At 41.6% G+C, this 144,179-nt stretch overlaps 1 protein-coding gene, 1 long non-coding RNA gene and 4 pseudogenes across 2 annotated transcripts; 4 read left to right on the forward strand and 2 right to left on the reverse strand.

The window, feature by feature from the left end:
* The first annotated feature begins 21,755 nt into the window (after positions 1-21,755).
* On the forward strand, positions 21,756-24,722 carry LOC110688654 (annotated as a pseudogene).
* Positions 24,723-58,584: 33,862 nt separating this feature from the next.
* Positions 58,585-62,171, forward strand: LOC110688653 (annotated as a pseudogene).
* A 14,005-nt stretch (positions 62,172-76,176) lies between these two features.
* LOC110688655 lies at positions 76,177-77,599 on the forward strand. The gene is made up of 3 exons (XR_002504610.1): positions 76,177-76,273; positions 76,442-76,589; positions 77,426-77,599. It is a non-coding gene; the product is annotated as an uncharacterized LOC110688655 (long non-coding RNA).
* Positions 77,600-78,512: 913 nt separating this feature from the next.
* Positions 78,513-82,775, reverse strand: LOC110688657 (annotated as a pseudogene).
* A 328-nt stretch (positions 82,776-83,103) lies between these two features.
* LOC110688658 lies at positions 83,104-86,997 on the reverse strand. The gene is made up of 5 exons (XM_021865392.1): positions 86,703-86,997; positions 86,463-86,572; positions 84,500-84,653; positions 84,117-84,239; positions 83,104-83,949 (listed from the first exon to the last, which is right to left on the reverse strand). The coding sequence occupies exons 3-5, from the start codon at positions 84,547-84,549 to the stop codon at positions 83,748-83,750; spliced, it is 375 nt and encodes a 124-aa protein (XP_021721084.1). The 5' UTR covers positions 84,550-84,653; positions 86,463-86,572; positions 86,703-86,997; the 3' UTR covers positions 83,104-83,747.
* Positions 86,998-87,205: 208 nt separating this feature from the next.
* Positions 87,206-95,327, forward strand: LOC110688659 (annotated as a pseudogene).
* Positions 95,328-144,179: the final 48,852 nt, after the last annotated feature.

Genomic DNA, 144,179 nt, shown 5'->3' on the forward strand with positions numbered 1-144,179 from the left:
TCAAAATAAAGTTAAACACAATCAATTAAAGCTAATTGAATAAAATGAAAGTCAAACACATTCAAACAAAGCTTTTTGAATCAAATGAAAGTCAAATGCGTTCAACAAAGCTAATTGTATCAAATGAAAGTTAATGCATTTCTACAAAGCTAATTGAATCATATGAAAGTCAAACACATTCAAACAAAGCTAATTCAAACAAAGTTGGCTGGGTTGTGCGTGCTAGCGTAGCAGCACCTAGTACCACGCCATTCGCACAGCAGCATGCACCAAGCAGCAGCAGCAGCATCGCATGCGTGTGCGATGGTTGGTTGTGTGCTTGCTGGCTGAGCATGTGCTGCGTGCTGGCTGGTTGGGCTACCCAGCCTTGGTGTTAGGCTCCAGCTGGAAGCTTTAGCAGCCAAGGAAGGTTGCAAGCCAGCCAAATGGCGAGGTGGTGTGCCGGTTTTGTGTGGGGACCAAAATTGAGGGGTTTCTTGGTGAGCAAGGGGGTCCCCCCCCCTTCCTCCCTTGAATTGTCCTCATTTACTCTTGCCCTCCATGTGACACTTGGAGCTTGTTGATTGCTTTGCATTTTAATTTGTTTTTTATTAAAATAAATTGGTGGGAAAATGCAATTTTCCCACATTGATGGGAGAAGGGAGATTATGTCTCTTTTCCCTATAAATACCCAAGTTTTGGGTTTGGGAAAAAGCACTTGAGTTGAACTCAATAAGACATCTCCCTATAAGGTGAGAAAACCTTTAAGTTCGTAATACTCTAGTTGTCGTAGTTTCCTTAAGGTTAAGAATAGTTATCGTAGTTGCCTTAAGGTTAAGAATAGTTGTCGTAGTTGTCTCTGTGCAATTGATCAACTAAGACAACTATGATAGTATGTGCAGTGCAATGAATAGAGAAACTAAGACAACTATGAATAGAGATACTCCACAATGGAACGGAGTTTGATCATTACCAAGAGTGCAGTGTAATTGATCAACTAAGACAACTATGATAATATGTGCAGTTGATCAATTATCATAGTCATCTTAGTTGATCAATTACACTAAGACAACTGCTCTTAACCTTAAGATACTAAAAGAACTTGCTCTTAACCTTAACCATGTGCTGCAGCAAGCGTAAAACGAAATTAGTAATCTAAAGATACTAAAACAAGGAAAAAAATGAACTAGAAGCAATATTACTAATGAAAGGAATGGTTCCTTCGAACAAGTGTATTATTCTTATAAAGGGTTCGGAATTAGTTAGGAAAGCTAAATATTCAGTGAAGTCAAGTGATTGGATTGCCTAGCTAGAGGCCGCTTCTAATCAGTAATATTAATGTATAATTAATATTACAACTTGCTCTTAACTGAATCCTTCGGGTCACACCCAATAGTGTAATCGAATAAAGGCAACAAATTAATCTAAATGATTAAATAATTCAATAGAGATTTTACGAACTAAGGCATCAACTTCCAAGCTTAGAGCATCGAAGCCGAGCGTCAACCGTCAAGTCGATTTTCGAAATCGACAAAGAAGAGAAAAATAATTTAAACCACACGAGGGTCAAAACCTTGGTCTTAGCTTCACCTCAGTCTAGCATGGTGCTAACCATGCGGCGATAGGCCATGGATAGCTAGCCAATGCCACAAGCATGGCAGCTAGGCCAGCTAGTCATGCGGGCAGCATGGGAGCCACATCAGCACACCATCCGATGCATGGCTAGAAGCTCCACGTTGCGTGTGCGTGCCAACCCGCGCGCTAGCAGCAACTTAGCAGGCCGGTACACACACCAGCCCACCAGGTAGTCGTGCATGTTGGGCTAGCAACAACTAGCAAGCTCAGCCAAGGGGCCAAGCCGCCAGCGTGGCGTGCCTTGGAACCCAAAGCTAGGGCTGTCAGTTGGCCAAGCCTCATGGGTAATAGAGGGTTTAAACACGTCATGAAATGCTTAAAACCTTATAAACAAAATTTATAAACACTCGACCAATCCTAAACCAAGCATAGGGTAAGTCAAGGCTTGAACCACGAGGAATGGGATAAAGGTTACTATAGCCTAAGGTCAAGCTATTTCGAAGAATAATAAGGATGTTGAATATGACTAACTATGGTCTCAAACAACTAGACTAAAGAGGGAATTCAATATCAAAAGCACTAGGGACTAGGATCCACACAGAATCATGATGGTTATGCCAATTGAGGGGAAATCAATCAACCTAATGTTGTAAAGGAGGATAGTAATTGCAATCAAGAGAACCCAAAAGGTTATCTCCTAGAAGTCAAACTAGTTTTCCTCTATGAATGACTATCAAGAAGAATCATAAATCATATTCAATCGATAATTGCAATTCCTAAATATATGGTTCGTGTCATTAGAAATCACAATGCAATCTATCTTGAAAATCAAGGTTGATCACTCCTTAACAATTCAACCACATGCACAATTCTATCAACCAATTTAATCACAATATTCAATCAATCAAAATCCATCAATTAGCAATAATCCATCATTCATGCATTCTTCACCATCTCTCTAGCAAGGAGTCTACTCCCTAAGCATATTGAAATTGAAGAACAAAACTAAGTAAATCACAAACATCATCATCTTAAAATAAATCAAGTAGAAATTCAAGTCAATCAATCTATTAACCAAAAGATCACCAAATAAACAATTAATCATGAATCAAAAGCAAAATCAAACAATGGAGAGGAATTAAAGGAATAAAATCTCAATAAAAATATTCATTGTTTGAAGGAAATTCAAACTTGATTGAAGCAAATGGTGAAGTATAAATCAAAATCCAAGAGTTTCTCTCTCTAAAATCTTAGAGCTCTAAAACAAACTCCAAAAACTTCTCCCTCTAAAAGTAGGAGAAAATCTATGTATAGTAACTAACTAATTACAAATAAGGTGGAAGTCTAAAAGAAAGCCTACAGGCACGCCCACTCTCCAGAATGCGCGGCCGCGAAGAATGAGGTACGTAACAGAGAGCTGAGGCAGCACCCTGCACGCTCGCGCCTGTTGAATGCGCGCCCGCGCCACTAGAACAGGGGACTTCCTCCGTGCGTTCTTCAATGCAAGAGGTGCGCTCCTCTTGATCAACATTGGGGATAACATTCCCAAATGAGTTGACGATGGGTTCAACATCATATTTTCGTGTGAGCGCTGCATGAGGGTGCAAGCACCAAGTCTAGGAGTAAACTATCACTTGCTTTGTGAGCCATAAGTAAGCTTCCATTAGCTCTTACTTCAAAACTCAAACCCCGCAAATGCGAAGGTCTCCGACGGCTCGTACCCACGAACCCGACCCGAACGGTCTGAGTCCCGAAGGTTAGTCGGGACCCGACCAAAAAAAACTAGAGATTTACGAACTTAAGGTTTACTCACTTTTCTAAGGAGATGACTTTTTAGTTCCACTCAAGTGTTCTTCCCAAACCCAAAACCTTGGTATTTACAAGGAAATGAACCTTGAATTCCCATACTCAATCAATGTGGGAGATTTTCAATTTTCCCATTTTATTTAAATTAAAACAAAAATAAAATTGTAATTCAATCAATAAGTTACAAGTGGCACAAGGAGGATGAGAGATTAGGTGAGGACCATTTCCAAGGGTGGCCATAGCCTTGCTCCCCAAGGCAAAGCTCACACCCTTGGTCCCCACAAGAAAACCGGCTCTCCCCATCCAAGTGGCTGGCTGGCAGCCTGCCTTGGATGCCAAGGCTGCCAGCTAGCGCCTAGCGCCAAGGCTAGGCAGCCTGGCCTACCAACCAGCACACACGCACACAGCCCGCATGCAGGCGCAGCCAGCCAACACAAGGCCAGCCAGCATGCAATGCTTTGCTGCTGCGTGGTGCGTGGTGCTGGGCGCTGCTATGCGAGGCACACGCACAGACACGCACCCAGCCAGCATGCATGCGCAGCCAGCCAGCAGAAGGCCAGCCAGCACGCAATGCCTTGCTGTTGCTTGGTGCGTGGTGTTGGGCCCTACGTTGCTGCTGCCAGCGCCTAGCATGCTAGCAAGACCAAGGCTTGCGATGCTTGCTGGACTAGCTGTGCGCCAGCGCCTAGCATGCTAGAAAGGCCTAGCCTTACGATAGCTGCTGGGCTAGCTGTGCGCCGGCGCATAGCATGCTAGCAAGGCCTAGCCTTGCGATGGCTGGACATATGGCATGCTACCACACATGCAAGGTTGTGATGCTTGCGGTGGCTAGCTAGCATGCATGGGCCTAGAACGCCTAGCATGCTAGGCTTCCGGCTAGCATTGTGATGCACATGCTAGCTCGAGATAGCCTAGCCCTCGCATGGCTAGGCCAATGCAAGGCTACGGCCTAACTTGAACTTGTAACTTGATTGATTTCATGTCTCGTCGAATTCTAAATTCAACTCGACTTGCGACGCTCGGTCTCGACGCTCTAAGCTCGATATCCGACGTCTTTGTTCGTAAAACTCTGACGATTTATCAAATCCTTTGGATTGATTTGTCGTCTCAAATTGGCTGTTCGATTGGGTTCGACCCGAAGGGTTTAGTCAAGATTAAGCCCTAATATTATATGTACATTAATATTACTGATCGGAAGTGGCCTCCACCTAGGCATTCCGATCACTTGACCTTACTGAAGAATTAGCTTTCTAATTATTCTGAACCCTCTACTGGAATAATACACTTGTTGGAAGGACACTATTCCTTTCAATCTCCCACCCTTCCAGACAAGTGTGCAATTTGTGTATAGCCCTTTTCCTATGTCGCTTAATGTCTCTTCATGAACTATAAGGTAAGATTCTTCGTCATCCTTATTACGTCAAGAAGTGTTTCTCGATTCCCGAGTTCGACTGTCAATAAGCAGATGATTTCTTAAATCTATCTGAGCACGGCCATGCATTTTCATAGTCTCGCTCTTTGAGAGGCCTTATAAACAACAAAGACACGTTCCCTATTGTTAATGGAGGGACATTCCCAGTCTTATATTGTAAGCTTCCCTTACTAAGAGGACCTAGTCGCCTGAGTGTTGTCATTATAATCCCTATTTACGACAGACGTTTGACAACATCAAAACGACTAGTACTCAAACAAGAAAACTTGCAATAGTCATGGTCGAGGAAAAAAGGCTCCGATAGCTATAATGAGAAATATACTTATGACGATCTGATATCTCTTAAAGTATTCTCATAGGTCTATCCGGTATAGTTCCAAACTAATACCTATGCAAATGATTTATTCTATCATGTCCTTGTAGCACAAGAAATAGTGCTATAAATCATACTACACATTAATCTCAAGTGGTCATTAATCGTCCATCGTTTAAATGACCTCGATTAGGGATAATTTTCGATTAAAATATTTAATGTTCACTTAAAGGTGTTTCTTTATCCAAGACATGATCTTGATACACTGTTTTGAATATTCTCAAAAACCGAATGGACTCATTATTTAATTTTTAACCACAATTAAATAGATATGGAGTAATCATAAATCTGCAGAAAATTTAATTACTCCAAAATTGAATGGTTCAACATAGTGTTTTACATTAAGACATCGAGTTTAATTAAAACATCTATACAGGGAAGTCAACGCCAATCTCTAATGTGCTTGATTCCCATTGCCTCAACGTGCTTGTTGTGCTTCACTTGAGACAAAGGTTTAGTTAGAGGATCGGCTACATTGTCGTTCGTTCAAATCTTACAAATTCAGATTGTACCCTCAGATTTCCATTCCCTTATCATGTGAAATCGCTGCTTGACATGTTTGACCTTCTGGTGTTCCCATGGCTCCCTAGCCTGAGCAATAGCTCCATTGTTATCACAATAGAGGTCTATTGGACCCTTAATTCAGGGTACAACACCAATTTCACCAATGAACTTACGTATCCAAACTGCCTCCTTAGCTGCTTCCGAAGCTGCCAAGTATTCGGCTTTAGTTGTAGAATCTGCAGTGGTGCTCTACTTAGCACTCTTCCAACTAAATGCTCCTCCATTAAGGAAGAATATGTACCTCGACTGCGACTTGGAGTCGTCTCTGTCAGTCTGGAAGCTCGCGTCAATATAACCTTCAACAATTAACTCATTACAGCCACCATAGACCAGAAATTTATCCTTGTTCCTTTTCAGGTACTTTAGGATATTCTTGGCCGTAGTCCAATTCGCCTCTCCTAGGTCTGATTGGTATCGGCTCGTAGCACTCAAGGCATACGATACATCCGGCCTAGTACATATATGGCATACATGATCGATCCAATAAGCGAAGCATATGGAATCTAACTCATTCTCTCTCGCTCATCAGGTTTCTGTGGACACTGTTTTTTGCTGAGAGTTATGCCATGGGACATGGGTAGGTGCCCTCTCTTGGCTCCTTCCATGTTGAATCGTGCGAGTACCTTATCTATATAAGTAATTTGGCTCAATCAAATCATCCTTTTAAATTTATCCCTATAGATCTTGATGCCCAATATGTACTGTGCCTCTCCCAAGTCCTTCATTGAAAAACACTTTCCTAGCCAGCCCTTTACGGACTCTAATTGTTTAGTGCTGTTTCCAATGAGTAATATGTCATCGACATATAAGACTAGGAATGCGATGTCACTCCCACTGACCTTCTTGTAGACACAAGATTCATCTGGATTCTTTATGAAACCAAACTTGCTAATGGCTTCATCGAATCGCAGATTCCAACTTCTGCTTGCCTGCTTTAGTGCATAAATGGACTTCTTAAGCTTTCATACCTTCCCAGCATTGCTTGGATCAACAAAACCTTCCGAATGTGTCATATACACAATTTCTTCCAAAATCCCATTAAGGAAGGCGGTTTTGACATCCATTTGCCATATTTCAAAATCGTAATATGCAACAATCGCTAGGATGATCAAGACAGACTTAAGCATTGCAACTGGTGAAAAGGTTTCATCATAATCAACTCCGTGAATTTGCCTATAACCTTTTGCCACCAGTCTAGCTTTTTATATAGATACATTTCCATCTTTGTCTTTTTTCAATTTGAAAATCCATTTGCAACCGATAGGTGTATAACCATCGGGCAAATTAACCAAGTCCCAGACTTGATTTTCAGACATGGAGTCCATCGCGGATTTCATGGCCTCTTGCCATTTAGCAAAGTCGGGGCTCATCATACCTTGTTTGTATGTCGTTGGCTCATCTCCATCCATAACTAGGATGTCTTGATCTTTGGTTAAGATAATACCAAGGTATCTGCCTGGTTGAGATCTTGGCCGTTGCGACCTACGCATGGTAATAGGTTGAGCATTTTCATTGTTGGTTTAACTCTGACCAATCTCAACAGCTGCTTCTAAAGTACTTTGATTGTCAGTTTTGTCATGTTGACTTTGTTGCTCTACCTCTTGAACTTCGTCGAGTTCGATTTTCCTCCTACTAGTCATTTTGGAAAGGTGTTCCTTCTCCAAAAAGACACCATCATGAGCAACAAACACTTTGTTCTCGAATTTATTGTAGAAGTAATACCCCTTGGTTTCTTTAGGGTAGCCCACAAAGAAACACTTGTCTGATTTTAGGTGAAATTTATCAGAAATTAATCTCTTGACATATGCTTCGCAACCCCAAATCTTAAGAAAAAACAACCTCAAAGGTTTCTTCGTCCACAATTCATATGGAGTATTTTCAACAGCTATTGACGGAGCACAGTTCAGTGTTAGTGCTGCAGTTAGAAGTGTGTGTTCCCATAAAGAGATAGGAAGTTCACTAAGACCCATCATTGATCGAACCATGTCTAACAAGGTTCGATTCCTCCGTTCGAATACTCCGTTCCATTGTGGAGTTCCGGGTGGTGTCAACTCTTAAAGAATACCATTTTCTTTCAAGTGATCGTCGAATTCATGGCTTAAATACTCGCCACCTCGATCCGATCGAAGTGCTTTTATTTTTTTGCCAAGTTGATTTTCAACTTCACTCTGAAATTCTTTGAATTTCTCAAAAGATTCATATTTGTTCGACATAAGGTTGACATAACCATATCTACTATATTCGTCGGTGAAGGTAATGAAATATCGATAACCTTGCCTTGCGGGCGTACTCATTGATTCACATACATCCATATGTATTAGACCCAATAAGTCACTTGTCCTTTCTCCCAACTTGGAGAATGGCTGCTTTATCATCTTGCCTAATAGACATCCTTCGCAATTTTCAAACGACTCCAAGTCGAATGAGTCAAGAACACCTTCTTGAAGAAGTTTTTTGATGCGTTTAACGTTAATGTGGCCAAGACGACAATGCCACAAGTAGGTTTGATTCGACTCGATGGCTTAGCCCTTTTGGCGATATCATTAATGTTATAAACTTGTTTGTCTAGAGAAAGAACATAAAGACCATTTTCTGAATATGCCTTACCATATAAAACATTATCGAAATAAAATGAACAACTATTGTTCTTAATTCGAAATTCAAAACCTTTGGCATCCAACGCCGAAATTGAAATAATGTTTTTGGTAACTCTAGGAACATGATAGAAATTTTCAAGTTTTAAAACAAGCCTAGAGGGCAAAGACAAATTGAGAATTCCAACAGATACGGCAGAGATCCTTGCTCCATTGCTGACCCGAAGCTCAACCTCTCCCTTCTCTAGCCTCCTATTTATCCTTAGTCCCTAAGCATTGGAAAAAAGGTGTGAGCCACATCCGGTATCTAATACCCATGATGTTTTTCTAGCGAAGTTTAAGTCTATAACAAAAATACCTGATGAAGAAGCAACGGTGTTGTTGGGTTTCGTAGCGTCCAACGCTACGCGGAAGAAAAAACCGCCTAAAACCCGCTCACTAATTAAAGCAACTAAATATTTAATCACATAATTAACAACATAAAGAGAGAGAGAGAGAGAGAGAGAAAAGACATTCTTACCCTCGACGCGTGCTTCGCTCGATACACGAGCTCTTACTTCGAAGCTAGAGCCCCACAAGCGTGAAGGCCTCCAACGGCTCGTACCCTCGACCCGACCTAAACGATCTTCATCTTGAGGGTTAGTTGAGATTTGACCAAATAAAACTAGAGTATTATGAACTTGGAGGTTTTCTCACCTTAAGGGAGATGCCTCATTGAGTTTAACTCAAGTAAGTTCCCATATGCCCAACACTTGGGTGTTTATAAGGGAATGCTACTTGATTTCCCATTCTCCCACCAATGTGGGAGAATTTTACATTTCCATCATAAAATGACAAGCAATAAATAATCAACAAGTGTCACATGGTGAGGAGAGGTTAGGTGAGGACCACCAAGGGAGGGGACCATCCCACCTTGCTCCCCAAGGCTATGAAAAAGCATTGGTCCCCACCAACATGCTAGGCACTGCTTGGCAGCTGCTGCTTGTGCTAGGCGCTGTCCAGCACACAAGCATGCTAAGCCTCGGTACATGGCATGCTGCAATTCCCAGCACGCGAGCATGCACAGCCATAGCGCATAGCATGCTTGCTGCGATGCGTGGCTATGTGCGAGAGGCTGCGATGCGTGAGGCTACCACGCTAGCACACATCGCCATAGCACAGCACTTATAGCGCATTACTGTTGTGCTTGGTCCAGCGATGATGCGGCTAGGTGCATGGCCCAGCACACTAGCACGCTAGCATGCGCTAACTGCTAGTATGCTTACGGCCTTGTGCACCGCCCTTGCTAGTGTACTTGCAGTATGCCTAGTGATGCGCATGGCATCATGAGCTAGCCTAGCACTCGCATGGCTAGGCCAATGCGAGGCTATAACTTAGCACATACTTGTTGATTTTTCCTGTCTCATTGAATTCTAAATTCGACTCGAATTGCGACACTCGGTCTCGACGCTTGAAGCTCGATATCTAACGTCTTTGTTCGTAATACTCTATTGACTCATCATATCCTTCGGATTGATTCGTCGGCTCGGATCGGCAGTTCGATTGGGTTCAACCAGAAGGGTTCAGTTAAGATAAGTTGTAACATTAATTTACATTAATATTACTAATCAGAAGCGGCCTCCACCCAGGAATTCTGATCACTTGACCTCACTGAAGAATTAGCTTCCTAATAATTCTGAACCCTCTATCAGAATAATACACTTGTTGGAAGGACACCATTCCTTTCAGGTGTCGTTCTTCTTATATTCCTTGAACTTAAGGCGATCCCGCTTCCAATGTCCCTTCTTCTTGCAATAGAAACATTCGGAATCGGATTTAGAAGAGGCTACCTTCTTGTCCTTGCCACTTTTAGCGGCACTTGACTTAGGCGGAAAGTTCTTCTTCTTTTTCCCTTTAAATATTTTCTTCTTTCCCGAACTCTTAAATGGCTTGCCCTTTCTCACCATGAGTATATCTTGCTTTCCCTCATCTTTGAGGGTTTTCTCGGCCTGCTTCAACATACCATGAAGCTCGGTGAGAGTTTTCTCCATGCTGTGCATATTATAGTTCATTTTGAACTGATCATAGCCTTTGTGCAGCGAGTGGAGAATGATGTCAATTGCCATCTCGGTCGAATACCCAGGATCGATCCTTTCCATGTTCTCAAATAATCCAATCATTTTAAGAACATGCGGGCTGACTAGCTCTCCTTTCTTGAGCTTGCTCTCAAGGATCTGCCTGTGGGTTTCGAACCTTTCAGTGCGAGCCTGCTCTAGAAACATATTCTGAAGTTCAGAAATGATCTAAAAAGTCGTCTCCTTTTCAAAAAAAAGTCTTTTGAAGGTCCAGAGACATAGTGGTAAACATAATGCACTTGACATCTCGATTGGCTTGCCATCAGTTAAGGGCAGCATGGGTAACCTCCTCATTGGGAGTGTCGGGCATTTCCTCATCAAGGACGTATTCCTTTTGCTCTTGCATGAGAACAATACGCAAATTTCTTTGTCAATCAAGAAAATTTGGCCCACTCAACTTCTCCTTGTCGAGAATTGAGCGTAATGAAAACTGGTTGTTTGAGTTACTTGCAGACATGTTTCTACAATTGAAGGAATTTAAAATGAAAAACCATTCATAAACCAATAAGTTTGAAATTTAAAGCGTTCATGCAAATTTTCAATCTTATTGAGAATTTTATCCACGCATTAACATTAGTCCCTTTTAGGCGTGAATAAAATGATTCCAAGATCCCAAAAATCAAAAAGTGATTAAGCATGCTTTGGCTTGTCTTAACACTTAATATTTTAGGGTAAGAAATCTAATTGCTAATAGCTCCAAGCTACTCTTGGTTCAATAAAACATCGCATCTAATGCTTCCTTGACATTTTATCTCCATTGCCACGACATCTAAGGACTCCTTACCGATATCGTTGAGCTTAACCAAGACAACTTGTATACCTAGTATACCTTACGTTCCTAGGGAAGAAGTGATGCCTCGCTTTGGCGTAGCCCATCACATACGCGCATTAGTTCGGTAAGTGTTGTTCTTGGAATGACATATTTTAGCTCAATATTTTAGGGACCTCGGGTTTCTATGTTGGTTGATTTAAGTGAACTCAATTAATCATCTCAACATTTGAAATCCTAAACATGCACCTAACATATCATTCACATATATAAGAACAATTATATATAGAAAACATGAAATAAGATGCATTTGGCAACTAGCATGACCCCTTGAAATCTTTAAATCTTCAAGAGTTTTCATCTTGGCTCGTCTTCATAGAAACACCGTCTTAAGATATTTTCGCCAAAATAAAATTACTAGATACTACGACTAGGATTGATCTTAATATTAAGGTAAAAAAATACGCAACGGTACACAGACCGTATTTAGACTTACAAAAATACATAACGAAACCTGTGAAACAATATCCTAATCGGACCCCACTAGTTGCCATCTTCACGAAACCTGTGAAACAATATATCTTCCATTCATCCATTCACTATATGTGATTGGCCCTTGCATTTTACAACGAAAAACAAGTAACAATGCATAACGCGCATGAACTAGTAACTAACTTAGGTGGTTAATCCAATTAACGCGCCTAATTAAAACTAGTCAAAGTTGTTAAACATTTTATGTGATTAAGACGCAATTAGTTCATGCAATTAACGAAGCTCCCACTAAATTCCGCATCTAACTTAAATAATCCAATTAATTAAGCCGGTTAACCCAAATTTTGTCAAAATCAAAATTTTTGCAAAGGCCGAAAAAAACCGAGGCCTAGCCTCGTAAAATATTTAAATAAATTAAAATGGAAAAATTTTTGCAACACACATAGCCCACGCATCGAAAAAATCAGTCTACTCTTAACCGAGTGCCTAGCATCCTAGCCATGGGGCTAGGCTTGCTAGGCACCAAAGTTACGGCTAGGGGGTTGCTTGGGTGCTGGCAGCATTCCTAGCAAGGCATTTCTGCGCCTGCTAGCACAAGCATAAATCGCAGCATGCTGCGCATGCGTGCTGGTAGGTGTGGCTAGGCCTGCTTGGGGCTCGCTGCCTTGCTGCTCAGAAGCATTGCGAGCATCCTAGCAGCCACGCACCACGCACCACAAGCATGTCCCTTGCGCATTCCTAGCCCTGCCACACAGCCGCAACGCTTTGAGGTGGGAGCACCACCATGCGCACCAAGGCAGCCACATGTGGGCTGCGTGAGCAGCTCGGTTAGCCTTTGTGACATTTGGGTGATTTTACTTCGATTTATGTGCTATTTTTTTGGGATTTTAATCCCGATATACGTGTGACATAAAATTAATTCTAAATTTATTTTAGAATCAATTTAGAGCAAAATGAAAAATTAAAATAAGTCCGACTTAATTAAATTCAATTTAAATAGTGCACAAGCCTAAATTATTCAAAATCCATTCTTTAAATCAATTTAGGTCTATCTTGATGCTTCAAAATTGAAGGGCCACTTTTATAATCAATTAATCAAATGTAAATTAATAATGAAATTTTACAAAATTAAAGGGGTTGGAAAATAAACCCTTTCATCCAATGAAAAATTTCCCAACAATAACTTGTGTAAAATTAAAAAAAATTACATCTTCCAATATGAAGATTAATTCAAAATTCAATCACAAGTTTTGAACTTTAAGGACTTTAATCAACATAAAAATGAATAAATCCAAAAATTAATTCAACATGGAATTTAGCAATCAAAGTTCCAACCAAATAAACAATTAAAGATTGGATCTTTTAAATTATAGGGGCTTCAAAATTGAAAGTTCACCATAAACATTCACACTTGAAGCAATTTATTTGCAATAATGTGAAAAATTCAAGTTTATGTGAAAAATGAACACACCAAATTAAGCACCAATTATGACTTCATAAACATGCTTAATGAGGTTTATAATATCAGTAGATTAGGGATGCAACCATACATTTAATCTACCTTCAACATGCAATAATTAATCAAGGTTAAAAGATTTAAAAAATTTCGTTAAAAACGAAAAAAAAAACCCTCGAAAAACATAATTCAGGGTTGATTTTGGCTTCTGGACACTCCTTAAAGGGACATAAACGATTTAGAACATCGATTCCAACCAAAAATCACTATTTAACTCCAATCTTAAATCACCTTAATTAGAAAAAAATATACAAGATTTACTAATTAAAACGAGCTTCTAATCCAATTAGAAAGCACAACAAGAAATTTAACTCCATTTTAAATCACCTTAATTAATTATTAGTCACAATAATTAAAGTGAGCGCGGCTCCGATACCGTTGTTGGGTTTCGTAGAGTCTGACTCTACGCGGAAGAAGAAACCCACCCAAGACCCGCACACTAGTTAAAGCGACTAAGCATGTAATCACAAATTAAACAACAATTAAAAGAGAGAAGGAAAAGACTTACCCTTGGCGCGTGCTTCGCTCGAATCCCGAGCTCTTACTTAAAAAATCGAACCCCGCAAATGCAAAGGTCTCTGACGGCTCGTACACACAAACCCGACTCGAACGGTCCAAGTCCCAAAGGTTAGTCAGGACCCGACCAATAAAAATTAGAGTTTTACGAACTTAAGATTTTCTCACTTTTCTAAGGAGATTCCTTTTTAGTTCCACTCAAGTGTTCTTCCCAAATCCCAAAACCTTGGTATTTATAGGGAAATGAACCTTGAATTCCCATTCTCGATCAATGTGGGAGATTTATAATTTTCCCATTTTATTTTAATTAAAACAAAAACAAAATTGCAATTCAATCAATAAGTTACAAGTGGCACAAGGAGGATGAAAGATTAGGTGAGGACCATTTCAAAGGGGGGACCATAGCCTTGCTCCCCTAGGCAAAGCTCACACCCTTGGTCCCTACAAGCAAACCGGCTCTCCCCATCCAAGTGGTTGGCTGGCAGCCTGCCTTGGCTACCAAGGCTGCCAGCTGGCGCCTAGCACCAAGGCTAGGCAGCATGGCCAGCCAACTAGCACACACGCACACAGCCCGCATGTATGCGCAGCTAGCCAGCACACAATGCTTCGCTGCTGCTTGGTTCGTGGTGCTGGGCGCTGCTATGCGAGGCACACACACGCACGCACACATCCAACATGCATGCGTAGCCAGCCAACACAAGGCCGGCCCGCACGCAATGCCTCGCTGCTGCTTGGTGCGTGGTGCCAGAGTCTAGCATGCTAGCAAGGCCTAGCCTTGCGAAGCTTGCTGGGCTAGCTGTGCGCCAGCGCCTAGCATGCTAGCAAGGCCTAGCCTTGCGATGGTTGCTTGGCTAGCTGTACGCCAGCGCCTAGCATGCTCGCAAGGCCTAGCCTTGCGATGGGTGGGTGCATGGCATGCTAGCACACACGCAAGGCTGCGATGCTTGCGGTAGCTAGCTAGCATGCATAGGCCTAACACGCCAAGCATGCTAGGCTTGCGGCTATTATTTCGATGCACATTATAGCTCGAGGTAGCCTAGCTCTCACATGGCTAGGCCAATGCGAGGCTACGGCCTAACTCGAACTTGTAACTTAATTGTTTTCATGTCTCGTCGAATTCTAAATTCGACTCGACTTGCGACGCTCAATCTCGACGCTCTAAGCTCAATATCGGATTGATTCGTCGTCTCAGATCGGTTTTTCGATTGGGTTCGACCCGAAGGGTTCAGTCAAGAATAAGCTGCAATATTAATTGTAAATTAATATTACTGATCGGAAGCGGCCTCCACCTAGGCATTCCGATCACTTGACCTTATTGAAGAATTAGCTTTCTAATAATTTTGAACCCTCTCCCGGAATAATACACTTGTTGGAAGGACACCATTCCTTTCAGAAAGTGGATGAAAACACAAAATAGACAACGAATAAGGAAACTAGAGATAAAAAGAACAAAACTAGGCATTTATTAATGAAGAAAGCCATGAAAATGAAAGGAATGGTGTCCTTCCAACAAGTGTATTATTCTGATAGAAAATTCTTCAGTAAGTTCAAGTGATCGGAATGCCTAGGTGGAGGCCGCTTCCGATCAGTAATATTAAGGTATAATTAATATTACAGCTTAATCTTAACTGAACCCTTCGGGTCGAACCCAATCGAACAACCGATCCGAGACGACGAATTAATCTGAAGGATTTAATGAGTCGTCGGAGTTTTACGAACACAGACGTCGGATATCGAGCCTAGGGCGTCGAGGCCGAGCGTCGCAAAATCACAAGCATCAAGTACGAGCATAGCCGTAGCATCACTTTGGCCTAGCCATGTGAAGTGCTAGGCTAGGCTAGCTCATCGCAAGCCTAGGCGCACTATGTGTGTGCTAGGCGCGCCCTAGGTGCTATCGCAACCCATCGCACAAGCACAGCACCATCGCAGTGCTAGGCACTTGCGTGTGTGTGCCTGTGTGTATGCTTAGGGCTGTCGCACCATCGCAAACTCTAGCACAAGCCTACGCGTGGTACAGCACTATCACATGGCTAGGCCAGTGCGAATGTGCATGTGCGTGTAGGGCATCGCAGCAGCAGCACTAGCCTCGCTCAGTGCGTGCGCATGCATGCCATCGCAGCATCGCTATCATAGCACCAAGCATCGCATGCTTGTGCGTGTTGTTGGCGAGGCGATGCCCAGCATGCGTGGCTCACTAGCAGCACGCATGCTGGGAGTGCGAGGGCGTGGGAGTGCGAGTGCGTGCGAGTGTGAGTGCTAGGCCAGCGCCAGCAGCTAGCACGCAGCAGCATCACGAGCATCGCCCTGCACAGCATGCATATGCTGCTTGGGGTGATGCAGGGATGCTGGCTGGTGCTAGCTGGCTGCCAGCCCAGCACCCTTGGTGCTGGTTTTATGAGGAGGTGGGGACCAACCTTGGGCAAAGCCTTGGGGAGCAAGGCTATGGTCCCCCCCCACCAAACCTTGGGCCTCACTCACCCCTCTCTAATTGCGCCACTTGTTGCGTTATGATTGATTTAATTATTTATTTAATTTTAGAATTAAATAAAATTGTTAAATTTACCAACTCTCCCACATTGGTGGGAGATTGGAAATCAAGGGTCCATTTCCCTATAAATACCATGCTTTGTTATTGGGAATGGATACACTTGAGTGGAATTGAAAAGGCAACTCTATAATTGAGTAAACCTTGAATTCGTAAAACTCCAAGTTTATAATTTGTCTGGGCCTCGACTAACCTTCGAGTCTTAGGACGATCAGGTCGGGTTCGAGGGTACGATCCCGTTGGAGGCCGCGCAATATCGAGGTTGAAGTAAGAGCTCGTTGTAAGAGCGAAGCACGCGTAGACGGTATATTTCTTATCCTTTCTCTTAATTGTGTTTTAATTATGTTTTTCTTGTGCTAGTTGCATTAATTATGGGGGCGGGTCTTGGGGGGTTTCATTCCGCGTAGTGAGGGTCACTATGAAACCCAACAGCGGTATCGGAGCCATGCTCCTTTTAACTTTTGCAATTATTCATTAATTAAGGTGTTTTAAAGAAGATTTATTTTCTGGTTTTGCCTTTCTAATTTGATTAGAAGCTCGTTTTAATTAATTTTAAAACTCCTATTTTTTCTCGTTTTGGTTGTCGAACCCAGATTTTGGCTCAAAAATAGTGATTTTTGGGTGGAATCGACAATTCTGAAATAGTTTCAACCCTTTTAAAGAATTGTCCAGAAGCCAAATTCGAACCAGAAACCCATTTTTTTGGGGTTTTTTCGTTTTTCAACGAAAATTTTAAATCTTTTTAAGTCTTGATTAATGCAAGCATTACAAGGTTAGATTAAATGCATTATTGCATCCCTAATCTACTACTTTTTAATTATCCTTAAGAATAATTATGGAGTTGTAATTAGTGCTTGAGTTGATATGCTCTTTTTCACACAAACTTCTTTTTTCACAATTGTGCAAATAAATTGCATTAATGTGTGAATGTTTGATGTGAATCTGTAATTTTAAGTTCCTAAGTATGTTAAAGATCTAATCTTTAAATGTTTAAATGATTGGAACCTTAACCCTAAATTCCATGATTGAACTAAGTTTGGATTTTTTCATATTGGTTAATTAAAATCCTTGAAAGTTCAAATTCTTGTGAGTAAAAATTGATTAATCTTCATATTGGAAGATGTAATCTTGTTATTTAACACAAGTATGAAATTTGGAAAATTTTCTCATTAGATGATTAATTTATTTTTCCAACTCCCATTTGTCAAATCCGTTATTAATTTGCATATTGGCTAAACTAATTATGGACATAACTCATTCAATTTTAAGCATAAAGAAAGACCTAAATTGTTTCAAAATAAATTTTTTTGGATGATTTAGGGTTGTGCACCATTAAAATTGAATCTAATTAAGTTAGACTTATTTTATTTTATTGTTCCTCAAATTGATTCTAAAATAAAATTTGGAATTAATTTATGTCACACATAAATCGGGATTAAAATCCTGAGTAAATTGCACGCAAATCGATGCAAAACCACAAGCATCACCAAGGCTAGCCAAGCTGCCCAGCAGCACGCATGTAGGCTGCCTATGGTGCATGCAAGGCAGCGTGGCGAGGGATGCTAAGTGTAGGGTGCGTGGGGTAGTGGCTGCGGTGCTGGGCTGCGTGAGGATGCTAGTGGCCAGCATGCCAACAAGCGTCGGCCTAGTGCACCACTTGCTGGCAGGCGCCAGCATGCGTAGCATGCTAGGCAGGCTGCTGGTGCTAGCAGCGTGGCTTGTTGTGATGGGCGCTCCATGCTAGCACCACGCACCATAGTACAAGGCATGGGCTGCCTAGCAGCCATGGTGCGCACCCACTAAGCAATTGTGTGGGCTATTTTGCTTAATTTTGAGTTATGTATTTTGCAAAATTTTGCCGGTTTTAAAATATTTATGTCATTATTTTATCGAGGTTAAAACCTCAATTTTTCGGTTTTTGCAAAATTTTGACAAATTATGGGTTAAGCTAACTTAATTAATTGGATTGATTAAGTATAGATGCGGAATTTAGTGGGAGCTTAGTTAATTTCGTGAGCAATTTTTGCACCTTAGGAATAATGGATTAAACAACTTTGACTAGTTTTAATTAGGCACATTAATCGGATTAACCAACTAAGTTAGTTACTAGTTTTGCGTGTTTAATTGTGTATTTCGTAATGTGCATGGGCCATTCACAAATAGTGAATGAATGAATGAAAGATTATTTTAAAACAGGTTATTGAAACAGGCAATTAGTAGGACCCGACTAGGATAGAAAATACAGACTGCGTTCCCTTATGTATTTTTGTAAATCTAAATACGATCTGCGAACCGTTAAGTATTTTTGTACTTTAGATTAATCTTAGTCGTAGTAGCTAGTTATTTTATTTTGGCAAAGATGTCTCAAGACGGCGTTTCGATGAAGACGAGCCAAAATGAAGACCCTTGAAGATTTGAAGATTTCAAGGGGTCATTCTAGTTGCCAAATGCATCAAATTTATGCTTTATATATATTATTGTTATATATGAATGTTAGATTTATGTCTAGGATTTCAAATGTTGCGATGATTAGTTAAGTTCATTTAAATCAACCGACATAGAAACCCTAGGTCCCTTAAAATATTGAGCTAAAATTTGTCGTTCCAAGAACAACACTTACCGAACTAATGCACATATGTGATGGGCTACGCCAAAGCGAGGAATCACTACTTCCCTAGGAACGTAAGGTATACTAGGTATACAAGTTGTCTTGGTTTAGCTCAACAATATCAGTAAGGAGTCCTTAGATGTCGTGGAAAAAGAGATAAAATGTCAAGAGTGCATTAGATGCGACATTTTATCAAACCGAGAGTAGCTTCGAGCTATTAGCAATTGGATTGCTTACCTTAAGATATTTAATGTTAAGACAAGCCAAAGCATGCTTAACCATTTCTTGATCTTTAGGATCTCGGAATTATTTTATTCTCGCCCAAAAGGGACAAATTTATTAATGCGTAGATAAAATGCTCAATAAGATTGAAAATTTGCATGAATGCTTTTAAATTTCAAACTTATTGGTTATATGAATGGTTTTTCATTTCAAATTCTTTCAATTGTAGAACAATGTCTGCAAGTAACTCAAACAACAACCATGTGTGCCTGGAACTCCCCGAAAAGTTGGCATTTTGCCTTAACTTGGTCAACTTTAAGGAGTGGGAGGAGGAACTCAGGAAAATTCTCCGGAATTGTTCCTTAGAGTATACTCTTGATACTCCCATTCCAAGCTTCTTCTCTAAGGGGATCATGACCGATGAGGCTCATGAAGAATGGTCTTCCAATTGCAAGAAAGTCTCACGACTCATGGCTAATTCCATCCCGGAAGATTGGAAGGAAAGCCTTTTCTCCTACCTTCCGGACATGTTCCTCAAAGCACTTGAGGACGTTGTCAATGTAAGAGTCACCAAGAGTGACAATGGAAGCTATGATGGACTCGTGTTTGATTTGACTAGGTCACTCTCAAACATGAAGATAAAGCCACCAAATGTGGGTTGTCTTGCTAAGGAAAGGCGTTGGCTTTGGACAAAGGTCTACAATGCCAAATTGAGACCCGACATGCCCCTCCGACCTCATGTGCTTGGAATGACTAGGCTCTTCAAACACATGCAGCTTCTCGGAATCTCATTGGAGGATGAGATGGCGGGGCATATCTTGGTTGCTTCGATCCACTCGGGCTATGATGCACTTAGAGTGCATATAGTTGCGGGAAAGGAGACACGCTCCTTAATGGAGGTGGTGCAACTACTCAGCCGAGCCACCGCATGTGGAGTGACCGAGAGGCCCTTGAGAGCAAGGAGAAGGGAGTTCAAGAAGGTCAAGGCAAAGATGCGTTGCTTCTATTGTGGTGGGCAAGGCCACTACAAGAGAGAATGCAAGCTCTTTCAGGAAGAGGAGGAGAGGAATGGAGCATCTGCCTCAGGTATCTTCCTTAAACACTTGTGAATTAAGCTTATCATAGGTATTAGATACCAAATATGATTCACTTTATGTTTCCTTTTCAGGGACCATGTGAGAAGCTTATCAAGTGTTGGTGCAAGGACAAGTAGACGACGAAGATGGTTTTTCGGTCGTGCTTGCATGCACTATTTTGTCTATGACATGTAATTAAACTAATCTTAGTTTTCATCATGCTTTTGAACATACTATGATCTATGGTGTTGGACACCTAGTTATTTTGAATGTAAGACTTTAACAATGGTTGTTTCAAAATTGTCTTGCAAATATATGTTCTATGGAAATTGCATGTTTTACATATGATTAGACAAGAGTTGATACCGCTAACTAAGACCACTAAGAATCCAACTTCGTTAACAAACATTAGTAGATATGGCTATATCTACTTAATGTCGAATAAATCTGAATCTTTTGAGAAATTCAAAGAACTTTAGAAAGAAGTTGAGAATCAACTTGGCAAGAAAATTAAAGTACTTCGATCGGATCGAGGTGGCGAATATTTGAGCCATGAATTCGACGATCACTTGAAAGAAAATGATATTCTTTCAGAGTTGACACCTCCTGGAACTCCTCAATGGAATGGAGTATCCGAACGGAGGAATCGAACCTTTTTAGACATGGTTCGATCAATGATGGGTCTTAGTGAACTTCCTATCTCTTTCTAGAGACATGCGCTACAAACCGCGGCACTAACACTAAACCGAGCTCCGTCAAAAGCTGTTGAAAAGACTCCATATGAATTATGGACTAAGAAACCTCCTAGGTTGTCTTTTCTTAAGATTTGGGGATGTGAAGCATATGTCAAACGATTAATTTCCGACAAAATTCACCCCAAATCGGATAAGTGTTTCTTTGTGGGATACCCAAAAGAAACCAAAGGGTATTACTTTTACAATAAATCCGAGAACAAAGTATTTGTTGCTCGTGATGGTGTCTTTTTGGAGAAAGAACACCTTTCCAAAATGACAAGTGGGAGGAAAATCGAACTCGACGAAGTTCGAAAGGACGAGCAACAATGTCAACCTGATAAAACTGACATAAATGCTTTGGAAGCAGCTGAGATGATTGGTCAGAATCAAACAGACAATGTAAATGCTTAACCTATCACCCTACGTAGGTCGCAACGGCCAAGATCTCAACTAGACAGATACCTTGGTATTGTCTTAATCGATGATCAAGACATCCTGGTAATGGATGGCGATGAGCTAGCGACATACAAACAAACTATGACGAGCCCCGACTCTGCTAAATGGCAAGAGGCCATGAGATCTGAGATGGACTCCATGTCTGAAAATCAAGTTTGAGACTTGGTGAATTTGCCCGAGGGTTACACACCCATTGGTTGCAAATGGATCTTCAAATTAAAGACAGACAAGGATGGAAATGTATCGATATACAAGGCTAGACTGGTGGCAAAAGGTTATAGACAAATCCACGGGATTGACTATGATGAAACTTTTTCACTGGTTGCAATGCTAAAGTCTGTCCGGAGTATCCTAGCGATTGTTGCATATTACGATTATGAAATATGGCAAATAGATGTCAAAACCGTCTTCCTAAATGAAATTTTGGAAGAAACTGTGTACATGACACCGCCAGAAGGTTTTGTTGAATTATGGAATAAAGCAAGCAATTCACAGTCGCAGTTTCCCCCATCTTCTTCTTCTTCACCCTTCTATAGCAACAAAATAAAAAGAGGGGGAAACAGAGAAATTCAAATTAATCTGTTTCGTTTTTTTCCCTGATTTGATTTTGATCCCCTCTCTCTAACTTTTCTTCTTCCATTAAAATCCATGGCTTTTAGAGTAGTTCTTCCTCAAAATGGTACGTCTTTATCTCTCTTTTCATCCCCTTCTCTCAATTTCTGATTTTTCAATTTGATGTTGGTTTTGTTTATGTTGAATAAACCCAGAAGAATTTTAATGATTTCTGGGTTGTTTTTCTGTAATTTTTTTATCTGGGTTTTTCTGATTCGTGTTGAATGGATTCAATCGCCGCCTTTTGTATTTAGTATTTGAAATTTCTATCATCTTAAAATCGTTTTGTGTTCGAAAAAATTTCTGGGTAAACTTCATCTTTTCATTTTTCTAAAATAATTTTTCTAGGTTCGTGGATTTTAAACGATTCGATCGTCAATTGTCTGTTGTTTAATTGAATGTTTGGGATCTGCAACTCGTTTAATGTCGAATTGATTTTCTGGGTTCTATTAATTTTTGCCCCAAAAATCTAATCATCCTCTTAATTTTCTGGGTTTCATTATTTTATATTTTTCTTTTGATAAAATTCTTTATTATTTCTCTAAAACTAATATCCAAGAATTTTTTTTGCAGTTGAAGGTAATAATAATGGCGGAATCAAGCAAAAGAACGCAGCAGAAGGACAGGGCAGAAACAGAAAAGCTTTGAATGATATTGGTAATCCTGTTACAATTCGAGATGTTGAAGGCAAACTACAAAGACCCATTACAAGGTTTTCCCCAAATCAATTGAAATTTTGTATTATTATTTTTACAAATTGAATTCGATTTTGTATATTTTAATTTCTAAACCCTAAATTTATGCTACTTTGTTTACAGGAGTTTTGGGGCCAAATTACTTGCTAATGCACAGGCTGGTGGAGATAACAAGATCAAGAAGGTCTAATAATAACTTTTCATTAATTTTTGTGTGGGTGTTGAAAATTTTTATTGGAATGATATTGATTTTTGATGTTGTGCAGGCTGCCCCAGGAGTGGCAGGAAAGACAGTGGTGGTGCCGGTGGTGCCAAAGCCACCGACGAAGAGGGCGGTCCCGACTACGAAACCGAAATCAGTGGAAGTGATTGAGATAAGCCCTGATACAGAAGATAAGAAACAGGAGAAACCAGAGAAATTGGTGACTCAGAATGAAAGATCAGTTGGTTATAAGAAGAAGAAGAAGGTTCCTAGTATGACTGCTCTACTTACTGCTAGGAGCAAGGTTTATTTTTGGACTAATTTGCTGACATTTGAGACTTTGCTTTGAATGATAAATTTGTAAAAATACTGTTACATTGGATTCTGAATAAGCTGTTTTTGGTGGGATTATAGGCTGCTTGTGGTCTGACTACAAGCCAAAGGAACAAGTAGTTGACATTGATGCATCTGATGTTGATAATGAGTTAGCTGTGATTGAATATGTTGAAGATATCTACACTTTCTATAAGATAGCAGAGGTATAATTTTATTAAAACCCACTTTTAGAACTTTAGTTTAGTCATGGTTCTTGTTGGAAGTAGCAAGGGATTGATGAATTGCTCTTGTTTTTGGTGGTATAATGAGAGTCGGCCTTGTGACTACATGAATTCGCAACCCGAAATCAACGAAAAAATGAGGGCTATCTTAGTTGATTGGTTGATTGAAGTGCACAACAGATTTGAGCTTATGCCTGAGACCCTTTATCTGACCATTAACTTGGTTGATCGGTTTCTTTTGTCGAAATCTGTCCCAAGGAGAGAATTGCAGCTTCTGGGTATTGGTGCTATGTTGATTGCCTGCAAGTATGAGGAAATCTGGGCTCCTGAGGTACTTACTGCAGAAATTATATACTGTGCTGTTTAGCACTACTTAGTTTACTCCCCAGCATAGTTTTGAAACCCTGGATTAATTCTTGTAAATGTTTCAGGTTAATGACTTTGTGAGCATATCAGAAAGGGCATACAACAATGAACAAATTTTGAAAATGGAGAAGGCCATACTAGGCCAGCTAGAGTGGTACATAACTGTTCCTACCCCATATGTTTTCCTTTCGCGATACATCAAGGTCTCGATTCCTGATGGTGAAGTGAGTTATCTATCTCAGAACAAATGCTTGTATCTGTCCATTTTCTGGTAGAAATGTTCTGCTTATGGCAGATGGAGAACTTGGTCTACTTCCTATCTGAGCTTGCTCTGATGCACTATGGATCCATCTCCTTTTGCCCATCCATGGTAGCTGCCTCGGCTGTCTATGTTGCTCGGCTTTCCTTGTTCAAGGCACCTGGTTGGACCGAGACCCTCAGAACTCACACCGGGTTTTCAGAGTCACAACTCATGTAATTTCCTTGACATGTATAACTTATATATGCTCATATAACTGTGACTATATCATATCGATTGATGATTGACTTGAATTTTCGCGGTATTGTTGGGATTTTCAGGGATTGTGCAAAGATGCTGGCAAACCTGCACTCAGTAGCCCCTGGACACAAACTGCAGACTGTGTACAAGAAATACTCAAAGCCTGAGAAATGTGCTGTGGCTATGTGCTCACCACCCATGTCTCTCTTGGTTCTGTCCTCATCATAGCTTGGTGATGATCGGTTATGATTCTTTAGATTAACTTTTGTCATTGCTGATGACAGCATAGAAAACTTATCTAGTGTGATTTCTCTCTTATGTTGATGAAAATTATACAACTCATCAATATACGGAGTATAATGTAGTTCAATTTTACTGATTTGTATGGTCTAATAGTTGAGCAGTTTTTGATCACCTTAATTTTTGGAGTTTGCTCTCAAAGGTAAAAGTTATAAAAAAAATTAGACAAATTAAACATGATGTAACAACAGCTTAATTACAATCTGGTTTCAATATTAAAAAAAAAATTGGCAAATTAGAATCATGGAGCATTTTGCCTTCTATATTTCAAGTCTTTACTTTTTCAATTTGTTGAGAGCTTGGATATTAAACTGTGGGCTTTTTCAATTTGTTGAGAGCCAAAACCAGAAATGTGCCTCATTGAAAAAGATTGTACATCATACTCCCTCTATATAATATAGAACTTTATCAAAACTAATTTTGCCGGCATAAAATTGACATAAAATTGTACACACTGCCTCATCTTCATCGAAACGAATTTTTCACGTGTACATATTAGATAAATTAATATGGGTCCTGTGCAGTTGCATAGACTTTTTAATAGATAAGAGACGACATTTAATATTAACTTAAATTGAATGCTTGTACTTTTACGATTTCAATTAGGTACTTCAAAGTTACCTTTTTTTTAGTTAATACCTTAATGACTTGGCAAGTTGACATAATATTCATGTTAACACACTTGAGGTACCAAATTAACAAATCCTAGTTAGAAAAACATGTTGGGAAATTTTCTACATGAGAAAAGGAACTAAAATAGTAACATGAAAAATAGAACTAGTTTGAAAGCAGAGTCCTTATCAATAAGTCTAATCAATGAGGCAATAGTGGTAGTATTCTTGAGGCCACTATCAACAACTAAATTTATAAGCTTAATTTTCTACAAGTATACTTTTGTTATTATGATAATACTCTCTCCATGTGTGAGCATATTGCATAGAGATTTAAGGTTTAATAATTATTGAGAAGTGATGTTGATTGTACGATGTTTAATGTACTACATGTAATGATTCCTAATAGTTGCAAAACGAATTGTGCATTCTTCCTTTTTGAAGAAATATGCAAAACAATAACCACTACTCTTTTTTGCTGCAAACGAGGAGTTAGGCCCCGAGAAAAAAATAAATTAAAAAGTTAAAGCGGAATTATACTTGAAATAGCCAATCCAACAACATTATTATACAAAATACGGCCCAACAGTAGTGGAGAGACTTGAATCAACTCGATCTTGTTGTTCTGGATTACGCCTTGATTTGCTAGCCAATTGCTTTATTTAAACCTAATTCATTGCGTGTCTTAATTTTTTTTTTAAAAACAATCTTATATATTCTTCTAAAATTAAGGATTCATAAGAGAATGTGTTCCTCAATGTAAGGATTATTATTAGTCTTGACTAAAGTCTTATAAAGGATTTTAGGTCTTGTTGTATTCAACTAATCAAAATAGGAATCACTTAACGAAACTAATTACTTACTTATTCTCGAAAGTCAAAACCAAAAGAACGAAAAATTTATCCCTAATAAATGATACTCTACAATAGTGATTATGATGAAATTTTAGAATAAATTTATTTACATTGACTCAAACCCGAAGGCCAAAACTAGATAACCCGAACGACTCCCTTTTTTTATTGATAAAAATGCACTTTAATTAATAATCCCAACTATTGCCGATTTACTTCTAATAATTCCTACTTTTAATAATCCTAACTATGCCCTGACTTTGCCTCCAATAGTCCCAACCGGTCAACACCAAATCAACGGCTTGTTGTAATAGGTAACCAATACACGTGTCAACACGTGATTGGTTTATAATTAAAAAAAAGCTAAGGAAAAAAATATATATAATAAAAACAACTAAAACCCTAGCAACCACCACCTCCTCCCCTCTTGCCACGCAAAACGCCACGGCCAACCCCTATATTGTCCTCGTCGGCAAATGGCCGACCGTCTCCTCTATCCCACGAACACGGTCGGCCGACCACTCCCAACCCCTAAAACCACCCTAGCCGACCATTTTCGAGGGGTTAGGGAGGTGGCCGGCCGGTTTTCACAGTGGGGGTTGGCTGGGATTTCACGGTGGAGGTGGCTGAGATTGTTTTCTAATTTTTTTAATTTTTTTTATATTAGACCAATCATGTGCTGACATGGGGCATTTAAAAAAGAAAAAAAATTACCATTTCAGCAGGTATCCGGTTTTTGGGACTATTGGAGGCAAAATCTAAAATTATTAAGAAAATAAACCTTAAAAAATATACCTTTGTTGAAATTATTAAAAGTAAGGGAAATTATCAATGATACCCCCCAGGTTCGGGCTTTTCTCAATGATACACTTCATTAAACTTTCATTATCACCGGTACACTTAAACTTTTCCCTAAATACCTACCGTACCCTTTCCTTAAAAAAACATTAATTATGGTCGAAACCAATGAAACTCACCTTCCCTGCTAATCCCCTGTTCCACCATTCACACCAATATGCCTCCCTTGCTCCTCTCAATTACCCACGCAGCACCACTTCAAGCCCCAACAACGCCACCACCATTTCAACCACCATCCACCAAACACAACCAGCAGCTTGCCACCTCACCGCATCAAAAGCCCAACACCCACGCATTCCCACACCCAGACCACCTCCAATCACCACCACAACAACTACAACAGCAACAAACCACGCATCCCTTGCATCAACCTCAATTAATTATTGCCTAGAGCAAAGCCTCTAGCTTCGCAATTCCCCACTGCAACCGCTACTACCATCTCCAACCACCATCAACATCAATTAGAGAGAGATTGAAAGTGAGAAAAATCATAGAAAGATGGAAGATTTGGATGATTATTCCATAGAGCAATCAGCACTAACTTCCCCCATTAATCCAAACCCACCCCCCCTAAATATCGATCTTGCTGACCAACCCCATCCCCCGATTCCGACGTCGCTGACCTCCCCCATCCTCCGGTTCAAGTTGCGTCGAACTCCCTGCCCCGATTTCACGTCGAACCCAATGTCGGGTTTGGTTTGGTGGGTTTTCGAATGGTTTTGAGGTTAGCTTGGTTTGGGTTAATGGGGTTTTCGGGTTGGGTTGGCTGGTGGTTTTGAGTTTGGTGGGTAAGTTTTGGGTGGTGGTGGGGATGGTGGTGGATGAATTGGTGTAGCAGTGGTGGTTGAAGTGGATTCGGGGTAGGGTCGTGGTTTGGGGGTCGAGTTATATGTTGGTTGTTAAGTTGTGGGGGTTTTGAGGTTTGTGGTGGTGGTGGTGGTGGTGATGGTGTTGGTGTTGGGGTGGCGCCATAGTGTTGTTGGCCTAGGTGGTGGAAGGGGTTGGAGGAAGGTCCTAAAAGGAAGATGAAGGAGATATAAGGTTTTTTTTTTTTTTTAAAAAAAAAATAAGTTAAAAATAGTTAATTAAGTTTTTTTAAGTTAAAAAAAATTGAAAAAAGCCAAAACTAACGTTTTTTTAACGGAAAGGGTACGGTAGGTATTTAGGGAATAGTTTAGGTGTACCGGTGATAATGATGCGTTTCTTGATTAGTTTGGTCTTAGGTTTAAACAAGCTTCACTCGTTTGTTTTCGCCTAAGGGTTTTAAATCTGATTTCAAGGCTTCACTCACCTTAATCTCGTGATTTAAGGGTCTTTTAAGGATAGTTTGAATTAGCTTCACTCACTAATTAATCTAACCTCTCTTAAATCAGGTTTCACTCGCCTAATCTAAGGGTTTTTATGCTTAACTTCACTCGTCAAACACAAAGAAAATTTGGAAAAAGAACGTTCCAAATCAACAAGCAATAAAGCTAGGTTTAATCCAAAAATAATCTCTAATTAATTCGAAGTTTACAACCTATATTTATAGGCTAGACTAAACTATCCTAAACCCACTTGAAATAGAACTCTAATCCTAATCGAATTAGAAATCCAACTCTCCTTGGAGAACAAGGAAAAAAACTCCTTGATACTCAAGTTAAGACCCACGGATTTGACTAACTTAATCAAGTCAAGATAACTTTTATTTAGTTATTCAATCCTACTTAAACTCTAACTCCTCTAAACTTATTGACCAAGTTCCTTACGCAAGTTCCTTCAGACGCAAATTCCTTACACAAGTTCCTTCAGACGCAAGTCCTAATCCACTTAGTAACTTACTTTGCTAAAAGCAAGTCCTAATCAACTTAGGAACTTATTAACCTAAAACAATTCCTAAAGTAAATAGAAATCCTAAGTGCTTAAAACAAGAAAAACCCTTTCAAGTGAAAGGTAAAAACTTGTAAACCAAAATCTAATCTAAGAAACATTAAAGAAACGGACCAAGAAAGGAAACCTTGAATGCTCCCGCATCATACTCCCCCTCTTGAAAGCGAACTTGTCCTCAAGTTACATCATAGCAAGGAACGAGATCACTTGCACTAAGAGAAGCACAAACACCTTCACTGAGTAGCACTTGGAATGTATCATAGTTCTCCCCTTCAAGATTCTTCATATGATTCATAAAATTAATGTTTTGTTCCATCAAAGCAGCCATCTGTTCAAGCAAGTGAGTTTCCGTTGATTTACTCACCATATTTGCGCACAATCGGTAATCTTCCCTCGAATGTTTGTTGCTGTAGATTTTGCGTCACTTATCCAATGACCACGACATTTTACAGGCTATAATTTTAGTCCAATAGGAATCCAAACCAAAAAGAATCACCGAAAAAACGAATAGAAAATTCGCAGTAATTAAAAACTTTCGGTCGTTCCAGAACTTTCGTCCAGAAACAAAACGACCAAAGTTTGAAGCTCCCTTGGACTCGTTACTTAATCAAACGCAATGAATCTTTATAGGACAAAACTTTAAAGATATTATAACACAATAGAAGTCGAATCACCAAAAAATACCAAGTAGATAATTCGCAGTAAATTAAAACATCCAACTGATCCAGATCAGCGCCAAGAAGAACAAGAACCAAGAAACTAACACGAATTGATTCTTGATTGCTCAAGAACAAGGATATAACGACTCAATAATCACACCAACAGCTCTGATACCATATGATGCGTTTCTTGATTCATTTGCTCTTAGGTTTAAACAAGCTTCACTCGTTTGTTTTCGCCTAAGGGTTCTAAATCTGATTTCAAGGCTTCACTCACCTTAATCTCGTGACTTAGGGGTTTTTTGAGGACAGTTTGAATTAGCTTCACTCAATAATTAATCTAACCTCACTTAAATCAGGTTTCACTCGCCTAATCTAAGGGTTTTTATGTTTAACTTCACTCGTCAAACACAAAGAAAATTTGTAAAAAGAACGTTCCAAATCAACAAGCAATAAAGCTAGGTTTAATCCAAAAATAATCTCTAATTAATTCGAAGTTTACAACCTATATTTATAGGCTAGACTCAACTATCCTAAACCCACTTGAAATAGAACTCTAATCCTAATCGAATTAGAAATCCAACTCTCCTTGGAGAACAAGGAAAAAACTCCTTGATCCTCAAGTTAAGACCCACGGATTTGACTAACTTAATCAAGTCAAGATAACTTTGATTTAGTTATTCAATCCTACTCAAACTCTAACTCCTCTAAACTTATTGACCAAGTTCCTTACGCAAGTTCCTTCAGATGCAAGTCCTAATCCACTTAGGAACTTACTTTGCTAAAAGCAAGTCCTAATCAACTTAGGAACTTATTAACCTAAAACAATTCCTAAAGTAAATAGAAATCCTAAGTGCTTAAAACAAGAAAAACCCTTTCAAGTGAAAGGTAAAAACTTGTAAGCCAAAATCTAATCTAAGAAACATTAAAGAAAGGACCAAGAAAGGAAACCTTGAATGCTCCCGTATCAGATAATGAAAGTTTAATAAAGTGTATCATTGAGAAAAGCCCGAACCTAGGGGTATCATTGATAATTTCCCTAAAAGTAAATCGACAATAAATGAAATTATTAAAGAATATTTTTTTTTTCATGCACGCTTCGAATCCTGAGTCCCTGACTCCTTGAAGGTTAAGTTCAAAAACCCTAGGGATGTCAGTTGGGCGGGTCTAGTAGGAGACCCGCCCCATCCCTGCCCTGATGGGGCCGGGATGGATCTAGCTTTGGCGGGTCGCGAGGCGGGAATGGGTCTAAAATCCATACCCGCCATGGGTAATGGGGCGGGGGTGGTTTTTATGTAATACTAGCCCCGCCCCGCCCCACCCCGCCTAACCCACCCCGTACCCGCCCCGCCCCGCTTGACCTACCCCATACCCGCTTTATACTCACCCCATACCTGCGTAAGACCTGACCCATAGCATACATGTGATAATAATGCGATAAAAAAAATATTACTACACCTAATGTCCTAATGAAATCTCTAGAAGACTAGAACCCAGTAACCCACTTACCCACCCTCATTCTCAAAACAAAAACCCTAGCCTACTCTCTCAGTCGTCTCTCCCCTCACCTCTCTCCTCTCAAGCGCTGAATCTACTTCCTCACACCCCTCTCTTCGATCCTTCTTCTTCAACCTCGTGTGCAATCGGATCAGTTTCGACTAAATGGGTATATTTCTCGTCAATTTATGTTGGGTTTTGTAGTGACCCTCACTACACGGAAAGAAACCCGCCAAGACCAGCCCCTATAATAAATGCAATTAACAAGCAAAACTTAATTAAAACACAAGAAAGGATAAAAGATTATACCTTTGACGCGTGCTTCGCTCAACTATGTGCTCTTACTTGAACCCCGAAAATACGAGGTCTCCAACGGGATCGTACCCTCGAACCCGACCCGAGCGTCCTAAGTCTCGAAGTTTAGTCGAGACCCGGACAATAAAAACTTGGAGTTTTACGAACTTAGAGGTTTTCTCACCTAATGGGAGATTCCTCATTGAGGTCTACTCAAGTGAATTCCCAAATGCCCAACCATTGGGTATTTATAGAGAAAATCAACTTGTTATCCCATTCATGATCAATGTGGGACAATTGCATTTTCCTACTAATTTATTTTAATCAAAAACAAATTAATAAACAATGCAATCAATGAGTTACAAGTGGCACATGGAGAGGAGAGGGTAGGTGAGGACCATTCCAAGAGGGGGGGACCACGACCTTGGTGCCCAAGGCAATGCTCACAACTCTTGGTCCCCACTTTGCTCAAACCGGTTCTTCCATGTGGCTGCTAGGAACAGCTGGCTGCTAGCAAGCCTTGGCTCCCAAGGCAGCCTTGCTGGCGCCTGGCGCCTAGGCGTGCTAGCAAGCCAGCTAATACTCACATGCGCACAGCCAGCAAGCTACGCACACCATGCGAGCTGCTGCTGTGCCATGCCTTGTGCTGGGTGCTGCCTAGCAAGGCTGCTAGTCCACGCCAATGTTATCCTCGCAATATGCCTAGCCCAGCTCTCGCATGCACAGCACGCATTGCTAGCAAGGCCCAGCCCTGCGATGCTGTGTGCTTGCGAGAGGCTGGCTGCTGGTCGCGCGCCATTGCCTAGCATCGTGCAAGGCTGCCAGTGCCTAGAACCACGCATAGCCTTGCATCCTAAGCACGCTGCTATGCGATACTTGATGCGTGGCTGCGATGGCTTGGCGCTGCTATTGCCAAGCGTGCTAGCAAGGCTGCCATCGCCCAGCGCCACGCATAGCATAGCATGCTGCTACGTGATGGTGCGTGGCTGCGATGGCTAGGCTAGTGGTGCCAGCCCACGCCTTGCACCAGCGCGAAGCATGCATAAGCCTAGCACGCCTAGCTTGCTAGGCTTGCGATGGGTCTTGCCTAGCCTAGCACTCACATGGCTAGGCCAATGCGAGGTTACGGCTAGGCTTGTACTTGTAACTCGATTGATTTTGCGTCTCGTCGAATTCTAAATTTGACTCGACTTGCGACGCTCGATCTCGAAGCTCCAAGCTCGATATCCAACGTCTTTGTTCGTAAAACTCCGATGAATCATCAAAATCCTTCGGATTGATTCGTCGTCTCGGATCAGTTGTTCGATTGGGTTTGACCCAAAGGGTTCAGTCAAGATTAAGCTGTAATATTAATTGTACATTAATAATACTGATCGGAAGCGGCCTCCACCTAGACATTCCGATCACTTGACCTTACTGAAGAATTAGCTTTCCAATAATTCAGAACCCTCTATCGGAATATTACACTTGTTGGAAGGACACCATTCCTTTCAATCTCCCACTTGTCCTTCCGGACAAGTGTGTATATAGTGTATAGCCCATTTCCTATGTCGCTAAATGTCTCTTCGTGAACTATAAGGTAAGATTCATCATCATCCTTATTACGTTCAAAAGTGTTTCTCGATCTCCGAGTTCGACTGTCAATAAGCAGATGATTTCTAAAATCCATCTCAGCCATGCATTTTCACAGTCTCGCTCTTCGAGCGGCCTTGTAAACAACAAAGACATATTCCCTATTGTTAATAAGGGGACATTCCCTGTCTTGCATTGTAAGTTTCTCTTACTAAGAGGATCTAATCTCCTGAGTGTTCCCGTTATGATCCCCATTTACGGCAGACGTTAGGCAACATCAATCAGACTAGCACTCAAACAAGAAAACTTCACAATACTCATGGTCGAGGAAACGAGTTCTGATAGCTATAATGAGAAATGTACTTATGACAATTTTGAATCTCTTAAAGTACTCTCATAGGTCGATCCAGTGCAGTTCCAAACTTGCACCTGTGCAAATGATTCATGACCACCATGTCCTTGCAGCACAAGAAACGGTGCTGTAAATCATACTACATACTAATCTCTGGTGGTCATTAATCGTCCATCAGTTAGATGACCTCGATTAGGGATAATTTTCGATTTAAATATTCAATGTTCACTTAACAGGTGTTTCTTTATCCAAGACATGGTCTTGATACCCTATTTTGAATATTTCCATAAATCGAATGGGCTCATTATTTAATTCTAAACCACAATTAAATAGTTCGTGGAATTTTATTAGTAAAATTTTATTCCACTATGAAACTTCCAAACGTTTCATCTTATGATAAATGGCTTTATTCAAATGTTTCAAGAGTAATGCTCTTCACTAAACATTTATAGAAATCACACCCATATCTAATATGCTTGATTTCTTTCATACAATTGCGAATGTTGTCGTTCACTTATTGCATAGGTTTAGCCACTATTACTTTGCAAATCTTAGAATCTTCATTATCAATATAATAAGATAACAAGATTTTGAGAGTGTTATGGGTCATATGTGATTTAGGATTTATTTTCCAAGTGATGGCTCCCACTCATTTTCATGACTTGAGATCTTTCAACTTGACAACCTACAATCAACGTTCGACAACGAACTTTCCATTGAACACTTTCCTTTCATTGCCTTACAGGCAACAATATTCTCAACGTATATTTCAGTAGACATTCTAAAGTTGCTTTGCTCGGATTTTATTCCGAACGACTCACAAAGATTTTGGGAGGCCCTAATCACTTGTGATTATGGAAATTTACCTTAAATTTCCGCACATTATACATGGATCCGTGTCCATGTTACCATTCTAAAGCCACGACGCATTCTAGCTGGTGCTTATAAACGACCTCTTATTAAGGATCTAATCCTTTCTAAGGATGTGCTTGCAACATCAATTCTCAAATTGAAATTGTTTCTATGCGTCAAGAACTTATCCCCTTTTACTCATCAAAGTACTTTGGATTTTCTTGACCATAATCTAACGACACATTACTTAGATTTAACTTGATTGGTATTTTATACTTCTCATGCTCTAAGCATGTAAGTTGAGTGGCGACTCCATATCATAGCATACATGATGGTTTCAATCGCAGAATTGTTCCCAATATGTTCCATTCATGTGACCTTTTAGCTCATTCAGTTTCACTGAGTCTTGCTAAACTGCTTGCTATGTGATGCGGTTGAAAGTCTCTACCAGAGTCTTTCTTGTTTGACTTAGTATTTGCCCAGATTATACTTAGTTTAAATATTTACTTAGTTTTATACATATGGGTCGAAAGCCTTTTAAGTCCTTCATGTTTAACATGGTAAATTCCCTTACTCGTTTAAACATTTCATTAAGTCTATCCAATAGATCTTAATTCCCATACGTACTAAGTGTCGCATTTTCTTGGTCCATTGTTGAAAATCCTTTCAAATCTAAGCATTTAGCATTTGATAGTCATTTCACAATAGAGTTCACAAACTTCTTGTTGGACCATACAAGATTGACTCTTGCTCCCACTAAACTTCTTGTTTATAAGAATTTCTATGATTCTCCTTTAGTCAAACCTTTTATTGACTTTCTGAGAATACATGTTTCAATTCCTTCATGCAATGCTTCATTTAATCCCACAATGGATTTCTTGAGCTTGCTTTCAAATCTAGCATTACTTAGAATTGCAAAACCCTTAGACTTTTTCCATAGTCTCTTCCAAAATCCAATTTTAGGATGGCGGTTTCGTATTTTGCCATATTTCATATGCGCAATTTTGCTTGAACATTCACGAAAAGACTTTAGCGTTCCGATTGGTGAATAGGTTTTTATTAAATCAACGCCGTGAATTAATTGTATCCTTTTTAACCAATCTAGCTTTGTATGCTTATGCATTTCCACATTTGTCAGTTTTCTTCTTGAAAACTTATTTGCGATTGATGGGTCTGTCACCCTTCATGCAAATGAATCAAGTTCCAAACATGATTTACAAACATGGAGTCTATTTCGGATTTTATGGTCTCTAACCATTATTCGGAATTTGGATTTGTCGTAGCTAATTTACAAGACAATATTCCCTCACCATCCAATGGTGAATAGTATGCTTGTAAGTCTTAGGTTTATTTCTAACTTAGTAGAAATTTATAGGATTCAATCCAAGCCTTTGGTGAATTCTATACCTATACGGGTAATAGATTGAGCATTTACACTGTCTGTTTGATTCTGACCAATCTTATCAACTGCTTCTAAAGCATTTTGATTGTCAGTTTTATCAGGTTGACACTGTTGCTCATCCTCTCAAACTTCGTCGAGTTCGATTTCCTCCCACTTGTCATTCTGGAAAGGTGTTACTTTCTAGAAAGACACCATTTAGAGTAAAAAAAATACTATGTTCTTAATTAGGTTGTGGAGGTAATGCCCGTATTCTCACTTGAATACTTACAAAGAGACATGTATATTGTCTTTGGGTAAAAGTTTGTTGTGAAACAAATAGTTAGCTCCTTCGCGAGCTATCTTAGCCCTTATTGAGCCACTTAGCTCCCACTGAGTCAATGAACTCCCACTGAGCTAAGAGCCCTAGACATATACTTAAAAAGACGCTAGAAACTATTTCTATCCATAACTGAATATGGTGTCCTTTCTTAGCTTCGACCCTTCTGTTTAGCGTAACATTTAGTCATTTGTGAAAATCTTTAAGAACTTTATAGGAAGGGATGTGATCCATCATCATTCGAGTCATTTCCAAATGGCATCGAGGTCTCTGTCAAGAAACACTATGTCTTTTGTGGAGCTAATTACGAAACTTCAATTTCATAAGTTTGATGTGATCACACTTGGCTCAAGCAAACATCGCTCGATCTAATCTAGCTAGACGTTGTGACATCTTGCCAAGTCGATTCTATACTTCACTGAACATTGGAGCTACTCAAGGTCCAGTTTTCTCACGTTTGATGACTATAGCCATATTCTTGCAAATTCTTGTGAGATATTGAAGTAATGATGATTTCCTTTTAGCTTTCGGAGTCAATTGTCTATACCAAGCACAATAGCTCCTTTGTTTGTCGATTTCAACAAGTAAGACTTTCTTGTCTTAGAATGATTTCGAATCGATCATCTATCAAGATTCTATCCAATAGAACCTTGAGTACGTTCTTGTTGTTAGTGACATTGCTAAAGGGTTTGGAACACAAATCATGTCCATGACTTGAAATTTGTGAGTTTCATGGTTGGGAAATGTTTGTTTATAATCAAGCATTCTTGACTCATGGCTTATGCGACCATGTCATTCAAGTAAACCTAGCAACTATTGCTTTTACTTTTGAATGTGAGTCTTTCCGTGTGTAAACGGATCGTTTGCTATTATGGAACATAATAACCATTATTTGTTCCAGCCTTAGTTTTAAAAGGACTTTAAACAAAACAAGTGACCTTACAACTGATGTAGCATTAATTGCTTTATTCTAAGCTTGTAAGTCAATAACTTAGCTTGTCTTCAACAGTTTGAGGTCACATTCAAAGTGGAACACTCAAGTAGTATCCAATACTTGTGAAGATAACGAGTTGCTCAGTTGACCATAATAACATGAACTCAAGCGTAGAAAAGGAATCTCATACCTTTCTTTGTTCCTTGTTTCCTATATTTCTTATAGTACATCATCTCATAACTTTAAGAATCATTTCTTTAAGTTATTCGACTTTTATACTTTGTTAGGCATAATTAAGCATCTAATGCGCCGCAAAACAAAGTTCTATCTTTTCAAATAATTCGTACCTGAATTACTTCATCAATGAGTCCTACTCATAAGCGTATGAAGTGAAAAGATATGTTGGTTGTCAACTATTGACAGTTTGAGTTTTTCAACTCAATTATTTCATGTTCATCAAAACTACCCAGTATTTTGAATACATGATATCCAACCGTCCTTTCGGACTTAAGTCATAAAAGTCAATTATGAGAGGTTGTATTTTAGAAATGCCTTTTATTCTTTGAGAACCATTCTCAAAAGATTTCTTTTACCAATCAATGGAAACAATATAATTTGATTACGAATTCTACAAATATAAGTGCAAAGTATAACCATTTATCAAGTTAATATCATAATAAGTTTGAATTTTATACATGAAAACTTTCAATCTTATTATGCGTCTTATCCACACATTATAAATTTGTCCCTTTTTACGCGAGAATAAAACGATTCCAAGATCCCAAAAATCAAAAAGTGATTAAGCATGCTTTGGCTTGTCTTAACACTTAATATTTTAGGGTAAGCAATCCAATTGCTAATAGCTCCAAGCTACTCTTGGTTCGATAAAACGTCGCATCTAATGCTTCCTTGACATTTTATCTCCATTGCCACGACATCTAAGGACTCCTTACTGATATCGTTGAGCTTAACCAAGACAACTTGTATACCTAGTATACCTTAAGTTCCTAAGGAAGTAGTGATGCCTCGCTTTGGTGTAGCCCATCACATACGCGCATTAGTTCGGTAAGTGTTATTCTTGGAACGAAATATTTTTAGCTCAATATTTTAAGGGACCTAGGGTTTCTATGTCGGTTGATTTAAGTGAACTTAACTAATCACCGCAACATTTGAAATCCTAGACATGCATCTAACATTCAAATATATATAATCACAATATATATAAAGCATAAAATAGATGCATTTGGCAACTAGCATGACCCCTTGAAATCTTCAATTTCCATGGATCTTCATCTTGGCTCGTCTTCATCGAAACGCCATCTTGAGACATCTTGGCCAAAATAAAATAACTAGCTAGTACGACTAAGATTAATCTAAAGTACAAAAATACTTAACGACTCGCAGACCGTATTTGGATTTACAAAAATACATAACGGAATGCAGTCCGTATTTTCTATCCTAGTCGGGCCCTACTAGTTGCCTTTTTCAATAACCTGTTTTGAAAACAATCTTCCATTCACCCATTGACTATTTGTGAATGGCCCATGCATTTTACGAAATACATAATTAAACACGCAAAACTAATAACTAACTTAGGTGGTTAATCCGATTAACGCGCCTAATTAAAACTAGTCAAAGTTGTTTAATCCATTATTTCTAAAAGCAAATTGATCACGTAATCAATTAAGCTCCCACTAAATTCCGCATCCATACTTAATTAATCCGATTAATTAAGTCGGCATAACCCATAATTTGTCAAAATCAAAATTTTTTGCAAAAGCCGGAAAAATCGAGGTCCAACCTCATTAAAATAATTACATAAATATTTTAAAACGGCAAAATTTTCGCAAAATTACATAGCCCAAAATTAAGCCAAAATCGCCCACTCACATCCTAGTGGGCTATGCATCGTGGCTGCTAGGCAGGCTATGGCCTGTGCATGTGGTGCTGGTTGCTAGCAAGCACGCCAAGCGCAGCCTGCTCTGCTAGCTAGCACCAGCGGCACGCTACGCATGCTAGCTGCTAGCTGGCGCAGGCTGCAGTGGGCTGGCTGGCTGGGGCTTGCTGCCTCGCTGCCCAGCTGCAGCACAAGCATGCCAGCAGCCTAAGGCCCACGCTCCGAGCATCAAGCATCAGCACGCAACAGCCCTCGCCACACATTGCACAGCAGCACCATGGCATGACCCCTGTGTGCACCATAGGCAGCCTACATGCGGACTGCTGGGCAGCCCGGCTAGCCTTGGTGACGCTTGGGGGTTTGCCTCGATTTGCGTGCATTTTTTTCTCGGGATTTTAATCCCGATTTACGTGCGACGTAAAATTAATCTAAATTTATTTTAGAATGAATTCGGGGCAAAGATGAAAATAAAACAAGTCCAACTTAATTAAATTCAATTTTAATGGTGCACAAGCCTAAATTATTCAAGAATCAGTCTTTGAATCAATTTTAGGTCTAACTTGATGCAACGAAATTGAAGGGCTACATCCATAATTAATTTTACTAAAATGCAAATTAATAATGGATTTGACAAATGGGAGTTGGAAAAATAAATTAACCATCTAATGATAAAATTTTTTCCAACTTTCATACTTGTGTAAAATACCAAGATTACATCTTCCAATATGAAGATTAATCAAAATTTTACTCACAAGTATTTGAACTTCATGGATTTTAATCAACAAAAATGAAAAATCCAAACTTTGTTCAATATGGAATTTAGGGTTAGAGTTCCATTCATTTAAACTTTTAAAGATTAGAACTTTAACATACTTGGGAACTTAAATTACACATTCACATCAAACATTCACACATTAATGCAATTTATTTGCAAAATTTGTGAAAAACAAGTTTATGTGAAAAGTCATATCAACTCAAGCACTAATTAAAACTCCATAATTATGCTTAAGGATATTTAAAATAGCAGTAGATTAGGGATGCAATAATGCATTTAATCTAACCTTGTAATGCTTGCATTAATCAAGGCTTTAAAAAGATTTAAACTTTTCGTTGAAAAACGAAAAAACCCCAAAAACTTGGATTTCTGGTTCGAATTTGGCTTCTGGACAGTTCTCAAAGAGAGTTGAATCTGTTTCAGAATGTCGATTCCACCCAAACATCACTATTTTTGAGCCAAAATCTGGGTTCGACAGCCAAATCGATAAAAATACGAGTTTTAAAATTAATTAAAACGAGCTTCTAATCTAATTAGAAAAGCAAAACCATAAATCAAATCTTAATTTAAAACACCTTAATTAATCAATAATTGCAAAAATTAAAAGGAGCGTGGCTCCGATACCGCTGTTGGGTTTCGTAGTGACCCTCACTACGCAGAAAGAAACCCGCCAAGACCTGCCCCCATAATAAAGGCAATTAACAAGCAAAACATAATTAAAACACAAGAAAGGATAAAAGATTATACCTTTGACGCGTGCTTCGCTCAACTATGAGCTCTTACTTGAACCCCGAAAATACGAGGTCTCCAACGGGATTGTACCCTCGAACCCGACCCGAGCGTCCTAAGTCTCGAAGGTTAGTCGAGACCCGAACAATAAAAACTTGGAGTTTTACGAACTTAGAGGTTTTCTCACCTAATGGGAGATGCCTCATTGAGTTCTACTCAAGTGAATTCCCAAATGCCCAACCATTGGGTATTTATAGAGAAAATCAACTTGTCATCCCATTCATGATCAATGTGGGACAATTGCATTTTCCTACTAATTTATTTTAATCAAAAACAAATTAATAAACAATGAAATCAATGAGTTATAAGTGGCACATGAAGAGGAGAGGGTAGGTGAGGACCATTCCAAGAGGGGGGGACCATGGCCTTGGTGCCCAAGACAATGCTCACAACTCTTGGTCCCCACTTTGCTCAAACCGGTTCTTCCATGTGGATGCTAGGAACAGCTGGCTGCCAGCAAGCCTTGGCTCCCAAGGCAGCCTTGCTGGCGCCTAGCGCCTAGGTGTGCTAGCAAGCCAGCCAATACTCACATGCGCACAGCCAGCAAGCTACGCATATCATGCGAGCTGCTGCTGTGCCATGCCTTGTGCTGGGTGCTGCCTAGCAAGGCTGCTAGGCCACGCCAATGTTATCCTCGCAATATGCCTAGCCCAGCTCTCGCATGCACAGCACGCATTGCTAGCAAGGCCCAGCCCTGCGATGCTGCGTGCTTGCGAGAGGCTGGTTGTTGGTCGCGCGCCATTGCCTAGAATCAAGCAAGGCTGCCAGTGCCTAGCACCACGCATAGCCTTGCATCCTAAGCACGCTGCTATGCGATGCTCGATGTGTGGCTGCGATGGCTTAGCGCTGCTATTGCCAAGCATGCTAGCAAGGCTGCCAGCGCCCAGCACCACGCATAGCATAGCATGCTGCTACGTGATGGTGCGTGGCTGCGATGGCTAGGCTAGTGGTGCCAGCCCACGCCTTGTACCAGCGCGAATCATGCATAAGCCTAACTCTTTGCCTAGCATGCTAGGCTTGCGGTGGGTCTTGCCTAGCCTAGCACTCACATGGCTAGGCCAATGCGAGGCTACAGCTAGGCTTGTACTTGGAACTCGATTGATTTTGTGTCTCGTCGAATTCTAAATTCGAATCGACTTGCGACGCTCGATCTCGGCGCTCTAAGCTCGATATCCGACGTCTTTGTTCGTAAAACTCCGACGACTCATCAAATCCTTCGGATTGATTCGTCGTCTCGGATCGGTTGTTCGATTGGGTTCGACCCGAAGGGTTTAGTCAAGATTAAGTTGTAATATTAATTGTACATTAATATTACTGATCAGAAGCGGCCTCCACCTAGACATTCCGATCACTTGACCTTATTTAAGAATTAGCTTTCCGATAATTCTGAACCCTCTATCGAAATAATACACTTGTTGGAAGGACACCATTCCTTTCAATTTATTTGATAAAATTTTACGTTTTTGTTTGATCTAATTGAATTCAATTGTATTAACTTTGTTTCCCTGTTTTTCTACAATTGATGATGGTACTTCGGATATATTCCATTTCTAGATTAAGTTAATCTCGCCGCTCCGATCAAATCTCTCCTCTCAACGCTCCGATCTGCAATTCTTCAATTCTATTTGCGAGTTTCTTTCAATCCTGCAACTCATTCAATTTAGGTAAACGTTTTCGCATTATTATCTTTGAATTTTCTGGTATTTATCCTTTTTTGTAGATATGTAACCCATTTGTTCCTTGATTAAAAGCAAATACAGTTGGAGTTCCGTTTATTTTTGTCCTGGTGTTAATTTGTTATGTGAAAATTTTAATTCTTTGTTATGCGAATACAGTTGGATTGAATCATAATTTTTTGTTATGTGAAATTTTTTTGTTATGCACTTATGCGAATACAGTTGGATTGAATCATAATTTTAATTCTAGGACTTTGCTATGTGAAAATGTGATAGATGATGATATAAAAAAAAAACAAATAATTCATTGGAGGATTAATAGGAAGAAATAAATAAGTCAATGAAGGACTGGAGGAGTAGTAAGAGGAATAAAGAGTGAGACATGAATTTGAATAAGTCTTGATAAATAGACTTGCAACAAGTGACAATAGGTTTTGTTGTGATATCACTTTCCTGTTTGAAGATTGTCTTGAGTTGTTTAGAAAAGTTGAAGGTGTGTTGGCTGTAATAGTTAAGATCCTCACTATGTTCCTAGTGCTCTACAGATTGTTAGGAGAGGCCCCTTTCCCTTATCTTTGAATTCATGTTTTTTTTTCTTTTTTTTTTTTTTTTTTAAATCTTAGCTTACACTATCAGATTTTTAATGTCTTAGGAGTAAGGTCCTTAGTATGAGCCTTGGTTGCATGAACTTCAATACTTGAGCTTTGCTGGACTATGAAAAAACTTTTTGTAATTGAACAAACTTCAAATGGTTTTTTATTTTATTTTTTTATTTTTATTTTTTTTAATGTTTGGGCTCACCAATTACTATAATGAGTTTGAGACGAGCAATGGCCCAATTTGACAAGCACGTTTTGAGCTAGAGGTTATCGAACTTGGCGAGTATAGATCACGTTGTGTTGAGCATAGTTCAACTACGAACTACTCACTCAGCAAGAATCAGAAGCTGTCTGGTTACTCTGTCGAGTACATTGTGATAAGTAATGATATGAGTTTATGCATTGATAGGCCTTTTAACATGATATCTTTTGATAGCTGTGCTAGAAGCACGATCTGCCTGTGCTGCTGTGCATTGCTATTATTATTGTTGTTTATCAAATGTCAAATTTGTTCAATACTGCAGTCAATATGTATGGTTTTGCAATTGAATTGCTGATTAGTGTTCAGATTAAGTTAAGGGGGGTAGTGTGGTGGTGGTAGTTAGGTTCTTACTTATTTAGGAGGGATAATTAAGGGTGAGTGGATACTTAATGGTTACATAAGTTTGCTAAGAATTTCTTACTTGTTCCTGAAGTTAAATCCTACCTCCCTTGATTGTGTGACTGTTGCAATTGTTGGTAAATGGGACTTTAACAGTACCAAGGATTTGATGCAGTGTTGTTGGCTGTAATATATATATTCTTGTAATCTTATTTGACTGTAAAAGATGTAAGTTTTGTTGATCCATTAATTCATTTTAGCTTTACACTTTGAAGAGAAATGACAAATGCATTAATGTGATTTTATTTTCTTCTAGCTACTGGTGTTTTTGGATTATTATCACTTTCATATGTTTGGTTTTCTATGTTCACTGATTTGTTCATGTCTAGTGCATTAATTGTATTCATTAAATTTTTATAGGGGAGAATGACATCAAAGAATGAGAATAATGCTAGTGTTCCCACTTCAGCTAGTAATGCTAATGTTGAATTAGTACTGTGTTATACTATGACTTCTATGTAGTTTGAATGTATGGACTTAATTCTTAACCGATGACTCCCTTTTATAGGAACATTAATGCTCCGAAGATTGCCGGTAACAGTAGCATCAAAGGCTATTAATTACCCAATTTTTCTTCGTCTTCTTCCTCCGTGACAATTCTCTCTCCTTACAATGGATGGAGGTAGGGAAAGCAGTAGCTTTTCCTTCTCCTCTTTACCGAGGTTTATCTCTTTATCCTCTATGTTTATGTTTGAAGTTGATTGATAAATAAGCTAAGTAGAACAATGATTTGAATTACATTTACTTTTGTTAGTTTAATTCATGTACCAGTGATTAATTGATTATTAATCGATTTGTATATTAGGAATTGAGAACCAATTATTGCATCGATAAAGATTTTTTATTAATAATTCAAATCATTTTTATAGGTCTAAAAATTCTTATTTTAAATACTTAGACCTATAAAAATGATCTGAATTACAAAACACAATAACACAAAATTTAAAATAAGAATTTTTAGACCTATAAAAATGATCTGAATTATTAATAACAAATCTTTATCGAAGCAATAATTGGCTCTCAATTCCTAATATACAAATCGATTAATAATCAATTAATCACTGGGTACATGAATTAAACTAACAAAAGTAAATGTAATTCAAATCATTGTTCTACTTAGCTTATTTATCAATCAACTTCAAACATAAACATAGAGGATAAAGAGATAAACCTCGGTAAAGAGGAGAAGGAAAAGCTACTGCTTTCCCTGCCTCCATCCATTGTAAGGAGAGAGAATTGTCGCAGAAGAAGAAGACGAAGAAAAATTGGGTAATTGATAGCCTTTGAAGCTATTGTTACCGGCAATCTTCGGAGCATTAATGTTCATATAGAAGGGAATCATCGGTTAAGAATTAAGACCATACATTCAAACTACATAGAAGTCATAGTAACACAGTACTAATTCAACATTTTATAAACTAGAAATTCCATACCCATATAATTAATCAACAAATTTTCAAAATTAATAGTCTTTACTAACTATAATATAACCAATAATTCAAATCCAATTGAATTATATTAGAAAAAGTAGGTTTAGGAACACTGAATTACAGTTGCAATTTAATAAAAGCTTACAATATGAACTAATGATCAACATAACTACATTGTTTGAGTAAATGAAATTTCAATGATTCCCCATATGATCCATATTACATAGTTCATCATATTATTCAATTAATTGCATCAATTGAAAGTAGAGTGTATAGTGAATTAAACAAAGTTAAAAATTTTATAAAACAGACAAGAAAGATTAGGGGCATACCGTAAGGCGGTGGGCGGCGTAGAGGCGGGGAGAAGGCGCCTGTGATGTATGCTAACAATAACCAATAATAGGAATTAAGGAAGATCAATTTATTTCTGCAATGTGAGGCGGGAATGGGGATGGGAATTGTTTGGGGGTTTTTTATGTGTCCAATGGGAGAGTTACAATTTCCTAGTATGCTCCTTCCTTTGCCTGTACCTGCACAAATAACGGAGACTCCGGCTGGGGGGTGGGAGTTCCGCCTCCAAAGATTAAGTTAGAATCTTTCTGAAGAGGAAATAAGAACAATAAATACTTTCTCGATTGGAGAGCGTTTGCAATGGGTTTCGTGTTTGGTTGGTTGTTGGAATTTTTTTTTTGTCGATCCCCATAAATGAGGTCTACCCCTGCTATTTATAGTAGGGGAGAACTGTACCTCAATTAGGGTACAAGGACATGTGTCACAGGGGGATTGAGCCTCTGTTTGCCCAGTAAGGGGTGGACATGTGTCATAGGCTGATTAGCTTGTTTACTAACCGTTGATATGTTGACACGAGGCAAGCTTTTAATGGTCCATGTGTCATAGGCATGTCCACGTGTCACCTGTGACAGGTGTCAGACACTTGGGAGGAGACGGTTCGTCTCTTCCCCCCCCCCCCCATTTTTTATTTTTTCAAATTGCTAAGGCAGAAGGAACCATTTCGCCTTCTTCCCCTCTCCTATAAATAGGAGGCATGCCCTCTCTCCTCCACACTTTACATAATTTTCAAAATATTTCTGAGAGAGCTCTAATACCGGCTGCTAATTTCCTTCAAGTTTTCTTGCATCCGGCGCTTTGAGATCAAGTACATCCGGCTACCGGTTGAGTAGTTTTTCTGCAATTTTTCTAAGGTACCGGATCCCTTTCTTCCTTCACTTTTACTTCTTTCTTTTTGAGGACTCTTGAATGTTTCCCCATCCGGGTGGTAAGCCGCCTAGGGGGTGTTTGACCCATTTCCAAGTATAGAATAGAACACCCTTTTAAATAACATGGCTTTCAAAGCACCCCCATCCGGTGGAACACCGCCTGGGGTACTTCTGAGTTTTTACCAAGAAATGATTTCCAACCCCCAACCGGTTTAATGCCGGTTGGGTCATCATTCTGGTTTTTTCATGACCTTAGTTTCAAATTTTTATTTGCGTTCAATGCACCCCCATCCGGTGACTCACCGTTTGGGTCTTGCTTTGAACATCCTTCTTTGAAACAGGTGTTACTATACCCTCATCCGGTATTTTACCGTTTGGGAGGTGTTTGACCTTAACATTTCTTGCAGCACCTACATCCGGTATCTATACCGGATGGGTTTTTTTTTTGTTTTTTTTTTTGTTTTTTTTTTTTTTACAAGTGTTTCCCATAGCCCCCATCTGGTCTAACACCATCTGGGGTATCCCTGACCCAACCTCCTTGATACCGTCTAGGGTATCATGGAGTGAACCTTACAAATCATATAACTATTTTTATAAATGCTTATCACCCCCCCATCCGGTCATACACCGTCTGGGGTACCTCTGACCCAGCTTACTGAATACCGTTTGGGGTATTTATTCAGTGAACTTTACAATTATCTAGCTAGTTTTTACAAATGCTTGTAAAAAAAAACCCCCCATCCGGTGTTACACCGTTTGGGGTACTTCTGACCCAGCTCACTGAATACCGTCTGGGGTATCTTTGAGTGAACCATATAATTTCATCTAGCTAGTTCTAAACAACCACAGGCGGTAAATGTCGTTTGTGGTGTTTTTGGATGAGCTAATGACAAACAGGCTAACCTGTATTTTGTCTTTTTTCAGCTTTAAACAAATTCGTGGAGTTCTCCGCCTGAGGTGACTTCAAGCCAACTCACATCTACCTTCTCATCTCAAAGGTACCATCTGTACCCTTTACATTCCTCTCTTTTATTTCCGGTTGCATAGTATTAGGATATGGACTTCACCAATATAGACACGGCACAACCTACGACAGTGGTCAGCCGGTCACCAGGGACGGCTGATTCTAGGACTGGGACTTCCGTCTGGGGGTGCTTGGGACAACCTTCACCTACTTTGAATCCGACCGTTTCTGTTCATGTGCATGATAGAATGGCCCGGACTAGATGGACGACAGTAGATCCTGATTACAAGTCCGATGATGCAGCCGTTGATCCGGCTGTCCCTTTAAATTTAGAGCAGACGACGGAACCGTCTGAGAGAGTTCCAAATGAGGGTACTCCTCAAGATTCCCCGGGTGTACCCAGCACACCGGGTGATAGCATTTTGGGTAGTTCTGGCTCTAATGCCGAAGAATCCGGTGAGGGATCAGATGATGAAGAGTCCGGCTCTGATGGAGAGTCTTCTGAAAAGGCTGCCCCTATTGACAAGGAGGCCTATAAATGGCCGGATAAGGGGGATCCAACCGATATGACTATGTTCGCCAGGGATGTGGTCACTTTAAACGCCACACTCCTTGCTTTCTTAAAGAAGAAGCCGGTTGGGGAGAAATGGGAAGTGGTTGTCCCGCACATAGAGGCAAGCGTCTTTTGGACCGACGACATGGACAATGCCGACAACTACTTTGGCTGCTACGAGGCGGCATTCACAGCCGGCCTCCGATACCCCCTCCATCACTGCATAAAAGCCATACTAAAGGGGTATGACTTGGGTGTATGGCAGTTGACCCCCAATTTATGGGTCAACATCCTTGGATATATTGCCGCCTGCGAGTTGCAGGATGTTAGGCCAAGCTAGGGAGCTTTTGCGCACATGCAGTATCTCAGCAGAGCGCCGAGTGGGTGGAATGCGTGGTATACTTTAACTACGCTCCCGGAATATATAATGACTTTGGACAAGCCGTCCAAATGGAGTAACTAGAAGAGCAAGTTTTATGTCGTCTCTTCTCCATCCCCCCAACTTAACCACCGGCTGCGTAGATACAATAAGCACCCGACTTTGCTGGGTAGGAAATGTGCTCTCCCAAAAGTGCCGGCTAAGGCTTGGGACCAGATAATGGAAAAAGGCTGGATGATGGGAGTGAAATTATAGTCCCCCAATTTTGGGTTCCCCATCCGGATTGGTTTAAGGATGAGTGCTTCTTGTCTCTGTGTAACCTTAGCACTATGTTTTCTAAGGGTAGGTTGCCGCATGACCGAATATTTACCGGATGCATATGTTTATCAGATTTTTAACCCTGTATTTTTCCTCTTTGCAGAAGTAGCTAAAGGAATGGTGCCTCCGGAGAAGACACCTGCTACATCTGCCCTTCTTCTAAGGAAGAAGTAGATTGAAGAAAAGAAGGCGACACTGGCCGCCAAGAATGCCGGGGTAGTCTGCCTTTCCTTAGCCATTTTCCTTTGAATTATTATTCTTTCCTTGCCGGATGTATTATACTTGTTAAATGATTTTTAACCGGATGTATTATACTTGAGAACTTTCAGGCTGGGAGCCAAGTCATTCCTCGCTCTTTAGCGAGTATGCACAAAAGACCTGCTGGAAACATACCTCAGCCGGCTTCTAAGGCACCAAAAGTGACAAGGACAGGCCTACTACAGCAGGGAAGTGCTTGCAATCCATTCCCCACTTCGAAATGGTGGTGGAAGAAATAAGACCGACTGTTCGTACCCAGACGGGTACGGACTCAAATGCGGCTAGGGGGGCTTTGACCCCACAGTCCAAAAAAGGTAAAACCTCTGCCTTTGATCACCCCTGGCCGCTTGGGCATATGAGAGTCAAAACCCAAACAAGCTAATCCGGGGATTCTTCCGGATGCCGCCTGAGTATGGGCGGAGCGTATGCCCAGCATCTTACAGCTGATTCTATGATTGCATATATCTCCTCTAGCCGTCCCAATTATCAACAATATGCTAAGAGGATGGTCCGGGCTCTTACCCGGTCTGAAAAAGAGGCTGTGCCGGCTGTGCACACGGTCAATCTTGAACGAATCACTTCTCTCCCTGCTAAGGTAATTAAACCGGATGACCTATGCTTGAGCAATGATATTTATTTACCGGATGCAAATGTTTTGTCTTGATTTTTCTAACACTCTTCCCGGTTGATATCACAGGTGATGCTGAGAGTGGATGGGCTTAATGTCCCCTTGCGCAAAAAGTAGGAGGAGATAAGAGACGCTTAGAGACGTGCATCTGAGCTAATTGACGTCTGCCAATTCAATGCCATTTCATTTGATTTGGAAACTAAACAAAAGGCGTTGGAACAGGAGGAAGCACTAAGACAAGCAGTTGCGGCTGGGGAGGCTGCAATGAAGAGAGTTGATGAGCTTGAGTTGAAGGTCAAAGACCTTCAAACTGATCTTAAAGCTCTGGAAAATGCTGATTAAGAAAATGCTGATCTTCGCAAGGACGTCAGCCGGCTGAAGAATGAGCTTGCTTCGAATCAGGCGGCACATAAAGAAAAGCTAGAAAAGGAGCACGTCCGCCTGATAGAAGAGAACGAGGCCGACTGCGAGGAGCGCATGAAGCTTGCTTGGAGTCTTATTCATCCGGACTACGAGTTCGAGTACTTCAATCTCCGGTACCTGTATGCTTCAGAATTATACGAGGCTAAGGTACTCGGTTCTGACCCTCCTCCCCCTTTGGAGGAGTGGGTCGAAGGAATACAGAGAGCCAGCCGGATGAGGTGCATCAGGAGACCCAGACTGAAAACCAGCTGAAAACAACTGTTGTGCAGTCGGCTGAAGTCCCAACTCAGCAGCCGGAGGATCAGCAACCTCAGCAGCAATCTCAGCAGCAACAACAATCATAAACAATCTTCTTCGTTTACCAGCCTGCGAGCCATGTAATTTCTATGTACTTTTCCCGGACATGGGTCCGGTTAACATTTTTAAAAATTTTAATCTACTAGCCGACTCAGTCGGTTTTGCTACTTATATTTATCTTTTACTTGCAAAATTAAAGTTTTTTTGCAATTTTTACAAGTATTACAAGTATTCTCTACTCATACCGGCTGATACAATTAGATGCCTCTGAAATGGTTGATTGTTTACTCCAACAGTAGACAAGTAGCCGTTTCATATAGAGCCAGATGGGTAATGATTGTTTGATCAACAATATACTGGATGGTATGTTGGTTTGTGTTGCAATATACCGGATGGTATGAAAAGATGCCCCTGAAATGGTTCTTTGTTTACTTCAACAGTAGACAAGTAGCCATTTCATAGGCGACCGGTTCATAGGCAGCCGGATGGGTAACGATTATTAATCTACAATATACTGGCTGCTACAATAAAAATGCCCCTGAAATGGTTGTTTGTTTACTTCACTGTTAAACAAGCAACCGTTTCATAGGCAACCAGATGGGTGGTATAACCGTCTGGGGATCCTTTGGATAAGGCTCGGTTGTCCTAACCCATATTATACTTGGAGTAACATCATTCTTTTTAAATGTGTTTATCCGGAATACCTAACCGTGTGCAATGCTTTGCTGCAAAAACCGGTTGGTGTTTTTACTAGGATTTTGATATTTGTCGCATGAACCACTTTTGGGTCTATGCCGGCTGAATCCTAGATGCAATGGATCATTTCGAACGGCTGTTTGTTACTTTCAATGATGCGTCAGTAATGTCGTTTGAGTTTTATGACTGCTAGGACAATGTACCACCCGGAAGGGAGCTGTCCTCTTTGACGATTTCACCCGGATGGGTGTCGCCGGATGACTGCTCTTTTTGGAGCAGTGATTTTTGATAAGTGTTCTTCTGTCTATGTTTTTTCACAAGATAGGTGCTAATACAATTGGATGAATGGAAATTATATGCTTTCACATTTCAATACTATTTAGGAAAATTACAAATTCCTTAGAAGTAGTACTATTTCAAGTTATCTACGTTCCAGGTGCGAGGTAGCTGCATTCCGTCTGGGGTTTCCAGGCGGTAAGTTTCATTTCTAACTTCTTCAAAAATCCGGTAAGGTCCTTCCCAATTGGGAGTTAACTTCCCTTGCTCATTCGCCCTACCGGTTGCTTCAAGCTTACGTAGTACAAAATCTCCTACTTTAAGGGGTCTTTTGCGCACCCTTTTGTTGTAAGCTCTCGTCATTCTCAGACAGTAGATTTTGTGACGTAAGGCGGCATTGCCCCTTTTTTTCAGGAAGAGAATCTAAAGCCAGACGCATGGCCTCCCAATTCGCATCTTCATCATATAGCATGATTCGAAGTATTGGTTCATACAATTCAATGGGAAGCACCGCCTCTGTGCCGTATGCCATAAGAAATGGGGTTTCACTGGTTGACCCCTTCTCAGTCGTTCTGATAGACCAAAGAACATGGGTCAACTCCTCTGCCCAAAGACCGCCTGCTTTTTCAATCTTTTTCTTGATTCCGCCTGATATGAGCTTGTTAAAAGCTTCTACTTGACCGTTGGCCTGGGGATGGCCTACGGATGCAAAATAATGTGAAATTCCTTGGTCTTGCAACCAAGTTTTGAGGACAGGTGCTTCAAACTACGGACCATTATCAAAGACCATTGACATAGGAACACCGAACCGGGTGATGACATTTTTCCAGATGAAGGAGATGACATCCTTAGTTTTGATGCCCTTTGCCGCTTCTGCCTCAACCCACTTTGTGAAGTAATCAACGGCTACTAAAATGTATCTTCTGCCGCCTAGGGCAGGTGTGTATGGCCCCAAAATATCCATGCCCCATTTGGCAAACGGAATAGGGCTGTAGATGGCCGTTAGGTCAGTAGCCGGCTGACGGATTAGCCGGCCAAACCTCTGGCATTTGTCACATCTCTTTACCAGATCTAGTGCATCTGCCTCAAGAGTTGGCCAAAAGTATCCTTGCCGCCTGGCCCTCTTTGCAAGAATCTTGTCGCCTATGTGTGATACACAGAAGCCGGCATGAAGGTCTTCTAGTACTTCCTTCCCCCTTTTTGGGGTTACACACTTGAATAACGGCTGTAGGTAACCCTTTCGGAATAGTTCACCCTTATGCATGAAAAAACTCGATGCTCGTCTCTTGAGAGCAGCCGCTTCTAAAGAGACACCCGGCAGAGTGTCGTCTACCAAGTAGTCCCGGATGGGATCCATCCAGGTAAAGCTTCGATCTAGAATTCCAATGGGATCATGTTCAATGCTTTTCTTTTCCAGGACATCCCAGAAGACTGACCTAGGCGTATCACAAGTGGCGGATGACGCCAGTTTAGATAATACATCCGCCTGATTATTCTCAGACCTGGGTACTTAACTTAAATTAAATTCGTCAAATGCCCCAGCTTCTTCCATGACCACCTGAAGATACTTAATCATGACCGGATGAGTGGCTTCATAGTTACCATGGTATTGGCTAACGATGAGTTGAGAATCAGAGCAGGCGTTCACCTTCCTTGCCCCGGCTGCCTTACACATGCGGATACTGGCTAGCAGGGCCTCGTACTCTGCTTCATTATTTGAAGCTTGAAACTTGAATCATAGAGCATACTCGTATTTGTCCCCCTCTAGGGAATGACAAATTACGCCTGCCCCACAATCGTTCATAATAGAGCTCCCGTCTACGTATACTTTCCAAACTTGATCAGTAATATCCAGCTGTACCGGCCTTGTAATTTCAATAATGAAGTCGGCAAACGCCTGACCCTTCAATGCCCGCCTAGGTTCGAAAGAGATTTCCAGGCTTTAAGTCTCCACAGCCCATTTGATCATTCTTCCGGATGACTCTAAAGTGCTCATAGGTCGTTTGAGCGGCTAATCAATATAGATGGTAACTAGATGAGCCAGGAAATAAGGTTTCAACCGCTTGACTGCTTTGAACAAAGCCAGACCGAATTTTTCAATCATGGGATAGCGAAGTTCAGCGTTCCGGAGGACATGGCTTATGAAGTAGACCGGGAGCTGATTGATGTCTCTCTCAGCAAGGAGAACGACACTTAGGGAATGATCTGAGACGGCTAAGTACATATAGAGAGCCTCCTGGGGAAGGGGACTCACTAATCTTGGCAAAGAATGCAAGTGTTTTTCAGCCTCTAAAATGCCACCTCAGCCTCTTCACCCCATTCAAATCTTGACCTCTTTTTGATTGCTTGAAAAAAGTAGAGGCACTTGTCACCTGACCGGCTGAGAAATCTCCCCAATGCTGCCAAACAACCGGTAAGCTTTTGAGCCTCCCTGACGGTACGAGGTGACTGCATGTCAATCACCGCCTGTACTTTGTCGGATTGGCCTCTATGCCCCTCTGGTCAATCAAAATTCCGAGAAACTTCCCAGACTCAACACCAAAGGCGCACTTTTTTGGGTTAAGCATGACTTTATGCCGCCTGAGGGTGGTGAAGGTTTCTCGGAGGTCAACTAGATGATCCGCCTCTAACTTGGACTTGACTATCATGTCATCAATGTATGCCTCAACATTTCTCCCAATTTGATCATAAAAGACCGAGTTTATCATTCGTTGGAAGGTAGCAGGCGCATTCTTCAACCCAAACGACATCACCGTGTAACAGTATAAGCCTTGGTCTGTGAAGAAAGCCGTCTTTTCTTGATCTTTCTTCCACAAGGGTATCTGATGGAAGCCGGAATAGGCATCCATAAAACTCATTAGAGCATGACCGGCTGTAGAGTCGACCAGGTGGTCGATCTTTGGAAGCGGGTAACTATCTTTCACACAAGCTTTGTTTAAGTCCGTGTAATCTACACACATCCACCAAGTACCATTCGACTTTTTCACAAGGACAACATTGGCTACCCAATCCGAGTAGAAGCATTGCCAAATGAACCCGGCATCTAAGAGTTTCTTGACCTCGGCTGCTGCCGCCTGAGACCTTCCCTCGCCATGGTTCCTTTTCTTTTGCCTGACCGGCTTCTTCTTAGGATCCACGGCGAGTTTATGAACAGCGAGATCCGGACACACTCCCCGCATTTCTTCTACTTCAAACGCAAACACATCTTTGAACTCTCTCAGCAATCGGAGCAGATCGGTTCCCAAGATGTCAAATGCAACCGTCCCTACTTTGACGGTTCTGTCTAGACGGCTGTCTTCTAGGATAATGTCAATGATTTCCCCTGCCGGCTGGGGGCGGAGGTCGTCTGACCTCTCCCCTGACAGTGATTTCTATTGTTTTTCTTTGACGAGGGCCAGTAGTTGGTCCGCCTTTCTCTTTTTACCGGCTGTCTTAGTAGCCGGCAAATCTTGATCACCCTCGTCAAGTTCAACTAATTCCTTGTCTTGACCGTCTGTGACCAATGTGGGTTTGACGTCCGAGAGGTAACACTCTCTCGCCGTCTTTTGGTTCCCACTCAAAGAGCCGACTGTGCCATCATCCCTTTCAAATTTAATCAACATTAGAGACGGGATGATCACAGCCTTTGAAATGTTAAGGGTTGGGCGGCCAATGATCAGGTTGTAGGCTGTCAGTTCCCCTACAACAAGAAACTTGACGACCATGTGCCAGGCCTCCCCCTTCTCTCCAAACCAGATGGGTAAGTCAACCATGCCCACCGGATGTACTACTCCTCCCCCAAAACCAACAAGAGGATATGGGGCCGAATGCATGCTACTTGGCTTATATTTGAGTTTTTCCAAGCACCGGTAGCTTATGAGGTCAGATGAGCTCCCGGTATCAATTAAGATCCGGCCAACTTGTTGATTGGCGATTTTACATTCAATGACAATTGGGTCATCATGGGGCCGCCTGACCTCTACTCTATCCTTTTCAGAGATATGGACCTCCGGGAATGAATTAGTAGGCGACTGGCCCTCATCCACTGAGTTGACCAGCTTCCTAATGTTATCCTTAGTGCCCCGGATGGTAGGCCCGCCACCCGCAAATCCACCGGCTATGGTTAGGATGGTATCCTCATCCGTATCAGATTGATTTGCCAGTGTCTTTGGAGGTTGCCCTTTGGCCTGGTTGGGAGCACCCTTTGATTTGGATAGATAGGTTTTTAGAGCACCCTCATCAGCAAGACGGTCAAAGAGCCGCCTGAGGCTAAAACATCCCTCAGTATCATGGCCTATTTCTTCATGGAACAGACAATATTTTCTCTTATCCCGGCTACTCACAGGACTCTACATTGGTGCCGGTTTTTCAAGATTCAACCGGTTTTTAACTTCCTTGAGAATGGATGCGCAATCCTTGGTGAATTCGTACTTTGGAACATACGAATCCGACCTCTTTCTCTTTTGGAATTGTTGTCCGGATGGCTCTGCCGCCCAGACCTCTTTTCGCTTCTTTTCTTCCCTTTTAGCCGGCTGGGTAGGCCGACTCTCTCTTTTATCGGATCTTTTGTAATCCGTTGGGAGTTTAACGGCGCAGAGTTCCATTGCTTGGATGTAAGCCTCCGCCTTCATTAGTGTCTCGTGAAGAGTAAAGACTCTCTTTCTAACCAGGTCAAACTTAAAAGTTAACCCGTCTTTTAGGCCTTAGAAGAAGTCAGTATAGACAACCTCATCAGACAACCCCTGGATTTGGATCCTCATCAGGTTAAACCGCCTGACATATGACCGGAGTCCTTCCTTATCTCCCTGCTGTATTTCCCCCAGATCAAGGCTTGTTTTCTTAGCAGGGAAATTCATAGAGAAGTTGGACGTGAACTAGTAGGCCAAAATTCTAAAGTTATTGATGTATCTGGCAGGTAAGTTACCAAACCAACGTTGAGCAATCCCTTTCAACGTTGCCGGGAAGCACCTACACCATGAGGCATCATCCAAACCCTACAAATACATCAGGTTGGTGTATGTCATGAGGTGATCTTCCGGGTTGGTGGTACCGTCATAGGCACCAACCAACACGTTTTTAATTTTTGACAGCTGGGCCATCTTAGTGATTTCCTTGGAAAACGCCGTTGGCTGTTCCCCAAGGTTGAGCAGCCGGAGCTGCCAGTCCATAGGCTGGACAAGCGGTTAATGCTGCCCCCCGAAAAGACTCTGCTGAGAATAAGGAGATCCAAAAGACGTGTATGGTGTCCCATGTAATGCCGGTTGGATGATATGAGGGCCGGATCGAGCGGAAACCTCGCTCGTCTAGCTGTCATTGTTCGTTCTCGAGTGCCTCCCTGATGTAACATGGAAGCTGTCTCGAAAGGTCGATGTTGATGCCGACTTGGAGCGCTGCTGAGTCTTTTTATCCTGGATAAGTGTCCGAGCATCGGAATAGACTTTCTTCGTTCCATCCAGCTGTATGTGACGGACGGGTTTTCTGGCTCCCTCCAAGGGAGTGTGAATTTTTGAGAAATCAATGGGCCTAGCCGGCATCTTTGACTTCGGGTGTGGGGTAGATGCTCTACCCATCACTGTCTTGGCCGTCTTTTTTCCAAGACGCCTTTCTTCCGCCTGACCCTTACGGGGGTCAACTGAGTTATCCAGAAGGCCTTTGATTTCCCCTTTAAAACTCATCATCATGTTCATGAGTTCATCCCTGGAGACTGGGGTGGCTCCTTCTGAAGCAGGAGTTAACCCAAACGGTCCCCTGATGGGATGGCTCTGGCTTGCCTGCTGCTCTGCCTGTTCCCTTTTATCTTTGGAACGAGTATACTTGGTTCTAAAAGAACCATCGGCAGCTGTGTAAGTTTCAACCTCATAGTTGTCAGCTGTATCTTGGTCCGAGTGGACCTCAGCCTCATCAGCAGGTTGGCTACCTTTACCCGGCAGTACAGGTTCTGAAGTCATCTAGAAAGTACTCTCCCCACAGACGGCGCCAGATGTTTGGGGGTTTTTTATGTGTCCTACGGGAGAGTTACAATTTCCTAGTATGCTCCTTCCTTTGCCTGTACCTGCACAAATAACGCAGACTCCGGCTGGGGGGTGGGAGTTCCGCCTTTGAAGATTAAGTTAGAATCTTTCTGAAGAGGAAATAAGAACAATAAATACTTTCTCGATTAGAGAGCGTTTGCAACGGGTTTCGTGTTTGGTTGGTTGTTGGAATTTTTTTTTTGTCGATCCCCATAAATGAGGTTTACCCCTGCTATTTATAGTAGGGGAGAACTGTACCTCAATTAGGGTACAAGGACACCTGTCACAGAGGGATTGAGCCTCTGTTTGCCCAGTAAGGGGTGGACATGTGTCACAGGCTGATTAGCCTGTATACTAACCGTTGATATGTTGACACGTGGCAAGCTTTTACTGGGCCACGTGTCTAGGGTAATTTTTACCCTAAACAGGAATGCTAATCTTAAATTGACTTGTCACTAATTCACTAATTCACTATGGTTTCATGGTTGATATTTGTTCATTAGCAATATGATTAGAAGTAGGAATGAAATTGAAGTGCTATGGATTTGGAACTAGATTTTTAGTATCATATCTTTGGTTTGATTGTGGAATGAAATTTAATTTTTTTATTTGATAACTATAAATATTGGTATGAGCTGAATTTAACACCCCTTAAGTAATCAGGTTTATAAACCCCATGCCTAAAGAGTTTGTAGTATACATTTATTTAATTCGAAATAAGTAGCCAAAAAAAGAGAATTTATCTACTCTATCTAAAAAGAGTTTCTTAAATCATACCAGTAAAACAAACATAAGAATAAGTTTAAACAGTATTCTAGAGGAGTGATTTCCCTTAATAATGCTAAAATACAAATTAAAAACTATTTTCCACAATAGCATCCACGTAGGATCGGTTCCTAGGTTTGGAATTTCGCAAGATGAAACTGCTAACAATGTTAGTGGTTGTATATATAGAACCGCTAATACCATTAGAGGTTTCATGCATAGAACCTCTAATACCATTAGCAGTTCTAAGTTGAAGCTATCTCATTTACTTTAGCTTTCACAACCAAATGTACGCTAGTGATATTAGCGATTCTACATAAGGAACCGCTAATACCATTAGAGGTTTTATGCATAGAACCACTAACATTAGTGGTTCTATAATAGTGAAAACCGCCAACAATGTTAGCGGTTTTATACTTGCAAATACCGAACCTTTAAATCGAGGCTGCGTGGACGATATCATGATAGATAGTTTTTAAACCAATGTATATAAGGAATTAGTTTGTGTTATAACATTATTTTGGAAAATCACTCTATTCTAAAGTCTAAACCAATACCTCATATAGAGTACCTATATTTGTGAACCAAAGAACCCAAACTTGGAGTTTGTTTGATGGGAAGCAACTAAAAAAAAGGTTTAATCCTTATAAACTCTCTTAAATCACCAAAGAAGGGATTAATTGCATAAATAAATTGGTCTTCCTTAATTCTTATTATTGGTTGTTGTTCGCATACATCACAGGCGCCTTCTCCCCGCCTCCATGCCGCCCATCGCCTTACGGTATGCCCCTAATCTTTCTTGTCTGTTTTCTAAATTTTTAATTTTGTTTAATTCACTATACACTATACTTTCAATTGATGTAATTAATTGAATAATATGATGAGCTATGTAATATGGATCATATGGGGAATCATTAAAATTTCATTTACTCAATCAATGTAGTTATGTTGATCAATAGTTCATATTGTAAGCTTTTATTAAATTGCAACTTTAATTCAGTGTTCCTAAACCTACTTTTTCTAATATAATTCAATTGGGTTTGTGTTATTGGTTATATGCTGGTTAGTAAAGACTATTAATTTTGAAAATTTGTTGATTAATTATATGGGTATGGAATTTCTAGTTTATAAAAATGTTGAATTAGTATTGTGTTATACTATGGCTTCTATGTAGTATGAATGTATGGTATTAATTCTTAACCGATGACTCCCTTCTATAGGAACATTAATGCTCCGAAAATTGCCGGTAACAATAGCATCAAAGGCTATTAATTACCCAATTTTTCTTCGTCTTCTTCCTCCACGACAATTCTCTCTCCTTACAATGGATGGAGGCAGGGAAAGCAGTAGCTTTTACTTCTCCTCTTTACCGAGGTTTATCTCTTTATCCTCTATGTTTATGTTTGAAGTTGATTGATAAATAAGCTAAGTAGAACAATGATTTGAATTACATTTACTTTTGTTAGTTTAAGTCATGTACCCAGTGATTAATTGATTATTAATCGATTTGTATATTAGGAATTGAGAACCAATTATTGCATCAATATAGATTTTTTATTAATAATTCAGATCATTTTTATAGGTCTAAAAATTCTTATTTTAAATTTTGTGTCATTGTGTTTTGTAATCTGCAGTTTAGATGGAGGAAGAGAGCATGGAGACACGAGAAGCAATCGTGGTGGATCAAGAGGCCGTGGTCGTGGTGCTCTTACTGGTACTTCAGATAGAATTGATACTCTTGGTAGACTGTTGTACACAACCTTTTTTTTATACATTATTTCCTTTGCGTTACGAAGATTCTTTTTTCCTTATAAACATTGCAACCCTTTTTCACGAGGCTCAAGACTGTTAACATTTTGTTGTTTTTGTATTGGATTTGGAAACATAATCAAGCATTTTGTGTTTATTATGGTACGTATATTAAGACATAATGCGACAGAGCTGAATTTGGACATGCGTAGTGCTGGATATGTCAAGCTTCAAGATTTATTATAGCTGAACATGAAAACAAGGTCAAATATCCCATTAAGCTCATATTCTATTAATGAAATTAGAGAAGTAAGTCCCATTACTTTTTTTCTCACGCATTGATGATCACCCAATCGTGTAAAATAAGTTGATAGTTGATACAAATCTTATGATTGGATTATAATTCTGCTGTGTTTCCATATTTCATTTAATCCTTACGCACAATTCACAATTTTCTTCATTCCCACTTTTTTTCATTGAGCATTTCATTAGATAAACCATCATAGACATATTTTTCTAGTTTACCTTTTACAAATGTTCTTAGAATCTTTCCCCTGCAATTTGTGTGACTTCCTACCACTTATTTATGACCAGTAGTCTTATGTATTCATTTCTATAAATTCTGCTGATGTGAAAAGATTTTGAAAGATCAACTTTTTTCATTATACTTCGTATATTCAATCTCTCTCCCTCCCCCTCTCTCCCAAACCCCAAGTATTTCCAATCTCTCCCCTCCCCTTTTCGATCAAGTAATGAAATTAACTCATTACTTTTCCAAAAGAAAAAAAAGCCAAACAATAGCTATAATATGATACATTTTTAGACATTGTATTTCCTTTTATTAGACTACTTTTTTTTTATCCAAATTTGATACAAGTACATATGTATTATGGAGTACAATTTACCAAAAACTTTGTCAATTTGAAACCCAACAAGCTATTTGAGTAGGTTCTATTTTAGAATCTAAGCATAAAAGTAATTTGGGGCTTTTATTTTCTTGGCTCTGTAAAAACATGCAAATAAATTCAAGGCTTTATTTTATTATATTCTTATAATAGCTCATACTTATGTCTTTGGCATTGATTCTTTTAGTTCTTTTGTTCTCAATACACTTTGACACTGATTTGCATATTTTTCAAGCTGTAAGGATAGGCTGTAAGGATAGACAATAAGGCCTTTTGGAAGAGGATGGAGAACTGTGGTTACGTGCAAACCAAGGTCATACTGTAAAGGTTAGCTATTTTTGCAGTAGTATTATTGTGTATTAGTCTAGAAAAAATTGTCTAAGAACTGATCCATTAGTCAATATCAAGTTTCGTTTCTTGATCTTTTCAATGCTCTGGACTAATAGGCAAGACCTAGATTGTTGGATTCTACTTTAGTTCTTCAATTCATAAGCTAATTAAAATAGACTTGACTCATCTTGGAAATAATGGAGGATCTTTTTAATTTAAAGTGGAAAATATACAATTATAGGTGGAAATGAATAATTATTTCGTGAATTCAAAATGGAAGTAACAATCTTTTTTGCATTGCCATGCTACATATTCTTTATTCCTAGTATGGCTTTGTTTGGTTAAAATAGGAGAGACAGTTAAAGAAGGGAAAAGAAAAGGAAACCCCTAATTTACGGAATATGTTTGATTGGGAAGGGCAATTGTATGCTTTTTTTTTTAGTCGGTGATGTGGTTAGGAATAAACTCTCTTTAATCCCTCAAGGTAAGTGTCCCTTTCTCAGCACCCTCATTATGGTGTTTTCTGTTGTACCCATCACCGACAACTTCATCTTTATCTTGTTGTCAACCTTTTTTTTCTTGTTCCCTCTCAATATCCCTTCACCCGTAACAGCCTCCATCTGCTGGTCAACTCACTCCTACGTTTCTACCTTTCCCACCCCATAGTCCCCTCCGTTAACAATTCTATCCTCATCGTGCTATTTAGAATTGATGTCCTTGGTAGTGCACGAGATTCCTACTAACTCTCTGTCTCATTAGTTCAGTTCCCAAGTGCTCCTTTGGTAGTAGAATTGACCATGAAGCTCTTAATCTGGAGCCTTGCTAGTCAAATCCAATTATTTATAGCTTGTAGTGCACAAGTTTCCTACTAGCTCCCTGTCTCATTAGTTCAGCTCCCAGGGTGCTCCTTTGGTAGTAGAATTGACCATGAAGGATCTTAATCTGGAGTCTTGTTGGTCAAATTTAACCATTTACGGCTCACCATTGTTGTGGTTAGCTGACAGGTATTCATATACACTTTTAAATATGTTGTTATTGTGTCCTTTCTAGTTATTATGGTGGTTTAAATGTCACCAGCTTTACTGTGGTCAGCAGATGATTGGGGTATTTTCACTGGGAAATAAATTGGCATATGGAGTGAGGAATATAGTGTGTTGCACTTGTGGGCATAAGAATGGGGAAGGTAGTATGTTAAAGTTGAGAACATTTGGCCTGGTCCATGAGTATATATAGCAATAAAGGGGAATGGAATGATTGGAAATACTTGGTTTTTGGGGAGAGGGGAAAATATGATGAATCGGGTTTGATTTTGATTTTTTTTTTTTAATAGGGGGATTGAGGCTAAAATTTGTGTGCAAAACGGCCCTTTGGTTATTTTCTATGTATTTTATGGGAACGTAGAGGCAAATTTTTAAAAATTAGGTTTTCAGGAATCGCTTTCCGAACTTGTTTCAAGCTTTTTTACCCATGGGCATTGGCAAAAGCAATATGGCCATGACCCTTGGCTTTCCAATTCCATGTCAGGTTTTTAGGGAGTAGTCTTTGGAGCTGGGGAAAATCCACCTAGTGCTTTGTCATTTTATTTTCTTTCTAAAAACAATAGATGTTTCATGATGAACTCTTTTCCGTAACATCTGCTTCACTGTTATTTCTCTCTTTGGCTATTCAGTCTATAGAGAGTGAGAGTTTATTGAAGCCGATCCTTTCTGCTGAAGAGGTCCCTGGTATGCACTGCGCTTAAGGACTCACATCTCCATATTGCTTGCTGGCAAATTATTCATTTAGAAGATAACTCTTAGAAATTTCTTTCATATGTAGTTTGTGTTCATAGTACATATAAGAGGCTTCTTCAATCTATTCTTGCACGTTCACTTTCATGTGGCTTACCATCAGATGGAGAAGTAAAAAGTGGTATGTAAACTGTATATGGAGAGTTTTCCTTATCAATTTTTTAGTCTTTTGTGATTTCCTCTAGACCATTAAGATTTGCAATCTTCTGCATGTTTCTTTATTGATTTATTTCTCATAATTCTCTCACCACACTGTAAGCAGTATTGTTATCCATATATTATTATATTGTACATGACAAATTCTGTAAATGAAAGCAATGGAAGGTACACTTTCAGGTTTCAGTATTTTATATCACCGTAATTCACAAATGAATGAAGCTTCATTGCTTTCGTGGTGTATATGAAGATTATCATGTTAACATCACGCTTAAAACCTGGAAAAAAAATTTTGTTATGCACTTATGCGAATACAGTTGGATTGAATCATAATTTTAAATTCTAGGTATTTGTCCTTTTTGGTAGATATGTAACCCATTTGTTCCTTGATTAAAAGCGAATACATTTGGAGTTCCGTTTATTTTTCTCCTGGTGTCATTTTTTGTTATGTGAAAATTTAATTCTTTGTTATGCGAATACAGTTGGATTGAATAATATTTTTTTGTTATGTGAAATTTTTTTTGTTATGCACTTATGCGAATACAGTTGGATTGAATCATAATTTTAATTCTACGACTTTGCTATGTGAAAATGTGATATATGATGATATAAAAAAAACAAATAATACACTGGAGGATTAATAGGAAGAAATAAATAAGACAACGAAGGACTGGAGGAGTAGTAAGAGGAATAAAGAGTGAGACATGAATTTGAATAGGTCTTGATAAATAGACTTGCAACAAGTGACAATAGGCTTTGTTGTGATATCACTTTCTTGGCTGAAGATTGTCTTGAGTTGTTTGGAAAAGTTGAAGGTGTGCTGGCTGTAATAGTTAAGATCCTCACTATGTTCCTAGTGCTCTACAGATTGTTAGGAGAGGCCCCTTTCCCTTATCTTTGAATTCATGTTTTTTTTTTTTTTTTAAATCTTAACTTACACTATCAAATTTTTAATGTCTTAGGAGTAAGGTCCTTAGTATGAACCTTGGTTGCATGGACTTGAATAATTGAGCTTTGCTGGACTATGAAAAAACTTTTTATAATTGAACAAAACTTCAAATAGGTTTTTTTTTTTATGTTTGGGCTCACCAATTACCATAACGAGTTTGAGACGAGCAATGGCCCAATTTGACAAGCACGTTTTGAGCCAGAGGTTATCGAACTTGGCAGTATAGATCACGTTGTGTTGAGCACGGTTCAACTACGAACTACTCACTCAGCAAGAATCAGAAGCTGTCTGGTTACTCTGTCGGGTACATTGTGATAAGTAATGATATGAGCATAGTTGTTAAAATCCCGATCCGGATCTTACGATCCTACGATTCTACGATCCAAAATCGCGTGATCGATCTGGATCTTTGGTAGGATCTTAAAGTTTGTAGGATCTTACGATCCTAGTCCAATATTTATTATGAGTGGTAGGATCTCAACACGATCCTACGATTTTATTACGATCCTACGATCCGATCCAGCATTTTACTATAATATGAGACTTTGATTTATTTTGACATATTTTTTTTATTACTCATCAGGTTATATGCACCTAAATTTAATGTATTCAATAATTATCGCTAATAAATTGGCGAATCCGAGACATTAATATGATTTTATCAATTGACAACTTGCAATTGTCATAGTTAAGGTCTCATTCTTGACAAATTTGCACATAATTTATTAATTTAAACTTGTGTTATTAATCTTCTAACTATCATACAGACAAAACTAAATGAAGATCGACCTTTCTTAAGCAAACCAATGTCTTTTAGCATTGAAACCTCTTAGAAGAAATGTTTTTAAGTCAATTTATAGCATAATATATAATATTATTTATTATTAAGTAGGAATTAACGATCCTACGATCCGTTCTATCGATTCGATCCCACCCCCCTCATCGATCCAAGGTAGGATCTCGATCCTAACAACCTTGGATATGAGTTTATGCATTGATAGGCCTTTCAACATGATATCTTCTAATAGTTGTGCTCGAAGCATGATCTGACTGTGCTGCTGTGCATTGCTATTATTATTGCTATTTCCGAGATGTCAAATGTGTTCAATACTGCAGTCAATATGTATGGTTTTGCAATTGAATTGCTAATTAGTGTTCAGATTAAGTTGAAGGGGGGTAGTGTGGTGGTGGTAGTCAGGTTCTTACTTATTAAGGAGGGATAGTTAAGGGTGAGTGGATACTTAATGGTTACATAAGTTTGCTAAGAATTTCATACTTGTTCCTGAAGTTGAATCCTACCTCCCTTGATTGTGTGACTGTTGCAATTGTTGATAAATGGGACTTTTACAGTACCAAGGATTTGATGCAGTGTTGTTGGGTGTAATATATATATTCTTGTAATCTTATTCGACGGTAAGAGATGTAATTGTTGTTGATCCATTAATTCATTTTAGCTTTACACTTTGAAGTGAAATGACAAATGCATTGATGTGATTTTAATTTCTTCTAGCTACTGGTGTTTTAGGATTATTATCACTTTCATATGTTTGGTTTTCTATGTTCACTGATTTGTTCATGTCTAGTGCATTAATTGTCTTCATTTAATTTTTATAGGGAAGAATGACATCAAAGAATGAGAATAATGCTAGTGTTCCCACTTCAGCGAGTAATGCTAATGTTGAATTAGTACTGTGTTATACTATGAATTCTATGTAGTTTGAATGTATGGTCTTAATTCTTAACCGATGACTCCCTTCTATAGGAACATTAATCCTCCGAAGTAACAATAGCATCAAAGGCTATCAATTACCCAATTTTTCTTCATCTTCTTCCTCCGCGACAATTCTCTCTCCTTACAATGGATGGAGGCGGGGAAACAATAGCTTTTCCTTCTCCTCTTTACTGAGGTTTATCTCATTATCCTCTATGTTTATGTTTGAAGTTGATTGATAAATAAGCTAAGTAGAACAATGATTTTAATTACATTTACTTTTGTTAGTTTAAGTCATGTACCCGGTTGATTAGGGGATTTTTCCCTACCAATCATCATCTGACAAGTGGACCATTCAGGCTCTGCCAAGTGTCCGAGAGCTCAAGTTCAGGGGTCCAAGAGTTCTCTTGAAAAAGTTTGCAAATGTGAACAAAAGACTTGGTTAACATGCCCTTATATAGGGTAAACTCGGAATGCAAAGGGTCACTTTTGAATTCAAAAAATGAGCGGGAAAAATGCTCGGCCCGTCACAGGGCGACACCTGTAGTAGGTCGTCGCCTGTTACAGGCCGACACCTCTTACAAGTGACATGTGAACAGTCGTGCCACCTGTGAGGGGAAAATGATTAGGGGATTTTTCCCTACCAATAATCAACTAACAAGTGGACCATTCAGGCTCTGCCAAGTGTCCGCCACATGGACCAATTGGAGCCTGCCACGTGTCAAGTGTTGACTAGTCCACCTTTGACCTCTTATGCCACGACACGTGGCCTCCACCGTGCCAAATGGGAAAACCAGCCACCTAGGCCCAAAGTCTTGTGGAAGCCCAATCATCCCTAGGTTGACCTAAACCTATGACTGGCACACATACCAAGGCGTATAAATACCTTCATTAATCCTCGTTAAAGGGGGATTCAGCAATTAATTACTCTCACCTAGAGAACCTAAACACACTGATCACTCCTCATCTAGAGGAACCAGATCTCCCAATCTTTACTTTTCCGCATTTATTACTCCTCAAACAAGTACTAACTTGACCGTCGGAGGCAGAACTCCCACCATAAGGAGTCTCCGTTGTTTTACAGGTACAGGCGCAAGGAGACCAGTCCCGAAATTGTAACTCTCCCGCAGGACATAAAAAAAACCCCAAAACATTTTGGCGCCGTCTGTGGGGAGAGTACTTTCGAGATGGAATCACAGTCTGTACCGAATCAAAGCAAGAAGCGTCCTATGGACGACCCTCAGGTCTATAGTGACCAAGATACTGAAAATGAGGTCGAGGTCGAGACTCACACGGCCCCCGACGGGACCTTAAGAGCTCGACGAACTCGTTCCTCCGAAAGGAAGGAGCGATAGAATTTCCTGGCTGGTTCTAGTAAACCAGCCGGTCAGCCGCTTGATCATCAACAAGCGGCCAAGGGATCTGCCCCCATCACAAGAAGTGAACTCATGACCTTCATGAATAGCTTCAAAGGGGAGATCCAGGATCTCATCAACAAGAAGACGCTTGCTCCATCCAAGGAGCAGTTGGCTAGAAGATCCTCCCAGTCTAGGAGGAAGAAGCCTGTACAAGGTCGGGAGGCGACTCCTTATCCTAAGTCTAGGAAGTGGGAGCCGCCAGTGATTAACCTAACGAAGTACCACTTTCCTTCACCAGGAAAGAGAAAGCCCATTCGTCATGTTCAGGCGGATGGATCAAAGAAAACTTACTCAGATGCTCGATTGTTGCTAGAGCAGAAGAAGAGTGACCGACTGTTAGAGTCGGCCTCTACTTCCGATTTTAAAGACAGTCTGCACAATACCTCCATGAGGTATTCACAATCCCATTATGAGAGCCAGACAGGCGGCACCTCCCGTCGGTCCGGATCCCATAAAGACCAGTCGGCTCCGCATGTGCCACACCAGCCATACGTGCCGCAACAACAATATTTCTTGCAGCCTCCTCTGTTTGGAGGGTAGGCGGCAAGAAACGTCCAACCTTTGGACTGGAAACTACAATTGCTTAAACTTGGAGAACAGCCTTCCGCCTTCTCTAAGGAAATTATTGAGGCCGTTCAGCCGGCTAAAGTGAAGAATGTGTTAGTAGGCGCCTATGACGGCACTACTAACCCAGAGGACCATCTGATGGCATTCACCAATCTTATGTACCTCCAAGGATTGGATGATCCCGCGTGGTGCAAGTGCTTCCCAGCTACTTTGAAAGGCATTTCACAATAGTGGTTCGGCAACCTGCCGACTGGTTGTGTGAATAATTTTAAGACCCTCGCCTACTTGTTCACCTCCAACTTCGCCATGAATATTCCTGCTAAGAAGATGAAACTTGACCTAAGGACTATACAGCAGGGGGAAAAGGAGGGACTTCGTTCCTACATCAGGCGGTTTAACCTGATGAGATACAAGGGCTGCCGGATGAGGTAGCCTACACTGACTTCTTCGGAGGACTTAAGGATGGTTCGATCTTCAAGTTTGACCTGGTCCAAAAGAGAGTTGCTACTCTTCAAGAATCATTAATTGAGGCGGAAGCCTACATACAGGCGACTGACCTGTGTAATACTGGGAAGCAGTCGGATAGAAGAAGGTTCGATAAAAAAGAGAGCCGACCAAAGCAGTCGACCAATAAAGATGAGAAGAAGAGAAAAGAAGTCTGGGCGACCGACTCCTCTGATTAGCCGTCCTAGAAAAAGAAAAAATAGTTTAAACTATACTCCCTGAAGTATGAGTTCAATAAGGATAGCCAAGCTATCCTCAAAGAAATCCAGGGCTGAATGACCATTGAGAAGCCGGCCCCCATGAAAGGTTCTGCGAGTAATCGAAACAAAAGAAATTATGTGATTTCCATGAAGACATAGGTCATGAAACCAATGAGTGTATTAGCCTCATGCGCTACCTAGACCGCCTGGCTGAGAAAGGTGATCTGAACTCCTATGTCAAGAAGTCCAAGGGGAAGGCTACCCCCAAACAAAAGCAGTCGGCCAAGAAGAATCACCGGAAGGTCGATAGTTCAGATACTGATGACGTAGTCGTCTATACCATAGTAGGCGGATTCGCTGGAGGCGGCCCCAATATTAGGGCAACAAAGATAACATCAAGCAGTTGGATTTTAACTTCGTCAATCAAGGACGGGCCACCAAGAGTACCTTCCCAGAAATTGTCATCACGGAAGAGGATCTGGGAGGGGTTAGGTGGCCGCATGACGACCCCATTGTCATTTAATGTAAATTGGCCAACCAAAGGGTTGGACAGATCCTCATAGATACCGGTAGTTCCTCTTATCTCATCAGCAACAAGTTCTTGGCAAAGCTCAAGTACAAACCTGACTGCATACATCGTATCTCACCCTTTAGTGGGGTTTGGAGGAAGTGTCGTCCACCCAGTGGGATGAGTGGATCTACCCATCTGTCTGGGTGAGAAAGGGGAGGGCCGCCACATGGTGGTTCGTTTCTTAGTGGTTGAAGAACTCTCGGCCTACAACATGATCCTGGGACGACCCACCCTGAACAACTCAAAAGCTGTCATCATTCCTTCCCTTATGCTGCTCAAGTTTGAGAAGGATGATGGAACAGTCGGCTCCCTAAGGGGAGACCAGAAAATGGCACGAGAGTGTTATCTCTCGAATATCAAACCCACTGTGGCGACTGATGGCCCAAGTGGAGAGAAAACTGACCTTGAGCAAATCAAGGGGGATGCGCCTGCCCAAGTAGCAGGCGGCAAGAAAAGAAAGGTTGCCCAACTGGGGGCCGAGAGAAAAGAAAAACGATAGTAATCACTGGCAAAGGAGCGGTCAGAAGAATTCTGCCCTGAGCTGGCTGGTGAACATACGGATATCGTCTTGGACGACTCACGTCCTGACCGAACAGGCAAAGTTGGGACGACTGCTCTTACAGTGCTGGGTGATGATCTTCACCAACTCTTGAAGGAATTCAAGGATATCTTTGCTTTTGAGGTACATGAGATGTCAGGTATCAGTCTAGAGTTGGCAGTGCATAAACTAGCTGTGGATCCGAAAAAGAAGTCGGTCCGGCAAAAGAAGCGGAACCATGGTGAAGAAAGAAGTCAGGCAGCTGCCACCGAGGTTAAAAAGTTGCTTGATGCCGGGTTCATTCGGCAATGTTATTTCCCTGACTGGGTTGCAAACGTTGTACTAGTAAAGAAGCCGAATGGTACCTGGCGAATGTGTGTGGACTACACTGATTTAAACAAGGCGTGCCCTAAAGATAGTTATCCATTGCCTAAGATCAACAGTCTGGTCGACTCAACAGCCAGCCATGCCTTAATGAGCTTCATGGACGCCTACTCTGGGTTTCATCAGATCCCTTTATGGAAGAAGGATCAGGAGAAGACGGCCTTTGTCACTGATCAAGGGTTGTATTGCTACATTGTCATGTCGTTTGGTTTGAAGAACGCCCCGACCACCTTCAAAAGAATGATAAACACGGTCTTCTTTGATCAAATTGGAAGGAATGTCGAGGCATACATAGATGATATGATTGTGAAGTCCAAGCTTCAGACGGACCATCTGGCCGACCTCCGAGAAACCTTCACCACACTCAGACGGCACCATGTCATGCTCAATCCCAAGAAATGTGTTTTTGGGGTTGAGTTTGGGAAGTTTCTCGGATTTCTCATCAATCAGAGAGGTATAGAGGCGAACCCCGAGAAAGTGCAGGCAGTCATAGACATGCAGTCGCCTCGCACGGTCCGAGAGGTTAAGAAGTTAACAGGTTGTCTGGAGGCCCTAGGAAGATTTCTTAGCCGGTCAGGCGATAAGTGCCTTTACTTTTTTCAGGCAATAAAGAAGAAAGCCAGGTTTGAATGGGGGACGGATGCTGAGGCGGCCTTCCAAAAACTGAAAGATCATCTGCACTCCATACCAAGGTTGTTCAGTCCCTTGCCCAAAGAAGTGCTCTATATGTATCTCGCAGTGTCTGACCATGCTCTAAGTGCCGTCCTCCTTGCTGAAAAGACGGCTGTTAGCTCCCGGTCTATTTTGTCAACTATGTGTTGAAGAATGCCGAGTTGAGGAACCACCTAGTGGAAAAATTCGATTTTGCCCTGTTCATGGCAGTTAGAAAATTAAAGCCTTACTTCTTGGCACATTCAGTCGTCGTATACACAGATCAGCCAATCAAGCGGCCATTGACAACCATGGAGTCGTCAGGCCGAATGATCAAATGGGCGATAGAGATTCAGAGTCTTGAAATCACATTTGAGCCAAGAAAAGCAGTAAAGGGGCAAACATTTGCTGATTTTATTGTAGAGATGACTCGGCCCACTGATTCTCAAATTCCAGACCAATTCTGGAAGGTCTATGTGGACAGGAGCTCCACTTCGAATGGTTGTGGGGCAGGCGTCATATGTCAATCGCCAGAAGGCGACAGGTACGAATATGCTCTACGCTTTAACTTCCAAGCCTCGAACAACGAGGCGGAATATGAAGCTTTATTGTCGGTATCCGCATGTGTAAGGCGGCTGGGGCAAGAAGAATAGACGCCTGTTCTAACTCACAATTGATAGTGAGTCAGTACAATGGCGAATACGAAGCTACCCATCCGGCTATGATTAAATATTTGCAGGCGGTACGACAGGCGACTGCGTCACTTAAGGAGTTTCATTTAACTCAAGTACCTAGGTCCGAGAACAACCAGGCAGATGCTCTCTCAAAGTTGGCATCCTCGGACTCTTGTGATACTCTAATAACCGTCTTTTGGGAAGTTATGAAAAAAAGAAGTGTTGAAGAGGAACCTATTGGAGTTCTAGATCGAAGTTCAACCTAGATGGACCCAATCAGGGCGTATATAACAGACGACACCTTGTCGAATGATATATCCCAGGCGACCCTGCTGAAAAAACGGGCGTCTAATTTTAAAATGTGCTAGGGTGAGCTCTTTAAGAAGGGTTATCTTCTGCCCCTCTTAAAGTGTGTGACCCTAGAAAGAGGACGAGAGGTCCTAGAAGACCTTCATTCAGGGTATTGTGCTTCACACGTAGGCGACAGGTCACTTGCTAAACGAGCAAGGCGGCAGGGTTACTTCTGGCCTACCTTAGAAGCAGACGCCATGGAGATGGTGAAAAAATGTGACAAGTGCCAGAGGTTTGGCAACTTAATCCATCAACCGACCACCGACCTCACGGTCATCCATAGTCCCATCCTATTTGCTAAATGGGGCATGGATATCCTAAGTCCCTATACGCCTACCACAGGCGGCAGAAGGTACATATTAGTAGTAGTCGACTACTTCACCAAATGGGTAGAAGCAGAGGCTGTTAAGGGAATCAAGACGAAGGATGTGATCTCATTCATTTGGAAAAATGTCATCACTCGGTTTGGGGTGCCCATATCTATGGTTTTTGATAATGGTCCCCAATTTGAGACGCCTGTTCTCAAAAATTAGCTAGGAGACCAAGGCATCTCACATGGCTTTGCATCAGTCGGCCGACCACAAGCAAACAGCCAAGTAGAAGCTTTTAATAAGATCATCTCAGACGGTATTAAGAAGAAGATTGAACGAGCAGGCGGCCTATGGGCAAACGAACTACCACATGTTCTCTGGGCCATTAGGACGACAGAAAAAGGGGCTACTGGAGAGACTACATTCCTCCTAACTTATGGGGTAGAAGTTGTTCTTCCAATTGAACACTATGAGCCGACTCTTCGAATAATGCTGTATAACAAAGCGACGAATTGGGAATCCATGCGCCTGGCATTGGGCTCACTCACAGAACGAAGGGGCAATGCAGCCCTGCGCCATGAAATCTACTGCATGAGAATGACAAGGTCATATAACAAAAGAGTACATAGGCGTCCACTCAAAGTGGGGGACTTTGTACTAAGAAAGATGGAAGTAGTCGGTAGGGCTAATGAGTCAGGCAAATTAACTCCCAACTGGGAAGGACCCTACTGAATCTATGAAGAGGTCAGGGACGACACCTACCACCTAGAAACACCAGACGGCCAACCCTTGCCTCAAACCTAGAATGTAGATAATTTAAAGAAGTATTATTTTTGAATGATGTAAATAGCAGAGAGCTACTAATAAAGTTTGCTATTTTGCTTCATCTATATTGTACACAGAGAGGCATGCCGCCTGCTGCACTCTCCATTTTTTCATCAATTGATGGGCATGCCAACTAGCAAAACAGTCGGCTACTCTCCATTTTACTCAAATATGCATTCAATTAAGAGGGGCACACCGCCTGTAACTATACAGCTGGCTACTCTCCTACACTTAGTTCACCATGAACTACCTAAGGCCTTTGGTCGAATGATCAGACCAGGCGCCAAGCCAACTGATCCAATCTTTAAATTAATACGACCTGTCCCAACATCATAGCAGTCGTCCGACGAAATCCCTCCAGATGAAATTCGTTGCAGAGAGCAGCTCCCTTTTGGGTGGAACATTGTTCTATAAACTAATTACACGACACCTAGACGACTGTCCCCAAGGACAACCACGTAGCCATTTTTGAGACAAGGATAACTCTAACACTAAACCAAACAAGTGTTAGCAGTTAACATCCGCGTCAGATGACCGTCTGTATTACTTGGGATAAGTACAGTCGGTACCTCTTGAGTAAATAGCCAACAAAAATTGGTCAATTAAGGGGATCATCCGGCCTCTGTCGCCTGGTACCTCTACTACTCAAGCATAAAAGCTGACGAATGGGTAACCTCAAAGATTACTCATAAGTCACTCTCTCATACTTAGTAAGGATCCAAAAAGGTATGACGAGTCCGCCTGTCTAAAGGCAAACCAGAGCTCTCGTACCACGACCCCTACTAAGATGATTTCTTTTCAAACCAAACATGTTTGAAAATCTGGTTCGTAGGTCGACTGCTTTTTGGCAAACAGGGACTCAATAACTATTCCTATTAAACAAACAGGCGGGCTGGTTATAAGCAACCTGTTCCTTTCTAACTTATAAAAGTTAAACAAACCTAACGTATTTCCTAAAATACATTGGGGGTCCGACTTGGTAAATGGCCGACTGATCGCCTAACCTTGAACCAAGACAACCAGTCGTCCAGGGGCATAGGCAGTCAGTACCTAGTACCTGTTTGCCATCTTTGGCTTACGATAAGTTACAAATTTTAAAACATTTTTAGCCGAAACAGTCGGTATAACATACAAGCGGATAGTAGGATCCTCTATACTTTGCAAAAATAAAGCATAAAACAAGATTTTGTGATCAAAGACAACCGAAAGATGGTCACCGAATTCAAATAAACAGCCGGCCATAAAGACCAGCAAAATATTCAATAACCCCGGCCCCCTGGCCGGGTAAACTGATACAAGAACAAACGGCACGCAGGCCGGAGAAAAGTTGAAAAAATGAAAGCTTTAAACATTGGGAGGAGCTTGAGGTTCAACTGTCGCCTGATCGAGCTTAGCGTTGTGTGCTTGATACTTCAAAGCCCCCTCTTTTGATGACTCGCCTTCAAGGGCAGGAGCTTTATGCTCATCCACCTCAATCAGTTGCAGGGCCACCACCTCCTCTTCCTCCTCTAAGCTGGAGTCAACCGCCTCGTCTTCCTAAGTCGCCTGCCTCAAGATCTGTTGGTTGTACGCTTCAGTACAAGCGTTGAACTTTTTCTCCCAGGCGGCATAATGAGCTTTTGGGAAGAGGGTTGTCCAGTTCATCTTCATAATCTGAGCCCAGTCCTCCATCATGGCTTGAACTAAAGCCATCTTTCAGCCTCGGCCTTCGCATTAAGATCTTTGGTGATGGTCGCCTCCTGCTTCTCCAGCCGCTCCTTGAGTGTGTCAAGAGACGTCTGCAAATCTTCATCCTTATGGGCGATGTTTTTATGGGGCCGCAGCTCATCTTTGAGACTCTTGACCGCCAGCTCCAGCTTGTTGGTCTTCTTCTTGGCCGCCTCCAACTCAGTGCGGATAGTGGAAGTGGCCTGCGCCTGATAATAAAGAATATCAGTTGTCAAAATTTCATTTTGGGCAATTTGAAACATTGTCTTATCAACGTCAAAGGCGGCCATAGCTTTAGCAGTCTTTACCTCTTTATTCTTGGCGTTAATCGGCCTACGGAGGCCGTGTACTCGCAGCAAGGTCTGAAAAAGAGAAAACCAGGCGTCAGATTTGAAAATAACCAAACAAGCGCCAGGTTTGAAAATAACAGGCGGCAGGAAAGGTTGATATTATAAAATTCTAAGTCTACCTCAGATACCCATGATGCCGTCTAAGTCAAGGGTGCCGACTCCCTTGACTGCATCCCTCTCCTCTAGAGGGATAGCCTTGATCATAGACTAGGCCATCTCGACCAAGTCTGGTTCTTGAGGGCCGCTTGCATCCAAAGTTTAAGTCTAGCAAAGCTATATTATACCTCTCGGCGGCCGACTGTCCCTAAGGACTTGTGATGGTTTACCCACACTTTGTGGGGTGATCGGCTGTTTGTCAGCCGACTGCTTCTTGGCAGATCCAGGCGTACTCCCAGTAGTCGTCTTCCGAACTTTTGAGTCCGACTATTGGGAGGAAGAGGGTTTGGAAGTGCCCGCCTGTGAAAAATATGAATGGTCAATACTACTAATAGAAAACTTTCAAGGCACAGTTTAAAAGATCAGAAACTCACTATGGGCGTCTCCTTGGCAGGAGAATTAGAAGAGGTCCACTTCTGCTGCATGATGGAGGTCCGCAGCAAGGCGGTCGCCTTCTTTCACGCAGAAATGTGGTCCATAGCTTCAGCTAAAAATAAAACCGCAAAGAGTTAGAAAAAATTCGAAAGCAAGGCCAAAGATGTGTACATATGCTCAAGAGGCCGGCTACCTCTGGAGGACCGACTGCTAAGGCCACAGGCGGCCAAAAAATACTCGTCATAGAGCCATTGAAACTTTGGGACACAGTTTAGGGGCACTTTCTCTCGTACCCCAGTAGTAGAGTTTGCCCTAATCTCTACTTTGAAGAGTCCTCGATCAAGGATCACTTCCCTAGCCTTTAGGGGGACAAGCGGCATGCTGCGACCGCCTGCTAGAAGAGGTGGATCCTTGTTCCACCTATTGTAGCGCTTGTTCAGCAGCTTGTCAGGGCTGGCAATGATGAGGAAGGTGTTTCTCAATCCTTCCATTTATTTTCTTTGCCCCTCGTCATCAGATAGCCTTTGTGGCTCGTTATTTGATACCAGCCGGTACCGCTTGCTTTGGGGGTTCGGCTGAGGTAATTTATATGGGTGAACGCCTCAAAATTCAGCTCCACCCCATGCATTTCACACCCGGCTACATAGCCAAGGATGTTGAACCAAGAATTCGGGGCTAACTGCCATAGCCCCACCTCGTATCCATCGAGGATTTGTTGAACGGCCGGATGCAAGGGAAATCGCAGACCAGCCTTAATGGCCGCCTCATAACAGCCAAAGCAGTCGTCCAGAAAGTCAAAGCTCAAGTTCACGGGTCCGAGAGTTCTCTTGAAAAAGTTTGCAAATGTGAACAAAAGACTTGGTCAACATGCCCTTATATAGGGTAAACTGAGAATGCGAAGGGTCACTTTTGAATTCAAAAAATGAGCGGGAAAAATGCTCGGCACATCACAGGCCGACACTTGTAGCAGGTCGTCGCCTGTTACAGGCCGACACCTCTCACAGGTGACATGTGAACAGTCACGTGCCACCTGTGAGGGGCAAATGATTAGGGGATTTTCCCTACCAATCATCATCTAACAAGTGGACCATTCAGGCTCTGCCAAGTGTCCGCCACATGGACCAATTGGAGCCTACCACATGTCAAGTGTTGAGTAGTCCACCTTGGACCTCTTATGCCACGACACGTGGCCTCCACCATGCCAAATGGGAAAACCAGCCACCTAGGCCCAAAGTCTTGTGGAAGCCCAATCAGCCTTAGGTTGACCTAAACCTAGGACTGGCACACATCCCAAGGCGTATAAATACCTTCATTAATCCTCATTAAAGGGGGATTCGGCAATTAATTACTCTCACCTAGAGAACCTAAACACACTGATCACTCCTCATCTAGAGGAACCAGATCTCCCAATCTTTACTTTTCCGCATTTATTACTCCTCAAAGAAGTACTAACTTGACCGGCGGAGGCGGAACTCCCACCACAAGGAGTCTCCGTTGTTTTGCAGGTACAAGCGCAAGGAGACCAGTCCCGAAATTGTAACTCTCCCGCAGGACATCAAAAAACCCTAAAACACCAGTGATTAATTGATTATAAATCGATTTGTATATTCGGAATTGAGAACCAATTATTGCATCGATAAAGATTTTATATTAATAATTCAAATCATTTTTATAAGTCTAAAAATTCTTATTTTAAATATGTGTTTTGTAAACTGCAGTTTAGTCGGAGGAAGAGAGCATGGAGACACGAGAAGCAATCGTGGTGGATCAAGAGGTCGTGGTCGTGGTCGTGGTGCTCTTTCTGGTACGTTAGATAGAATTGATACTCTTGGTAGACTGTTGTAAAAACTACACAACCTTTTTTGTTTATATATTATTTCCTTTGCGTTATGAAGACTCTTTTTTCCTTATAAACATTGCAACCCTTTTTCATGAGGCTCAAGACTGTTAACATTTTGTTATTTTTGTATTGGATTTGGAAATATAATCAAGCATTTTGTGTTTATTAGGGTACGTATATTGAGACATAATGCGACGGAGCTGAATTTGGACATGCGTAGTGATGGATATGTCAAGCTTTAAGATTTATTAAAGCTGAACATTAAGACAAGGTCAAATATCCCATTAAGCTCACATTCTATTGATGAAATTAGAGAAGTAAGTCCTATTGCTTTTTTTCTTACGCATTGATGATCACCCAATCGTGTAAAATAAGTTGATAGTTGATACAAATTTTATGATTGGATTATAATTCTACTGTGTTTCCATATTTCATTTAATCCTTAGGCACAATTCACAATTTTCTTCATTCCCACTTTTTTTCATTGATCATTTCATTAGATCAACCATCATAGACATATTTTTCTAGTTTATCTTTTACAAGTGTCCTTGAATCTTTCCTCTTCAATTTGTGTGCCTTCCTACCACTTATTTATGACCAGAAGTCTTATGTATTCATTTCTATAAATTCTGCTGATGTGAAAAGATTTTGAAAGATTAACTTTTTTCATTATACTTCGTATATTCAATCTCTCTCCCTCCCCCTCTCCCCCAAACCCCAAGTATTTCCAATCTCTCCCCTCCCCTTTTCGATCAAGTAATGAAATTAACTCATTGCTTTTCCAAAAGAAAAAAAAGACAAACAACAACTATAATATGATACAGTTTTAGACATTGTATTTCCTTTTATTAGACTACTTTTTTTTTTATCCAAATTTGATACAAGTACATATGTATTACGGAGTACAATTTACCCAAAAACTTTGCCAATTTGAAACCCAACAAGCTATTTGAGTAGGTTCTATTTTAGAATCTAAGCATAGAAGTAATTTGGGGCTTTTATTTTCTTGGCTCTGTAAAAACATGCAAATAAATTCAAGGCTTTATTTTATTATATTCTTATAATAGCTCATACTTATATCTTTGGCATTGATTCTTTTAGTTCTTTTGTTCTCAATACACTACACTTTGACACTGATCTGCATATTTTTCAGGCTATAAGGATAGACAATAAGCAGAGGCTTGGCCTTTTGGAAGAGGATGGAGAACTGTGGATACGTGCAAACCAAGGTCATACTGTAAAGGTTAGCTATTTTTGCAGTAGTATTATTGTGTATTAGTATAGAAAAAATTGTGAAGAACTGCTCATGAGTCAATAACAAGTTTCGTTTCCTGATCTATGCTCTGGACTAATAGAGAAGACCTAGATTGTTGGATTCTACTTTAGTTCTTCAGTTCATAAGCTAATTAAAATAGACTTGACTCATCTTGGAAATAATGGAGGATCTTTTTAATTTAAACTGGAAAATATACAATTATAAGTGGAAATGAATAATTATTTCGTGAATTCAAAATGGAAGTAACAATCTTTTTTGCATTGCCGTGCTACATATTCTTTATTCCTAGTATGGCTTTGTTTGGTTAAAATAGGAGAGACAGTTAAAGAAGGGAAAAGAAAAGGAAACCCCTAATTTACGGAATATGTTTGATTGGGAAGGGCAATTGTATGCTTTTTTTTTTTTAGTCGGTGATGTGGTTAGGAATAAACTCTCTTTAATCCCTCAAGGTAAGTGTCCCTTTCTCAGCACTCTCCCTTTCTCGGCACCCTCATTATGGTGTCTTCTGTTGTACCCATCACCGACAAATTCATCTTTATCTTGTTGTCAACCTTTTTTTTTCTTGTTCCCTCTCAATATCCCTTCACCCGTAACAACCTCCATCTGCTGGTCAACTCACTCCTAGGTTTTTACCTTTCCCACCCCACAGTCCCCTCCGCTAACAATTCTATCCTCATCGTGCTATTTAGAATTGATGTCCTTGGTAGTGCACGAGCTTCCTACTAACTCTCTGTCTCATTAGTTCAGTTCCCTAGTGCTCCTTTGGTAGTAGAATTGACCATGAAGCTCTTAATCTGGAGCCTTGCTGGTCAAATCCAATTATTTATAGCTTGTAGTGCACAAGTTTCCTACTAGCTCCTTGTCTCATTAGTTCGGCTCCCAGGGCGCTCCTTTGGTAGAAGAATAGACCATGAAGGATCTTAATCTGGAGTCTTTCCGGTCAAATTTAACCATTTTTCCAGGTTTGATATTGCCTATGAAACAAAAATCAGCTTAACAACAGAATTTACATTTACATAATATACTATATCATGTCAATGTCACATAACCTCATTAATACTACCTCTATTCCTATTTAAATCAGATTGTTTTGTGAGTCAGAAGTCCAACGTGGACATGTTGATGAAAAGAATACTTGTATACGGATTCAACTATAATAAGGGTACATAGGAAGTAATACATTTGTCTATATAATTTAAACTTCGAAAGGCACCGGGTTTCTTTTAGGCCATGACTCGATTTTCTGGAAATATTTAACAGGGACAACGCCATCAAAGCCTTCTATTAGTATTACCTCATTTTCAGACTTGTAAAACTTCATTCCATCTGCCAAGGTAAGACATGTGAAAAAAATTGCATCAGATTTGGTCAGGGGGAGGGGGGGTCTATGTTGTCACTAAAAATTACTTTCGACAAGCTATGAGCAGCAGAGTTATAGATATAAAATACAGAAACTTGGAAGTGTACCTTCCATTGCTTTCGTTGTGTCTATGAAGATTATCATGTTAACATCACGCCTAAAACCCGGAAAAAATGGCCCAAAACACATCATTGAAGATTCATAGGAATTTTTAACATATCACCGTTGATCACATTAGTAACTATGTTATCAATTTACAGAATTTGTCATGTACTAAATAATAATATATGGATAACAATACTGCTCACGGTGTGGTGAGAGAATTATGAGAAATAAATCAACAAAAGAAACATGCAGAAGATTGCAAATCTTAATGGTCCACAGGAAATCATAAAAGACTAAAAAACTGAATAGGAAAACTCTCCATATACAGTTTACATACCACTTTTTACTTCTCCATCTGATCGTAAGCCACATGAAAAGTGAACGTGCAACCTGCTCATTCGCTTGAGATCAGATGCAAGAATAGATTGAAGAAGCCTCTTATGTGTACCATGAACACAAACTACATATGAAAGAAATTTCTAAAAGTTATCTTCTAAACAGAGTAATTTGCCAGCAAGCAATATGGAGATCTGAGTCCTTAAGCGCAGTGCATACCAGGGACCTCTTCAGTAGAAAGGATCGGCTTCAATAAACTCTCACTCTCTACAGACTAAATAGCCAAAGAGAGAAAAAACAGTGAAGCAAATGTTACGAAAAAGAGTTCATCATGAAACATCTATTGTTTTTAGAAAGAAAATAAAACAAAGCACTAGGTGGATTTTCCCCAAGCTCCAAAGACTACTCCCTAAACCTCACATGGAATTGAAAAGCCAAGGGTCATGGCCATATTTCTTTTGCCAATGCCAATGGGTAAAAAAGCTTGAAACAAATTCGGATGGCGATACCTAAAAACCTAATTTTTTAAAATTTGCCTCTACATTCCCATAAAAGACATAGCAAATAAGCAAAGGGCCATTTTGCACACAAATTTTAGCCTCAATCCCCCTATTCAAAAAATAAAAAATCAAAATCAAACTCGATTCATCATATTCTCCCTCTCCCCAAACACCAAGTATTTCCAATCATTCCATTCCCCTTTATTGCTATATATACTCATGGACCAGGCCAAATGTTCTCAACTTTAACATACTACCTTCCCCATTCTTATGCCCACAAGTGCAACACACTATATTCCTCACTCCATATGCCAATTTATTTCCCAGTGAAAATGCCCCAATCATAACAAAAAAGGACACAATAACAGCATATTTAAAAGTGTATATGAATACCTGTCGGCTAACCACAACAATGGTGAGCCATAAATGGTGAAATTTGACCAGCAAGACTCCAGATTAAGATCCTTCATGGTCAATTCTTCTACCAAAGGAGCGCCCTGGGAGCCGAACTAATGAGACAAGGAGCTAGTAGGAAACTTGTGCACTACAAGCTATAAATAATTGGATTTGACCAGCAAGGCTCCAGATTAAGAGCTTCATGGTCAATTTTACTACCAAAGGAGCACTAGGGAACTGAACTAATGAGACAGAGAGTTAGTAGGAAGCTCGTGCACTACCAAGGACATCAATTCTAAATAGCACGATGAGGATAGAATTGTTAGCGGAGGGGACTGTGGGGTGGGAAAGGTAAAAACCTAGGAGTGAGTTGACCAGCAGATGGAGGTTGTTACGGGTGAAGGGATATTGAGAGGGAACAAGAAAAAAAAGGTTGACAACAAGATAAAGATGAAGTTGTCGGTGATGGGTACAACAAAAGACACCATAATGAGGGTGCCGAGAAAGGGAGAGTGCTGAGAAAGGGACACTTACCTTGAGGGATTAAAGAGAGTTTATTCCTAACCACATCACCGACTAAAAAAAAAAAGCATACAATTGCCCTTCCCAATCAAACATATTCCGTAAATTAGGGGTTTCCTTTTCTTTTCCCTTCTTTAACTGTCTCTCCTATTTTAACCAAACAAAGCCATACTAGGAATAAAGAATATGTAGCACGGCAATGCAAAAAAGATTGTTACTTCCATTTTGAATTCACGAAATAATTATTCATTTCCACTTATAATTGTATATTTTCCAGTTTAAATTAAAAAGATCCTCCATTATTTCCAAGATGAGTCAAGTCTATTTTAATTAGCTTATGAACTGAAGAACTAAAGTAGAATCCAACAATCTAGGTCTTCTCTATTAGTCCAGAGCATAGATCAGGAAACGAAACTTGTTATTGACTCATGAGCAGTTCTTCACAATTTTTTCTATACTAATACACAATAATACTACTGCAAAAATAGCTAACCTTTACAGTATGACCTTGGTTTGCACGTATCCACAGTTCTCCATCCTCTTCCAAAAGGCCAAGCCTCTGCTTATTGTCTATCCTTATAGCCTGAAAAATATGCAGATCAGTGTCAAAGTGTAGTGTATTGAGAACAAAAGAACTAAAAGAATCAATGCCAAAGATATAAGTATGAGCTATTATAAGAATATAATAAAATAAAGCCTTGAATTTATTTGCATGTTTTTACAGAGCCAAGAAAATAAAAGCCCCAAATTACTTCTATGCTTAGATTCTAAAATAGAACCTACTCAAATAGCTTGTTGGGTTTCAAATTGGCAAAGTTTTTGGGTAAATTGTACTCCGTAATACATATGTACTTGTATCAAATTTGGATAAAAAAAAAGTAGTCTAATAAAAGGAAATACAATGTCTAAAACTGTATCATATTATAGCTGTTGTTTGTCTTTTTTTTCTTTTGGAAAAGCAATGAGTTAATTTCATTACTTGATCGAAAAGGGGAGGGGAGAGATTGGAAATACTTGGGGTTTGGGGGAGAGGGGGAGGGAGAGAGATTGAATATACGAAGTATAATGAAAAAAGTTAATCTTTCAAAATCTTTTCACATCAGCAGAATTTATAGAAATGAATACATAAGACTTCTGGTCATAAATAAGTGGTAGGAAGGCACACAAATTGAAGAGGAAAGATTCAAGGACACTTGTAAAAGATAAACTAGAAAAATATGTCTATGATGGTTGATCTAATGAAATGATCAATGAAAAAAAGTGGGAATGAAGAAAATTGTGAATTGTGCCTAAGGATTAAATGAAATATGGAAACACAGTAGAATTATAATCCAATCATAAAATTTGTATCAACTATCAACTTATTTTACACGATTGGGTGATCATCAATGCGTAAGAAAAAAAGCAATAGGACTTACTTCTCTAATTTCATCAATAGAATGTGAGCTTAATGGGATATTTGACCTTGTCTTAATGTTCAGCTTTAATAAATCTTAAAGCTTGACATATCCATCACTACGCATGTCCAAATTCAGCTCCGTCGCATTATGTCTCAATATACGTACCCTAATAAACACAAAATGCTTGATTATATTTCCAAATCCAATACAAAAATAACAAAATGTTAACAGTCTTGAGCCTCGTGAAAAAGGGTTGCAATGTTTATAAGGAAAAAAGAGTCTTCATAACGCAAAGGAAATAATATATAAACAAAAAAGGTTGTGTAGTTTTTACAACAGTCTACCAAGAGTATCAATTCTATCTAACGTACCAGAAAGAGCACCACGACCACGACCACGACCTCTTGATCCACCACGATTGCTTCTCGTGTCTCCATGCTCTCTTCCTCCGACTAAACTGCAGATTACAAAACACATATTTAAAATAAGAATTTTTAGACTTATAAAAATGATTTGAATTATTAATATAAAATCTTTATCGATGCAATAATTGGTTCTCAATTCCGAATATACAAATCGATTTATAATCAATTAATCACTGGTGTTTTAGGGTTTTTTGATGTCCTGCGGGAGAGTTACAATTCCGGGACTGGTCTCCTTGCGCTTGTACCTGCAAAACAACGGAGACTCCTTGTGGTGGGAGTTCCGCCTCCGACGGTCAAGTTAGTACTTCTTTGAGGAGTAATAAATGCGGAAAAGTAAAGATTGGGAGATCTGGTTCCTCTAGATGAGGAGTGATCAGTGTGTTTAGGTTCTCTAGGTGAGAGTAATTATTTGCCGAATCCCCCTTTAATGAGGATTAATGAAGGTATTTATACGCCTTGGGATGTGTGCCAATCCTAGGTTTAGGTCAACCTAAGGCTGATTGGGCTTCCACAAGACTTTGGGCCTAAGTGGCCCCAAATTACTTCTATGCTTAGATTCTAAAATAGAACCTACTCAAGCTTGTTGGGTTTCAAATTGGCAAAGTTTTTGGGTAAATTGTACTCCGTAATACATATGTACTTGTATCAAATTTGGATAAAAAAAAAGTAGTCTAATAAAAGGAAATACAATGTCTAAAACTGTATCATATTATAGCTGTTGTTTGTCTTTTTTTTCTTTTGGAAAAGCAATGAGTTAATTTCAGTACTTGATCGAAAAGGGGAGGGGAGAGATTGGAAATACTTGGGGTTTGGGGGAGAGGGGGAGGGAGAGAGATTGAATATACGAAGTATAATGAAAAAAGTTTATCTTTAAAAATCTTTTCACATCATCAGAATTTATAGAAATGAATACATACGACTTCTGGTCATAAATAATTGGTAGGAAGGCACACAAATTGAAGGGGAAAGATTCAAGGACACTTGTAAAAGATAAACTAGAAAAATATGTCTATGATGGTTGATCATATGAAATGCTCAATGAAAAAAAAGTAGGAATGAAGAAAACTGTGAATTGTGCCTAAGGATTAAATGAAATATGGAAACACAACAGAACTATAATCTAATCATTAAATTTGTATCAACTATCAACTTATTTTACACGATTGGGTGATCATCAATGCGTGAGAAAAAAAAAGCAATGGGACTTACTTCTCTAATTTCATCAATAGAATGTGAGCTTAATGGGATATTTGACCTTGTTTTCATGTTCAGCTTTAATAAATCTTGAAGCTTGACATATCCATCATTACGCATGTCCAAATTCAGCTCCGTCGCATTATGTCTCAATATACGTACCCTAATAAACACAAAATGCTTGATTATGTTTCCAAATCCAATACAAAAACAACAAAACGTTAACAGTCTTGAGCCTCGTGAAAAAGGGTTGCAATGTTTATAAGGAAAAAGAGTCTTCATAATGCAAAGGAAATAATGTATAGACAAAAAAGGTTGTGTAGTACTTACAACAGTCTACCAAGAGTATCAATACTATCTGAAGTACCGGTAGGAGCACCACGATCACGACCACAGCCTCTTGATCCACCACGATTGCTTCTCGTGTCTCCATGCTCTCTTCCTCCAGCTAAACTGCAGATTACAAAGCACAATAACACAAAATTTAAAATAAGAATTTTTAGACCTATAAAAATGATTTGAACTATTAATAAAAAATCTTTATCGATACAATAATTGGTTCTCGATCCCTAATATACAAATCGATTAATAATCAATTAATCACTGGGTACATGACTTAAACTAACAAAAGTAAATGTAATTCAAATAATTGTTCTACTTAGCTTATTTATCAATCAACTTCAAACATAAACATAGAGGATAAAGAGATAAACCTCGGTAAAGAGGAGAAGGAAAAGCTAATACTTTCCCTGCCTCCTACCATTGTAAGGAGAGAGAATTGTCGCGGAGGAAGAAGACGAAGAAAAATTGGGTAATTGATAGCCTTTGATGCTATTATTACCGGCAATCTTCAGAGCATTAATGTTCCTATAGAAGGGAGTCATCGGTTAAGAATTAAGACCATACATTCAAACTACATAGAAGTCATAGTATAACACAGTACTAATTCAACATTAGCATTACTAGCTGAAGTTGGAACACTAGCATTATTCTCATTCTTTGATGTCATTTTTCCCTATAAAAATTAAATGAAGACAATTAATGCACTAGACATGAACAAATCAGTGAACATAGAAAACCAAACATATGAAAGTGATAATAATCTAAAAACACCAGTAGTTAGAAGAAATTAAAATCACATCAATGCATTTGTCATTTCACTTCAAAGTGTAAAGCTAAAATGAATTAATGGATCAACAACAGTTACATCTCTTATCGTCGAATAAGATTACAAGAATATATATATTACAGCCAACAACACTGCATGAAATCCTTGGTACTGTAAAATTTTCATTTATCAACCATTGCAATAGTCACACAATCAAGGGAGGTAGGATTCAACTTCAGGAACAAGTAAGAAATTCTTAGCAAACTTTTGTAACCATTAAGTATCCACTCACCCTTAACTATCCCTCCTTAATAAGTAAGAACCTAGACTACCACCACCACACTACCCCCCTTCAACTTAATCTGAACACTAATCAGCAATTCAATTGCAAAACCATACATATTGACTGCAGTATTGAACACATTTGACATCTCAGAAACAGCAATAATAATAGCAATGCACAGCAGCACAGGCAGATCATGCTTCTAGCACAGCTATTAGAAGATATCATGTTGAAAGGCCTATCAATGCATAAACTCATATCATTACTTATCACAATGTACTCGACAGAGTAACCAGACAACTTCTGATTCTTGCTGAGTGAGTAGTTCGTAGTTGAACTGTGCTCAACACAACGTGATCTATACTCGCCAAGTTCGATAACCTCTAGCTCAAAACGTGCTTGTCAAATTGGGCCATTGCTCGTCTCAAACTCGTTATAGTAATTGGTGAGCCCAAACATTAAAAAATAAATAAATAAATAAAAAACCATTTGAAGTTTGTTCAATTACAAAAAGTTTTTTCATAGTCCAGCAAAGCTCAAGTATTCAAGTCCATGCAACCAAGGCTCATACTAAGGACCTTACTCCTAAGACATTAAAAATCTGATAGTGTAAGTTAAGATTTAAAAAAAAAAAACATGAATTCAAAGATAAGGGAAAAGGGGCCTCTCCTAACAATCTATAGAGCACTAGGAACATAGTGAGGATCTTAACTATTACAGCCAGCACACCTTCAACTTTTCCAAACAACTCAAGACAATCTTCAACCAAGAAAGTGATATCACAACAAAGCCTATTGTCACTTGTTGCAAGTCTATTTATCAAGAGCTATTCAAATTCATGTCTCACTCTTTATTCCTCTTACTACTCCAGTCCTTCGTTGTCTTATTTATTTCTTCCTATTAATCCTCCAGTGTATTATTTGTTTTTTTTATATCATCATCTATCACATTTTCACATAGAAAAGTCGTAGAATTAAAATTATGATTCAATCCAACTGTATTCGCATAAGTGCATAACAAAAAAATTTCACATAACAAAAAATTATGATTCAATCCAACTGTATTCGCATAAAAAAAAATTTCACATAACAAAAAAATATCATTCAATCCAACTGTATTCGCATAACAAAGAATTAAAATTTTCACATAACAAAAAATGACACCAGGAGAAAATTAAACGGAACTCCAACTGTATTCGCTTTTAATCAAGGAACAAATGGGTTACATATCTACAAAAAAGGACAAATACCAGAAAATTCAAAGATAATAATGCGAAAACGTTTACCTAAATTGAATGAGTTGCAGGATTGAATGAAACTCGCAAATAGAATTGAAGAATTGCAGATCGCAGCGTTGAGAGGAGAGATTTGATCAGAGCGGCGAGATTAACTTAATCTAAAATGGAATATAACCGAAGTACCATCATCAATTGTAAAAAAAAGGGGAAACAAAGTTAATACAATTGAATTCAATTAGATCAAACAAAAACGTAAAATTTTATCAAATAAATTGACGAGAAATATACCCATTTAGTCGAAACTGATCCGATTGCACACGAGGTTGAAGAAGAAGGATCGAAGAGAGGGGTGTGAGGAAGTAGATTCAGCGCTTGAGAGGAGAGAGGAGAGAGGTGAGAGGAGAGACGACTGAGAGAGTAGGCTAGGGTTTTTGTTTTGAGAATGAGGGTGGGTAAGTGGGTTACTGGGTTCTAGTTTTCTAGAGATTTCATTAGGACATTAGGTGTAGTATATATTTTTTTTATCGCATTATTATCACCTGTATGCTATGGGTCGGGTCTTACGCGAGGGAATGGGGTGGGTATAAAGCAGGTATAGGTCGGATATGGGGTGGGTCAGGCGGGGCTAGGCAAATACTGGGTGGATCAGGCGAGGCGGGGCGAGGCGAGTATTACATAAAAACCACCCCCGCCCCATCACCCATGGCGGGTATGGATTTTAGACCCATCCCCGCCCCGCGACCTGCCAACGCTAGACCCATCCCGCCCCGATGGCGGGTCTCCTACTAAACCCGCCCCACTAACATCCCAAAAAAAAACCTTCCCTCATTCCTGCCCTTTCTCCTTCTTGTATACTCACAGTCTCCAGTAGCAAAACCAACCCTTCAATACACAATTTGCACACTTTCATATTGACAAAATGTCTTCAAAATCAAAGAAAAAATCATCAAAAACTCCAATATCAAAGCTTCAATCATCACAACAAGAAAACCCACCTTCTTCACCTTCTTCTCATTCTTCTTCCTCCTTTTTCTCTGAAATTGACCTCCAAAATACCCTCCAAGAAGCTTCCAGAAAGTTCCCTTGTTCCATCGCTCAATCTTCTCTTATTGCCCAATTATCCGAGTTCGATTCCTCCCCCCACCAAAAGCGTTGCAAAATTTGGCTTTCTGAATCGTCTATGCTTGCTTCTTCCATCTTTTCTGCCTCCCTTGTTTCGGTATTTCTTCTACTATTTCTAATTTAGTAGTATGATTGTATTTACTGTATTTACTTGCTCAGATTTTTTCTATTATATGACAGATTGTTCTTGTGAAATTGCATTATAAGAGATAATTTGTGTTTTTATAGTCCTGTAATTTTGTGGGTTTGGTTTATTTTGATTGAATTATATGTTAATTGCCCTAGCTTTCGTGGTTCCTGATTATAAATACTTTTTGTTTACTTAAAATTGCAAGTTTGATGAACAAATTTGAAGGAAATAGAGGACTGATTTAGTATAATTATATCATGTTTTGTATTTATTTCAACATTTAGTGATTTATGTATGAGATGAGGTATTATTGTTAAATGCACTTGAAAGCTTATTGTGGGTACTTGTTGTTAATTGTAATTGTCATTTTAATGTGGGTTGCTCTTATGCACTAGTTGTGTGTTTTGGAGGGTAATTAGTTTGTTGATAATTGTAATATTAGTATACTATTGTGTATATAATTTACGGATTTTGCGTAATGTGGCAGGTATCACTCGCTTCGATAATTGGATATTCAAACAGTAGTTTTCCTTTAAGTTCATTGTCTGCAGAATGCAGTGAACAATTTGGACTTCATTGGGATGGGAAGTTGGATAACAAAGCAGGAAACTATTTTGCCCTTGCAGCAGCATTTCCTTCTAGTAAGGTCTAAGTGAAAAAATTTACTCCTTTTGAATTTTGGTTTATTGAGTTTAATGGAATTTAACTGGAAAAAGGATTGGAGTTTAAAAAAAATCACCTCTTATCAGAGTTAATCAATTGTATACTGAGAAACCCAAATTTTGGGTATTGCTGTTCTATAGCACAAGCTAATCAATATATTGCTGAAAGATTTTTTAGCTGGTTCGCTCACCTTTTTTTGTCCGGAAAAAAAATTGAAGGCCTTTATTTGTAAATCAAGGAACATGACATGGTGCACATAAGACTAGCCATCATTTTAAGGATTTTTTAAAATTGTTTGGAGTGGGGGATTTGGGAGGGGGGGAGGGGGGGGGGGTTGGTTTGAAATTCTTGACAAGTGGATATATAATTTTACCATGTATTAGATCTAGACCTGGCAAATGGGTCATTCGGGTTGGGTCTGGTCCGTTCACTTTCGGGTTGGGTCACTTTCGGGTCGGGTCGATTCGGGTTTCGGGTCAAGTTCGGGTTGGGTCGAGTATGTTCGGGTCATATACGGGTCAAGTCAAAATCTGATCGGTTCATGTTCGGGTTGTTTCATTTGTGAATCAAGCTCAAATGAATAATTTTATATGAAGTATATATTTTGTTTACTGATATAATAAAAACTATCAATTCAATTTATGAGCTTAGCTACGGTTGAAGATGAACAATTTGAGTAATTTTAACTACAAGACATTTTAAGTTCAATTAAAAGGTAATTTTAGTTCGGGACATTTTTGGTATCGGGTCTGTTCGGGTCAATTTTGGGTATCGGGCTTGTTCGGGTCAAACACTTCGGGTCGGATCAACTGGGTGTCGGGTCAGGATTGGGTCAACTCCATTTTCGGGTCGGGTCAATTTCAAGTTTCGGGTCAATGTTGTTGGGTCAATTTCGGGTCATGGGTCGGGTCATCGGGTTTGGGTTAGGATTGCCAGGTCTAATTAGATCTATGTTGAGAACCCAATTCAACATGTACTTTGAATTCGAAAACCATATAGCCAATGATGGGTATGCATCCTATTGACTGTGTCTCATGTGTTGTCTCTTGCAGCTTTCAAAGAATGGAGTTAAAATCTCTTCTAATCTGAATTATACATTGGGTTGTCCTTCTGTTAGGAGAGTTTTGTTTGTGCAACCTATTCAGGGTGGATCATTGACTACGCATATACAAAGCAATGGAAAGCTTCACAGCTCTTCTGTGGACCATTCTTCAGTATATTACTGCAAAGCACTATCGTTAAGACTGCTACCATTCAAAAATGCTTCAGCAAAGAGTATGGATGCATCTTCCCCATCTAGAAATTCTATAGGCAAAACCATGAAACTGTATGAAAATGGCAACCCTTCTTCCCCTCGGACACCCTCACTTGAGCGCTCAAGGCCGTGCTCTCCAAGTTCTAGCAAGAGTTTACTGACATCTGAAGATTTAAACTCTCATTTAAATGGCATAAAGGTATCATATTTTGACGCAATTGAGATGCAAGAAATCCTAGAAGATAAAGACGCAAACAAACTTCTGCAGCGTACTGCTGTTTCATGGTTATGTTCTCGTGCTTTACTTTGTGGAAATCTCGTGACAGTCCCAGTGCTCTCTAGACTTTGCCTTTTCGAAGTGGTGGGTTTAAAAAGTTTGTCATCTGATAGTACTTCCAGAAATCCTAACCAAACTCCTCTACTTCATTGTGATAAAGAGGCATTTATCATAGATCGTGCAACAAAAATAAAAATTGGTTCACAGTCAACAGTATCGTCAGAGACTCCAGAGAAAATAACTTCAAGTCCTGGTAAAATGGAATCTAAGGAAGTCAGTGTAAAAATGGGAGTTGGAAGTACAATGTTGGGCGGACTATGGAAGGAATACATGCTTCTGCGAGAAATCATCTCTTCATCAGTGAAGAATTCCTTGTCAAGGTTTGTTATTAATTGCCAGTCTAAATATTTATTTTCCAGTTTACTTGTAATTTTCTATGACTAAGCTCATATGGAGACACTTACAGCTTCTGATGGTAGCATTTGTTCTTATTAGCTTTCAGCAACATTCACTATCATGTAGCAAAGTGCATTGTGAGTGCACTTGATCCCCAATATTATCACTAGTTTCACTATAGCTAATGTATGCGAAATATGCTATCATTTTTTGCAAGAAGCTAAAGAAATTGTGGAATATATGAAGAAAAAAAAAATGACAATTTATTGAACCTGGCAAATTATATTGAGTCTGAATGGCTTTAACTCTAGATTTCAGATTGTTGAACACCTGAAAAAGTAGCTGTACTAGTGTCTGTTGCACCTTTAGCTTACTGGATCGATTACCATCATGGTGACTTTCTTCTTATCATGACGAATAAAATGTTTGATATTGTTAGTAGATGCTTCCTTATGTACTCATTTTTGTCTATCATACAGGAGCTTCATTATGATTCCCTTTCAATTTTTGATATTGTATCTTGATTAGTATTTAACTATTTTAGTCTGGGGTTACGAACAACAAAAGGAGTGCTGCTACATGGGCCACCTGGAACCGGGAAGACGTCCTTGTCTCAACTATGTGCTCATGATGCTGGAGTTAGCTTCTTTAAAGTGAATGGACCTGAAATTGTCAGCCAATATCACGGGGAAAGTGAACAGGGACTCCATGATGTCTTCAAGTCAGCTAGTGAAGCTGCCCCCTCTGGTTAGATCTGTTTCCTTGGTTCCTAGATATTGTGATATGTAGACTTCAAAAGTTTAGATGATGTTTATGCTTGTCATTTGCCTGATATGTTTTGGATATTGCTGATTAGGAAACTCGTTGTATAGGTTTTTATTGATGAGCTGGATGCTATTGCACCAGCCAGAAAAGAAGGTGGTGAAGAGCTATCGCAAAGGATGGTTGCAACTTTGCTGAATTTGATGGATGGGATAAGCATAACAAATGGTCTTCTTGTAGTTGCTGCTACCAATAGGCTCGAGTGTATTGAGCCTGCACTTAGACGGCCTGGGAGACTAGATAGAGAAATTGAAATAGGTAAATTATCTTCCAAAAGGGTATTGTATATCCTTGTGCTGCCACATCACAAACTCCATATGATATGATGTGAGCTCTGTGTTGCCAATGCTTTGCATATGATGTTCTATACATGTACAAGATAATGATATACTTCGCACTATATTATGTGGTGCATGAACAGCATAGGCATCATCCTAGGAGTAGATAATTTACTAATGTATATATTTACACAGGTGTACCATCTCCTGATCAACGACTTGATATATTGACTACTCTTCTTGATAGAATGGAACATTCTCTTTCATCTACTCAAATCCAGCAGCTTGCTGTGGCTACACACGGTTTTGTCGGAGCAGATCTGGATTCCCTTTCAAATGAGGCAACTATGGTCTGCTTAAGGCGTTGTATTCAGTCAAATAACTCTATAGATGATTTATATTCGAAAAGATCTACACATGATGATTCTGGTGTGATGTCGGGAGATTGTTATGCAAGAGATGCCAGGGAAATATACGTAGATGATCTTGAGGCTTCTTCATGTTCAAAAGATTTGGAATTGACTGAGTCTATTACTTCTGTGCCATTTCCTAGTTCTGAGGAAACAGTGGTTACACATAACAGAGAGGAAGTGATTTTAGATAGTTATGGGTGTTCTTCCTCAACAGAATATATGTTGAAGATAACCTTCGAAGATTTTGAGAGGGCCAGAATGAAAATACGTCCAAGTGCTATGCGTGAGGTATGCTGGATGTCTTTTCCCATCACTTAAACTCATAGAAAAATAGATTTTACTAGTATGCCAATGCCTTATTTCAACAGAATCTCAGAATGCTTATGTAGTAAACAAAATTGTGCAGGATTTGTTTGCTGATTATTTGAGACCAAACTTGATGATTTTAAAGACAGTAGTTTGAGAGAGTTTTGTATCTTTTTTAAGAAATAACCATTAAATCCCTATGTATAGTATTTGAAATAGAGCTCATTCTGTTACTAATTACGGAGTATAATGTCTGTATTTTGAAGCTTATGAGCAATTTCTTGAGTTTACTTCTGTTTTGATCTTGTATTGCCATACTGCCCGTCTTAATGTTCTATACTTGTTGCACATACCAATAGGAAATTGTCTTAATCATTAGATGCACTTGAATCACAGATATATGGAAATGACTAATTGCTGAACAGTATTGACTTACAACTACATTGATGCTCTCTTTATCCAACTTCCTCACATTGCTGTTATGCATTGGGTATATAGGAGAAGTACATTTGGGAATTGCTTTATAACTCTGTTATGAGTAGCTTGAATAAGAAGTTCTTAATGCAACATAAGATTATGCTGGTATGTTAAAACCTATGTGCCAAATATATCTAACCTGAGTTTTGAGACTTTCCACCACTCTGAAATGTGACATATTGCTGTATTACAGTGGTATAACTCTATGAGAATCTTATGCGGTTCTATTCCTCCCCCCCCCTCCTCTCTTCCACTCCTTACATACACACACACAATTCATTAGGCCATGTGTATTTTGCCAGCCTTTGGCATGTGAATTGGGATGTTGCTTCAGTCTTTCGAGTCGACAACTAGAATGATGATGAAGTATGATTTAATCCTTTCCTCTCTAATCTGCTTGTTTTGCAGATAATTCTTGAGATTCCTAAGGTCAAGTGGGAAGATGTTGGTGGACAGGAGGAAGTGAAGGCACAGTTGATGGAAGCTGTTGAGTGGCCTCAAAAGCACCAAGATGCTTTTGAGCGAATTGGGACCCGCCCACCAACAGGAGTGTTGATGTTTGGTCCCCCAGGATGCAGCAAAACTCTGATGGCCCGTGCTGTAGCTTCTGAGGCAGGACTGAATTTTCTGGTTGTTAAGGGTCCAGAGCTATTCAGCAAGTGGGTTGGTGAATCTGAGAAGGCTGTAAGAACTCTATTTGGTAAAGCAAGAGCTAACGCCCCATCAATAATATTTTTTGATGAAATAGACAGTCTTGCTGTCATCCATGGAAAGGAAGGTGATGGTCTTTCAGTTGCAGATAGGGTCATGAGTCAACTTTTGGTTGAATTGGATGGTAAGCCTTTTTGTGTGGTTAGTAGCAGCATCTTTGTTTAAACAATTGGAAGTGTTACATTGATGTAAAGCTGTTTGAGCTACTAACCTGTCGTTGTCTTTGGCTGCTTTGTTGCTTTCCCTATCCCTTCTTCTTTCCCCTCCCTTGGGTTTGGATTTAGTATACTTAATGGAACTGGAAAATGTCCTTTATACTCTCGTGATCTACAATAAACTTGAACGGGAACTTGTTGTACAATCTTATTAAGTTCCCCTTTTATTAAGTGGTGCAACGAAGGAAATTTAGTCTTCATAGTAAAGCAGGCTTGAGTATAATGTATGGTCACAAATGTTATTTCTTATTTATGTTATATATGATGGCTGGATCCCTGAGAAGACCCTTTTTTTTCTAGGTCTGAATGGAAGTTAATGTTACTGTTATTGCTGCAACAAATCGGCCTGGCAAGATTGATCCTGCCCTTCTTAGACCAGGTGAACCTCCGGCTTCTCTGTAATATACAATCATGAATATATGTTTGGTTATGTTGGCTTTTATTCCTTTTCCTTCGTGTTTTTATCTTCAGAATATTGCCTTGATGTTGGACCTTGTTATTGAACAGGGCGGTTTGATCGACTGTTATATGTTGGACCCCCTTGTGAAGCAGATCGTGTTGACGTATTCCATGTTCATTTGCGTAAAATGCCTTGCAGTTCTGATGTTGACATTAGAGAGCTGGCTCGTTTCACTGAAGGCTATATTGGTGCTGATATATCATTGATTTGCAGGGAAGCCGCAATTTCAGCAATTGAAGTATGTTTTCTTAGTTCTTGGGTAGTTGAATTATTCATTATATCTTCAGATGTAAGTTTTTATATGCAAGTGTCAATGCAATCAGGAGAACCTAAATTCTTCAGAGATAAAGATGGAGCATTTAAAGAATGCAATTCTCCGTGTACACCCATCAGAGGTTCAACGTTATCAAGAATTGTCTGACAAGTTCCAGCGGAGCGTATATTCCAAGTCTCAATCAGATGACTTAACATATCAACATCAGCTGAATGGACGAAACGAATCATCATCCTGGTAGAAGTTTTCTCCTTTTTCACTTTTTTTTTTTAGTCTAAAATGTTAGCCAACCTGCTTACAAATCCCTTCCAATTGCTTGTGATCCTCCATAAGAATGCTTTTTGCTTTTGGACCTGATTATTGCTTTGATCATTCAATAGCAATTGTTAGTCAAGTAGGATGTTGCAGAATATGGCAGTAACTGCTACCCCTTAAATAAAATTTAGTAGCTTTTTTTCTTTTGGTTTCTGTAGTAAGAGAAAATGTAATATTGTAACTAGAAAATGTCTCTTTTCATGCAAAGTTCGCTAAAATTGGATTTTTTTTTCTTACATATATATATAATTTTGTTTGGCTTATATCCTACTGGAGATTTTCAATTAGAGCGGGCTTGATTACTTTCATTAAACTAGGCTCAATATTCTCATGCATAAATAAGAAATAACATTTTCCATTTCACCGTCAGACGGGTCGTAGCATGATAATTTTTGATATGGAACTAGCTGTACCCTAGTTACTAATTTGTACTCCGTAAGTGTTTTCATCTCTAAGCTCAAGTTCACTTATACATCATATATATTATACATTCAGTGTGCCGACAATTAGTTCGAAATGTTTTCTAAACTATTTTTGCAAGTCATTACCATATGGAAATCTGTCATCCCTGATTGCGAAATATGAGAATTTTAAATTGCATATTAGGCCTGCTGCCTCACAGGATCTGGTTGACTTGTTACTTGGTGGAGATCTATCATGCTGGGTGTTGAATTTAGAATGTTGTTATCTCTCAATGACAAGGACATGGTGATAAGGAAGCAGCAGCTGGAATCTGCGATTTGATGAAGCCATCAGCAAGTTTGGTTTTATCATGAATCTTGTGTATACAAGAAGGGCAGTGGGAGTGACATCGCATTCCTAGTTCTATATGTCGATGACATACTGGTCATTGGAAACAACACAAAATTACTAGAGTCCGTAAAGGGCTGGTTGGGAAAGTGCTTTTCAATGAAGGACTTAGGAGAGACACAGTACATATTGGGCATCAAGATCTACAGGGATAGATCTAGAGGATGATTGGATTGAGCCAGAGTATTTACATTGATAAAGTACTGGCACGATTCAACATGGAGAATGCCAAAAGAAGGTTTTTACCCATGTCCCATGGCGTAACTCTCAGCAAGAAACAGTGTCCACAGACACCTGTTGAGCGAGAGAGAATTGATCAGATTCCATATGCTTCGCTAATTGGGTCGATCATGTATGCCATGATATGTACCACACCAGATGTATCGTATGCTTTAAGCGCTACGAGGCGATACCAATCAAACCCACGAGAGGCGCATTGGACTGCGGCCAAGAACATACTAAAGTACTTGAAAAGGAACAAGGATAAATTCCTGGTTTATGGTGGCCATAAAGACCTGGTTGCTGAAGGTTACACCGATGCTAGCTTCCAGACTGACAGAGACGACTTCAAGTCACAGTGAGGATACATATTCTGTCTGAATGGAGGAGCGTTTATTTGGAAGAGTGCCAAGCAGAGCACCACTGCATATTCTACAACTGAAGCCGAATACTTGGCTGCTTCAGAAGCCGCTAAGGAGGCTGTTTGGATTCGCAAGTTCATCAGTGAACTTGGTGTTGTACCCTCCATCAAGGGTCCGATAGATCTCTTCAGTGACAACAATGGAGCCAAGAGAACACCAGAAGGTCAAACATGTCCAAAGGCGGTTTCACATGATAAGGGAATGGAAATCCGAAGGTGAAATTAGAATTTGCAAGATTGGCACGGATGATAATGTGGCTGATCCTTTGACTAAACCTCTGCCTCAAGTGAAACACAACAAGCACATTGAGGCAATGGGAAACAAGCATGTGGAGACTGGCTTTGAAATTCCCTGTACATGTGTTTTAATTAAACTAGATGTTTTAATGTAAGACACTGTATTGAAACCATTCATTTATGGAGTAATTAATTTTGTGCAAAAAATTACCATTCACTTCATTGCTATTTAATTGTGGTTTAGAATTAAATAATGAGTCCATTCGATTTATGGAAATATTCAAAACAGGGTATCAAGACCATGTCTTGGATAAAGAAACACCTATTAAGTGAACATTGAATATTTAAATCGAAAATTATCCCTAATCAAGGTCATCTAATTGATGGACGATTGATGACCACCAGAGATTAGTGTATAGTATGATTTACAGCACCGTTTCTTGTGCTGCAAGGACGTAATGGTCATAAATCATTTGCACAGGTGCCAGTTCGGAACTGCACTTGAAAGACCCATGAGAGTACTTTAAGAGATACAAAATTGTCATAAGTACATATCTCATTATAGTTATCGGAACTCGTTTCCTCGACCATGAGTATTGTGAAGTTTTCTTGTTTGAGTACTAGTCTCCTTGATGTTGCCTAACGTTTGCCGTAACTGGGGATCATAACGGGAACACTCAGGAGATTAGGTCCTCTTAGTAAGAGAAACTAACAATGCAAGACTGGGAATGTCCCCCTATTAACAATAGGGAACATGTCTTTGTTGTTTACAAGGCCGCTCGAAAAGCGAGATTGTGAAAATGCATGGCCGTGCTCAGATGGATTTTAGAAATCATTTGAGAAACACTTCTGAACGTAATAAGGATGACGATGAATCTTACCTTATAGTTCACGAAGAGACATTAAGCGACATAGAAAATGAGCTGTACACTGTATGCACACTTGTCCGGAAGGACAAGTGGGAGATTGAAAGGAATAGTGTCTTTCCAACAAGTGTATTATTCTGATAGAGGGTTTAGAATTATTACAGAGCTAATTCTTCAGTAAGGTCAAGTGATCGGAATGCCTAGGTGGAGGCCGCTTCCGATCAGTAATATTAAGGTATAATTAATATTACAGCTTAATCTTAACTGAACCCTTCGGGTCGAACCCAATCGAACAACCGATCCGAGACGACGAATTAATCTGAAGGATTTAATGAGTCGTCGGAGTTTTACGAACACAGACGTCGGATATCGAGCCTAGGGCGTCGAGGCCGAGCGTCGCAAAATCACAAGCAACAAGTACGAGCATAGCCGTAGCATCACATTGGCCTAGCCATGTGAAGTGCTAGGCTAGGCTAGCTCATCCCAAGCCTAGGCGCACCATGTGTGTGCTAGGCACGCCCTAGGTGCTATCGCAGCCAATCGCACAAGCACAACACCATCGTAGTGCTAGGCACTTGCGTGTGTGTGCCCGTGTGTATGCTTAGGGCTGTCGCACCATCGCAAGCTCTAGCACAAGCCTACGCGTGGCACAACACTATCGCATGGCTAGGCCAGTGCGAATGTACGTGTGCGTGTAGGGCATCGCAGCAGCAACACTAGCCTCCCTCAGTGCGTGTGCATGCATGCCATCGCAGCATCGCTAGCACCACACCAAGCATCACATGCTTGTGCGTGTGTTTGGCGAGGCGATGCCCAGCATGCGTGGCTCGCTAGCAGCACGCATGTTGGGAGTGCGAGGGCGTGGGAGTGCTACTGCGTGCGAGTGTGAGTGTCAGACCAGCGCCAGCAGCTAGCAACGCCCAACACTAGCACGCAGCAGGAACACGAGCATTGCCCAGCACAGCACGCATATGCAGGCTGGGGTGATGCGGGGATGTTGGCTGGTGCTAGTTGGCCGCGCTAGCTGGCTGCCAGCCTAGCACCCTTGGTGCCGATGTTGTGAGGAGGTGGGGACTAACCTTGGGCAAAGCCTTGGGGACCAAGGCTATGGTCCCCCCCACCAAACCTTGGGCCTCACTCACCCTTCTCTAATTGCGCCACTTGTTGCGTTGTGATTGATTTAATTATCTATTTAATTTTAGAATTAAATAAAATTGTTAAATTTACCAACTCTCCCACATTGGTGGGAGATTGGAAATCAAGGGTCCATTTCTCTATAAATACCATGCTTTGGTATTGGGAATGGATACACTTGAGTGGAATTGAAAAGACAACTCTATAATTGAGTAAACTTTGAATTCGTAAAACTCCAAGTTTATATTTTGTCCGGGCCTCGACTAACCTTCGAGGTTTAGGACGATCAGGTCGGGTTCGAGGGTACGATCCCGTTGGAGGCCTCGCATTATCGAGGTTGAAGTAAAAGCTCGTTGTAAGAGCGAAGCACGCGTCGTCGGTATATTTCTTTTCCTTTCTCTTAATTGTGTTTTAATTATGGTTTGCTTGTGTTAGTTACATTAATTATGGGGGCGGGTCTTGGGGGGTTTCATTCCGCGTAGTGAGGGTCACTACGAAACCCTACAGAAAAGAAGGTAAAAGCAACCTAAAAACTACCCTATGAGTGCCATAAAGGTCACTCGTCAAATTCCTTCAAGCTAAACTTTTGCTCGTCCTCGAGCAAAAACAAAAGCAAGTAGGAGTATGATGAAAGACATATTCAAATAAGAAAAAGGAGAAAGGGGACAAGAATATACACTCACTTTCGTAGGAATCACAGTTGTTTTTAGCTACAATAAGCCCTTAAACCCCAATGTTGCCAATAAGGACGAGCGAGCTGAGGTCTCGTAAGGGTTTCCAAATAGTTTAACCCATAACTCTAGCAATCGAAGTCAAGGCAAAGCAATAAAAATCAAGAAAACAAAAACCAAAAGAGCTCTTGAGTTGGACAATTGAAAAGGAAGCAAATTCCAATGAATGAGAGACTTCTTAGATAATATATGTATGCATGCTATAAGATGTCAATAGTTGATTAAAACATAGAACATGCTATGCATAGAGAACTATAGGAGAGTCAATCCACCCTCGTCCCTACTAGTCTTACCGCGTTTTCTCCACTAGCTACAAATCACCCCTTAAGTTAGCTCCTCATGATTCCTCGAAGAAACCGGAAAAATATAAAGAAATGAAAAACCTGAGAAGGTAATCCCGACGTCTTAGCTATGCATATTCCTCTCTATAGGCTTGAAAACCATCTCCCTCCACCTACTTGTGACTTAACTCACTAAGGTCTAAAGGATATTGCAAGGTTGTAATGTCATGGCTTAAGGTATAGGTCGGTAAAAATTTGGTGGTAATTCCTAAGTGAAGCAAAAGAGTGACCATCTCTTAAAAACAAACTTAAGAAGTCACCAATAATCAAACAAAAACAAAAATTCCATCTCCCCCAAGCTTATTCTACAAATACACCAAACCTTAACTCTCAAAAGCAAAGTAACACTCCCCCAAGCTTAAACAAAGCATTGTCCTCAATGCTTAAACTAGAAACACGATCATAACAAAGATTTCATTGGTGCAATTCATGACATTTCACACTTATTGAACTATAAATGCTCTCTCTCTCTCTCTTCCTTTTTTTTGTTATTTTTTTTATTTTTTTTTAATATATATATATATACATATATATATATATATACATATATACATACATATATATATATATATATATATATATATACATATATACATACATATATATATACATATATATATATATATATATATATATATATATATATATATATATATATATATATATATATTTTGTATAACATTCAAAAATCAAACATTATACACCCTTTATTTCATACATCTTGTTCTTCTTGCATATATATCACAAACTTTCCATACATTTGAACTCAACCGCCATAAATCCAAACTATTGACAAAACAAGCGTTCAACAACAATCCTTCTTCCACTTCTTCCCATCAAAATAACTACATCGATGACGATGAAATGTGGGCTCTTGACAAAGATGCTTCAAAGACCAAGGAAACCCAAAAGAGAGTTCACACATATTTGAATATCCTATGATGTTGCTTGTGATTGTCTTTATGATCAAAATTTAATCAAGCCTATTGGTCCCACAGAAGATCCAACGCTGAAAAGCGATCTTCGAGATGGAATTCCAACTCTTATTGTAAGTACCATTGAGGCAGTGGTCATACCACAGATGAATGTTACAGATTCAAAAACCTCATTCAAGATCTCATTGATGCAAATAAGCTTCTGTTCCCCCCTGCCAGCAAGAAGAACGAGTGATAATGAGACAAGGCACAAGGCGTTGCATTTTAAGGATTTTTATGACCTTTTCATCTTCTCTTTTTTTTATTTCCCTTCCCTAAGAAGTCTACCATAAGCTCCTACCCTCCATCATTTCTTAGAGTTTGTTTTTCACCCTTTCAATTTAAATAAAAGGAGCATTTATTTCATTGCATTGCATTCCATCTAAAAAAAATAATTCCAAGCCTAACTAAATAAAAGGTATACAAATGATTTGACACACCCCCTTGTAGCCACATCAATATTACCTTTACCCCTTTTGAATATACAAACTTTTCTTAATAAACCTCTTTGAACCTCATCTAACGATTGACCTTTCTTTTTTTAACCTACATCTACCTAACCTTGGGATGAGATGGTGTGAAACTTATATAAAGCCAAGTACAAAAGCTTGAGTGATTATTTACCAAAATCAAAAGTTTCAAAAGTTTTAAAAACAATAAAAGTGTGCAAAACGGTGAATGTTCCATTGTCTTTGATATGAACATGTCTAAGATTGCGTCTCTTATCGAGTGCTCATCATCGTGCTTGAGAAACATGAATGCCAAGTGAGTGATAGACCGCATGATTGGGATTGCCCACACTTATACAAATCTCAAATGCAAAAACACAAAAACAGGTTTAAAAGTGAGGAAAAACTCAAGCATACAAATACCAAGGTTCAAATGCAAGGTTGCACACCTTGGGGGCTTATTTTGGGTCTTGAGCCGTTATCCCTTCTTCATCAACCTTTAGCCTAACCCCGTTACAACCCTTGAACGACCTCTTTGAGGAGTACACACACTTGTGCGAGGTTCGGCTATAGCTACGTTCGGCCTACTTCCTAAAGGATATATAGGCAACCTCCTTCGGGTGCGGCCGTAATAAAAATGCATTTATTCTCATATTCACATTCATGCATGATCATATCAAGAGATCTCCAATGCTCATCCTTATCCATTTAGAGCTAGACTTGGGGGATTGATCCTTACGTCATTGCCTACCCAGCCTAAGAGTTACCATCATTTGGCTCTTATCAAAATGTGTTTCCACACCCTTAGCCTTTGCTGCCTAACCTTAGTGTCACTTTTACACACATCACAAATACATAGTCAAATAATACTTCCCTTAAAGAACCCTTTGTCATGAAATCTTGATGCAACTTTGAAGCATGCCTTGTCATCTTAGAATAACTCATTATCATAATCATCATTGCATCACAAAGTATGTAGTACTTAGCCTCCGCATCTAAGTTGCCCAAATACTTTCATTATCGGGTTATCAATCCTTGATTAAGCTCACTTAACATGCACTATCACTTGATTCATTCTTTTCATCTCTTATCCCTTTGAGGAAGTTCAAAAAACTTCATTTTTCATCAATGCTTTACCTTCATTCATTTTCATGTCTTTCTTTTCGAGAGCAAGTCGGTACCCTCCAAAAAATGACGGAAATTTTTTGTTTTTTCTGTATTTTCGAGTCACAATCACAACACAATGCACATGCAAGTCATGCAAATTGAGTCATGTCGTGTCCCAATACATCGAGTTAAGTCTACACATGCGTGTCAAAGCACATCGAGTTGATTTAAACACATTGAGTCACACAATGAGTAGATTACCTATCACGACTCCCCAAAAACCAAACCCGGTGATGAGTACCTTTCACGTCTTTGATTAACGAGTTCGGTAAAGAGTTGAAGAATCTCGTGAAGATCCGTTAAGCCTTGACCATATCCAAAACCTTACTTTAAATGTTTTAAACCAAAATCATTTATTTCGTGCCTTTAAACCCAAAATCATTCATTTCGTGTCCAAATCATAAAAACGTCCAAACCAGATTATTTTGGTCCATAATCCTGCACAAACTATTATTTATTTAGATGGGGCATGAATAAATCTTTCCAACGATGTAATCTAAGCCCAAATCCGACTTAAAAAAATAAGTTATGGCAAAAATATTAAACCAAGCCCAAACCAAAAATAGGTCCACCTTACCTACGACATAATGATCATTTGAGGGTCCAAATACCTTTATTCCCAATCCTAAACCTATTAGGATTCATTAGGAGTTTCTAGAGTCCCCTAAAGGGTTCTAATATATCCTTACCGAAAAGATAAAGATTAAAACGTTTGAGATTGAATAAAATTTATCTTTTAATAATCCTAAACTGACACCGTTCCCCTATTTCGATCATATCTGAAATTATAAAAAAGATATCAATTTGATTCCAATTAGGTTGGAAAAAGTAGACTTCTAGAGAATTTCAACGATATATTATTTATCTTATTCCGATTTTTGGATCCAAAGTTATGATAAAAACAAAAATCGCAACAATTGTTATTCAACGCGCCAAGATATTTCCATCGCGCCGCGATGGACTCTGTCGCGCCGCAATATAACATGTTTTATTCCGATTCAAATTCTTTTTCTTTCCTGATCGCTTCGACTCTCTTTTTTTCCTTATAAATAGATTTCGTTTTACCCCGTTTCTCTTCACCAATAACCATCATCATCACCTCTCATCTTCTTAATAATTTTCCTTCACTCTTAATCCCATGTTTTTAGCCTTCGCATAAGAACACCCTAAACACATCCTTGATACTCATCCCCAATAAAACACCATACCTCCTTTGCAAGACTTGAATACTCCTATCCATCCTCGACGTTGCCTTCGACCTCAAAGTAAAAGGTTGATAGTTATGAGGTTTTGGTCACAAAGTTATATTTTAATTCATATTTGATTTAATTACTTTATTGATTTAACTTTCTTGAAGTTTACTAACGCGTGTATTGTTTTAATAGAAAGAAGGTTGAAAAGAATGGTGTCCTTCGAACAAGTGTATTATTCCAATAGAGGGTTCGGAATTAATTAGAAAGTTATTTATTCAATGAGGTCAAGTGATCGGAATGCCTAGCTGGAGGCTACTTCCGATCAGTAATATTAATGAATAACTAATATTACAGCTTAATCTTGACTGAACCCTTCCGGTCACACCCAATCGTGTAACCGAACCGAAGCGACGAATTAATCCGAAGGATTAAATGAGTCGATAGAGATTTTACGAATTAAGACGTCGGATTCCGAGCTTAGAGCGTCAAAGTCGATCGTCGTAAGTCGAGTTGAATTTAGGAATAGACAAGATAGAAAAATCATCCAAACAACAAGTCAACGCTAAGTCGTAGCCTCGCATTGGCCTAGCCATGCTTGGGCTAGGCTAGCAATAGGCACCAGCCGCAAGGCATGGCTGGGCTAGCAAGCCTTGTCGCAAGCCAACACTTAGCTACTAGCATGTAAGAGCCAGAAGAGCCAAGCATGTGTGGTACAATAGCAAGACCATCAAGCCATGCATGCGTGGTGTACCAGGGCAAGGCCAGCAGCCAACCGATGCTTGTTGGGTCTCGTTGAAGGATAGCAGCGCCCAGCAGCAGCCCGCATGCATGCGCGACATGCTTGCTAGGCCGCACCCACATGCAGCCAAGCTGGCAGGCTAGCCGAGCACCAGGCCACCTGCTGGATATTTTATGATTTTCTAGATTTTATTCAAAACGCATCACTTTCTCCTATTAATAAACATATTTGAGATTGAAGCATATATATATATATATATATATATATATATATATATATATATATATATATATATATATATATATATATATATATATATATATATATTCTTTTATACTTCATTTTATCTGAACTTTCAATTTCCTCAATATACAATACTCACATTACTTCAATCCTACTAAACCTCTTCACCACAAGAATATTGACACATTTTTTTTCTCTCTCTCAAAAACTTTTTCCTCCGTTTATCTAAAAATTATGCACACAAAATGTAATTAATTTGAAAAAGATAATGCCTTGAATTTCTACAAGAATCTTCTACATTTTTTTTAGCAATAAAACACAAGATTTTTTAGTGTCAAATTTTTCATTTTTTTGGTGAGTGTCTTTCATTCAAAAATTAGATAAGGTCTCTTTACTCTAAGTTAGATCTCATAAGACTTTTTTTTATGAGTTATTAGAATTTAGGGTAGGTATTACTTTTGGTTTATTTTGTTGTCTTTTTTTGTTCAATTGTTAAAAAAAAAAAATTGGTTTTAATAATCCAACATTTGACCGATTTTATTTAAACAATCCTAACTTTTGATTATTCTGAAATAATCCCAACTTTTATAGGTGTGTTCTTATAAAAATCCGAAATTTTATTTTTGTTACGCATAATAGTCCCAAAAGGGATCAGCAAAAGCAACAAAATAGCACTTCGGATTATTTTAAGAAGATTCCTATATAAGTTCGGATTATTCCCTAATAATAAAAAGTAGGGATTATTTAAAGAAGATTGATCAAAGTTGTATTATTAAAACCAATTTTTCCTTGTTAAAATTATTTGTTTTATTGTATATCTTTTTGCACTTTTGGTATTCTATCTTTTATTGCACATAAATATATGGTATTTTCAATATTTCCTAACTTTAGTTCTAAAATTTAGTTGTTTAATTTGCATGTTCTTTAGGCTTTATGGTCATTTTTAAGTTTCAATATAATCTTGATTTTAAGGTTTTCTTCTTGAATGCATGTATTGAATAATAGTTAAATAATTTATATTGTAAAAGTTTATTTATTATAGGATTTTTTTATAATAACCAACAAGAATTGTAGTCGTTTTAGTAAAAACCCTTAACAATATTTTTTTTAATTATACCACCTACATTTTATGAAAATGATAAAACTTCCCACCACTTAGACCAACCACTCAAAGATGATGTCATGGTGAGGCCAACACATGGTCTTCCCCTATTTCTCCCACCTTTCTCTCTCAATATTCAATATTTCTTCTTCACCTCCTCTTTAATTTAGGGTTTCAAAACTCATTGTTCTTACTTCAAATCTCTAATGTAGTTCCGAAGAAAGGTATGTTTGCATAATTCATGTTCTATTTGACTTAATTTAGGGGTTATTCAATTGAAATCAGGGTGTAAACAATTTAGCAATATGATTATGCTGGTCGAAATTAATAAAATGAATTAGGGTAACCAAATTGATTACTAAATCCCCATAATTCCTTCAGCAATTGAAACTGTTTCGGGGTTTTTTGAGTGTCCTGTGGCAGAGTTACAACACCAAGACTGACCTCCAGCTGTCTGTACGTGCAAAAAAACGGAGACTCCCGAGGGTGAGAGTTCCGCCTCCGACGATCAAGTTAGAACGTGTATGAGGAGTAAAGTGCGAAATGTAAATGTGATCAGGCTTTCTTGGAAGAGGAGTGATCTTCCAGCTGTCTGAGACAACCTCAATGTCTGAGTGTTTCACTCACTGATTTGTGTGGATTGACTGTGTATTTAATCTGAATCCCCCCTCAAACGATGTAAATGATCAGTATTTATAGAGTTTTTGGGAGAGGTGCCTATTAGGTTATTTAACCTAATTTGATGGGCTTCCACCGTTTAACAGTTTCTAGGGTTATGGGCTTAAAGCCCGTTTTCCCCTTTGAATGACATGTGCCATGCTCTAATTGACTCATTGAGCGCTGAGCTTAGGGACACGTGTTGCATTAGCATAGGTCCATTTGTCAGGGGTATTTTTACCCCAAACATTAGCCCCTCGGAAGGAGTAATCTCTCTTTTAAGAGGGATTGCTCCTTTCGAATATGAGACCCCTTAAGCCTCTTTGGTTGGCATTTGTCTAGTTCAATGAAAGAGGGATTTGATTAACTTGGAAAATTTTGATACCTTGAACGGTGTTTCGGCGTTTTCTGATGTCCGGTGGGAGAGTTACAATTCCGGGACTGGATCCGTGCGCCTGTACTTGCAAGACAACGGAAACTCCGCTTGGTGGGAGCTCCGCCTCTGACGATCAAGTTAGAACGTGTATAGGAGTAACAGATGCGGAAAGTAATGGTGATCTGGTTCCTCCGAAGAGAGGAGTGATCAGGCTAGTTGCGGTGGGCAACCTTGGAAGGAGTGCAATTAACGCTAAGTAAGGTCTAGCAATTAGTATGCACGTGGGGTAATCTCTGAGTGGGTTAATCCCCCCTTTAATGGAGGCTAATTACCTGTATTTATAGCCTCGAAGTACGTGCCTAATACTAGGTTAAATGATAAACCTAGGACCGAATGGGCTTGCCTTGGAATTCAGGCCTTGTTGGTCGTTTTCCAGGTTGGCAATCTATGTGCCACGTGGCATGGCTTGGTTGGTCCATGTTGAACCTCCTGGAGTGTGACACGTGGCAATCCTTGATTGGTCCACGTGGCTGACACGTGGCAGGTGCTGATTAGTCCACGTGGCGGGGAAAAATCCCCTAAACATTTGCCCTCACAGGGGTCACGTGGCTCGTCACGTGACACCTATGACAGGTGTCGCCCTGTAATAGGTCGTCTATTTTTTCCCGCCTATTTTTGAATTTAGGATGTGATCCTTCAAATTCTAGGATAACCCTATATAAGGGCGCTTGACCAAAAGTCTTGTTCACATTTGTGAACTTGGCAAGAGAACTCGGACCCTTGAACTTGTGCTCTGAACGTTTGGACAATTCTTAAGCTGCCGACTGTTTTTACAGACCTGCTGCTTTTTCGGACCGATTGTTTTTTCAACGAACTTTCAGAGCCTCAATATTCAGGTAACCGTCTGTTTTTCTCTTGTACTTTTTCATTTCTTTGCTTTTTTCTTTTGAAAATATGGTATCCCAAAAGCACCCGGCACGACCTAAATTAGTGATCAGTCGGTCACTAGGGACGGCTGAATCTAGGACTAAGAGTGCCGCCTGCCCTTTTTTGGACCAAACTTTGCCCTGTGGTCCAAGTCCGACTGTCTTTGTGTCTGTGCAGGACACTATGGCCAGAACAAAGAGGACGACCAGATATACAAATTCAGACGACTCCTCGTACTATGTTCAAATGAGTGAGCTTCCGGACCAGTCGCTTGGTGCCCCAAGCACTCCAAGTGATTCAATTTTGGGAGAATCTGAGGAGGTTCAGGCGACCAACCCTGTCCTTATTGATATGTCCGGACAAGAACTGGTCCCTTCTGAGGAAGAGAAGTCGTCCTTTTCTGGGAGTTCAAGCGACTCTGAGTCTAGCTCATCCAGCCGACATTCTCCAGATTCAGAAGAGAGGCATTCTTGTTTTCATGAGGCGAGAGCATCTCTTGCTGTTGAAAAGGAGGACGGCTGGGACGAGCCGCCTACTTCTCATAGGGAGTTAAACACTCCCTACTATTTCCATGTCCCGAAGGGCAGGATTAAAGCCATGGCCGAGAGAATAGGGACATTTCAGGCGGACCATGTAAGGGGCCGTGGTTATTTTCTAACAGTGCCGGATGCTAAAGATACAGTGGTCTGGCCTGAGGGAGCCAGCTATGGGGACGCCTGTTTTGGGTTCTATGAGGCGGCCATTAAGGCTGGACTAAGATTCCCCTTGCATCCGTCTGTTCAACAAATCCTGGATGAGTACCAGGTGGGGCTCTGGCAGTTGGTCCCAAACTCGTGGTTCAACATATTGGGCTATATGGCCGGCTGTGAAATGCATGGGGTTGAACCAAATTTTGAAGCGTTCGCCCATATGAACTACCTGAGTTGGACCCCCAAAGCAAGCGGTACCAGCTGGTACTAGATTTCCAACCATAAGGGCTATTTGATGACCAGGGGGAAGGAGAATAAATGGAAGGACTGGAGGAACACCTTCTTTATTGTCTCCAGCCCCGATAAACTTTTAAATAAGAGGTACAATAGGTGGAACAAGGATCCACCTCTCCTCGCAGGCGGCTCTGGCCTGCCGCCTGTTCCTCGTCAAGCTACGGAGGAGATCCTTGATCGAGGACTCTTCAAAGTAGAGATCAAGGCCAGCTCTGTTACGAGGGTACGAGAGTTAATCCCCGTGAACTGCATACTCAAGTTTAGTTGGTTGTATGACGAGTACTTCTTGGCCACTTGTGACCTTAGTGAACAGACCACTAGAGGTAGTCGACCCTTTTTGTGTTCTTGCATTTTTTTATTAGCTTGTATTTTTACTAACTCTGTGATGCATTGTTTATAGGTGAAGCCATGGATAAAATTACTGCTTCCAAGAAGGCGGCCGCCACCCTGCGTGCGGCTATTGTTAGCCAGAAGTGGCCCTCCACCGACTCTCCCTCAAAGGAAGCGTCCAAGGTGAGCTTTCAAAACTTGTCACATTCTTTGTGTTTTCCCCGTTTTGACCATACAATAACTTTGACTTCTTGTCGCAGGGTGGGGTATCCAGACCTTCTCCCTCCCAGCAGCCGAACCCCAAGGTTCGTAAGCAGACGGCTGGGAGTAGGCCTGGTTCTTCCAGGAAGCAGCCGGCTGATAAGCAGGCGCGAACCCCCCAAAGTGGGGCAAAGAAAACAACCGTCCCCAAGGACACTCGGCCTCCAAGAGGTATAACCGGTTTTCTTGGATTCCTTTGTCAATTTTCTTAGATCAGGCAGCCTGTTGCTTCCCCCCTTGTCTGATTATTTTTCCATGCTTTCTATTGCAGGCGGCCCTCAGAAGCCAAACATGGTCCAGATGGCCAAGTCTATGGTCAAGGCCATTCCCTCGGATGAGAGGGAATCAGTCAGGGGAGTTGGAACCCTCGACTTGGACTCTATTATGGGTCTACTCTCTGAGGTAGACTTCATGGATTTTCTTTGATATTGGGCAAAATTGGCATTGTCTGCCGCCTGTTTTTTGGAGATCTTGACACCTATTTTGGGGTTTTGCAGGCCTTGCTTTGTGTACATGGTCTCCGCAAACCTATCAGCGAAAAAAACAAGGAGGTAAAGGCTGCGAAGGCTATGGCCGCCTCTGATTGTGACAGGGCAATGTTTTAGATTGCCTAGATAGAGATTTTGACTACTTACATTCTGTATTATCAGGAGACTGCCACATTGCAGGGAAAATCTGAATTGGAGGCGGCCAAGAAAAAAAACTTGGAGCTAGAAAAGGCGATCAAAGACCTCCAGGCCCAGGTGCTGCCATTAAAGCATATAGAGAATAAGGCCAAAGGTCTGTAAAAGACGGTCAAGAAGCTCAAAGAGCGCCTGAATGATCAGGAGGCGGCCCTAACCCAGCAGCTCAACGCCCAGGCTGAGACCGACAAAATGATCGTTTTTGAAGCTCTGATGGAGGACTCCACTGCCATCATGAAGATGACCTAGGCTGAACTCTTCTCGGATTCAGACTATGAGCGATGGGGGAACCAGTTCACCGCCTGTACTGAGTAATATAACAAGAATATTCAGAACCAGGCGTTCAATGAGGAGGAATAGGAGGATGAGGCGGCCGACTCCTCTTTTGAAGGTGAGGATGAGGAGGAGGAGGCGGATGCCGACAAGGGGGAGGCCGAGAAAGAGGAGGCGGATGCTAATCAAGAGCAGACGCCTGCTAACGAGCCACAACAAGGGAGTGTGCTAGAGGAGCAGGCGCCCAATGTTGAAGTCGATCAGGCAGCCGTTGTTAATGAAACCCCTCTCTCCAATGTTTAAGCTGTATATTTTTTCAACTCTTCTTCGGCCTATGCGCCGTTTGTTCTTTGTAGCATTTACTGGAGCAAGGGGTCGGGGTTGATGAATATTTTGTCGGCCTACATGGCCGGTTGTTTATAAATGAATGTGGCGACTATTTTGTCGTCTTGTCCATCAATCTTTATTTTGTTATTTTGCCAAGTATAGAATGTCTTGAATAGTCGCTTGTTTACCATACCGACTATTCTTGCTAGTTGTCTTCCTTTTAGCATCAAATTTTGCCATTTGAATGTTGCTAAGTATAGAAGACATCTTAGTGGGTGCCGCAACCGACTGTTATTACTGCCCCTGGCCGACTGATTGTTTCTTTATCGGTCAGTCGGTCATGAGTTCAGTCGGTCTTCCAGCGAAAGCGTAGGATAGCAGACTTTCCAGACTTGGTTAATTTTTCAGGAATAGTACCCAGGCTGCGTACTGGTTGCGCTTTGGCACAGGCGGCTGTCTTGAGGGTTATGAGCAATGGTCGTAGTAGGCGTAATTGAGGAGCTGAGTTCCTAGATCTTAGCAGGATTCCTAAAGCTTTAGTTCAAGTTGCACAATGGTAGTCAACGTTTGACTTGGGGCATTGTGGGTGGCCGCCTAGTTAAGGAACAATCGTCCTGTTTTATGGCGGGTAGGCCTGTATTGGTTACAGGAGTGTGTTGAGGGATGCCTGTTTTAAAAAACCAGACGATCCTCTCATACCTATTAGATTTCGCTCCAAGGAGGGCGACTGATTATCAGTCACCGCCTCTTTTGTTTGAGTAGTAGGAGGGTCAAGCAGCAGAGGCCGCTTAGCTTCCTTTATTCACCAAGTTTTGCTTGGCTATTAACCTTAATTATGCCAAAATGTTTCGGCAGTTTACAGAACGTTGATGTTTGGTGGAGACAGGCCACCTGTTCATGTGGACGAGGCGTCTGGTCTGTACAATTGCGCGTGTTTTGGTGGACCTAGTTGGAATAGTGGCTAAGTACCCTTGTTTGCCAAAAAACAAATGTTCTTGTACCTTTTAGGTTCCAAACTAGACTTGGTGACTATGAGTCTCCCTCGGGGCTACTCAGTCTCCGCCACTGATTTGAGTAGTAGAGGTACCAGGCGGCGTAGGCCGGCTGGCCCCCTTGATTCGCCAAGTTTTGCTTGGCTATTAACTGAAAAGGTACCGTATGCATTTATCCCTTAACTCAAAAGGTACCGTCTGCATTTATCCCAAGTAATGACAGGCGGTCTTCCGACTCAGATGTGAACCGACTACCACTGGTTCGGTTAGTAGTAGAGTTATCTTTGTCTCAAGTATAAACGGCTACAGGGTTGTCCTTGGGGACAGTCGTTCGGGTCCGTTTGTTTCTTGTTTATAGAGCATTATTCCACCCAAAAGGGAGCTGCTCTCTGCGACGAATCTCATCTGGAGGGATGTCGCCGGACGCCTTCTATGATGTTGGGACAGGTTGTATTAGTTCAATTTTAAGATAAGATAAGTCGGTTTGGCGCCTGGGCTGATCATCCGGCCATTGGCCTAGTTTAGTTCATGGTGAACGTTAGTACTAAGTTACCTTTCTTGAGTAAGGGAAGGTAGCCGTCTGTTTAGGCACATGAATGGCCATCTTCTTTGGAGAGTAGCTGCCTGTAATTGTACAGGCGGCGTGCCCCTCTGTTGATACACAATGGAGAGTAGCCGCCCGTAATTTGTACAGGCGGCATGCCCCTCTGTTTACAGCATGAAATATTGAAATAATTGCAAATTTTATTAATAACTCTTGTTCAATCACATTATTTAGCAGTAATACTTCTTCAAATTATCTACATTCCATGTTCTAGGCAGAGGCCAGGCGTCTGGTGTTTCTAGACGATAGGTGCCGTCTCTGACCTCTTCATAGATCTGGTAGGATCCTTTCAAGTTGGGAGTTAGCTTTCCCAACTCATTATCCCTACCGACTACTTCCATTTTCCGTAGTACAAAGTCCCCCACTTTTAGTGGACGCTTGTGTACTCTCTTGTTATAAGTTCTGGTCATTCTCAGACGGTAGATCTCATGGCGTAGGGCTGCGTTGCCCCTACGCTCAGGGAGTGAGTCCAATGCTAGGCGCATGGATTTCTAATTGGCCTCCTCGTCATACAGCATGACATGAAGGGTCGGCTCATAATGCTCAATGGGTAGAACAACTTCTGCCCCATAGGTCAAGAGGAGTGGGGTTTCCCCAGTTGCACCTTTTTCAGTTGTCCTTATGGCCCAGAGAACATGTGGTAGTTCATTTGCCCATAGGTCGCCTGTTTTTTCAATCTTTTTCTTGATACCATCAGAGATAATCTTGTTGAAAGCTTCTACCTGGCCGTTTGCTTGGGGATGTCAACTGATGCAAAGTTGTACGAAATTCCTTGATCCCCCAGCCAATTCTTGAGAACAGGCGTCTCGAACTGAGGACCATTATCAAAGACCATAGACATAGGCACCCCAAATCGTGTAATTACGTTCCTCTAGATGAATGAGATAACGTCCTTGGTCTTGATACCTTTGACAGCTTCGGGCTCTACCCATTTGGTAAATTAGTCGACCGCTACCAAGATATATCTCCGTCCGCCTGTTGCAGGTGTATACGGACCCAAGACGTCCATGCCCCACTTGGAAAATGGTAGAGGGCTATGTATGGCCGTCAGATCAGTGGCTGGACAATGGATTAGCTTGCCAAACCTTTGACACTTGTCACATTTTTTCACTATTTCCATGGCGTCCGCTTCTTAGGTAGGCTAGAAGTAACCCTGCCGCCGATATGAGAGGCACAGAATCTTGAGTGTAAGTCTTCTAAGACCTCTCCCTCCTTCTCTGGGGTGACACATTTGAAGAGGGGTTGGAGATAGCCTTGCTTGAAGAGTTCCCTTTTATCCATTTCAAAGTTGGACGCCCGTTTTTTCAGTAGGACCGTCTTTGAGTGAGTATCCGACAGGGTGTCGTCTGTTAAGTATGCCCGGATTTCATCCATCCAGGTTGAGCTTCTGTCTAGGATCCCAATAGGGTCCTCCTCGTTGCTTCTTTTTTCTATCACTTCCTAGAAAACCGTCCTAGGTGTGTCACTGATGATGCCAATTTAGAGAGGACGTCCACCTGGTTATTCTCTGACCTGGGCACTTGATTTAGGTGAAACTCTTCAAGTGTCCCGGCCTCCTGCTTTACCGCTTGTAGGTACTTGATCATGGCCATATGTGTGGCTTCATAGTCACCATGGTATTGGCTTACGATCAGTTGTGAGTCAGAACAGGCGGTTCTCTTCCTTGCCCCGGTCACCTTACACATGCGGATGGCAGCCAATTGACTTCATATTCCGCCTCATTGTTTGAGGCTTGGAACTTAAACCGTAGTGCATACTCGTACCTGTCCCTTTTAGGAGACTGACATATGACGCCTGCACCAAAACTGTTCATTATGGAGCTCCCGTCCACATAGACTTTCCAGACTTGCTCAAAGTTCTCAGGATCAGCCACCTAGTTAATTCCACTATGAAGTCAGCGAATGCTTGCCCCTTCACTGCTTTGCTTGGCTCAAAAGTGATCTCTAGACTTTGGATCACAATAGCCCATTTGATCATTTGGCCTGACGACTCCATGGTTGTCAGTGCCGCTTGATTGGCTGGTCGGTGTAGACCACAAGCGGATGTGCCAGAAAGTAAGGCTTCAATTTTTTTACTACCATTAAGAGGGCAAGGCCAAATTTCTCAAACATAGGATACCGTAACTCGGCGTTTTTCAGGACATGACTTATGAATTAGACCAGGAGCTGGCATCCGTCCCTTTCAGCAAGGAGGACGACGCTAAGAGCATGGTCAGAGACCGCTAAATACATGTATAGCACTTCCTTGAGCAGAGGGCTGAGCAACCTTGTTAAGGAGTAAAAATGTTGATTCAATCTCTGGAAGGCCGCCTTTGCATCCGGCCCCCATTCAAACATGGTCTTCTTCTTGATGGCTTGGAAAAAGTAGAGACACTTGTCGCCCGACCGGCTGAGGAATCTCCCTAATGCCGCTAGGCAACCCGTAAGCTTTTGAACTTCTCGGACAGTGCGGGGCGACTTCATGTCTATGACCGCCTTTACCTTCTCAGGGTAAGCCTATATCCCCCTTTGATTGATTAGAAATTCGAGGAACTTCTCAGACTCAACACCAAAAACACATTTCTTGGGATTGAGCATGACCTGGTGCCGCCTGAGTGTGGTGAATGTTTCTCGGAGGTCAGCTAGGTGGTATGTCTGGAGTTTAGATTTAACAATCATATCATCTATGTACGCCTCCACATTCCTTCCAATCTGGTTGAAGAAGACCGTATTTATCATTTTTTGGAAGGTTGTAGGCGCATTTTTTTAGTTCGAACGACATGACAGTATAGCAAAACAACCCCTGATTTGTGACGAAGGTCGTCTTCTCTTGATCTTTCTTCCACAGGGGTATCTCAACGAAGGTTGCAGGCGTCCATGAAGCTCATCAAGGCATGGCCGCCTATAGAGTCGACCAGATTGTCGATCTTTGGGAGCGGGTAACTGTCCTTGGAACATGCCTTGTTCAAGTATGTGTAATCTACACACATGCGCCAGGTCCCATTAGACTTTTTTACAAGTACAACATTCGCAACCCAGTCTGGGAAGTAACACTGTCGAATGAATCCTGCGTCCAACAATTTCTTAACCTCAGCGGCTGCCACCTGGCTTCGCTCTTTGCCATGGTTCCTGTTCTTTTGCCTGAGCAGCTTCTTTTTGGGATCCGCTGTGAGCTTATGTATGGCCAGATCCGGGCTTATGCCTAGCATTTCGTGAACTTCAAATGCAAATATATCTTTGAATTCCCTTAACAATTGGTGCAGGTCAGCACCAAGTTCAGCAAAAGCAATCGTCCCGACCTTAACAGTTCGTTCCGGGTGAGAGTCGTCCAGGACGATGTCTACGCGTTCACCAGCCGGCTGAGGGCGAAACTCATCTGACCGCTCCTCGGCTAGTGATTGCTATTGTTTTTCTTTTCTCTCGGCCTCTAGATGGGTGGCCTTTCTCTTCTTGTCGGCTGCAAATGGGGCAGGCGCGGCCTCCTTGATATGCTCAAGGTCCGTAGTCTCTCCACTGGGGCCGGATGCCGCCACACTGGGCTTGATATTAGAGAGGTAACACTCCCTGGCCATCTTTTGGTCTCCCCTCAGGGAGTCGACTGTTCCATCATCCCTCTTTAATTTGAGAAGCATGAGAGAGGGAATGATGACAGCTTTCGAGTCATTAAGGGTGGTGTTTAGGGGTTTTTTATGTGTCCTACGAGAGAGTTACAATTTCCTAGTATGCTCCTTCCTTTGCCCGTACCTGCACAAGTAACGGAAAACTCCGGCTGGGGCTGGGGTGTTCTGCCTCCGAAGATTAAGTTAGTATATTTCTTAATGAGGAAATAAGAGCAATAAATGCTTCTCGATTTGAGAGCGTTTGCAAGGGGATTTGTGTATGGTTCGTGGTTGGAAAATGATTCGATCCCCATAAATGAGGTCATCCCCTGCTATTTATAGTAGGGGAGAACTGTACCTCAATTAGGGTACTAGGACACGTGTCACAGAGGGATTGGGCCTCTGTTTGCCTAGTGAGGGATGGACACGTGTCACAGGCTGATTAGCCTGTCTTATTAACCGTTGATATGTTGACACGTGGCAAGTTTTCACTAGGCCACGTGTCTAGGGTTATTTTTACCCTAAACATCTGCCCTTCACAGGTGTGACGTTGTATGTCCACGTGTCACCTGTGACAAGTGTCAGACGCTTGGGAGGAGACGGTTCGTCTCTTTCCCTCCCATTTTTGATTTTTCAATTTGCTAGGGCGGAAGGAACCGTTTCGCCTTCTGCTCCTCTCCTATAAATAGGAAGCATGCCCTCTCTCCTCCACACTTTACATAATTTTTCAAAAAATTTCTTGAGAGCTCAGATATCGGCTGCTAATTTCCTTCAAGTTTTCTTGCATCCGACCTTGTGAGATCAAGTACATCCGGCTACCGGTTGGGTAATTTCTCTGCAATTTCTAAGGTGCCGGATCCCTTTCTTCATTTTCTTTTACTTCTTTCTTTTTGAGGATTTGTTGAATGTTTTCCCCATCCAGGTGGTAAGCCGCCTGGGGGGTCCTAGACCCATTTCCATGTTTAGACTACAATACCCTTTCTTTTTCTTTTAAATAACAAGGCTGTCAAAGCACTTCCATCCGGTATTACACCGCCAGGGTATTTGTTTTGTCAAGAAATGATTTCAAAAACTCCAACCGGTTTTAAAGCCGGTTGGGTCATCATCCTTGTCTTTTCATGACCTTTTCAAATTTTAGATGCGTTCAGTGCACCCCCATCCGGTGACTCACCGTCTGGGTATTGTTTGAACATGCCTTTTTGAAACAGGTCTTACTATACCCTCATCCGGTATTTTACCGTTTGGGGTATGGTTGACTTTTAATCTTGCTTGCAGCACCTACATCCAGTATTTTTACCGGATGGGGTATATCTGACCCAACTTCCTTGATACCGTCTGGGGTATCATGGAGTGAGCTTTATAATTCTTTTAACTATTTTTACCAATGCTTATCACAACCCCCCCATCCGGTTTTATACCGTTTGGGGGTACTTCTAATCTATCTCACTGAATACTGTCTGGGGTATTATTCAGTGAACTTTACAATTTATCTAGCTAAGTCATAAACCCCCATCCGGTCTTATACCGTCTGGGGTACTTCTGACCCAGCTCGCTGAATACTGCCTAGGGTATCATAGAGAGCTTTACAATAATCTAGCTAGCCATTACAAATGTTTGTAAAGAACCCCCATCCGGTCTTACACCGTTTGGGGTACTTCTGACCTACCTCATTGAATACCGTCTGGGGTGTTTTTGGGTGAGTTAGTGAATAACCGGCTAAGCATTTTGTCTTTTCAGCTTTAAATAGTTTGTGGAGTTCTCCGCCTGAGGTGACTTGAAGCCAACTCTTTCAACTTTCTCATTTCAGAGGTATCGTCTGCATCCCATACTTTCACTTTCTTTTATTTCCAGTTGCATAGTATTAGGATATGGACTACACCAATGCACACACGGCACAGCCTACGACTGTGGTCAGCCGGTCACCAGGAACGGCTGAGTCTAGGACTGGGATTGCCGTTTGGGGATGCTTGGAACAACCTTCACCTACATCGAATCTGACCCTCTCTGTTCATGTGCAGGACAGAATGGCCCGGGTTAAACAGACGGCAAGGGATCCCGATTACAAGTGCGATGATGCAGCCGTTGATCCGGCTGACCCTATAAATCAAGAACAAGCCGAGGAACCGGCTAAGATGGGTCCTAATGAAGAGGTTCCGCAAAATTCCCCGAGTACACCTAGCACACCGGGTGACAATATTTTGGATAGCTCTGGTTCCAACGCTGAGAAATCCGGAGAGGGATCCGGTGAAGAATCCGGAGAGAGATTTGGTGAAGAATCCGGAGAGGGATCCGGCGAGGGATCAGCTGATAATGAGGAGTCCGGCTCTGGCTCTAATGAAGTTTCTTTTGAAGAGGCGGCTCCTATTGACGAGGAGGCCTATAAATGGCCGGCTAAGGGCGACCCGACTGATATGACCATGTCTGCAAGGGATGTGGTCACTTTAAACGCCACCCTCCCTGCTTTCCTAACGAATAAGCCGGTTGGGGAAGGATGGGAAGTGGTAGTACCGCCTGTAGAAGCGAGCGTCGTCTGGACAGACGACGTAAACAACGCCGGCAACTACTTCGGCTGCTATGAGGCGGCATTCACAGCCGGCCTCCGTTTCCCCCTTCACCACTGCATTAAAGCCATACTAAGGGGGTATGACTTGGACGTATGGAAGTTGACCCCCAACTCATGGGTCAACATACTTGGATATATTGTCGCCCGTGAGCTGCAAAAAGTCAAGCCAAGCTGGGAAGCATTTGCGCATATGCATTATTTAAGCAGAGCGCCGGGTGGGTGGAATGCATGGTACACTCTCACCACGCTTCCGGAGTATATGATGACTTTGGACAAGCCGTCCAAATGGAGTAATTGGAAGAGTAAATTTTATGTCGTCTCTTCCCCATCCCCCCAACTTAACCACCGGCCGCGCAGATACAATAAGCATCCGGCATTGTTGGGAAGAAAATGCGCTCTCCCTAAAGTACCGGCTGAGGCTTGGGACCAAATAATTAAAAAAGGTCTCTTTCTAAAGACAACCGCTCCATTGGATGACGGGAGCGAGATCATAGTTCCAAAATTTGGGTTCCCCATCCGGATTGGTTTAGGGATGAGGGCTTTTTGTCCCTTTGTAATTTAAGTACCATGTTTAAGAAGGGTAGGTTCACTGATTGATCAAGTCTTTCCCGGATGGGTATACTTTGTGTGATCTCTAACCAAGTTTTCTTTTTTTTTTTTTTTTTTTTTTTTTTTTGTAGAAAAAGCAAAAAGAATGGTGCCACCAGAGAAGACAGCGGCTACTTCTGCCATTCTTTTGATGAAGAAGCAATTGGAAGAGAAGAAGGCGGCGTTGGTCGCCAAAAATGCCGGGGTAGTCTTTTCTTTACCATATTTCTGTTTACAGTTTATTCTTCTTTTGCCGGATGTACCATTTTTCTAGGTACATAGTTTTAACCGGATGCATCCTGTTTGACTGTTTTTAGGCCGGGAGCCAAGTCGTACCTCGCTCTGTAGCGAGTATGCAGAAACGACCGGCTGGGAATATTCCCAAGCCAGCCGCCAAAGTGCCTAGGGTGGCGGCTCCTGCCTCGGCTGCTGGTCATACAAAGAAGACGCCTGATAAGGACAGGCCAACAACAGCAGGAAAGAGCCTGCAATTCGCTCCCCACTTTGAAATGGTGGTGGAGTCAGCAAGACCGGATGCTCGTGTTCAGACGGGCTCCGGTTCTTTAGGGGGTGGAGGGGCTTTGACCCCACCGTCCGAAAAAGGTAAAACTTCTGCCTTTGATCCCCCCTGGCCGCTTGGGCATATGAGAGTAAAAACCTAAGCAAGCCAATCCGGAGATTCTTCTGGACACCGCCTGAATATTGGCGAGGCATATGCCCAATACCTTACAGATGATTCTATGCTTGTAGATACAACCTCCAGCCGTCCAAACTATCAGCAATATACAAAGAGGATGGTCAAGACCATTACTCGGTTTGAGAGGGATCTGTGCCGGCTGTGCACACGGTCAATCTTGACCGGATCACTTCTCTTCTCGCTGAGGTACGTAAAACCGGATGACCTATGTTTAAGCAATAATCTTTTTTACCGGAGGCAAGTATTTTTTCTTTGAACTTTCCTAACACTTTTTCCGGTTGATATCGCAGACGCTGCTGAGAGTTGATGGGCTTAGCGTCCCTCTGCGCAAGAAGCAGGAGGAGGTAAGAGATGCTCAGAAGCGCGCATCTAAGCTTATTGACGTTTGCCAATTCAATGCCCTTTCATATGACTTGGAAACTGAACAAAGGAAGTTGCAACAGGAGGAACTGCCGAGGAAAGCGGCTGAGGCTGGGGAGGCAGCTGTGAAGAGAGTTAATGAGCTTGAGTTGCAAGTAAAAAGTCTTCAAGCTGACCTTAAAGCTCTAGAGAATGCTGACAAGGAGAATGCTGATCTCCGGAAGGACAACAGTCGGCTGGTAACTGAACTTGCAAACAATCAGGCGGCTCATAAGAAAGAGCTGGAAAAGGAACAACTCCGCCTGATTGAAAAAAATGAGGCAGACTGTGAAGAGCGCATGAAGCTGGCTTGGAACCTCATCCATCCAGACTTCGAGTATGAATACTGGAATCTTCGATACCAGTATGCCTTTGAGGTTTATGAGGAAAAGGTACTCGGCGCTGACCCTCCTCCCGCTTTTGACGAGTGGGCTGAGCGCAACACAGAGATTCAGCCGGAGGAGGCTAATCAAGAAGCGCCAATAGAGGATCAGCAAGGAGTGGTGGAGCAGTCGACCGAAGTTCTAGTCGAGCCAACTCAGCAGCCGGAGCATCAGCAGCAGCAAACTTTACAACAACAACAACCTCAACAGCAACAACAACCATAAACATTTTCTTTCTATCTTTTTTCTTTTCCGGCCTGTGAGCCGAGTAGTTTTCGTGTAACTTTCTCGGACGAGGGTCCGATTAGCATTTGAAAAAAAAAATTTAATCTACTAGCTGACGCAGTCGGTTTTGCTATTTTATATTCTCTCTATTACAAGTTTCTACTACTCATCCGGTTAATATTCTTCCAAAGTAGAATGGCTGTTTATTTATTCCAACGGTAAATGAGCAGCCGTTCTATTTTACGCTGGATGAAGCGATGGTACCATGATATGCCCCTGAAATGGCTAACTGTTTACTCCAACAGTAAACAGGCAGCCGTTTCATTGGCAGCCGGATGGGTGATCAATGGTTGATTTACTCTTACTCCAACTGGTACAATAAAATGCCCCTGAAATGGCTAACTGTTTACTCCAACGGTAAATAGGCAGCCGTTTCATTAGCAGCCGAATGGGTTGTAAAAACCGTGTTGGGTGGCTTTTAGATAAAACCCGGTTGCAATAACCCACACTAGGATTTTTACTTTGCCGGATGGACCACTTTGGGTCCTTGCTGGATGAATCCTAGATGCAAAGGATCATTTCTAACGGCTGCGAATTTCTTTTAAGTAAATGTGGTTTGAGTCATTTGATCGCTAGAACTATATACCACCCGGAAGGGAGCTGTCCTCTTCGACGATTTCACCCGGATGGGTCTCGCCGAATGACTGCTCTTTTTATAGCAGTGGTTTTTAATAAGTGTTCTTCCGTCTGTTTTTTTGCACTAGACAGGTGCTAATACAATTGTATGAATGGGAATTATATGCTTTCACATTTCAATACTATTTACAAAAAATAACAAATTCATTAGAAGTAGTACTTTTTTTAAGTTATCTACATTCCAGGTACGAGGCAGCCGCATTCCGTCTGGGGTTTCCAGGCGGTATGTGACGAGCGCTAAATCGGTCGCACAATTTAGGCTCATTCAAACACATTTATAACAAACACCTCACTCAAACAAGTACAATGGCAAGCAAAGGTTCGGTCCACGGAGAACGGAAATCAAATGCTAAATAATCTTAATGCTCAAGCTAAATCGAAATCAAGGTATAAGTGGTGATTAACTAACAAACTACAACTAAAGGTTGAATTCAAGGGATTAAAACACTAGGGGAATGGGATTCACTCAACTAATAACAATTAGGCAAATAGGGAGGAATGAGGGTAATGGAATAGCAAAGACCACATGTAAGATCAACATCAAACGATATGAAAACAACTCAGATTACTAAGCTTAGATCCCTCATTAACTTAGCAACAAAAGATACATAATCATATTGCAATAGGTAATGAAACATTCAACTCACATTTCCATGTCGAACCAAACATTTCATGCCATCAAGTTCAATAATCTAGGTTAATTACTCCTATCATGAAGAACTAACAAGCAATCCCATATAATCAAGTTTAGTCGCAATCCATCATCAAAATCACTCCCAAACTCACATAATCACCAATAGGTTGAGTTTCACCCAACCCCTAGCCAAGAGGACTACTCACAATTCATTGTGAGTACATGCAAATTCCAAGCTTGGATTATAAGCGATTCTAAGATTTGGAAAAACAAGTGATTATCTATGGACAAAGCTAACATGCAACAACAATATGACAAGATTGAGAGAAAATCAAGTGGCTTACAAAACAAAAAATAAAATCAGAAAATAATGAAGGACAAATGAAAGAAGTTACTATTGAAGCTTCAAAAATGTTGGATAATTGCTGAAATTCTTGAGATAAATCTTGAAATTTGCTTCTACAATGATTAGATTTGAGAGTTTCTAAAACTAAATCAACTAATTTAATGAAGTTGCTAACTAAGAGAGAGTATCTTTTTTTGCTGAAAACTATTCTACTGTTTTTCTTCTCTCTCCCCGAAAAACGATCTCAAAAGGACCTTAAATAGTCCGTACAAAATTGGCTGAGATCGGGAAAAGGTCCGACCGAACTCTGGGTAGGTTCGGTCGGACTCAGGGTAAGTTCGGTCGAACTCTGTGTAGGTTCGGTCGAACCTCCCTGATCCTTGTTTGGTCGAACTTTTGAGGTTCGACCTCTCCTGCAAAATTGCTGAAAACTGGTTTGACACTGCCTTCACTGCACCCAGGAGGTTTGGTCAAACTTTTCAAAAGTTTGACCACACCTAGGTTCGACCGGACCTTTCAGAGGTTCGGCCACACCTCCTCTTGCACTTCCTTTCTTGCTTCCTCTCCTTCCCTTTTGCTCCTCTTGCCTATGTCCATGGCTTCCATACTTGGCCAAGGGGCCTCCCACCGTGCATAGGACCGTCATGGAACCTGCAGAAGATACCAAAGTTCACGAGAGCATGGGGATGATAAAATAATGCATAAAGATTATCAAAATAAGCGCAAATAAGCATTACTTTTCATCAATACATAAAGAAGCCATAAGAGGATAAATGAGGTGGAAAAAACTAAGAAAAATAAGAGGAAAAAGACCTAAATGCTACCCCTAAGAGTGACATATATTTCACTCATCAGTATGTGCCGTTTCTAACTTCTTCAAAAATCCGGTAAATAGGGTCCTCCCAATTGGGAGTTAGTTTCCCTTCTTCGTTCGCCCTACCGGTTGCCTCAAGCTTTCGTAAAACAAAATCTCCAACTTTGAGGGGGCGTTTGCGCACTCTTTTGTTGTAAGCCCTCGTCATTCGCAGATGGTAGATTTCATGACGTAAGGCGGCATTGCCCCTTCTTTCAGGAAGAGTATCCAAAGCCAGGCGCATGGCTTCCCAATTTGCCTCTTCATCATAGAATATGATTCGAAGTGTTGGCTCATATAATTCAATGGGAAGCACCGCCTCGGTGCCGTATGCCATAAGAAATGGGGTTTCACCGGTTGACCCCTTCTCAGTAGTTTAGATAGACCAAAGAACATGAGTCAATTCCTCTCCCAAAGACCGCCTGCTTTTTAAATCTTTTTCTTTATGCCACCTGAGATGAGCTTGTTAAAATCTTCAACCTGACCGTTTGCTTAAGGACGACCAATGGATGCAAAGTAATGGGAAATCCCTTGATCTTGCAACCAAGTCTTTAGGACAGGCGTTTCGAACTGGGGGCCATTGTCAAAGACCATTGACATAGGTACACCGAACCGGGTGATGACATTTCTCCAGATGAAGAAGATGACATCCTTAGTTTTGATGCCCTTCACCGCCTCGGCCTCAACCCACTTAGTGAAGTAATCAACAGCCACTAAAATGTATCTTTTGCCATCTGGGGCAGGAGTGTATGGCCCCAAAATGTCCATGCCCCATTTGGCAAAGGGAATAGGGTTGTGAATAGCCGTTATATCAGTTCTGGCACTTGTCACATCTTTTTACCAGATCTAATGCGTCTGCCTCGAGAGTGGGCAAAAGTATCCCTGCCGCCTGGCTCTTCTAGCAAGAGTCTTCCTGCCAATGTGTGATCCACAGAAGCCGGTATCCAGATCTTCCAGTATTTCCTTTCCCTTTTCTAGGGTAACACATTTGAATAGCGGCTGCAGGTAACCCTTCCGGAAGAGTTCACCTTTCTGCATTACGAAGCTTAATGCTCGTCTTTTAAGAGCAGCCGCTTCCGATGAGACACCCGGTAGAGTGTCGTCTACTAAGTAGTCCCAAATGGGGTCCATCCAAGTGGAGCTTCGATTTATAATTCCAATGGGATCATGTTAAATGCTTTTCTTTTCCATGACTTCCTAGAAGACTGACCTAGGCGTATCACATGTGGCGGATGATGCCAATTTTGATAGTGCATCCGCCTGATTATTCTCGGACCTGGGTTCTTGACTTAGATTGAATTCATCAAATGCCCCAGCCTCCTCCATGACCGCCTGAAGATACTTAATCATCACCGGATGGGTGGCCTCATAATCACCGTTGTACTGGCTAACGATGAGTTGAGAATCAGAACAGGTGTCAACTTTTCTTGCCCCGGCTGCCTTACACATGCGGATACCGGCTAGCAGGGCCTCGTATTCAGCTTCATTATTTAAAGCTTGAAATTTAAATCGTAGAGCATATTCGTATTTGTCCCTCTCTGGAGAATGACAAATTACGCTTGCCCCACAACCATTCATGGTAGAGCTCCCGTCTACATATACTTTCTAAAATTGATCAGTATTATCCGGCTGTATCGGCCTTGTCATTTATACAATGAAGTCGGCAAACGTCTGATCCTTCACTGCCCGCCTAGGTTCGAAAGTGATTTCTAGACTTTGAATTTCCACAGCCCATTTAATCATTCTTCCGGATGACTCTAAAGTGGTCATAGGCCTTTTGAGCGGTTGGTCAGTATAGACGTTACCCGGATTGGGTAGCCAATGTTGTCCTTGTGAAAAAGTCGAATGGTACCTGGCACTTGTAACTATATTTCGGACACACATCCGCCAGGTACCATTCGACTTTTTCACAAGGACAACATTGGCTACCCAATCCGGGTAGAAGCATTGCCGAATGAACCCAGCATCGAAGAGTTTCTTGACCTCGGCTGCTGCCGCCTGGGACCTTTTGCCATGGTTCCTTTTCTTTTGCCTGACCGGCTTCTTCTTAGGATCCACAGCGAGCTTATGAACAGCGAGATCCGGACACACTCTCGGCATTTCTTCTACTTCAAAGGCAAACACATCTTTGAATTCTCTCAGCAATCGGAGCAGATCGGTTCCCAAGTTATCAAATGCAACCGTCCCAACTTTGACGGTTCTATCTGGCCGGCTGTCTTCTAGGATAATGTCAATGATTTCCCCTGCCGGCTGGGGGCGGAGGTCGTCTGACCTCTCCCCTGACAGTGATTGCTATTGCTTCTCTTTGACTAGGGTCAGTAGCTGGTCCTCCTTTCTCTTTTTACCGGCTGCCTTAGTAGCCGGACATTCTTGATCACACTCGTCAAGTTCAACTACTTCCTTGTCTTGACCGTCTGTGACCAATGTGGGTTTGACGTCCGAGAGGCAACACTCTCTCGCCGTCTTTTGGTTCCCACTCAAGGAGCTGACTGTGCCATCATCCCTCTCAAATTTAATCAATATTAGAGACGGGATGATCACAGCCTTAGAAATGTTAAGGGTTGGGCGGCCAATGATCAGGTTGTAGGCTGTCAGTTCCCCTACAACAAGAAACTTGACAACCATGTGTCGGGCCTCCCCCTTCTCTCCAAACCGAATGGGTAGGTCAACCATGCCCACCGGATGTACTATTCCTCCCCCAAAACCAACAAGAGGATATGGGGCCGGATGCATGCTACTTGGCTTATATTTGAGTTTTTCCAAGCACTAGTAGCTTATGAGGTCAGATGAGCTCCCGGTATCAATTAAGATCCGGCCAACTCGTTGATTGGCGATTTTACAATCGATGACTATTGGATCATCATGGGGTCGCCTGACCTCTCCTCTATCCTTTTTCGGAGATATGGACCTCCGGGAATGAATTTTTAGATGACTGGCCCTCATCCACTGAGTTGATCAGCTTCCTAATGTTATCTGTAGTGCCCCGGATGGTAGGCCCGCCGAATGCAAATCCACCGGCTATGGTTAAGATGGTCTCCTCATCCGTATCAGATTGATTTGCCGGTGTCTTTGGAGGTGGCCCTTTGGCCTGGTTGGGAGCACCCTTTGATTTTGATAAGTAGGATCTTAGAGCCCCTTCGTCAGCAAGACGGTCAAAGAGCCGCCTGAGGCTGAAACAACCCTCATTATCATGGCCTATTTCTTCATGGAATAGGCAATATTTGCTCTTATCCCGGTTGCTCACGGGACTCTTCATTGGTGCCGGTTTTTCAAGATTCAACCGGTTTTTAACTTCCTTGAGAATGGATGCGCAATCCTTGGTGAATTTGTACTTTGGAACATATGGATCCGACCTCTTTCTCTTTTGGTATTGTTGTCCGGGTGGGTCTGCCGCCCAGGCCTCTTTCCGCTTCTTTTCCTCCCTTTTGGTCGGCTGGGTAGGCTGGCTCTCTCTTTTATTGGATCTTTTGTAATCCGTTGGAAGTTTAACAGCGCAGAGTTCCATTGCTTGGATGTAGGCCTCCGCCTTCATTAATGCCTCGTGAAGAGTAAAGACCCTCCTCCTAACCAGGTCAAACTTAAAAGTTGACCTGTCTTTTAGGCCTTTGAAGAAGTCAGTATAGTCAACCTCATCGGACAACCCTTGGATTTGCATCCTCATCATGTTAAACTGCCTGACATATGACCGAAGCCCTTCCTTATCTCCCTGCTGTATTGCTCCCAGATCAAGGCTTGTTTTCTTAGCGGGGATATTCATAGAGAAGTTGGACGTGAACCAGTAGGCCAACGTTCTAAAGTTGTTGATGCATCCGGCAGGTAAGTTACCAAAGCAACGTTGAGCAATCCATTTCAACGTTGCCTGGAAGCACCTACACCATGAGGCATCATCCAGACCCTGCAAATACATCAGGTTGGTGTATGCCATGAGGTGATCTTCCGGGTTGGTGGTACCGTCATAGGCACCAACCAACACGTTTTTAATTTTTGACGGCTGGGCCATCTCGGTGATTTCCCTGGAAAACGGCTTTGGCTGTTCCCCAAGGTTGAGCAGCCGGAGCTGCAAGGGTTGGACAGGCGGCTGCTGCTGCCCCACGAAGAGACCCGGCTGAGAATATGGAGATCCATAAGGCGTGTATAGTGTCCCATGTAATGCCGGTTGGATGATATGAAGGCCGGATCGACTGTTATTATTTGTTCTCGAGTGCCTCCCTGATGTGACATGGAAGCTATCTCGAAAGGTCGACGTTGATGCCGACTCGGAGCGCTGCTGAGTTTTTTTATCCTGAATGAGCGTCCGATCATCGGATTAGACTTTCTTTGTTCCATCCGGCTGCATGTGCCGGACTGGCTCCATCCATGGGAGTGTGAATTTTAGAGAGATCAATGGGCCTAGCCGACACTTTTGACTTCGGGTACGGGGTAGATGCTCTACCTTTCACGGTGTTGGCCGTCCTTTTTCCAAGACGTCTTTCTTCCGCTTGACCCTTTCGGGGGCCGGCTGAGGTATCCAGAAGGCCTTTGATTTCCCCTTTAAAACTCATCATCATACTCATGAGTTCATCCCTGGAGACTGGGGTGGCCCCTTCTGAAGCAGGAGTTAACCCAAGCGGTCCCCTGATAGGATGGCTTTGGCCTGCCTGCTGCTCTGCCCGTTCCCTTTTGTCTTTGGAACGAGTATGCTTGGTTCTACAAGAACCATCGGCGGCTGTGTAAGCTTCAACCTCATTGTTGTCGGCTGTATCTTGGTCCGAGTGGACCTCAGCCTCACCAGCAGGTTGGCTACCTTTTCCCGGTAGTACAGGTTCTGAAGTCATCTAGAAAGTAACCTCCCCACAGACGGCGCCAGATGTTTAGGGGTTTTTTATGTATCCTACAGGAGAGTTACAATTTCCTAGTATGCTCCTTCCTTTGCCCGTACCTGCACAAGTAACGGAAAACTCCGGCTGGAGCTGGGGTGTTCCGCCTCCGAAGATTAAGTTAGTATATTTCTTAATGAGGAAATAAGAGCAATAAATGCTTCTCGATTTGAAAGCGTTTGCAAGGGGATTTGTGTATGGTTCGTGGTTGGAAAATGATTCGATCCCCATAAATGAGGTATGCCCCTGCTATTTATAGTAGGGGAGAACTGTACCTCAATTAGGGTACTAGGACACGTGTCACATAGGGATTGGGCCTCTGTTTTCCTAGTGAGGGATGGACACGTGTCACAGGCTGATTGACACGTGGCAAGTTTTCACTAGGCCATGTGTCTAGGGTTATTTTTACCCTAAACAGTTGGGTCGTCCTAAGATCATATTATAGGCCGAGAGTTCTTCAAACACCAGGAACCGGACCACCATGTGACGGCCCTCCCCTTTCTCGCCCAGGCGGATAAGCAGATCTTCCCGTCCAATTGGGTGCACGACCCCTCCTCCAAATCCTATTAAGGGATGGGAGACCGGGTGCATGCTCTCGGGCTTATTCTTGAGCTTTGTCAAGCACTTGTGATTGATGAGATTAGATGAGCTAACAGTATTCATAAGAATACGACCAACTCTTTGGTTAGCCACCTTGCATTCAACTAGTATGGGGTCGTCATGCGGCCCCCTGATTTTTCCCAAGTCTTGTTCAATAATGTCAACTTCAGGAAACGAGCTTATATCCAGCCGCCCGATGTTGTCCTTGTTGCCCCGTATAGTAGGACCTCCTCCTAAAAAGCCGCCTGCTATAATATAGATGTGTGCTTTGTCAGTGTCCGAACTATCAACAGGTGTCGACCTCTTTTTGCCTAGCTGTTTCTGTTTGGGTTGTTGATTACCCTTTGATTTCTTGACATAGGAATTGAGGTCCCCTTTGTCTGTCAGGCGGTCCAAAAGGCGCTTGAGGCTGATGCACTCATTGGTGTTGTGACCAATGTCCTCATGGTAATAGCAATATTTATCTTTGTTTCGATTGTTAACAAAACTCTTCATGGCAGCCGGCTTCTCAATTGAGATCCGGTCCTTAATTTTTGTGAGGATGACATAGTTATACTTGTTAAACTCAAACTTGGGGGAGTATGGTTTGAATTCCTTCTTCTTCTTCTGGGACGGCTGTTCGGAGGAGTTAGCCACCCAAACTTCTTTTCTTTTTCTTTCTTCCTTTTTGTCCGACTGCTATGACCGGCTCTCTTTTTTGTCGGACTTCTTGTGGTCCAACTGCTTCCCAACATTGCAGAGGTCGATCGCCTAAATGTAGGCGTCCGCCTGCATCATTGCTTCTAGAAGGGTGGTTATCCTTTTTTTGACGAGGTCAAATTTGAAGTTCGACCCGTCCTTCGGACCTTTGAAAAAATCCATGTAAGCTACTTCATCAGGTAGTCCTTATATCTGAATTCTCATCAGATTGAACCTCCTGATATAGGAGCGCAGTCCTTCCTTCTCTCCCTGTTGTATGGCCCCCAAGTCAAGGGTTGTCTTTTTAGTAGGGATGTTCATCGAAAAATTTGACGTGAACAAGTAGGCGAGGGTCTTGAAATTATTAATACACCCGGTCGGCAAGTTGTCGAACCACTGCTAGGCGATGCCCTTCAATGTGGCCGGGAAACACTTACACCATGTGGGATCACCCAACCCTTGGAGGTACATAAGGTTGGTGTATAACATCAAGTGGTCTTCCGGGTTGGCAGTGCCATCATAGGCCCCTACCAACACATTCATTACTTTGGTCGGCTGAGCGGCTTCTGTTATTTCCCTGGAGAAAGCAGACGGCTGTTCTCTTAGTTTAAGCAGTCGAAGCTGTCAGTCCAAGGGTTGGACATTTCTTGCCGCCTGTCCTCTAAAGGTAGTAAGCTGCACGAAATATTGGATTGCGGAACGTATGGCTGGGGAGGCACATACGGTGCCACATGATACTTCAGGGAACCAAAGCAAGAGGGAGTAACGCTCGTTTGGCTCTCATAGTTTGATTTTGAATACCTAATGGAGGTATTGTGTAGACTGTCTTGAAAATCAGACGTGGAGGCCGACTCTGACAGTCGGTCATTCTTTTTCTGCTCGAATAGCATCCGAGGATCGGAGTATGTTTTCTTGAACCCGTCTGGCTGAACATGACGGATGGGCTCCCTCTTCCCTGGTGAGGGGAAGCGGTACTTAGTTAGGTTGATCACCGGCGCTTCCCTCTCCCTAGGCCTAGGGTAAGGAGACGCCTCTCGATCCTTTACAGGCTTCGTCCTCCCAGATTGGGAAGGTCTTCTGGCCGACTGTTCCTTTGGCGGAACATTCGCCATTTTGTTGATAAGTTCCTGGATCTCCCATTTGAAACTATTCATGAAGGTCATGATTTTGTTTCTGGTGATGGGGGCAGATCCTTCTGCCGCCTGTTGATGATCAAGCGGCGTGCCAACTGGTTGACTGGGTCCAGCCTGACAGTCCTCCCGTTCCCTTCTTTCGGTGGGACAGTTGCGTCGAGCTGTGAGGGATCTGGTTCCTCCGAAGAGAGGAGTGATCAGGCTAGTTGCGGTGGGCAACCTTGGAAGGAATGCAATTAATGCTAAGTAAGGTCTGGCAATTAGTATGCACGTGGGGTAATCTCTGAGTGGGTTAATCCCCCCTTTAATGGAGGCTAATTACCTGTATTTATAGCCTCGAAGTACGTCCTAATACTAGGTTAAATGATAAACCTAGGACTGATTGGGCTTGCCTTGGGATTCGGGACTTGTTGGTCGTTTTCCAGGTTGGCAATCTATGTGCCACGTGGCGTGGCTTGGTTGGTCCATGTTGGACCTCCTGAAGTGTGACACGTGGCAGGTGCGGATTGGTCCACGTGGCTGACACGTGGAAGGTGTTGATTGGTCCACGTGGCTGACACGTGTCAGGTGCTGATTGGTCCACGTGGCGGGGAAAAATCCCCTAAACAAACGGTATGACATTTTCAAAGTTAATCAAATCATAATAATGATTACCGCTGAACTAGACAAATGTCGTCTCTTATTGCTTTTAGCCCCACTATGCTGATAGCCCCAGATCAGGGGGACTGTCGACCATCGAGTAGGGGGTAAGCGCTCAATATTACTCGGCCACTGGCCTCTTTAGGTTGTTCTTTAATGGGAACAACACTTAGCTGCTAAGTTTTTGGACTTAGCTTATATCTGCTCATGTTTGGAGGAAACAGTTTTAAATCTAATCCGACCATTGCCCTCAGAGTTGTTCTAAAAGGAACAACCCTTAGCCGCTAAGTTTTTGACTTAGCTTATATCCTTAAATTTAGCCAACGGTATTGCTTTTGAGCAACAGTAGGCAGCATCTGACCAAGATAGTAACTGGGTACCGCTGGTATTTAACAGCCGAAAGTTTTGTTATCTTAGTCTCATTTGATCAATTTCAAACGGCTACAAGCTTGCCTTTTTTGACAATCGGTAGGGCCATTTGTTTTAAGTTTATAGAGCAATGTGCCACCCGAATGGGAGATGCTCTCTGCGACTAATTCACCAAATGGGCGTCACCGGACGCTCCTCAAGTTGGAGCAGACGAATTGTTTAACTTAATAAGATCATCCGGCCATTAGCCTCAATTTGATCACTCCGGCCATTGGCCTCAATTTGATCATCCGACCATTGGCCTCAACTTGATCATTCCGGCCGTAGGCCTTAATTTGATCATTCCGGCCATAGGCCCTAATTTAATCATTCCGGCCATAAGCCTTAATTTGGTTGTTCTAAAAGAAACAACCCAGCCGCTAAGTTGTTTAGACTTAGCTTATATCTACTCATGTTGGAGCAGATAATTGATTTTAATTTTGTCGCCTGCACATTGCACAGGCGGTGGTTCTACTTAAGCCAGTTAAACATACTTTTAGACCTTTTTCGGTCGGTATGTTGCCCTTGAGGGAGACTTAAACCAATATTAAATGTTTTCAAAAAATCAAGTAGGATGCGGTATTGAAAACCAATCAATAATTATAAGGAAGCACACAATACTCATACTGAGTTATTAGAATGGTACCTTCTGATGGAGGATTTTTGCCAATATGTTGGAGGACATTGAAATGCCTCCTGCTTGATTCATGATACCGAGCTCTTCAAATGGTGATATGTGGCCATGAGACGCCGGGTAACTGAGCTCGAGAAACGAATTTTCTCTCGGCTTATACAGGCGACTCTCTATTGAGATGCCTCCTGCCTTGAACAATACTCATGCCAACCGAACTACACCAGGCGGTTAATTCTACCATGCCGCTTGGTTTCAGATTCAAATTCAAGTGTCGCGGGGTTGTCAACCCATATACATGCAGCACCATCTGTAGACCTTTTTCTTGAAGATGCTTTTTAGAAATGAAAGAGGTTGGCTAGCTGAATCAGCAGGCGGAAGTCAATTAGTTGCTTGTTAGGTACCCATGCGTTTCCCTGAAGCCTTGCTTGATTATACCCCAGACAGTTGACCGGCTGTTGTAGTTTAAAATCAAGGGAGCTTGTTGAAGTATACCCAGGAGCGATGATGGCACAGACGGTTGATTCAGGCGGCAAGGCCTTAACCCAATTTGGCTAGGCTTCAACCCGTATACATACAGCCGACTTTAATGGAGTAAAATATGCGTGGTTAGAACTGATCATGACGTTGTAGAGTACGCAACCACAACCGGTTTCAATGGTGCAACACATGCGCCACCCATCCGGTCAGTGCATGGCTCAGCTTGATACATACAGCCGGATTTTTTGAGTATCATCGCACACACAGCTGGCTCATGCATTATATTGCACAAAATATAGACAACATTATTGTCGTCTTGCGACCTCAGATGGAGCTTTGCCGTATGCTAGCCAGTTAGGAAAAGATTCGGCATTTATGTCGAGTAGGTGTTTATTCCATCGAGCTTTCTCAGGGTATCTATACATACAGCAGTTTATACAAGGGAATTGTTAAACAGCCTCAAAATACTACCCTTGAAACAGCTGGCCGTCTCATGAGAACTTCAAGCAATATTTTTGAGGGAATCTTATATTATTTTTATGCATGAGAATAACAAATGACCATGCAGTTAGGCGGCTTTCCCATTTTTCATTTCATTTTTTTTTGGAATATTACAATAGTAATCATAATAATGATTTCTAATTTTGCATGGTAGCCCAACCTATCTTCACACAAAGGAGCTGATTTCAAGGGTGATACATAAATACCCCCTACAGCAACTCACATTAGTGAGGTTATTCAATGGTGATACAACCGGCATTGAAGACTGACTCACTAGTCTCGGTATGACGCATGGCTACTCACAAGGTGAGTTGGCTTGCTCAAGCATTCATGGTCATCCGGCCATATGCCGCTTCCTCACCATTATTATTTTCCAAAAGTACTTGGTAACAAACTGTCCAGCGAATTGAACATCCTACTTCCATGCATGATAGTTGAATGGTTCATGTTTCGGGGGTTTTTGATGTGTCCCGCGGGAGAGTTACAATCCCTAGTATGTGCAACTGATGCCTGTACCTGCAAAACCACGACGATCAAGTCAATAACGTACAGGAGGTAATAAGTGCAAAAATAGTAGTTGCTCCTCGCTAATACAGGAGGATTTTGCAATTAAATTGCTCGGGGGTTTTGTTTGTATTTATGGGTGCTTATGAATACCCAATAAATGAGGTCTGACCCACTATTTATAGTGGGGAGACCAGTACCCCATCCAGGGTTCAAAGGACACGTGTCAACAGGGAATTGGCGCCCTGTTGACCTATGGCTGGTTGTCACGTGTCGCAAGGCAATTAGGTCACGTGTCTAGGGTGATTTTTACCCTAAACATTTTCCCCTCTCGGGTGCTGACGTGGCGGTGCCACATGGCGCCTAAGATGGTTTTTTTTTTTTTTTTTGAATTTGAATTCGAATTTTTGAAGTGTAAGAAGCAGAAGGTGAAAAGGCGCGAGGGTTCGCCTTTAGGGATTGCCTATAAGTAGCAAACCTCCTCCCCCATGTTCACATTTACAACTTTAAGCAATTTCAAAGATTTTGAGAGCAGCCGGTTTTGAGAGCAAATTTCTCCAGAAATTTTCCGAGTGCACATCCGGTTTTTTGCTTCCTTCAAAGAATTTTCTGTTGTCTGTGGGTGTTGTGAGCAGCTTCACGAATTTGCAGCTGCTACTCAGAGAACACATTCGGCTACGAGGACGCCTGCGTTTTTGCAAGCCATTTTGAAGATTTTCCAACTTGGTCAAAAGGTTTTCTCTCCTTCTCAATTTACTTAGGTACCGCCTCTGTTCTTTTCAACTCTTCCATGTATTTACGTTTGTGCTTCTTTCTTGCTTTTTTCTTTATTAGTTCCATAAGTAGATGGACCCTTTATACCCACACTCGGAACATAGGTTTGAGACCAACCGGTCCCTTAGTACGGCTGAGTCTAGGACTAGGGGTGCCGCCTCTGGGAATTGGAATCTTTCTTGTTTATCTCCCAATCCGACTGTCTCCATGTATGTGCAGGACACAATGGCCAGAACCAGGAAGATGACTGTGGATCCCAATTATAGAGGCAGAGGCTCAGAAGAGTTGCCGCCTGAAGAGAGCATCCTAGATGAGAAGACAAGGGGATCTCCAAGAGGCACCCCAAGCACCCCTAGTGATTGCAAAGGATCAAGAAACCTAAGCAAGAAACGAAAAGAACCCCGCTTCTAGTTCTGGCTCTGAGTCCGGCTCTGATGGGAGCGACAGCAGCAACGGCAGCAACAACAGTTATCTCACGCCAACTGTGGATAGCGAAGAGGAGGAGAGGCCTACATGGAATAATAAAGGCGACCCTCTCATGATCACCGTCTCTGCAAAGGACAAGGCTAATATGTAGAAAAATTTAGCCGATTTCATACTCAAGTGGCCCTTTGGAGATGGGTACAAGTTAGTCGTCCCACCTGAGATAGGGACCATTGTCTGGGAAAACAACCAGCGCAATGCAGACGGGGTCTTTGGCTGCTATGAGGCAGCTTTCTTAGTGGGGCTTCGCTTCCCCCTCCATAACACAATAAAGGCCATACTCAGGGGTTATGGCCTAGGCATCTGGCAGCTTACCCCTAACTCTTGGGTAAATATACTGGGGTATATTGCCGCCTGCGAAATGCAGGACCTGAACCCCGGCTAGGAGGCTTTCGCTCATATGCATTATCTGAGTCGGAGCCCAAGCGGTTAGAGGGCCTGGTACACTTTGACAACATATCCCAAGTACTTAATGACGCTTGACAAGCCGTCGAAGTGGTCAGATTGGAAGAACCGCTTCTACCTAGTCAAGGCTCCAACCAATAAGGAAAATCAGGAGCTCCGGACGTATAACCGGAAACTTGCTTGGACAATACTGTAAAATGCCCCAGATACCGGATGGGGATTACGAAGCAATCATAGAATCCGGATTCTTTGAGCTAACCACTTCCACTATCTCAACAAGCGAACTTATCAGTGTACCCAAGAATTGGGTACCCAAATATGAGTTCCTGAGGGACGAGGCATTCCTGTCCGCATGCGGGTTTAGCACCATGTTTAAAAAATATAGGTTGGGGGACTCAGCCGGCCAACCTATGCCGGATGTATGTTTTTTGCTTCACTTAGATGTTCGTATTTGTACTTTCTCTAACCAGGCGTCTCTTTATTATTTTGCAGCTGAAGCCCTAGGCATGTTGCTAACGTACAAGACGCCTGCGAAGAAGGCCTCTGATATCCGAAAGGAGAATGCAGAGAAGAAGGCTGCCCAAGCGGCCAAGAAAGTAAGTCCGCCTGTCCTCTTTGCGTATTACTCTATTGTTTGTTTGCTTTTTCTTCTATTCCCAGTTGTTTCAAATCTAACCGTCTGACCCCTTTTTGCCTTGTTTTAGGATGGGAGCAAGGTTCCTCGCTCTCTTTCCAAACAACCCCGGCAAAAGCCGGTGGGGGAGGAGCCTGCTCCTAAGGTCCAAAAGACCTCTCACGCTGACCGACTGACTATCGGCGGCAAAACGCTGAAGAATACCGGGGTAGGGTTCGACCTTTCGCACGGGAGGACGGACGTCCCTCCGGCACCCAAAACTACAGGCGGTACATCCGCCGAAAAAGGCCCACACGGCACTCAGGAGACCTAAGGTACGAATGACCCCTTCAATCTCACTCTTGCCTATGCGGGTCAAGTCTTACTCCCAACTCCAGCCGGAGGACTCGTCATCCAGCTGGCAATCTATTGGAGGGGCGTTTTCTCCTTTCTCACCGTCTGTTTCTGGTGCAAATAAATCTCCTCGCTGGCCGGACGTGACACAATACGCCCGAGCTTTGTTGAAAGCCGTCCCTAAGGACGAGAAGGAGGTGATCCCTGGGATCAACGCCTTCAATGCTAACCGTGTGATGGTCAGCCTGGCTGAGGTAATCTTATACATCCGTCTCTTCTTTAAACCATAATCTCATACTTGTCAGGTTTTTTCTAACACCGGCTGTGTCTTCGCACTAACTTCTGCGCGTGGAGGGACTGAAGAAAGCCTATGCACGCAAACAAGAGGAGGTAAGGAGAGCCAAACGGGACGCCACAGACGCCCATAATGTAGCTCAGTATTCAATGATTGTGCATTACTTAGAAACTAAATTTATAATCATGCTACAGGCGGACCAGATCAAGGCCCTTTAGAAGGCCCTCAATGAGTCCAAGGTCAAGGCTGACAACCTTCAGGTGGCATTTGAGAACGCTAAGACGGAGTTGAAGAACCACGAGGATTCTCTCCAGACCTTGGAGAAGACACAGACAAAGAACTCCTCCCTGAAGAAGGAGAATGACCGCCTGAAGAAGAAGGCTGCCAATTCAAAGAAAAATTTCGAGGCAACCCTTCAAGCGGAACAAAGCCGGCTCATTGAGGAGAATGAGCAAGACTGCGAGAACCACATGAGGATGGCGTTCTCCCTTATTCATCCGGATGCAAACTATATCGCTTGGGAGCTCGCCTATCGATACGCAGATCTTGCCATTCTAGCACAGGAGGAGGGTAAGGCGGCACCAGAGCCCTATGAGCAATGGGTCAGGAAGGAAATTGAGAAGATGCAGGCTGAGGCGGTCGAAGAAGAGGAAGAGGATCAGGCGGAAGTTGCAGAAACCGCTATCCTCCCTGGCTCTGAAATGTTGCCAACCAGGCCCAGCCACAGCAGACTCAGGCGCCCAATGCTCAAACACCAACAACCCGGCTGACTCTTGAAATTGAATGAATGTAATTTCCAGCATGCGTGCCGTGTATCTTTATATCTATTTTCACCGGACGGGGGTTCGGTTAACAATTTCAACATTTTGAATTTTTATTAAATATATTTCGCCGGTTGTGTCGGCTTTGACTTGATTTAACTCTCAGTTTATTTTTGCTTAGCATTTTTCTAATTTTCGCAAATTTTTGCCAAGTATAATGACGCCTGACTTCTCATATATACCGGGTGGGGTTACTGAGTTTGCCCCAGGATGGCTGATTGTTAACTTCAAAAGGTTAACAGGCAGACGTCCACATGTGCACTCGGTTAGACAGACAAGCGGTGCTTGATTGTTTGAAGGAAACTGATCACATTACTAACCGGCTGGAGTGTGCTCGTCAAGCACCCCGTTTTGCCATGTTTGTATGCAGTCGGTTATTTGGCTGGCTGTAGATCGATTGTTTGTTAAATGTTAAGGTTTGGACCTCACTAATTTAAGTAGGCATAACCGTTTGAGGTACCTTTGTGTAAGGCAAGTTATGGCATGACCAAGATTTCGTGTGCCATCTATACTGTTTGGTAGTACAGATTGCTGTATTTTCTTGTTGGGGGTACCGGCTGTATTACTTTGAAGTAAAGCCCGGGGGTACCGCATTGCAGAAATAACCGGTTGTACAATTTGCATTGAAGACCGGTCGCATCTTGGTTACAAAGGATCATTCAAACAGCCGGTTAGAGCCGTTTGATTCATGAACGCTAGAACAATGTACCACCCGGAAGGGAGATGTTCTTTTCGACGAATTCACCCCAAATGGGCGTCGCCGGATGTCTGCTCTTTTGGAGCAGACAATTCAATGTTTAGATAGCCGGTTGGCCTTTAATTTTATAGCTGCCGCCTGTGTATTGCGCAGGACAGGGCATATGTATGCAAAAAGGATTCCAAGTTCTCAGAAGGAAAATTTAGGAATAAAGCATTCTCATTAATATACTATTTACAAAAATTTACAATTTCTCAGAAGTAGTACTTTTTCAAGTTGGCTTCAGTGCCGTATGTCATGAGAAACAGGGTTTCACCGGTTGCCCCTTTTTCAGTTGTTTTGATGGCCCAAAGGATATGAGGTAACTCATCCGCCCAAAGACCGCCAACTCTCTCAACTTTCTTTTTTATGCCGCCTGAGATGAGCATGTTGAAGGCTTCAACTTGGCCGTTTGCCTGGGGCCGGCCAACGGATGCAAAATAATGTGAGATCCCTTGATCTCGCAACCAACTCTTGAGGGCAGGCGTTTCAAACTGAGGACCGTTGTCAAAGACCATGGACATGGGAACCCCAAACCGGGTGACTATGTTTCTCCAGATGAAGGAAATTACGTCCTTAGTCTTTATGCCGTTAATCGCCTCTGCTTCAACCCAATTGGTGAAGTAATCCACAACAACCAAGATGTAACGGCAACCACCTGAAGCAGGCGTGTATGGTCCCAGAATGTCCATGCCCCATTTCGCAAAGAGAACCAGGCTATGAATGGATGTTAGGTCTGTGGCCGGACGGTGTATTAGCCGGCCAAATCGCTGACATCTGTCACACCTCTTTACCAAATTCACGGCATCTGCCTCAAGAGTGGGCCAAAAATAGCCCTCTCACCTAGCTCTCTTAGCCAGGGATTTGCTGCTTATATGTGATGCACAAAAACCCGCATGCAGATCCTCTAGGACTTCTCTCCCCTTCTCTAGGATAACACATTTAAAAAACGGCTGCAGGTAGCCCTTTCGGAGAAGTTCCCCTTTATGCATTACAAAGCTCAGAGCTCGTTTCTTAAGAGTAGCCGCTTCTGAAGGGACATCCGGCAGAGTGTCGTCTGTCAAATAAGCTCGGATGGGATCCATCCAAGTAGAGCTTTGGTCCAGAACTCCATTGGGGTCATGTTTAATACTTCTTTTCTCCATGACCTCCCAAAAGACTGACCTAGGCGCATCACAGGAGGTGGATGATGCCAACTTGGAGAGTGCATCCGCCTGATTGTTTTCAGACCGTGGCACTTGACGTAGTTTAAATTCGTCAAGATTCGCAGCCTCCTCTCTGACCGCCTGCAAATATTTGATCATAGCCGGATGGGTGGCTTCATAGTCCCCATGGAATTAGCTGACGATTAATTGAGAATCAAAACAGGCATCAACTTTTCTTACCCCTGCCGCCTTGCACATGCGTATACCAGCCAGCAGGGCCTCGTACTCCGCCTCATTATTTGAGGCTTGGAACTTAAATCGTAGTGCATATTCATATTTATCCCCTTTTGGAGAATGACAGATTACGCCTGCACCACAGTCGTTCATAGTAGAGCTTCTGCTTACAAATAACTTCCAAACCTGATCCGTATTTGCCGGCTGTACTGGCCTAGTCATTTCGACAATGAAGTCGGCAAACGCCTGACCTTTCATTGCCCGCCTGGGTTCGAAAGTTATCTCCAGGCTTTGTATTTCAACAGCCCATTTGATCATTTTGCCAGATGACTCTATAGTATTCATTGGCCGCTTGAGTGGCTGATCTGTATACACAATCACCAGATGTGCCAAAAAGTATGGCTTCAACCGCTTGACTGCTTTGTAAAGAGCCAACCCAAATTTTTCAATCATTGGGTAACGAAGTTCAGCATTTCTGAGGACGTGGCTGATGCAATACACCGGGAGCTGATTGTCGTCTCTCTCAGCAAGGAGAATAACACTAAGGGAGTGATCTGAGACGGCTAGGTACATGTAGAGACCTCCTGGGGTAGGGGGCTCACTAGCCTTGGCAAAGAGTACAGATGTTGTTTTAGCCTCTGAAATGCCACCTTAGCTTCTTCACCCCACTCGAATCTTGAACTCTTCCTGATTGCTTTGATGAAATAGAGGCATTTGTCGTCTGATCGGCTGAGGAACCTCCCCAATGCCACCAGGAAACCGGTGAGTTTCCGGACTTCCTTGACAGTGCGTGGTGACTGCATGTCAATAACCGCCTGTACTTTTTCTAGATTAGCCTCTATGCCTCTTTGATCAATCAGAAATCTGAGAAACTTCCCAGACTCAACACCAAAGACACACTTCTTGGGGTTAAGCATGACCTTATGCCGCTTGAGGGTGGTGAAGGTTTCTCAGAGGTCAGCCTGGTGATCCGTCTGTAGCTTGGATTTGACTATCATGTCATCAATATACGCCTCTACATTCCTTCCAATTTGATTGAGAAAAACTGTGTTAATCATTTGTTGGAAAGTATCAGGCGCATTCTTCAGCCCAAACGGCATCACCGTATAATAATATAACCCCTGATCATTGATGAATGTCGTCTTCTCTTGATCTTTTTTCCACAGGGGTATTTGATGGAAACTTGAGTAGGCGTCCACGAAACTCATCAGAGCATGACTGGTTGTAGAGTCGACTAGGTTGTCGATCTTTGGAAATGGATAACTATCCTTCGGACATGCCTTGTTCAGATCTGTGTAGTCTACACACATCCGCCAAGTGCAATTCAGCTTTTTAACAAGACCAATGTTTGCTACCCAATCCGGGTAGTAGCATTGCCGGATGAACCCAACATCTAAAAACTTTTTGACCTCGGCGGCTGCCGCATTCCTCTCCGTGATTCCTCTTCTTTTGCCTAACCGGCTTCTTTTTGGGATCAACGGCGAGTTTGTGGACAGCAAGATCCGGGCTTACGCCTGGCATCTCTTTAACTTCAAAGGTAAAAATGTCTTCGAACTCTCTCAGCAGTTGGAGCAAGTTTGCCCCCAATTTCTCAAAAGCGACCGTCCCAACCTTAACGGTTCTATCGGGCCGGCTGTCGTCTAGGACGACATCAACGCTCTCACCAGCCGGCTGGGGTCGGAGGTCATCCGACCGTTCACCAGTCAGTGATTGCTATTGTTTTTCTTTTTTGACGGGTGCCAGTTGGTCCGCCTTTTTTCTTTTTACAGGCCACCCTTGGAGGCGGCAATGCCTGATTACAGTTATCAAGCTCTATGAGCTCTTCGTCGTGATCGGCTGAAGCCATAGTTGGTTTTATGTCTGAGAGGTAATACTCCCTAGCCGTCTTTTGGTCCCCATTCAGGGCACCGATTGTCCCATCATCCTTCTAAAACTTGATCAGCATTAGGGACGGGATGATGACTGCTTTGGACTCGTAGAGGGTGGGGCGACCAAGAATCATATAGTAGGCGGTCAAGTCCTCAAAAACAAGGAACTTGACGACCATGTGCCGCCCTTGCCCCTTTTCTCCCATCCGGTTGGGTATGTCAATCCTTCCCACTGGATGCCCCACCCCTCCCCTAAAATCGACTAAGGGGTGAGGAGCCTCATGCATGTTGTTGGGCTTGTACTTGAGTTTTGTCAAGCACTGATAGCTTATCAGGTCGGACGAGCTCCTGGTATCAATTAAGATCCGACCAACTCGTTGATTGGCAACCTTGCATTCGATGACGATGGGGTCATCGTGAGGCCGTTTGACCTGGCCTCGGTCCTTTTTAGAAATGAGGACCTTAGGAAAGGTGTCTTTCGACGCCTAGCCCTCAAAACCCTAGATGGTAGGACCTCCACCCGCAAAACCGCCTGCTATAGTGAAGACTGTTTCTTCATCTGTTTCAGAGTTAGTAGCCGTTGGTTTGGACGGGTGTCCCTTGTTTGTCTTGGGGGCACCCTTGGACTTCGGTAAGTAGGACTTTAGAGCCCTTTCCTCAGCCAGACGGTCCAAAAGCCGCCTGAGGCTATAGCAACCGTTGGTGTCATGGCCAACATCCTCATGGAATTGGCAGTATTTGCTCTTGTCCCGGCTGCTGACGAGACTTTTCACTGCTACCGGTTTTTCAAGAGTCAACCGGTCTTTGATCTCCATGAGGATGGAGGAGCAGTCCTTTGTGAACTCGTACTTTGTGACGTACGGTTCTTATTTTCTTCTACTCTTTTGGGCTGGCTGACCAGATCGATCTGCCACCCAGACTTATTTTCTTTTCTTGCCCTCTTCTTTTTCGGCCGGCTGGGCAGGCCGACTCTCTCTCTTGTCGGACCATCTAGGCTCCGACGTGTGCCATATTGCACAAAGCTCCGTCGCGTGTATATAGGCTTCAGCTTCCATTAATGCCTCTTGGAGGGTGGCAACCCTCTTTCTAACCAAGTCGAACTTGAAAGTCGACCCGTCTTTCAAGCCCTTGAAGAAGTCTGTGTAGGCAACGTCGTCAGACAGCCCTTGAATCTGAATTCTCATCAGATTGAACCGCCTGACGTAGGACCTAAGTCCTTCCTTCTCTCCCTGTTGTATGGTCATAAGATCGAGGCTTGTTTTCTTGGCAGGGATGTTCATGAAAAGTTTGACATAAACAAGTACGCCAAAGTTCTGAAGTTGTTGATGCATCCGGCTGGCAGGTTGCCAAACCATCGTTGGGCTATGCCCTTCAATGTAGCCGGGAAACACCGACACCAGGCGGCATCATCCAACCCCTGTAAATACATGAGGTTGGTATAGGCCATTAGGTGATCTTCTAGGTTGGTGGTACCGTCATAGGCACCGACCAACACGTTTTTCACCTTAGCCGGCTGTGTCGCCTCGGTAATTTCCCTGGAGAATGTCGTTGGTTGTTCCCCAACGATGGAGGAGCAGTCCTTCGTGGACTCGTACTTTGGGACGTATGGTTCTGATTTTCTTCTGCTCTTCTGGGCTAGCTGACCAGATCGATCTGCCTCCAAGACTTCTTTTCTTTTCTTGCCCTCTTCTTTTTTGGCCGGCTGGGCAGGCCGGCTCTCTCTCTTGTTGGACCGTCTAGGCTCCGACGTGTTCTTGATGGCACTAAGCTCCGTCGCGTGTATATAGGCTTCAGCTTCCATTAATGCCTCTTGGAGGGTGGAAACCCTCTTTCTAACCAAGTCGAACTTGAAAGTCGACCCGTCTTTCAAGCCCTTGAAGAAGTCTGTGTAGGCAACGTCGTCAAACAGCCCTTGAATCTGAATTCTCATCAGATTGAACCGCCTGACGTAGGACCTAAGTCCTTCCTTCTCTCCCTGTTGTATGGTCATAAGATCGAGGTTTGTTTTCTTGGCAGGCATGTTCGTTGAGAAGTTTGACATAAACAAGTACGCCAAAGTTCTGAAGTTGTTGATGCATCCGGATGGCAGGTTGCCAAACCATCGTTGGGCTATGCCCTTCAATGTAGCCGGGAAGCACCTACACCAGGCGACATCATCCAACCCCTATAAGTACATGAGGTTGGTATAGGCCATTAGGTGATCTTCTAGGTTGGTGGTACCGTCATAGGCACCGACCAACACGTTTTTCACCTTAGCCGGCTGTGCCGCCTCGGTAATTTCCCTAGAGAATGTCGTTGGTTGTTCCCCAACGATGGAGAAGCAGTCCTTTGTGGACTCGTACTTTGGGACGTATGGTTCTGATTTTCTTCTGCTCTTCTGGGCTGGCTGACCAGATCGATCTGCCACCCAGACTTCTTTTCTTTTCTTGCCCTCTTCTTTTTTCGCCGGCTGGGCAGGCCGGCTCTCTCTCTTGTCGGACCGTCTAGGCTCCGACGTGTGCTTGATGGCACTAAGCTCCGTCGCATGTATATAGGCTTCAGCTTCCATTAATGCCTCTTGGAGGGTGGCAACCCTCTTTCTAACCAAGTCGAACTTGAAAGTCGACCCGTCTTTGAAGCCCTTGAAGAAGTCTGTGTAGACAACGTCGTCAGACAGCCCTTGAATATGAATTCTCATCAGATTTAACCGCCTGACGTAGGACCTAAGTCCTTCCTTCTCTCCCTGTTGTATGGTCATAAGATTGAGGCTTGTTTTCTTGGTAGGGATGTTCATTGAGAAGTTTGACATAAACAAGTACGCCAAAGTTCTGAAGTTGTTGATGCATCCGGCTGGCAGGTTGCTTAACCATTGTTGGGCTATGCCCTTCAATGTAGCCGGGAAGCACCAACACAAGGCGACATCATCCAACCCTTGTAAGTACATGAGGTTGGTATAGGCCATTAGGTGATCTTCTGGGTTGGTGGTACCGTCATAGCCACCGACTAACACGTTTTTCACCTTAGCCGGCTATGCCGCCTCGGTAATTTTCCTGGAGAATGTTGTTGGTTGTTCCCCAAGGTTAAGTAGCCGGAGCTGCCAGTCCATAGGATGGACCGATTGTGCTGCCTGACCCCCAAAGAGAGCCGGCTGCATGTATGGAGATTCACACGGTATTTACGGTGACCCGTACTGTACCGGTGGATAATTTTGGGACCAGAACGTGCGGATGGACCGCACAACTGACTCTCTTTGTCTGATTCCGAATGCTTTATGGAAGCATTTCGGAAGCTGTCTGGGTAGGTCGACGTTGAAGCCGACGCACACAGCTGTAGACTTCTCTTTTCCTGGATAAGCATCTGGGCATTAGAGTAAGTCCTCTTTAATCCATCCGGCTGTACTTGCCGGATGGGCATCCTTTGCCCTGTCTTAGGGAAATGAAGCTTTGTGACGTTGATCGTGGACCCATCCGCCACCTTTGGTTTCGGGTGAGGGGTAGGCACACGATCTTTCAGC

The sequence above is a fragment of the Chenopodium quinoa genome, unplaced genomic scaffold (assembly GCF_001683475.1).
Source record: "Chenopodium quinoa cultivar QQ74 unplaced genomic scaffold, ASM168347v1, whole genome shotgun sequence".
Classification (NCBI taxonomy): domain Eukaryota; kingdom Viridiplantae; phylum Streptophyta; class Magnoliopsida; order Caryophyllales; family Amaranthaceae; genus Chenopodium; species Chenopodium quinoa.

Excerpts from the sequence above, each read along its gene's own strand:
- LOC110688658 (XM_021865392.1), bottom strand. The coding sequence starts at position 84,549 with ATGGTAGGAGGCAGGGAAAGTATTAGCTTTTCCTTCTCCTCTTTACCG. Across the intron at positions 84,240-84,499 it reads TCCTTCTCCTCTTTACCGAG|TTTAGCTGGAGGAAGAGAGC; the intron begins GTTTATCTCTTT and ends TGTAATCTGCAG. Across the intron at positions 83,950-84,116 it reads GATACTCTTGGTAGACTGTT|GGTACGTATATTGAGACATA; the intron begins GTAAGTACTACA and ends TGTGTTTATTAG.